The sequence below is a fragment of the Haliotis rubra genome, unplaced genomic scaffold (genome assembly GCF_003918875.1).
Source record: "Haliotis rubra isolate DU_JTF1 unplaced genomic scaffold, ASM391887v1 Scf194, whole genome shotgun sequence".
Classification (NCBI taxonomy): Eukaryota; Metazoa; Mollusca; class Gastropoda; order Lepetellida; family Haliotidae; genus Haliotis; species Haliotis rubra.
The window spans coordinates 836,458-980,636 of NW_025765936.1; the positions used below are offsets into that span (position 1 = coordinate 836,458).

A 144,179-nucleotide genomic window follows, 5' to 3' on the forward strand; every position below is an offset into this window, starting at 1 on the left:
TCCTACTTACAGATCACAAATATTATGAAAACTTAATATAACACCCTTCATGTCAAGTCTGTCAGCAAATATGATGGTACCACAAACTCCGAAGAAAAACCTGCAAGAAGTAGACCAATCAAAGTATTGTCGAAAAATGATTTCTTTGTTATCTATTCTAGCATGTTTTTCGAAATGGAAACTGCTACTTTCCAAACAGTATAGCCATGGAAAAGAACGATTACTTCTTTTACTAAACTGTTACATAGAACAATTCAAAGTTGAAATAAATCGATACAAGTTTAAGTGTTTGATTAGTAACACAAGGTACCATCTGAGGGTAAATAGAACTCAGACACTGTTGACAACGTAAGTGCGACATGCTAATAACGTTATATAAATCGGCTTCATATACAAAATAGAACTAGTGACACACAGCGGTGTTTAACTGGCCAGGGATCCTATCCACAACATATTCATACCACTGTGCCATTCATAAGTCTATGATAAAGTATAGAGTTACGATGGGTCGTAACGTTATGAAAGCTTTGTGCAGGGCTCCAGATTAGGGCCGTATGGGCGTATGTACGGATAAAAAATATGCACGATACGGTAGGAAATAATTTAGAAACAGTAGCAGATACGTAGCACAGCAATGGTGTACGGTCTTAGAATCATTTACAGACGTATTTATCTGAAAAAAGTATTGTTTTTTTACCTGTTTACACAAGAGGAGCAATGCTGTGGTGCATATATGAAACGAAACACAAGATCACATACTCCATTAAATTCCATTTAGTACTCCAAATGTACTCTTAAGTTTTTCCAGTAGTCCTATATTTAAAAAATAAGGAGTACGTACTCCTCATGTTGAAAAATTATCTGGAGCCCTGCTTTGTGGATCAGGACGCTGGACCTCACCAGTTTGGATTGACAATTCACCTGAACTCAATCCAGGTTGGATTGCATTCCTGTGGAAAATCCTGATGACAATATATCAGGTGATTCACAAATACGAAGTCAACAGGCCAGATTATATGAACGTAGCTACAAAAACGTTGCTATGTACTGCTCCGTATGACATCCATTTGTCGGAATACATAGCAGGCAAGCCCTCCTACATTAACACTTATACCGGAATCTTTATTTTCGGCTGACTTCACAAGCTCCATCAGAATGAAATCAAACTTATATTTTACATGTTAGTTCCTGAACTGATTGCCATATTAATTTCAAGAGTTATTTAATAGAAAATACATTTTAGTCCTAACTCACATTTTTGTTCTCCAAAATCTGTGAAAGCAATAAATGTAGGAATTGAATCACTTATGTTTCGCTTTTTATAACTTTCAACAAAATACATTTTCAAAGAACAATTAGTGTATTTTGTGAATCATTTGTAAAAAAGTAGATATTAAAATTAAAATAAAATGGTCTCCAGGGGGCGGTTGTACAAAACAACCTTAGTGCTAAGAGTATCATAGGTCTATGCTAAGGTATGGGAGTTACCGTCACCGTAGCGCTAAGATAATCGTAAGTCTATGCTAAGTTGTGGGAGTTACGGTCACCTTAGCGCCAAGACTGTCGTAAGTCTATGCTAAGGTATGGGAGTTGCGGTCACCTTAGCGCTAAGACTATCGTAAGTCTATGCTAAGTTGTGGGAGTTACGGTCACCTTAGCACTAAGACTATCGTAAGTCTATGCTAAGGAATGGGAGTTACGGACACCTTAGCGCTATGGTAAAATGTTCGACAGCACCCAGATCAGTCCGAGAATAACACGGAAGTTAATGCAGGAGAGTTTGTAGCTATGTATGTGACTACATCGGAAGGTGAAATGGACAGTACGTAGCTACGATATTTCAGCTAACGAGAATGCTGCCTTGGGTCACGTAACACGTACGCTATGAGGTAAAGGAACACCCTCATAACACAACATGCGGACTCGTGGAATATCTGCTGATCAGCTTCAGCGACGACCGACTCCTCCCCCTTGGAATATCTGGACACCATGAGCGTCCACCACAACATAACAATCATGATACACGCGACGTCAAACAGTGCCTTGTCACACACCCTTTAACATACGACAGCACATCTGTCGCAGTTGGAAAGGGTGTTGAACATCCATTTCCTCAGTGCGAACAAACAAGACGCCATTATTAACTGTAATCCATCCTGGATTTAATTTTCGAACCTCACGAGACAGAGTTGCTTTTAAGCATAAAAACGACTTTGTTGATTGCCTACAGCACTCAGCGACTTGAAACACAGGCAGTCTTGGTTGCATACAGGTCTCCGTGACTTGAAATGCAGGCAATCTTGGTTGCCTACAGCTCCTCTGTGACTTGAAATGCAGGCAAGTTTAGTTGTCTACAGCACAAAGTGACTTGATCGTTTCCATCAAAGCACCACGCTACCTCATAAGAACTCTCACATTATTGATTCAATTTTTCACATAGACCCCCACTCCTCCAACAGATTGTCAGTGTTTCTGCTGACAGAGCAGAGCTACCATCCCTCCGGGGGTTGACACAGGTTACTCGGGCGGGGGCTTCACCTGGGGGTAATAGTCGACGGAGTAGCGGTGATACTGGTAGTAGGGTGCCCGGTCGGGGTAGTAAGTCTTTGCACACGTGGTCTTGCAAGGTCGCATGTCCTCCCCTTTACCCATCATCCACTGCGACGACAATGTTTCCAGTTCGGGCGAGACGTTTTCCTTTCTCCATTTGTTTACCCAGATCATGAACTTTTCGTGTAGTTTTAGAGACACCCGTTTGTGAGACTGGAACAAAAGAAGCATTGGTTAGAAGATACACAAATTCACATTGTGAATGTATAATTTATTGCCATTGGATAAGAGCATTTATAGCTATTTGAGAGTTGCTTGAAGACACAGACAACATCATTCAAGCCAAAGGACGATAGTCTGCAAAATAAGGTCTGGACCAGACAATCCAGTGATTGACACAATGAGCAACAATCCACATTATTATGTACCATAGATTGCACAATTCCGGGTTCCAACAGTCCTTTTATCATGGGACCCTCTATTATCGCAGTAGTTAATGTTGTCGCCATCGGGATCATGAACGGCTACTGACATTTAGCATTTTATATATATTTCCAGTTGACTGATGTTTAATCTTCCTTTCTGTCACAAATAATGTGACACATAGTCGCAACCCGTTTAATACCATTGCGGCAATTCCGATTGTCTTGTTAGACCCGGAAATTGAAGCAACTCTCTATTATCGCGGACTGCTAATTTCTTACTATGGCACGCGGTACAAGCAGAGGACACTGTGAAACGATTACTAAGACAAGTAACGAATCTAAATAGTTTGATCATTAAAAATATTTAGGAATTTCATTCACATTAGTAATATCATCATGTTTTTAACCCAAACATCTGAAACTTCTATTCATTTGGATACAAGGTAACAATAACGTTACAAAATATTGTTTTTCCGCCTTAAAACGTACCATACAAGTTGCTGCCGTGTGTAGAGTGAAGTTGCACAATACGTCACTTCCTGTTATACTTTTAGCGCGGAAAATATGCAAATGAAACTTCCAATAGGTTTTGTTAGACTCAGTATAGCAGTGTAACGAATAATACTGAGTCTAAGTTTACTTAGACTGCCACTGACTGATCGATTGTTGTTTAACGATAACTATGACGACGTGGATGGTGATGATGATGGACTCAACAAGAGCGTCCATACCAGCTCTGTAAGATGCACAGATTATTTATTTATAATGTTTATGATGCGACTGCTGTTTTTCAGTACTTTATGTACCGTAAATGACTCTGTAAATAGCATGGGCATGCCTATATCTAGTATTCTACCATTTATTTGTAGAAGTCGTAAGGAATTTCAGTGTGATCGTAAGGTCGTAATTTAGCACCAAAAATAGTAAGCCTTACGCCAAAATCGTAAGGATAGGCAAGTCTGCAAAATCAAACAAAACCAGGCAGTTCTGAATGGAATTAATAAAAGCATAACAGAGATTCATTAAGACTAGTTATAAACTGAAGGAAGGCTTGATCCACATGAAGCCCCATCTCACCTCTCTTGCCCTCTGTAGAGCCATCCTTTTGTATAAGTAACTCTCGCTGTTGACGACGTAGACCATCTTGAATGAGTTGACGTTGAACTTGCAGCCCGTGCTGTCAAGGATGTCCATGTCCTCGGAGGCCTGGGCCTCAGTCCGTACTACCTCGTCCTTCTCTCGTTCCTTCTCCTTCTCCTCCTGTTCTTTCTCTCCTTTGTGCTTCTGGTTCTTGTTGTGTTGTCGGGTGTGACGCACGTTTCTGTGGGTGGAATGGGTTGAAAATTAGATCAAATTAGAATCCACACATGGTGTTCAAGCAATGGTCTGGGGACTTGTTCAGAAGCAGAATGTATGCCTGGAGACAAGCATGGTGTACTGGACACCTATTGAGACCTGGAATCAACACATGGAGACAAGCATGGGGTACTGGGGACCTATTGAGACCTGGAATCAACACATGGAGACAAGCATAGGGTACTGGGGACCTATTGAGTCCACACATAGAGACCAGCATGGGGTACTGGACACCTATTGAGACCTGGAATCCACACATGGAGACCAGCATGGGGTACTGGGGACCTACTCTGCTCTGGGATCCATAAAGGGTATTGGGGGACCGACTCTGACCCAAATTCCCAGATCCGCTCCAACAGCCTACCTTGGCAGGAATACTGGTTTCTTGGTGAGCTGCTCCTTGAGTTCGTCGGAGATGGTTTCATCCTGGGCCACATACTTCTCAACATACTCCGACCACCGTTCCACCTCCACTGGCTCGTCGGACTGGTCATGTTCTGTGTCCAGCAACTCCAGGGTCAGACGACAATCCTTCTTGTACTAAACAAACAAACAATCCAGGGTGAGACAGTCCGCATTATTTTTATTTTTGCGTTGGTTGTGTTAGTGAGTGTGTGAGTTTAGGTTTACGCCACACTCAGCAATATTCCAGCTATATGGCGGCGGTCTGTAAACAATCGAGTCTGGACCAGACAATCCAGTGATCAACAGCAATTGGAAACAGATGACGTGTCAACCAGGTCAGCGAGCCTGACCACCCGAGTCCGTTAGTCCCTCTTACGACAAGCATGGGTTACTAAAGATCAATATTCTAACCCGGACCTTCACGGGTCATCCAGAGTTAGAAAGTCCCCATTATTTTTATGAGTCCACAAAATTAATGTTACAGTTTGTTTTGTTTGCTGTTCAATAAGGCACTTAGGAATATTCCAGCTAAATGAGGCCAGTGAATAATCAAGTCTGGACCAGACAATACAGTGCTCAACAGCGTGAGCATCGGCCAACCAAGCTAGCGGGCCTGACCACCCAATCCCGTTAGTCGCTTCTTACGACAAGCATAGGCTGGTGAAGACCAATTCTAAACTGGAGTGAGTGAGTGAGTTTAGTTTTACGCTGCACTCAGCAATATTCCAGCTATATGGAGGCGGTCGGTAAATAATCGAGTCCGAAAAAGACAATCCAGTGATCAACAGCATGAGCATAGATCTGCGCAATTGGGAACCGATGACATGTGTCAACCAAGCCAGCGAGCCTGACCACCCGATCCCGTTAGTCACATCTTACAACAAGCATGGGTTACTGAAGGTTCATTCTAACTCCGACCTTCACAGTTTAATTCTAATATGGATCTTTACGGGTCAGACACAGGTGATACTTTGCAGCATCTAGTTTAAACCTCAAATACACATAACAATCTGAAACTTACGATGACAACTTTAAAACAGTTTTCTTCAGACAGAAACATCTCAGCTTTGCGCTGATAATTGGTTTCCGCCATTACTCGTTGGTGCTGTGTTGCTAGGCGACCACCTACAGCATTGTTCCGCTTCTCCTCCATGTAATGTTCTGTGACCTTCTGGATGGAATCGTCTGTCACAATGTGTTGTAGCTGGAAACGGAACACAAGGTGTACAGAATACGGAAAAGAGGGTTAACCCTGATTGACTGATGTCAAGGTGAGCATATGTTCTTGGTCTGTAGAAAACAGGATCTGCATGTACAGTCAGTGTCACTGTCCGTGTTTTCTTTGCTTGTAACTGGTATATAGCAACAGAAATATTAATGGGTTATAAACACATTATTTTTCTATAGTTCTCACATTTTTATTTTCCAAAACTATTCCTGGCCAGGGAAAACGAAACTAAATTTCTATGACTTTTCCATAATTCCATGAACTCACAATGTCTGTGCAAGGGAGACAACTGGCCAACAAAGTTTTGTGCAAGGGAGACCACTGACCAACAAGGTTCTATGGAAAGGATAACTGCATCTTGGCAAAATAAATGGGATAATGAAACTACAGGTAGACACATGTACTCTACTTGTCCTGTAGTAAACAATCATTTTAAAATTCGTCGGCGTTGTCGCAGAGATGAAGTTGTTTTAACTCGTCTCAGGCTGGGACATTGTGGATTAAAGGCATATAGAAGTATTTTAGATAAAGACCCATCTCCTCTGTGTGAAAGCTGTAACTTACACTGCCCAGAAACAGTTCAGCACTACCTCATTGAATGTCCAGCTCATGAAAACCCACGCAAGGCTCTTAAAGAAACTGTGCTTAACAAAACCCAAAATACTTTTTCAATGAACGCAATACTTGGCGATAATTTAATGTATGGTTGCATACAAAGAGCTGTTTTAGACTTCCTCGTTAAAACGGGTAAGTACGATGTAATTTAACTGAACAAAAATATAACAGTTTGTTCAGTGTTGGGCGCATATAGGCCTTTTAAGGCCCAAGGTCGCCCTAAAACCTTATCTACCTACCTACCTATGGAAACGAGACAACTGACCAACAAGGGTCTGTGCAAGGTTGACAAATGACCAACAAGGTTCTGTGCAAGGGAGACAACTGATCAACAAGGTTCTGTGCAAATTAGACAACTGACCTGTCTGACAATGTTCTGTACAAGCTTGTCCATGGTGAATGCAACGTAGGCGTGGATGCCGTACATCTCACGAAGCTGGTCCTCGTACTGTCCGGGATTCCATATTACCGTCCAGCAGGTTCTTGACCATCTCCAGGAAGTACTGATAGTAGTATTCTGGTTCCACTTCGACTGAAACAACATCAACACGACATGACACGTAACACTTGGAACAATGTTTTGTCAGCAATATGACAGTGGCCTTTTAATAAATTGGGAAAAACTAACAAACTAACAAAAGGGACCATTTCACCACCTGACCTATCTATGTGCCAAGTTTGGTGAAGAAACATTGAACGGTTTTAAAGTTCTGCTTCGGAAAAGAGCATGACCACCAATTTCAGTCAATGTCAAATTTATTGCAATGGAAACACAACAAATATTTTATTCAGAAATCCAAAACTACAAAGGACACCAGTTCACTACCAGACCTATCTATGTACCAAGTTTGGTGAAGAAATATTGAATGTTTTTTTTATGTTCTTCTCCATAAAACACGAATTTGCACGGACACAAAGTCCAACATAACACCCCCTGCAGAACCTATTGCAGGGGACAACAAGGCGAGGGACACCAGAAATAGGCTTCATACATTGTACCTATGTGGGTCTCAAACCCGGGTCTTCGACATAACGAGCGAACACTTTAACCACTAGGCTACCCCATCGCCCATTAGGACATGAATAAGCTGTGGGGGTTTGTACGTACATGGTGTTTTGAGGCGGAGTGCCGTGGAGGTCGAGTCCTTCCTTTCTTGCTGACAATGCTTCGACTCGTCAATGATACGCTGCGTGTTGGTGTAGATCCATGACAGCCTTTCACAGAGGATCTGATGCAGCCGCAGGAACAGATACCAGTTGTTGTTGACGAAGAACAGCGAATACATGTCATCCTGAAAACATCAACACTTCTCTTACCTTCATGTAAAATACTTTAATTTCATAAGTCAATGACGCTTTAACAATATAAGTTGTTCACTGGTCTCACGGGGGACATGGTCTCCCGAAGGGCGAGGGGAACATAAAGAAACATCGAGGGTACATCAACCCACTAGGCCCGGGGTACCAGTGAACAACGTATTTATCTTACCGAACACCTCAATGGTAATTTTGAACTGTTTGAAGCACGGGTATCGGATCATAGTATGGAGTACCAGATGACAAGAAAAACAATTTACAGTTATCTCCCTTCCATCGATTTGCATTCGCAAAACATCGATAATTTTCGTGATTCAATGTTATTTGAGATAAAGAATTACTACTACTAAGTACCAAATGAGTTCGGCATTCCAAGCGGGGTACATAGAAAATGTTACTTGCTTGTAAGCGGGGTACATTGAAAATAATAGAAAGGCGCTCAGCCAATCAGAAAACGACATTTATCTGTGAGGCAAGATAAGTTTCCGTGTCACCCCTCCCAGGAGGGTGACAACTGGAAGAAATATTACCAGCTGCCACTGTAACCAGCAAACTCTCCGCCAACTATTTTATACATTGAATCGTTTGCACACTCAACTTAAAACATAATTAACCAGTCTTAAAGCGATATTAAGCTTGTCAGAATGTTTCACTAATTCTAAAAATCCAGTCGAGAGGCAGAGGCCATTTTGTTTACATGCCATATCGTTGGTAGCGAGCTTATTGATCTTCAAAATAAAATAATATGATATTTTGTACATTTAACAAGGCAGTAAGCTAAATACGTTGTAAACTTCTACCTCGGGTAATACGATCTGATGTATGCGGTCAGGTGTCATCCTGGCCTACCGGCTCGGGTAACACTGATACAAAGAGGCTACATCAGACCATATTACCCTTGAGAGGGAAGCTTACAACCTACCATGTACAGTTCAACTCTTACATTCTGGAAATATCAACACATGTACAGTATTACCCTCGAGAGGGAAGCTTACAACCTACCATGTACAGTTCAACTCTTACATTCTGGAAATATCAACACATGTACAGTATTACCCTCGAGAGAAGCTTACAACCTACCATGTACAGTACAGCTCTTACATTCTGGAAATATCAACACATGTACAGTATTACCCTCGAGAGAAGCTTACAACCTACCATGTACAGTTCAACTCTTACATTCTGGAAATATCAACACATGTACAGTATTACCCTCGAGAGAAGCTTACAACCTACCATGTACAGTACAGCTCTTACATTCTGGAAATATCAACACATGTACAGTATTACCCTGGAGAGAAGCTTACAACCTACCATGTACAGTTCAACTCTTACATTCTGGAAATATCAACACATGTACAGTATTACCCTCGAGAGAAGCTTACAACCTACCATGTACAGTTCAACTCTTACATTCTGGAAATATCAACACATGTACAGTATTACCCTCGAGAGAAGCTTACAACCTACCATGTACAGTACAGCTCTTACATTCTGGAAATATCAACACATGTACAGTATTACCCTGGAGAGAAGCTTACAACCTACCATGTACAGTTCAACTCTTACATTCTGGAAATATCAACACATGTACAGTATTACCCTCGAGAGAAGCTTACAACCTACCATGTACAGTTCAACTCTTACATTCTGGAAATATCAACACATGTACAGTATTACCCTGGAGAGAAGCTTACAACCTACCATGTACAGTTCAGCTTTACATGTCATTCTGGATATATCAACACATGTACAGTTCAACTTATGGATGTCCTAAAAATGTCAAGTTCATTTCAACTTTCAAGGTTTTCATTTTCACAATGACATATTAACAGTAGTTTAACCAACCACGCAGAATGTTATGGTGAATATTCCTAACTAACTACCCAATTTTTAATCTTTGTTAATTCTTGACCACAAACGCTGTCGAGCAATCTAGATTAGTCAAGGGATTCCAGTGTAGTTGCAGAGCTCCAAATAAGATTTAGCTCATGTGGGTACTGTACCCACTGTATTTTTGGGAGTAGGTATTATGAATGTTGAGTGGGTATTTCATTTTCTGTAACCCACTGCTTTCAAATATTTCCGTATTTCAGTCACTTTACTCACCTAAGTATTACGTCATTGAGTAAGTTTACTAAGCAGGTATGTTCTGCCTTATGTCATACCTAATCAAAACCAACTTAACTATAATGGAAATTATTTCATAAAAAATCACTCATCCTATACTGACAGTACAACACTAGTCCTATACTAACAGTACAACTTGATAGCAATCGACGTCTTTTTCATTATGCAAGCGATTATTATAAATATATTCCGTACGCATTTGTTTTAAACTTTTTACGTATCTAACATTTTAAATGTGTAATTGGTACGCAACATGTAATTTTTGGAGTAAAATTGATATTTTATACTTATCCTGACTCATGCTCTTTTTGCTTGTCTTCTTCTTCTTGCGAACATAGTGGAACACTTGTATCTCCCTAATTGAAGCTCCCTTCAATTTAAAATCACTAATTAGTATTCACCACGAGTTACCTCCTTTTCACAAGCTCGGGAACGAGGGCGCCACCTCTACCCATGTGCCTCACTCTCTCCTCATATACTGAGCCCAACATTTGAATTTACAGGGAAATCCAAAGTGTTATTTGGGGAGGATGGGAGGGCTGACCTCATGAGTCAGGATAAGTATAAAATATCAATTTTACTCCAAAATTACATATTTTCCTTATCCTGACTCATGCTCTTTTTGTTTGTAGCATCCTACGGAACGGAGGTGGGAATATCTAATACTTTGGATTTTTAATAATTAGTGATTTGAACTGTGATGATTGTAATAACCCTATGGGAACTTCATAAAGGCACTGAACTGATGAATTCTGCTGCTAACTTATCAGCTGCCATATAAAAGGTTATTATCATGTACTTATTATGATAAAGTATATATAACATTAATACAATGCTTAAGACTAATAGACTTAAGCTTGTTAATATGCTAGTATAAACTCCTTAGAGTTTGTTAGCTAAAATACTTTAAGATATAAACATAGTACTAAGCTTAAGATATGATTAAACTTAAGCTAATTATATAAATATAGCAAACTCTTTAGAGTTTGTTAGTTAATATACTTATATGATATAGATATAATGCTGAGCTTAAGATATGAATAAGCTTTTAGCTACATATATAATAATAGCAAAAACTCTGTAGAGTTTGTTAGCTAATATATTTTTATAATATGAGTATAGTACTGTGCTTAAGCTATAATTAACTTAAGCTACATATATAATAGCCAAACTCTGTAGAGTTTGTTAGCTAATATATTTTTATAATATGAGTATAGTACTGTGCTTAAGCTATAATTAACTTAAGCTACATATATAATAGCCAAACTCTGTAGAGTTTGTTAGCTAATATATTTTTATAATATGAGTATAGTAGTGTGCTTAAGATATAATTAACTTAAGCTACATATATAATAGCAAAACTCCGTGAGAGTTTGTTAGCTAATATATTTTACAATATGAGTATAGTAGTGTGCTTAAGATATAATGAACTTAAGCTACATATATAATAGCAAAACTCCAGAGAGTTTGTTAGCTAATATATTTTACAATATGAGTATAGTATTGTGCTTAAGATATTATTAACTTAAGCTACATATATAATAGCCAAAAACTCTGTAGAGTTTATTAGCTAATATGTTTATAGTGTAACCATAGTACTAAGCTTAAGATAAGATTAGACTTAAGCTAAAAATGTATATAGCAAAATAAACTCCTTAGAGTTTATTAACTAATATACTTTTATGTTAAAAACATAGTACTGAGCTTAAGTTATGATGAAACTTAAGCTATATATATATAATAACAAAACTCACGAAGTTTTGTTAGCTAATACCTTTATAATGTAAACATACTGCTTAAGATATGATGAAACTTAAGCTAATTGTATAATAGCTAAAACAACCCTTTAGAGTTTGTTAGCTATGATATAAACCTAGTATTGAGCTTATGAAGGAAAACTTAAGCTACATATATAATAGCAAGAACTCCAGAGAGTTTGTTAGCTAATACATGTTATAATGTAACCATAAAGCTTAAAATATGATGAAACTTAAGTTTAAAATATATAATAGCAAAACCCTCTTTAGAGTTTTGATAGCTAATATACCTATATGATATAAACATAGTACTGCGCTTTAAGATATGAATAAGCTTGGTTACATATATAATAGCTAAAAACTCTGTAGAGTTTGTTAGCTAATACATGTTATAATATAACCATATTGCTTAGAAATATGATGATACTTATAGCAAAAAAACTCTTTAGAGTTTGTTAGCTAATCTACTTATATGATATAAACATAGTACTAAGCTTAAGATATGAATAAGCTTAAGCTACCTATATAATAGCAAAACTCCTTAGAGTTTGTTAGCCAATATATTTTAATAATATGAGTATAGTACTATGCTTAAGGTATAATTAGCTTAAGTTACCTATATAATAGTAAAACTCCAGAGTTTGTTAGCTTAATTAACTTAAGCTATGTATAAAATAGCCAAAAACTCTGTAGAGTTTGTTAGCTAATGCATTTATCATGTAACTTATAGTATTACTCTTAAAGATATGAATAACTTAAGGTAAATATATATAATAACAAACTCTGTAGAGTTGTTAACTTATATATTGTATGATGTAATAATCATAGTACTGTGATGATAAAAGGAACTTAAGTAAATTATACATAGCATGAAGCTATTTAGTATTGTTATAAGATAAGTAAAAATCTGTTAGATTGACTTATCTTCTCCGAAGAACTGTCAGCTGTTGTGCGAGGACCATGGGATCGAATTGGTGTATACCTGAGACGCCCTCGTGGTGATATCTCTCAGATAATGGTTTGCAACCACCATATCGGATTTCCAGAAATAACCCTCCATTATTTCAATCACATTTGTGTAGAACAATTGTAGAAGTTAGCTTATAATATCATGAGTATTAAGCTCATGGAGGGTCGAATAGGTCCATCCGCATATGCACGTAGTATGACAGTTCTGATCCAAATGGAGATATAGTACATGAGACTTCACTCTGCGTAGTTGATGATAGAGGAAATAATCTGTTGCATTTTTTCCTCCTGTTTGGTTTGGTGGAGATAAATTTACAGTGCTCTTGCTGGCCAACTTGATAGAATCATCGTATCATGGGGTCCAAGTATGTCATCCAGGCGTAGTTCATAAACCTCACTTGTGAGGTGTTGGAGCACTATATTCATATCCCCAGGTTACGTGAAATTTCCGCTTTATTCTCCAAACAGAAGTTTAGTAGGTTTACTAACCATCTAGTTGTGTTAGTCGCTTGATGAAATTCAGCTGTAGTCTGAAACGCCAGGATTTAGATCCACTTGTATCTTCGCTCTAGGTAATTCGCTCAAGCGGTCCTTTGATGCATGTAGGTGCACAACCAGGTGTGTCTGTCCTCGCTGAACTTTATGTAAAATCGCTTGACTGCCGACATCCCTCGCCTTAACTTGACAGGGGAATTATTTTTCAATGCGTAATTCTATGCGTATTTTACCCGGATACGCAGCTTATCTGGGCCTCTGTAGTTGATTGAACGAGTGAGAGTGGTTTTACGCCGCTTTTAGCACTATTCCAGCAATACCACGGCAGGGGACACCAGAAATGGGTTTCACATATAGTACCCATGTGGAGGATTGAACCCACATCTTTGGCGTGAAGAGCGAACGCATTAATTACTAGGCTACCCCACAAACCCCCAATGTAGTTGAAGTTAGAGTGTAGTATGATTGTTTCCCAATCCCTACCAAATTGAGAAAGTCTAGCACAAAGCTGGTTCTACCTCCAGTTCTAAATACTCACATCTAATCCATCAGCTTCATCGTATGCCATAGTTCCGTTGACCACAGGTTTCTTGGGTTGGTTCATCGAACTGTTCTCCATCATGGCCACGGGATCTTCCTTCCTGTCAGGAACAGGTCGATCTTTATCACTGCTGGAGTTGAAGTTCATGTCAAACCTGTGGACTTGATCGTTCCTGTCCCCTTCGTCCGTTTCCATGTCTGTAATCAAATAAATAATAATAACAAGAAGACAAAGTCATCAATATCCTCCGCGATGGCAAAATACTTTTCATGATTATGTCTACGAGTTATGATTATGTCAAATATTTAGGTGTGTATATAGAAAAGTGGAAGGAGAGTATTGAAAGGTTTTTAAAGTTCTGCTCCAGAAAGGAGCACTATCACCAATTTCAGTCTAAGTCAAACTTGTTGCCATGGGAATGCCAAAAATATTTTATTCAGAAATCCAAAACTACCAAAAGGCACCAGTACACCACCAGATCCATGTATGTGCCAAGTTTGGTGAAGAAATAGTGAATGGTTTTAGAGTTCTGTTCCGGAAAAGACAAATGTGCACGGACGGACGGAAGGACAGGACGCACGGAGTCCATTTTAATACCCCCCGCAAAACACTTTGCGGGGGATAATAATAACAGGGCATTTCGCTACACTATACAAAGAGTTCAGCACAGTTGGAAAGACATCAGGAGGAGGTAAGTTTTCAGTTTTGATCGGAAGCTAGAGAAGTCACTGGTGTTCCGGAGAGAGAGGAGAAGATCATTCCAGGCTGCTGAGGCTGCGTAGGCGAATGATCTGCTCTAGGAACAAGCAGAAGGTTTTTGTCCTGAGAACGAAGGGATCTAGCTGGTTTATATGGCATAATAAGAATGGAGAGATAAGAAGGAGCGCATCCAGACAGGCAGCGGTAGGTGAGGCAGAGGAGCTTGAAGCGGATCCGGTTCTCAATTGGAAGCCAATGAAGAGATTGAAGGATGGGAGAGATGTGGTCAAACTTCTTCGATCTAGTCACGACACGTGCAGCAGCATTTTGGATTCGTTGAAGTCTTTGGGTTTGTGATTTGTTTGCACCGGCTAGGAGTTACAATAGTCTAGGCGGGTCATTAAGTGGCATAAGGTGAGAGTTTTAACTTATTCATAAACTTATTCAGGACACAAAATAACGATAATCTTCATTATGAAATATTTAAATTTTTGTTACATTGATATAATGAGCCTTCCCCTTTGTAACTCAAAACTCACTGGCATAACACAGCTTTGTATCATTCCTTTGTATAACATAGAAACAATCAGGTTGAACAGGCCAAGGGAAAAGACGCTAACTCCACACACCAAAATACAGCGTGGTATGAGTGAGTTTAGTTTTTCACCACTGCGCGCATGGTATCTCAGCAATATTCAGCTTCAGCTATATGGCGGTCTGTAAATTAATCGAATCTGGACCAGAAACAATCCAGTGATCAACAGCATGAGCATCGATCTATGCAATTGGGATCATCGATGACATCCATGTCAACAGCAAGTCAGCAAGCCTGACATGTGTCAATGAAGTCCCGACCACCCGATCCGTCAGTTGCCTCTTACGACAAGCATGGGTTACTGAAGACCAATTCTAACCGGATCTTCACAGGTACAGCGTCTATGGTAACAGGTCCACCTGTGGATACCATTTTTTTATAGAACATGTAAAGTGTACATGTGCTGAAACTGACTGAGGATAGATTTTTCAGATGAAATATTTTTTACTTATTTGATACGTCAAATTCAAAGACAGGCGTTTTCTTAATTCGCAATCTGTCGGAATGTTGCACATGTCGGATGTTGCTGGCTCTCTTCTTATTTAAACAATGTTACTCCACACTTTACGCATTTCAAAATACCACAAACTACTTGGCAGATATTTGGCTGCAGAAGTTAAGTACTATTTCTCTTGAGTGCTCTCTCCTTACCATCTTCTCGGTCCATCTCATCATCACTGAGATCACCACGTGGCATGAAGAAGAGATCGGGAATGAAGTGTAGTAATAGCTGTTTAATCTGCTGCTTGTCCTCTTTGTGAATACCTGAAACATGGCGGAGCATTTACAAGATAAGTGTCTGACGATTAGTTCCATGACAACAACTGGCATCAGGGGAACATAGGGGAACTCAATACTGTTTCCATGACAACAATTAGTATCAGTAGGCATTATAGGGAACACCGTTTCCATGACAACAATCAGCATCAGTAGGCATTATGGGGACACTGTTTCCATGACAACAATTAGCATCAGTAGGCATCATGGTGGAACACTGTCACCATGACAACAATTAATGTAAGTTTTGAACACTGTTTCCAAGATGGCTATTAGTATCGGTATACAGAGGTGGAACACGGTTTCCATGACAACAATCAGAACGCATCAAGGTCGTCAAAATTAATTGCCAAAGACGTAAACAGTGGTTTATTTCTTCAAATAGAGGTCGATCATTTTCGATTCTTCATACAAGTAAAAACATCATGTTTTATTTAACTCTTAGAGATGGGTTTTAGCTGAAATCCATTGTCAACTTAGCGATGTGTACTAACAGCAATTCTCATTGGATAATTAGCTCAGCATCAACCAATCACGTTTGGCCTTATTTCAGTGCTCAAAACTGCTCGAGTTGGGGAGTCAAAACTACGTTCTGGCTGTGTGCAAATAATTTAAGTAGGTATTCAAATATTGAATCGAAATAGTGATAATTCGATTTTCGATGAACCGAACCGAATTGTTGCAGCCTTACCAGCCATATGAGGGCTATCTGGACCAGACACACGTGACTGATTAATGAACATCAACTCAACAGTTGGGGTACAATGAATGAGTGAGTGAGTTTAATGAACATTTACTCAACAGTTGGGGTACTCAGCAATATTCCAGTTTTACGCCCGCACTATATTACCTATATGGCGGCGGTCTGTAAATAATCGAGTCTGGACCAGACAATCCAGTGATCAACAGCATGAGCATCGATCTGCGCAATTGGGAACCGATGACATGTGTCAACCATGTCAGCGAGCCTGACCACCCGATCCCGTTAGTCGCCTCTTACGACAAGCATAGTTGCCTTTTGTGGCAAGCATGGGTTGCTGAAGACCTATTCTACCCCGGATCTTCACGGGTCTACAATGAATGACAATCAACAACCTATTGTCAGGGTTACCACACTTTTGTGAAAAGAAATTCCATGATTTTTCAGGACAAATATTGCTTTTTCCAGACACAACAATATATGTCCTAGGGTATAATGATACCTTTAAACATATATTACTGTGTCTGAAATAAGCTCTGGAGACAAGGGGCGCAAAACCCATCAAACATTGAATACATCTTATTGTTTAAAATTTTAGTACCACATGTATTAAGCAAGTATTCACATAAATGCAAACTAATCCCGATACACATGTAGTACTGTAAGATATACAGTTCTGTTAGATAAAAACTCCCCAAGATTATTCCATGATTTTCGTCCATTTTTTCAAATTCCATCATTTTTCCAAGACTGGAAAATGAGGTGTGAAATTTCCAGGTCTTAAGGGAACCCTGCTATTGTCCCTGACCAAGTTTGAGTAGTTTGTTGACAGAATGTTTGTCACTGGGGATCTATTCTAACCAGGAGTCCACTTGTGAACACCGAAATCACTCAAAGGTGACTACAGAGAATTTCAATCAAAGTGTTCCAATTTGACGAACCTGTTTGGCGTTTCATGTGGTGGATAACGAGATTGGCAGCATCATCAATCATGGATTTATCTTTATATGTATACGACAGATGTGCTCCCGTTGATTCCCCTGTCACCTCGGTTAACTGCTCCTGTCGCTGAAATGCACACAAAGTCACACCTTGTAAAACCCATAGTTGTTAATACTTGCTAGACTTGCATGAGAATTCACATCACCCCTTCAATGTTAGAATACAGCCATGTGGTGCTTCTTCAAGTCTGAGATCAAGGTTAAGACTAACATTAATTTACATATTCATATTAATATTCTCAGACTTGCTGCTATTTAATTTTCTCTTTAAAAAGTAGGAAAATCTGTATTTTCTGAACATCTTAGCGACATTTATTTGATAATTATTTGATCTCCACCAAGTGACCAAAACAGACAGAAAATGTAAACAGTAAACAAATAAGAAATACAGATAAAATACTTGAAAAAAATCACAGTATGTGCGGCATTTAACAACCAACAAACAAAATCTTACCTCATCGTATATAGTTTCAATTTCATTGAGCAGTGTTTTTGAACGTATTGCTTTCACGTCGTTCTGCTTGAAGTTTATTCCTTGGTGGTCCAGTGATTTGAGGTAGTACTTTTCATTCTGTTCACGCCAGATCTTGTTGAAGCCCCGCTGAGATTCACGCCACTCTTCTTCTTTCGCTTTTAATCTGATTGGACAAAACAGGTCATGTGACTTCAGTGCTCATGTGATTTCAACATGTGTCCCGACCAATCTCTTCAATACCAAACAAGCTACAGTATTTCCTCTAATAAGCACCGGACATCTAATAAGCGCTTGGGATAAAAGCAGTTCAACAATTTCAGTAATTACACCCAGTAAGCGCGAAAAGCGCCGGGACTCTAACAAGCACCGAGTCTGGAAGTCCATTGAAAAAATAAGCGCCCACGTGCTCATTAGAGGAAATACGGTATTTAGGTTTGTTGAGTAATGTATCACTTTCTTAGTGAGTGAGTGAGTGAGTATAATTTTACGCTGCTTTTAGCAATATTCCAGCAATATCACGTCGGGGGACACCAGAAATCGCCTTCACACATTGTACCCATGTGGGGAATCGAACCCGGGTCTTTGGCGTGACGAGCCGACGCTTTAACCACTAGGCTACCCCACCACCCCTTCTCACTTTCTTAACTGTCTGGGGTCTGGATGAACCAGTGATTGATATTGTGAGCATGGTCATTGGATATAATGAAATTCAATCAAGATCCTGACCATTCAATTCATTAGGACGTTCTTCCGAAGCATTGAAGCAAAGAATTTCTCACATACCTTCGTAAAACAAGCGGAACAGCCACCACAGGGTTTTTCTTCAGACCATCTATAATATCTGGCGCTTTATCTCCGTATATCCTGGAAAACAAATATATGACCATCAGGAAATAAGACAAAATAAACCAAAATATTTTCTGGACATACAAATGGTCTCAATAGTCATTTTTTAAATTATTATTATAATCTATTTATATAGCGCCGAGTTCCAGCTCGGCTGCTCACAAGCAGCTTTGTTTTTCCATCGATCATAGGATGTCAATCTCAACGGCACTTTGTATGATCAATCTCAACTCCCTGGGGATCATACAACTCTTGCAGCGAGTTAATGTGGCTTTCCCATCCTTACGGGGTACCCATTCACAGCTGGGTGGACTGGGACACATAGTCACAGTACTTTGTCCAAGTTTACTGCACGTTGCTGTACCCACAACTAGGTGTTTGCACGCATTCATGGATTCGTTCAAGTGCACAGGGTTGTGTACTGTACACTACAGGGATGGCAACAGGAAAATCTATTTTCAGCTGAAAACTTAATATTGTGTCATCGAGTTGAGGGTTTCTCAATGGATTTATATGATTCACAATTGAACAATTTGAAATAAAATCAGCGGAAAATTGCCATCCCTGACACTAGGAGTTGTGACAACACTGAAAGAGTTTGCACACAAAGTTGAATTCAAGATTTTTACACCCGGTCACAGTTGGACTCTATCCCGGCACCTCAAGCTCGCTGGATTACTAGCCTGGCGCCTCAGACAGCTCACCCACCACGCCCCCTTTCTTCTTCTGATCACAATGATTCACCAAGAAATCCCAACAAAATTGTCTTGGCAGGCAATTTGGGAAAAAGTATTATTTTGTCTGAGACCTGCCTTCCTTCAATTAAGATGTATCTAAATATTACATTCCATGTAATGATATGTGTAAGTAGACGTCATTAGCCTGATGTCAACGTGACACTAGGTGTGTCCTTCAAGCTGCAACATCATTACGGCAATAACAAGAATTGGGGAAGCAGAAAATTCCAAAATGATATTTGCTTGGGTCTGAATATCAGTTCTCCCGTGAGTGAGTGAGTTAGTAAGTGAGTAACAAGGATTGGGGAAGCAGGAAATTCCAAAATGATATTTGCTTGGGTCTGAATATCAGTTCTCCCGTGAGTGAGTGAGTAACAAGGATTGGGGAAGCAGAAAATTCCAAAATGATATTTGCTTGGGTCTGAATATCAGTTCTCCTGTTAGTGAGTGAGTGAGTGAGACGAATTTGGGAAGTAGGAAATTCCAAAATATTTGCTTTGGTCTGAATATCAGTTCTCCCGTGAGTGAGTGAGTGAGTGAGTCAGTGAGTGAGTGAGTGAGTGAGTGAGTGAGTGAGTGAGTGAGTGAGTGAGTGAGTGAGTGAGTGAGTGAGTGAGTGAGTGAGTGAGTGAGTGAGGTCTCCAAGGATTGTCAAGAAGGTGTTGTTAACCTCTCCAAGTCACAACATTGGTTATAACAATACAAAGTGAACTGAGAACACTATACTTGTATTTTCATTTAACTCTACAGTCTGCAATATTGCAGCATAATGATGGTGGTCTGGGAATGAGCAAGTCTGGACCAGCCAATCCAGCATCTGATATCAAAAGCACTGCTATGTACATGGGATACGATGACATGTATCAACTAAGTCCTTGAACCTGACCTCTCGATCCTGTTTGTTGCCTCTCACAAGAAACATTAGGTTGCTGAAAACCAATTCTAACCCCGATCTTCAAGGGTTATGTTAGCCTCTAACCCCGATCTTCAAGGGTTATGTTAGCCTCTAAGTAGGTCTACTGCTAATAGTGAGATCACTGACCGGTGTATTGCCTTCCGATGAAGTACTTCTGACGTCCCTCCTAGCGTGTTGTCCAGTCGGAACTTGGCAGCATCTTCTGGTGACATCCTTGTCAACTTCTTCTGCACCGCCTCCAGCACTCGTATGCACATCAAGTTGGTCTCGATCACAACGTCCAGCTGCAATACGAAACGCATAAGAATTTACATAGGATTTAAAAACTCCCAATGAACGCAGACATCATGCAAAATTTGTTGCAGTGATGTAGTAATAAAGTAAAGTTCAAGTCTGTATTTTGCCTAAATCCAAAATTTGCTTAAGGGCACAGGTCACAGGCTTGTTTGAACAAGAGGGTCCTCAGCTCACTTTGAAATATCTCAATCATTGATTTGCTGGATATTTGGTGGGAGTTCATTCCAGAGTGCAGGGCCTGCTTTGGCAAAACTCCAGTCACCGTAGAATGTTGTTCTTGTTTTGGGGACATTTAGTTGTTGAAAGGAAGCTGACCGCAGCGTTCACTTAGGTTGATATAGTATGACCAGAAATTATTGAGAATTTTAGGAATATGTTTTATTGGATTTCTAGTATAAACAACCTTGACCAGCTATCAAGTGCTTGGTTTCATTCAAGAGAGACAACTCCGTTAATCCTTTTTCATTAGTTTGTGAAGAGTTATCCCCCTTTGATTACTTCTTAGCAGACGACATTTTCAGTGATCCTCAGTATGGATGATTTAGAGAAGAGGAAGTTGATTTTAGAGTATTATAACAAGGACATCAGATCAGCTAAAGTGATTTCAAGTAGAACAGGCATCCCATTGTCCACTGTTTATCGTGTTTTGAAAAATATTGCAAATGGATATGGCATTGAGCACCAGGGAGGCGCAGGTAGGCCCAGAAAATTGACTGTCGGTGACAGGAGGCGGCTTGGTATTCTTGTTTCTAAAAACAAATGAAGGAGTTTAGAAAACTTAAGGCTGGATATGATTGATAGAGGAACTGTGGCTGTCTGTAAGGAGACAATTAGAACTGAGCTGCATGCAATGGGTTGGCAGAAAAGTCGAGGAATTCAATCACCGATCGTGAAACCTGAACAAAAGGAGCGAAGGTTGAACTGGTGCTTACAGCATAGAAATTTTAACTGGGACAATGTGATTTTCTCAGATGAAAGTTCTGTGTGGCTGTTTCCTAATACACTGAAATTCTGGACCAAACAAACTGAAAAACCTTTGTATCAGCGCCCAAAGTACAATCCGAAATTTAACGTGTGGGGTGGCATATCTGTGTAAGGGGCAACGCCTCTCTGTATTTGAAGGGAATATGAACAGTGAGCGGTACACAGATATTCTCGAGGGACATTTACTTCCATCTGCTCACGTGTTCTATGGAAATGTTTGGATTTTCCAGCAGGACAACGACCCAAAACATCGTTCAAAGCATTCACAGGCCTGGTTTCGGACCCAAAATAGGACATTATTAGATTGGCCAAGCTATAGCCCTGACCTAAATCCAATAGAAAATGTTTGGGGACTTATGAAGGAAAGTGTCAATAAGAAAAATCTGACAAATATTGCTGAAATGAAAGAAGAGGTGGTCCGATATTGGGACAGCATGGACCACGACTTTCTAACTTCTTTGATCAGTAGTATGCCCTGCCACATTGAAGCCTGCATTGCTGCCCATGGTGACTTGACAAAATACTAACTGTTCACCTGTCTTTGAATCTGGAGTTATGTTCTGCTAATATTCACATTTAATACTCGAGTAATGAGTGAAATTTTAAAAACAAATTACAATCTTAAATTCTCAATAATTTTTGGTTGTACTGTATCTTGTTATAAGCTGTTACAGATACAGAGGGGCTAGACCATGAAGAGCTTTAAACACGAACACCAGTAATTTGTAAACAATCTGATGGCAAATTGGAAGCCAGAGTAGGTCGTATAACATTGGCATAATATGCTCGTGTTTGCGTGTTCCACTTATCAATCTTGCCGCCGAGTTCTGTACCTTCCGAAGTTTGCTCAGGCATAGTTGGTTCGATCCATATAGCAGTGAATTACCGTAATCCAGCCGAGATGTCACAAAAGCATGGATGAGTATCCTGGTTGCCGCAATGCCGACTTACCGCCTGATTTGACTAATATTTTGTGGTGGTGGTAGTAAGCAACCTTGTTTGGTTTCATGTACAGTACAGCCTAGCCTGGAAAGAGAACTCACCTCAAACCGTTCATCTTCACAGCGGTAGATGTGTTCCTCGTATTGGGTTTTTCGTGACGTGACAAACGTTGAGTCTTCCGACCATGACGGAAATGACACCCAGGTGTCATTCAACACCTGAAACAACAAAACATTAACTTACGAAACACCACACTTTTATGTAAGCTGTGTACTTGCATAACACATGTAACATAAATCACTTAAGTTTCAATGAAATTACACGAATAAGTCAGAGATATTTTGCGAAGCTGGTGATATGAGATTTTGAGATGTGAGGTGAGGTGAAATGGGGTTTAACATTTTACTTAATAATATTTAGCTCATATGACGACATGCATGCGTGTGTATGTGTGGCTGCTTGTACTAGCCCAGACTGAAGCTGGTTTTATAGTGCCAGCCCACTGAGATACCATGCCGCAGTGAAGCATGAATACCCAACTCAGACACATGATACTGACTCCAAGCCGACCAGTCCTTGTCGTACCCATTAATGCCGAGCGCCAGACAGGGACCAACATGTACCATATTTTAATGTCTTTTGGTATGACGCGAGAGTCGACCTTCCCTTCCGCTCTCCGGGTGGACACTCTTACCATTACAACATGGAGGCGGTGTTTTGAGATGTACAAATGACTTCAGAAATTGCAGATGTTTGCTTGTTATTCAACGCTGCTCTCAGCACATTTCCAGTTATATGAATGCAGTCTGTAAGCGCGGACCAGAAAATCCAGTGATTGAAATCATGAGCATCAATCTACCCAATGATTCCAGATTATTTGAATATCACAATTAGATAATCATGGATGCAGTTCTGAATATTTGCTGCATTTATTTCTCATCCTGACACAGAGTCTTGACGTACCTCTCGACACAACGCCGTCCTACCAGAACACTTAGGTTGAGGGTAGCTCTTGGGTAAAGCTCGATAACTTGCTCCGTATCTTTTACACGTTGCAAAGTCTGAAACAAGGACATATTAGTTTGTCAGTATCCAGATCCATACAAGTACCATCAATGAAAAAAATACAGGGAATTATTCGGGACAATATTCAGCCCAAATTTGCAGGAAGCAAAAACTGAAAAATGAAAATCACACACATGCAAATTTCACGTCATACACCAAGCATCTTTCAAGAGCGATTACTGTACTGACTGACTGACTGAGGTTGGTTTTACGCCGCTTTTAGCAATATTCCAGCAACATCACAGCGGGGGACACCAGAAATGGGCATCACACATTGTACCCATGTGGGGATTCGAACCCGGGTCTTTGGCATGACAAGCCAACCCTTTAACCACAAGGCTACCCCACCGCCCCACGATTACAGTACAAACAACTACGGTAATAAGGAAATGCTAGCGGTGATGCACTCTCAAAACGTTCATTATTATCATATCAACATTGATTGACTCTGATATCTCCCAATTTGTTTTCAACCGAAATTTAAAATTGAAGTTCCCCTACTGTTTTTGAAGAGTATATTTCACTGCTTTGAGCAAGATACAGGTTTTTTTTTTTTAAATGCCCGGAGAAATTCCTGCTGGATTCCAAAACCACGAGTCTTTGGTAGTCATATCGAGAAAAAATGTACACTTAGAAATATTAGAGCTTCTGTTTTCTTCATTTCCGAGGTATTTTAGGTGAGGTGAGGTGAGGTGAAATTGGGTTTAACGTCATGCTTGAGAATATTTCGCTCATATGACGACGTGCATGCGTGTTTTTAGACTGAAGCTGGTTTTATAGTGCTAGCCCACTGAGATACCATGCCGCAGTGAAGCATAAATACCCCACTCAGACACATTATACTGACTCCGAGACAACCAGTCCTTGATGTACCCATTAATGCCGAGCGCCAGGCAGGGACCAACAAGTACCATATTTTAACATCTTTTGGTATGACGCGGTTGGGGATCGAACCCGCGACCTTCCGCTCTCCGGGCGGATGCTCTAACCACTACACCACGCAGAGATGGCAACAGGAAAATCAATTTTCAGCTGAAAACTTATTATTGTGTCATCAAATTTGGGGGTTGAGGGATTCAACAGATTTAGACGATTCACAGAATTGATCAATTTGAAACAAAATCAACGGAACTCCGCGGATCCGCGGAAAATTGCCATCCCTGACCATGGAGGCGGTTCCGAGGTATTTTAACACTGATCAAGAGTGAAGCATTTTCTCACCAATTTCCATAGCAAGTTCTCCACTGATTCTTTCCTTGGACGTCACTGCCTGCGGAATGCACTCAATGGTCCCGCCGGACTCCTTGTAACCGAGAAAGTCCTTGAACCATTTAAATAACTCTGGGAATTTGCTGAAACAAAACAATTCTTCACATAAAAGCAGAAGTAAACTACCCATATAATTAATCGTGTTGGTGATAAATGAATATTTTTAGAATTTGGCCTCCAGTATGGTTGTCAAGATTTCAATGAAAGTCAATAGGACAACAGCTTTACAATTTTTCCTAAGATGGGATATTGTAGGGTGAGTGAGTGAGTTTAGTTTTACGCTGCATTCAGCAATATTCCAGCTATATGGTGGTCTGTAAATAATCGAGTCTGGACCAGACAATCCAGTGATCAACAACATGAGCATCGATCTGCGCAACTGGGATATTGTAGGGAGATATAAGCTTGGAGCACTGCACATTCTGCTATTCATAGCAAATGGGAAATACTAAATCATCTGCATAGACTGGTTATTGAATAGTTTGTTAGTTTCACATTTATATAACTCGTCATACAGAAGTTGTAGATTGATTTATTGTGTCGCGAGCTTTGTTTCGTGATGCAATAGTGAGTGAGTGAGTTTAGATTTACGCCACAGTCCAGCTATATTGCGGCGGTCTATAAATAATCGAGTCTTGACCAGACAATCCAGTGATCAACAGCATGAGCATTGATCTACGCAATTGGGACACAATGGCACGTGTCAACCCAGTCAGCGAGCCTGACCACCCGATCCCGTTAGTTGCCTCTTATGACAAGCATGGGTTGCTGAAGATCAATTCTAACCCGGATCTTCACGGGTCTTGTGATGCAATACTGTATTGTCGTACAAAGAACATTGCCACAAAACGACAGTTGTTTATTTGTTGCTTCCCCCTGCACATAGCCAAATACACTCACTCTAACTGCTAAGTGACCGAGTGGGAGACCAGACAAACTGATGATTGACAGTGTTTGCGGTAACACAAAAACATGCGTGTTTCACGCAAATAAATCTATATTTCACCCACAATATTTTCTACCTGCGTGTTCTACACGCAAAGCTTTTTGTATTCTGGGTAGTTACATTTCTAAATGCCCCGGAGCCCCCTTGAGACCTCGCCACTTTGTGACTCGTGCATGCACCAGTGGTGCACACACACACAAGATTCCAAGGGCAATGCATATTTGTCTTACACTACCTGCACAGGTTACTGGGAACGATTCTACCAAGAAAACCTAAAGAGAAAGTATGTGAAACTTACCCCAGGAAATTCTGCACCAGCTGGACAACCTCCGACCTTGATATGACCTCTTGATTGAAGAGCACGAGACATCGGAGGAAATTATCATAAACCTCTTGATGCCGTAATGCCTTCCGCACCTGAAAACAACAATAACATGTCAGAATCAATTCAATTCTAACCCGGATCTCCATGGGTTGGTGTGATGAACAACAGGGAGAGTCCTATGGATATTCAACTTCTTTTTCATAATGTAAGGCCAGACCATTTTATTTCTTGTTTTACGGATTTTTGTCCTTTGAAAACCTAAAGGCAGGAGGGAAAAAAATAAAATAAAATCACCAGTCAAAGTAATATTCCTTCTGGCAATTTATGAAATATTTATGGGGAAAAAACAAAAAAACAACCAACCAAAAAGAATTTCTTATAAGTTTACATTTTTGGCCAATAAAAACATAAGGATTTATTTTTTGAGCGGGGAAAATTATTTTATATTTTTTTTCTTATTTCTTACAACAGACGGATCCGTAACACAAGAAATAAAATTGGTCTGGCCCAAGGGTCGTATTACATATTATATATGAGTAGAGTTTGTACAGTAACTTGATAGTTTTTACACAACTGATACAGTTGATGTACAAAGTGTGAAGGATGTTTACACAATAAAGATAAATGTTACACAAGCAGATATAACTAGGGAGTGTTTTATTGGGGGGGGGGGGAGAAAGAGAGAAACCAGTGGACAGACATCTTTGTACAATCCTCAAGCCTAAGCAAAACAACATTAATGCTTGCCAGGATATTGGTACATACCTTATCAAAGAAAGCAAACTCATTGAGGCTTCCATATTTCCCTGCCTCGGCTAGTGACACATCCTTTAAGTGACTGGTCTTTGGTTTCTGAAACAAGACACAAATACAGGACTTCAGTTAAGTGGGCAGCCGAATCAGTATTACTGACTGAGTTTAGTTTTACGCCGCCTATAGCAATATTCTAGCAATATCACGGCGGGGAACACCAGAAATGGGCTTAACACATTGTGACCATGTGGGGACACCAGGGTTTTCGGCGCAGTTCAGCTAACCACTAGGCTACCCCACATCCTTGAATCAGTATTAACCAACTAACGTCTTTCTCAGTAAAGTTCAGATCCTAGTACTATTATTGGGTTGAGTCCCATTCGTGATTCGAACCCACACCCTCAGAGTCAAGCACTTAATCGCCAGCACACAAAGTCAGCCATCTAACCCACTCAGCCAACACAGCTTCACTTTTACATTTGACCACTTTTGAAATGGCATTGTGTATTGCAATCAGAGAACCTTAGTTGTCAGAGAATGCACACATAAATGCCAACCTTGTTTCCTAAAATGTCATATACACTTCCCATGGTGGCTCAAACTGTTCCAAACCATCTCCGTGGTTAGAGCGTCCGGCCAGAGAGCGGAAGGTTGCGGGTTCAATCCTCAGCCATGTCATAACAAAACACGTTAAAATATGCTACTTGTTGGTCCTTGCCTGGCGCTCGGCATTAATGGGTACAACAAGGACTGGTCGGCTCAGAGTCAGTATAATGTGTCTGAGTAGGGTATTCATGCTTCACTGCGGCATGGTATCCCAGTGGGCTAGCACTTAAAACCAGCTTCAGTCTGGGCTAGTACAAGCAGCCGCACATACATACACACGCATGCATGCATGTCGTCATATGAGCGAAATATTCTCAAGCACGATGTTAAACCCAATTTCACCTCACCTCAAACAGTTCCAGACAACAAATCTATCTGGCAATAAAGTGTTACAGTTGTGGTTAGCAATATTATTCAAACTAAACACAGTAAAAGCTGCGACTAAAATATCATGATTTTGGAATACATGTCAATTGTTAAAATGACAGTTTCAGATAGAGTTTCCAATCATTTTCCATTGTGGGTCATTTTTTTCACAGAATGACTGGTAGATTTGGGCAACATTACGAGTACAACTGATTGCTTAGTTTACGATTATAATCTCAGCATGTAACATACTCAATTGAAAGGATTAAAAATAATTATTGATTGTAAAAAACATATTTTCGATTAATCGAAACTTTGTTATTTTTGCATAACACTTGAATGAAGTAAACTAACCATTAAATTTGACGAATATTCACAAACAAACATGCGCTCAACAGCATAAAGCTATGTGCATTGTAGTTGTAGTTTCATATTCATCACTACCGTAAATATTACTGTAACCTGTCTATGAATAGATTTTGCATCTATTGTGAATGTAATGAGATGTACTGATAAAAATTTGATATATAAATAAACAGAATAATTACATGTACATCAACATTAATAAGAAAAAACCCTGGGTAAAACCCTTAAAATTGATGATTACATTAAAAACGTATTTATTTCGATGATAGTCAACTACCCTTCACCACAAGTCCTCCGATAATCAACAGTGGATTTGGTTTCCGATTCCCAACACTATTGGCGAGTATGCATTTCAATTGTATCAGTTCATTGTTTTCTATTAAAAATGGAGGATAATTTCAAACTCAGTAGTTTCCCTTTCACAGCAGTACTTCTGAAATCTGGATTTTAAAGGGAGATAATCATATGTATTATCAATGTGGCATGCCACTAGCCAGCAAGTTGGACTCCAAATCCTAACTACAGGGATGAGAATGAAGTTTTGAGAAAAATCGAGGCCAAATTATACGGATTTAGACAATTCACAAAAATGACCCTTGGCCTTATGAGATTCCCGGAATTCCGTGGAAAATTCTCATCCCTGTAACTATGTTATGTTCCAGTTATATGACTGTGACCAGAAAATAATTCAGTCTGGATCAGGAAACCAGTGATTGATATTGTGAACAATAACAAATATGAATCAAATACCATGCACAAAATTAATGACCTCCCTCCCCTTTTCCATAATTTTTTATAGCATGGCATTTTAATAATTTTATGTACCAAACTGATGACCTTCCCTATCTCCCCCGAACAAAATGGGCGAAATCCCCCCCACACACACACCTTAAAATCATCATCACCCCTTAAAATCATTGCACTCACTTACTCACCCATACCAACCAACCAAACAACCAACCAACCAACAATAAATATAATGAGCGGTCCCTCACCTGGATTACATGGATCCCCGGGGATAGGTTAATATTTCAAGAGTGATGTAAGCCGCAATGTTCCTACCTTGGCTGGGGGTACGGAGCCTGATTGAGGACGCTTTATCTGACTCGTCTTCCCCGACTGGTTCTTGTTATTGAAACCTGGCTTCTTCACGGCTGAAGCATGGTCATTGCGGATACTGAACGCTGAATCATTCTGAAAAAAATTGTCACCACACTGAAACAAACAGACAAACATTGAAGACAACTGCATGCATTTTATTATTAAAATATTAACTAGGGTTCGTACAGATTATCAGTCATCAATTTAAGGACTTTTTAAGGTTTTCAAGGCCCACCAGTCAACAATTTTAAAGAACTATACAAATACATGCAGGGACCAAGCAGGTGCTTCAACACATACGAAGTTTCCCACATCAGTGTTTGACTGAACATTGTCTCTTGTTGAACATCCCTAAAAAGTCATGCAATTTTAAACTTTTTCTGTTCCAAATGGCTAGAGTTCTGTCACATTTGATGTTCCAAACAGCATTCTGTCATTTCAGCATGTGTAAAGGAATGGTATGTTGTGGGGCCTTCACTCTAAATTTTTCAAGCCCGTGGAAACTGTTTCAATTTTAAAGGGATTCAGGCAGATGTGGTTCATGGACAAATTTCATTGACAATAGAAGGGAGGTAACTCTGTGAGTACATTATTACAAGAGATTTCCAATAAAGTTTTGACAGATTTCAACACGTTTTCTTTTCCACTGGTTTAATATCATTATGGAGACTTTGTACCGTTATCAAGTTGACTGCAATGTCGCCATATAGGTATTAAAGACGTTGCAACCATACAACTGTTACTTTATATTGAAGTTCTATTCTAGACAGGATTCGAATTCAAGACCCATTTGAGAGACAACAAAAATTCAACCATTTAAGATACATTTAAAACTTCATGGCCTTTTCAAGGCAGGATTCAAATTTAAGACTCATTTAAGAGACACTTCAAAATTCACCCATTTAAGAGACAATTCAAAACTCAATGCCCATTCAAGAAAATATTTCAATTCAAGGCCCATTCAAGAAAAGGTTTCAATTTCAAGGTCCATTCAACCATAACAATACTACCCAAATGTGAAACTTAAAGACTCTCCAGCTCAGCTTAGTTCAATCAATCAATCTTTATTCATACTGAAGGCCACAGGCCCATAGTACACAATATCATAGAAAAGAATAAAAATAGTCAAATCACAATATGTCATATCGCATCAAAATGTATCACCTCATATAACATCACATTAAACATACTTTGTCATATCACATCATATCATAACACCCCATATTACATCATGTCATATCATACCATGTATCATATCATATCATATCATATCGCACCACATCATACCATATCGTAACAAATAACAATATGAGTACATACATTCTATGAATTATTAAGTTTATTTCTTAGAGACAATGCTTGATAGATAAAGGTTGACAACTTACAGATAAGAACATTGTCATCAGTACTCATTAACAAAGAAAATTTCACCCTATCGGGATATACAGAATAATATCAGCTTAGTTCCGAACACTGTGACTAGCGAAAGGCAGAACATAGAGAGATAAAGAAAAGAAATACTTACACTGACATAGGCAGCCAGATAGGACGATGATCCGTTGGCATCAGGCAAGAACTGTCCGAACTCTGCCAAAAGGTCCTCCTGGTTCTGGAACAGCTTGGCCACTTGGGAGTAAACCTCCGCCTCCGTCAGTGGCTTGTAACCGGGGGGAACCAAACCCTGCAACACAAAAACAGTGCTAAAACATTCAGAGGTGCCTTCCTGCCCCACAGGGGCGTAGGGGTAGCCTGATGGTTAAAGCGTTTGCTTGTCATGCCGAAGACCCAGGTTCGATTCCCCACATGGGTACAATGAGTGAAGCTCATTTCTGGTGTGCCCAGCCGTGATATTGCTGGAATATTGCTAAAAGCGGCGTGAAACCAAACTCACTCACTCTCTCCTGCCCCACAACGAGGCACACGTGTTACATGTGGTCTCACCTTAGACAAGTGAGTTTGTTCAAAATTGCCTCTGTTCACCCAGCAGAAAATGGGTACCCGGTGAGATAAGTGTGACTATTAACCTTCTAGTGCCTCACAGCTTGGGTTATCCAGGGTAATGATAATCAGTTTGTTATTACAGCATCCAGTGAGCAACTAGTCAGATGGATACTGAGTGAGTGTGTTTAGTTTTACGCCGCACCCAGCAATATTCCAGCTATATGGCTGCCGTCTGTAAGTAATCGAGTCTGGACCAGACAATCCAGTGATCAACAGCATGAGCATCGATCTGCATAATTGGGAACCGATGACATGTGTCAACAAGTCAGGGAGTCTGACCACCCTATCACGTTAGTCGCCTCTTACGACAAGCATGGGTTGATGAAGGCTCATTCTAACCCGGACCTTCACGGGTAACAGATGGATACTAGCGCTATTTAAATAAATTGTTATTATTATTCCTAAATAGCTCTCAGCATCATTTTCAGTCTATTTTAGCACTGTTAAGGGACCATCAGAGCTCCAGATAAGATTTAGCTCATGTGGGTACTGTACCCAGTTTTTTGGAGTGGGTATTATGAATGTTGAGTGGGTATTTCATTTTCCGTTACCCACTGCTTTCAAATATGTGCGTGTTTCAGTCATTTTACTCACCTAAGTATTATGTCATTGAGTAAGTTTACTTAGCAGGTATTTTCTGCCTTATGTCATACCTAATCAAAACTAACTTAAATATAATGGAAATGATTTCATAAAAAATCACTCATCCTATACTGACAGTACAACACTTGTCCTATACTAACAGTACAAGTTGATAGCAATCGATGTCTTTTTCATTACGCAAGTGATTATTATAAATATATTCCGTACGCATTTGTTTTAAACTTTTTGCGTATTTAACATTTTAAACGCTTTATTGGTATACAACAATTATTTTTCAATGCGTAATTGGAAATTTTCTATGCGTATTTTACCCGGATACGCAGCTTATCTGGGCCTCTGGACCATTATCTGAGCGTATTGGCCAGAATGGAATGTTGCTGGGACTGGATTGGGACTTGACAGCAGCAAATGGGTTACTAAGACAGAATGGGGATATAAGCACTGAACAATCAAAGATCACATCTCCACAAGTTTACTAGCTACTAGTCTTACTATCCTGAACAGTCAAGGTTGTCAGAGCTAGTTGCCTTCTGCACATGTGCACTACCTACTAGTCTTACTATCCTGAACAACGAAGTATGACAGGACTAGTCGCCTTCTTCCACAAGTTCACTAGCTACTAGTCTTACTATCCTGAACAGTCAAGGTTGTCAGAGCTAGTTGCCTTCTGCACATGTGCACTACCTACTAGTCTTACTATCCTGAACAACGAAGTATGACAGGATTAGTCGCCTTCTTCCACAAGTTTACTAGCTACTAGTCTGACTATCCTGAACAGTCAAGGTTGTCAGAGCTAGTTGCCTTCTTCCACCAATATACAAACTACTTGTCTAGTTGTCTTCTTCCACATATTAACTAGCTACTAGTCTTGACTATCCAGGAGAACCAACTAGCTACTAGTCTAGACTATCCAGGAGAACCAACTAGCTACTAGTCTTGACTATCCAGGAGAACCAACTAGCTACTAGTCTTGACTATCCAGGAGAACCAACTAGCTACTAGTCTTGACTATCCAGGAGAACCAACTAGCTACTAGTCCTGACTATCCAGGAGAACCAACTAGCTACTAGTCTAGACTATCCAGGAGAACCAACTAGCTACTAGTCTTGACTATCCAGGAGAACCAACTAGCTACTAGTCTAGACTATCCAGAACCAACTAGCTACTAGTCTTGACTATCCAGGAGAACCAACTAGCTACTAGTCTTGACTATCCAGGAGAACCAACTAGCTACTAGTCTTGACTATCCAGGAGAACCAACTAGCTACTAGTCTTGACTATCCAGGAGAACCAACTGGCTACTAGTCTTGACTCTCCAGGAGAACCAACTGGCTACTAGTCTTGACTCTCCAGGAGAACCAACTAGCTACTAGTCTTGACTCTCCAGGAGAACCAACTAGCTACTAGTCTAGACTATCCAGGAGAACCAACTAGCTACTAGTCTAGACTATCCAGGAGAACCAACTAGCTACTAGTCTTGACTATCCAGGAGAACCAACTAGCTACTAGTCTTGACTATCCAGGAGAACCAACTAGCTACTAGTCTTGACTATCCAGGAGAACCAACTAGCTACTAGTCCTGACTATCCAGGAGAACCAACTAGCTACTAGTCCTGACTCTCCAGGAGAACCAACTAGCTACTAGTCTAGACTCTCCAGGAGAACCAACTAGCTACTAGTCTTGACTATCCAGGAGAACCAACTAGCTACTAGTCTTGACTATCCAGGAGAACTATCCAGGAGAACCAACTAGCTACTAGTCTTGACTATCCAGGAGAACCAACTAGCTACTAGTCCTGACTATCCAGGAGAACCAACTAGCTACTAGTCTTGACTATCCAGGAGAACCAACTAGCTACTAGTCTTGACTATCCAGGAGAACCAACTAGCTACTAGTCTTGACTATCCAGGAGAACCAACTAGCTACTAGTCCTGACTATCCAGGAGAACCAACTAGCTACTAGTCTTGACTATCCAGGAGAACCAACTAGCTACTAGTCCTGACTATCCAGGAGAACCAACTAGCTACTAGTCTTGACTATCCAGGAGAACCAACTAGCTACTAGTCTTGACTATCCAGGAGAACCAACTAGCTACTAGTCTTGACTATCCAGGAGAACCATACCTGAAATGATCCCACTTCCTTCAGATTCCTCTGTTCCTTCTGGTAAGTGTGAAGAATCTCCAGGAACTGTTTGTAGATCTCGGGTTGTCCTTGGAAACGATTCTGAAATAAACAATTTTCATTTCCATTTTTGAATTTTGCAAAAGTGTATGTAACGCAACCAACCAGGTCAGTAAGCCTGCCTTCCAATCCATTTGGTCAACACAATTTGTTTTGGACCTTTCCTAAATTTATCATCAAAACTGTGTTCCACAGGAGATATTGCTTGTGTGAGATCAAATGACATAACCTAGGAGATATCACTTTGACAGTAGATTTTGCACAAGCCCCTAACAGTGCTATGATGTCATGAACTTGATGACGCCACAATGCTATGGCATCGCTGCACTTCAAGTCTAATGGCAGTACTGTGTTCAGAAATGTACATATTTCATTGAAAACTAATGAAGAGTGATTTTGGATGATAAATAGAATCTAACCCTTGTGTCTTCTGATATCAAATATATCAACACTCGTTGATAAAAGTTAAAATATTTGTAACTTTATCAACTTTCGGCGATATAATTGATATCAAAAGACACTTGGGTGATATTCTCTGTTTCCATATTTCCAATAGTTTTTTCTGCCAGAGCAATAACCACATGTCTATGGAACTGAATTATTAGGTCACAAAACAATGATGAACATACTGCCCCACCAGAGTTATCTCACCTTGATCTTATTGACGTAGTTGATGGCGTGGTTGAACTCCACTGGTTGACTGGCTTGCTGCTGTTGCTGCTGCTGCTGCTGGGGTGTTGGAGGGTTATGGGGAGGTTGGGGAGGGGGTGGGGCAGCTGGTGTAGGCTCCGGGTTCTGCCGGGGTGACTGGTGGTAGGAATGGTGTGAGGGGGGAGGGTTGTGACTAGCCGGGGGAGTGGGGACGTGAGGTTGGGGTTTCTGAAACAGACGACAAATGAGGTTGTCATACCCCCCAAAAATGTGGAGTTACCATGGTTATGTCAGTTCTCTTATGATATTGCATTGTCAATTTGGTGCACAGGAGATAATACAATATTTTGTGAGGATCAACTTTATGTAATACCCTCCTGTCTTCATACTAAATCAACAAAAATATGACACTTTTTTCAAAATCAAAACAGACCTGTTTAATTTCTTATTTTATACATGAGCCTACACATATATATACTTTTTTTAGTGACAGAATGCAAATCATTATATTCATAAGAATATAAATATTCCAAACTAATATGAAATTAAGAAAGGTCTGATACTTTACGGATGAGAATTTTTTTTATCATGTCATAATGCGACAACTCGTGCTCCACAGTACACAGCAGTATCATCTTAATATAATAAAGCAGTTGTCATCCATACAGTTTGCAACTGAAATGCCAATCAAAAAGATCATACCACGGAAATTAAAAGGAAGATATGCCTCATTTGCATATATTCCAAGGAAGAAGTGAAAAAATGAAAAAATGAACTTGTTTCATTAGAAATTCCAAAGCAAAATGGCAAAATCTATGCCAAAACCTTTGTTTTTTTAGAAGTGACAGCATTTTCCCACGTTAAAATCACAGTAGAAATAGTCACATTTGCATATAGCCCACAAAAGAAATAAAGAAAATGATCTTGTTTCATTAAGAATTTCAAAGCAATAGCAAAATGAATGCCAAAACCTTTGTTTGTTTTTTAAAGTGACAGCATTTTTTGACAGTGGTAAATATCAAAGGATCAAAGAAAGGTGTAATGAAGAAATAAAGAAAATGATCTTGTTTCATTCAGAATTCCAAAGCAATGGCAAAATGAATGCCAAAACATTTGGTTTTTGGAAGTGACAGCATTTTGGGACAGTAGAAAGTATCAAAGGATCAAAGAATAGTATAATGTTCAATATATCGGTGTTCCACAGTAACATATACGAGATACATATGGTGGTAACCGATATACCGGTAGTACCTCCATTGGGCGGCAACTTGCCAATGTTGAAAACAAGTCAGTCAGACTCACAGGGGTGGAGGAGGTTGATGGAGATTGGGCGTGGTCGCCGAGACCACCTGGGAGATGGAGACCACCTGTTGGCCGGGCTGATGGACATTAATGGTCTCAGACTGGACCTCGATTTTGTAGCCCGGAGGCAGGAACGTGTTGAAGCCGACAATTAGGTCAGGATGACCTTTAAACAAGTTGGACACTCGATTGATGACCCCAGGTGTGTCAATTCTGAAAAAGAAATTATTCAGGTGTTAATATTATCAATATAAACCTCATTACTCAACATAGTAAGCTGTTTGACTTTGTTAATTCAGGTGCCTGCAAATATTGGTACTTGACAAACTAGTGATGGAAGTCATGAGCAAATGTTTTTTTTGCCATATTTAGTTTTTGCCAACTATATGGCAGCAGTCTGCAAATAACTGATTCCGGACCAAACAATCCAGTGATCAACATCAGGAGCATCAATCTACGCAACTGGGATACAATGACAAAAATACAACCAAGTCAGCGAGCCTGACCAGACAATCCAGTGATCATCAGCATGATCATCAATCTACGCAATTGGGATACGATGACAGGAGTTGAAGTCAGCGAGCCTGAACACCCAACCCCATTAGTCGCCTCTTACAACAAGCATGAAGTCCAATTCTAACCCAGATCATTCAGTTTGTTATGAAGTAATGTATTGACTGACTGACTGAGTTTGGTTTTACGCTGCTTTTAGCAATATTCCAGCAACATCACAACAGGGGGGACACCAGAAATGGGCTTCACACATTGTTCCCATGTGGGGATTCGAACCCGGGTCTTTGGCATGACGAGCCAACGCTTTGACCACTAGGCTACCCCGCTGCCCCAAGTAATGTATTGAGCTCAACTCACGTTTGAGACTTAAACTCCTTCATGATGTCCAGGAAGTCGTTGTACACCTGGGGCTGGTTGCCAAACTGTAGTTTGACCTGGTCCAGGTACGACAGCGCATCCTCCACCTTGAGGCGCTGGAACTGCTGCTGCTGACCTTGAACTGCCGCGGAGTGTGTCTGGAAATAATCAACCCATGAATGACACTCAATTCATTTAAAGAACTTGCCTTAGAGTGAGAGAGAGATAGAGAGACATCAGAAATGGGCTTCACACATTGTACCCATGTGCAGTGTTCACGAATGGTGTTTCAAAGTAACAGGACATTGCGTCCCGTAAGTTTCAGAGGTCTGTCTGACCCACTGAAAATTCACAGGACCCATAGAATAAAAATTAAACACACATTTCAGATTTAACACTTCTTATAAGTGGCACTGAAATTATTAACAAACGTAAAATTTGTAAACAGCAAACAAGTGTGATGTGTCACATACGACAACTTCAGTCAAAGTCATTGTGAAATATATAGTCTGACACTGGGGCCGGCAGGTGATAGACTTCCACCGGACCATCGGCGAATCTGCCGGATTTGTCAGAGGGTCAGACGCTATTTGTGAACACTGCATGTGGAGTATCAAACCCAGGTCTTCAGCGTGACAAGCAAACGCTTTAACCACTAGGCTACCCCACTGCCCCTTCACGGGTAGAACTTGTCTTAACATGCAGTAGGTGCTTGTTCATATGAAAACTTAGAGGAAACCAGTTTGACAGCTGGTCATGTTGATAAACTCTTGCAACAAACATGTCCTGCTGAAGACTACTTCCAACCAAGGTCTTCACAGGTCATTCAATCCAGTCACATATCTCATGTAGTTTGCTACTTGCCAGTAGTGTTGGGAATTGGTTAAAATGTCATAATTGATGATTGGTTCATTACATCCGATCAATCATCGAAAATAATTGGTTAGCATCATTTATCAAATGTTCCTGTTATCTTTGTTAATGCACACAAAAAAACAAAAAAAACATAGTTGTTTGTTGTTTTTTTGCAAATTGCAAAAAATGCATTAGCAAATTTCAAATATTTAAAGGATGACTCGTGAGTTAGGAACATAAATTTCCTAGAGTTTTTAAGATAAATTCAATCATGACTTGTAGAGCTTATGAAATGTAAATTTAATGACACAGACAAAACTGACCTTGCAAAAAATCTTGTTGAATCAAACAAGTGTTTCAAAATTGTTTGTGTTCGATTATTAGAAAACATGTTCGATTGCTTGTCGTTTAGGCACTGCGACCAATCTTCGATTATTTCAATTAATCGAAACACCTCTTAACTCTTTCAACACCAGTCAACCAGAGGCATTTACTGCCATGACACCGAGTTCCCAGAGACTCTGAGGTCATAGATGAAGCCTATGTTTATGAAGGAAATTATAAGCTTGTAAAACGTTATTGCTACTACATCCCATACACAATTTAAAAGATCTAATCCTACTGTTGATAAATATGAAGTTTATTTTTATAATATTATTAAATTTATACAACTACAACTTAAATAAATTTATATTTGAATGAAAATGCAAGCTTACATTTATAACGTCCAGATAAACCACGAAAGGAGCAAAAACTATGGCGATTTTTTCCATTTGTGACATGTCACAATATGCCCGTGCCTTTTTCTTTTATATTTTCATCTTTACGTAATCAGAAAATTATTATAAAAAGATTTCTTAAACAATATGTATGGTCGCCTATTTCCCGATATCTGTGGCTTTCCGCTCGGTAAAATGACATAACAACTGAAAATACCTCCGTTTTGAAGCTTAGTTATGAATAACATGCTTGCAAAATCGTTTGATGTCGGGCATCGTTAAAAGCTCTGAACATCAACAATATCACTGTACCCTTGTCAAGAGTATTTTCACAGTTGTAAGAAGCGATTTTATTGGATAAAAATTGGTTTCTAATGGCGCTTTTTAAGCCACAGTCTGCTATAAGGGTTAGCCATTGGTCAAAATCAGACCGTGACCTAAGGCAGCCAATCATATTACAGCAATGGATATCGTCCTAAAAAGCGAAAACTTTTAGATTTAGACAAAAGTTTTGGGTAAAATAATGGTATTCTGAACATATTAAGCAAGAAATGCGCTACCTATCGTAAATTATGGAACTTATTGGATGTATTGTGCTTGGTTATGACCTGTGACAAAATGCTTCATGTATGTATTTTCGCATTAAACATCGTGTCCGAAAGAAGATTGGTAGAGAGCGAGATGTCACTTGTCAGTGACTTGACTTGCATTACATGATGGCACAAAAGATGGAAATAGTAATTTTATATATGCGTTTGACAACTTTAATGAATGCTGTTGTTGATTTTATTCATTAGTTATTCAATTTATTTAATAATTTCCTCGAAACATCGTTACTTTGCTCTTTGACAATGTTTATTGTAGACCCGCTGCGAAGCATGTGTCCGAGAATCGTTGTTTTCAATAACATTGCGAAAAATAGTTTATAATTTTAATTCTGCTGATAATATATGATAAATTGAAATTTAATAAGTGTTTTCAGACATTGTGAAATGTGATAGATTTGATATATGAATCAAAAAGTCAGGTAGGTTCCTAAAATTATGTCTCATTTTGGCGTGACTACTGCCTGGCGATTAATGCGGCCTCCGGTGTCTGGGGACTCATAGCGTTGTGGCGATTATTAGGCCCTTGCGTGTTGATTTAGAGTTAATTCCTCTATACCCTAGCAACCGCGTGCATTTGTCAAATTTGCCATTTAATATGATAACAAACTACTTAAACGGAAGTGTCAAGGGGAACATGGTGGGGAATCGGGGATAAGGAATTATTTTTATGTTTTTGCTTATTGACATTTCATTTATCTTGTAGCTTAAAAAGTCACAAGCAGTCTTATACTTGTGAGTTAAGTTCTATCCCTGCAGACCAAAATTTGTCAGTATGAAATGTGAAACGGTTGAAACAGTCTGCTCTTACCACGGTATGGTACGTATTGCGGAACAAGGCCTTCAGTTCGGTATATCAGATATGATCATAATGCAGAAAATTGATAAGAACCAAACCCTACATTGCTAATAAGATGGAAAGAAATATCCATAATCTTTGTTATTTTGAATGAAGAAAATGGTCACTTTATGACAAGATTGAACTGACGTTACAAAAACCGAAAATACCAAATAGTTGGATTGCATTACAGTATACTGAACTGAAGGCAAAATACTGTGGCATACCGTTTGACCCCTAATGAACAGTTGAAACATCTACTGGTCCTGTTGGATCGTGTTGGAGTGAGTGAGTGAGTGAGTTTGGTTTTACGCCGCTTTTAGCAATATTCCAGCAATATCACGGCGGGTGACACCAGAAATGGGCTTAACACATTGTACCCATGTGGGGAATGGAACCTGGGTCTTCGGCGTGACGAGCCAACGCCTTAACCACTAGGCTACCCCACCGCCCCGGATAGTGTTGGATCCATACTAGACAGAGTGGTCAAGTTTGATCCTGTTGGAGCCTTACTGGTCACAGTGGGTCTGTTGGATCCCTGCTGGATCTGTACTGGACATAGTGGTCCAGTTAAATCCTTGCTGGACACAGTGGTCCTCACCATAAAGGGTATAAAAACAGTTGATCTAACACTAATTCCAAAAGTTGTACAAGCATAAATTACTCCTGCCCAATATACCACAAGATTGACACGACAGTGTTTCCGTTATCCGGTACAAAGTTAGAATGTCCGGTGGTATCAAAGGCTGTCGGTCATCGTGTCCGGCAAATTTTAAAATCATTTTTCTAATTACCTCTGTCAATTTTATTTCTCCTCAAAAAAGATTACGTTTTCACAATGACATCGAGGTGTTGTCAAATAAAAATAGCAGTTTTGGAAAAACCCCGGCTAAAACCCCCAGCATTGACGCATTGCAATACCCTCTACATTTCTGATTGGTTGTTAGGGTGCAAGGTCTACCGCACAATGAAAAGCATGATCCACTGACCAGTAAAATTTACAAATGACTGGTATTTGAAATGCTAGTCACGATGTCCAGTTGTAAAAAATGCCAGCGGAAACACTGTACGATTTTAATTTTACAGGTCCTTCAGACTAGTGTCAGACCAACAGACCAGCATTTTTGTCGAACATGGTGTAACCTGGAATAAAAAAAAGTGGGCATCTCTTGTAACCATGGTAACCTCGGTTACATAACAGATGAGTAGGATTTGGACAAAACTTACGAAGATATCAGACACAACCTGTGCACTGGGCTGAGGGGCGGAGGCGAGAGCGGGTTGTGGGTGTGGTTGTGGAGCTGGGGCGGGGGCTGACTGTATCCCTGGCAACGCATGATGCACAGACTGGGTGTGGTGGCCTCCAGAGACATTCGGATTCACCCTGGAAGAAAGAACAAAATAATCATAGCTATTGAGATATGTTTGTTTGTTGCTTAACACCTCACTCAGCAATATTCCAGCTGTATGGTGGCAGTCTGTAAATAATCGAGTCCAGAAAATCCAATGATCAACAGCATGAGCATCAATCTACCCAACTGGGACACGATGACGTGTCAACCAAGTCAGCGAGTCTGACCACCCGATCCCGTTAGTCAACTTTCACAACAAGCATGGGTTACTGAAGGCCAATTCTAAAACAGATCTTCATGGGTGAACAACTGAGAAGTCATATGACTTCGATATGGTATGTGGATAAACATACTGAAATTACTAAAATAAATAACATAGAATGAATGAGTGAGTTTGGTTTTATGCCGCTTTTAGCTATATTCAGGGCTACAGATAAGGGGCGTACAGGCGTAATGTACGCTTCAAAATCAATTAAGTACCACATAATATAAGATTTCAAGCGTATCGTGTATGCACATAAATACCTTTGTACGTCTAACATTTAATTTCCGTGCGTATCGTTCAAAAGGAAATCTATTTCGGATAAATACTTGTCAAGTTTCTTTTGTGAAACACGATTTGACACATGAGGAAACCCCGACAGTAGGAATCCCTTGCGTTGCCATGCAACGATATGCGTTTTTATTTTCGATTGGCTAAAAACTACACTGTTCCTATTTATATCCAGTCGGACCTGACATTTCGCGCATCACACGGTTGCTCAGTTTATTTCTCACGCGTCTTCAAATACAAATACATGGTAGGAAATAGTGATCGATGAATCGTCCACACAAACCACATCACAACTCGCTCACACAAAAACATGTCGGTACTCCTTCAAAATTCTCAGTACACCTCCACTTGCAATATGATGTGTAAGTACACTCGCACGCCCCAAAAGTTATCTGGAGCTCTGTATATTCCAGCAATATCACCGCAGGGCACAACAGAAATGGGCTTCACACATTGTACCCATGTGGGGAATTGAACCCGGGTCTTCGGCATGACGACATAATGCTTTAACCACTAGGCTACCCCACCGTCCCAAATAAAATAGATAAAATAAACATCTGTGATGGGCTAATTTGGGGAAAATATTTTCCTAAAACTGATCCATGAAAAATATAGTTCCTTCAACAAAGATGCAATCAGTTATTAAGAAATCAACATACACTGGGGAATATTTAAATCCAATTTGCGATTTCTTATAACACTCGATATTTTTATGCTTGTTTATAATCGCAGACTCTTACGAGTGTCAATAGCTCAGTTAAAATAAAAATGGTTTTGTTAAAAAGTTCCTCGAGTACCTTTAAAATAATTTTTTTTTTTTTTCAACCTGCTTTTTACAAAAACTGTAATAAATACACACCTCTCCCAAAGTCTTGGACAATAATAAAACACATAGGCGCTCTAGAGGAATGATGCCGGAATAATAAATAATCTGTTTTTGTCAGTATGTAGAAGTATCACTGCTAAGGGCTCATGATAGTTAACTTAATGGGACAATTGTTTTTTAAGGCCAGACCAATTTTATTTCTTGTTTTACAGATCCGCCGGACGTATTTTTTCAAGAATAAGAAAAAAAATAAAATTTAATTTTCCCCGCTCAAAAAATAAAATCCTCATGTTTTTATTGGCCAAAAATGTAAACTTACAAAAAAAAAAATGTTTTGATTGTTTTTTGCCCCACATAAACTTCATAAATTGCCAAAAATAAAACACTTTTCGTGTTTTAAAGGAAAATTACTTTGACTAGTGATTATTATCTTTTATTTTTGTCCCTCCTGCCTTTAGGTTTTCTGAGGACAAAAATCCGTAAAACAAGAAATAACTGACTGACTGACTGAGTTTAGTTTTACGCCGCTTTTAGCAATATTCCAGCAATATCACGGCGGGGGACACCGGAAATGGGCTTAACACATTGTGCCCATGTGGGGAATCGAACCCGGGTCTTCGCCTGACGAGCCGAACGCTTTAACCACTAGGCTACCCCACCGCCCCAACAAGAAATAAAATTGGTCTGGCCTAAAATACATTTGACATTAGATGCTGATGGCCATGCCCACTACCAGACTACTTGGGAGACATGTCAGCACTCCTAGTATAGCCTTTGCCATGCACAGCCTCCAGTACAAATAAATCAATGAAAGAAAACTTCAACTGATTTTTTTCGTTTCACAAATATTGATATATGTGGTGTGCAACCCAAATTTTTACAGTTTTACATCCATAAACGCCAAAAATATTGAAGCCAGGTCTCAAAGGGAAAGATTCATGGGAGTGAGGGTGTGAGTAAGGTTTATGCCTCTTTATGCAATATTCCGGAAAATATCACAGCGGGGGACACCAGAAATGGGCTTCACACATTGTACCCATGTGGGGAATCGAACCCAGGTTTTCGGCATGATGAGCAAACGCATTAACTACTAGGCTACCCCACTGCCCCGAAACTTTATGAATGACTGACTTTCGCCTCAAGGTGAAAGAGTGCAAAAAGTAAACAAACATATTTTTTATTACAAAAGTTTTTCTTGTAGCAAATCCTGCTTGAACAATACTTTGTTTCCAGCTGCCATCTATTCTATTCAGTTATTTCCAATTTTCCAATTTGTAGGAAAATGTGAACGTTGAGAACTGGTTCAGAATTAGAAATGTTGAATGCTAACAGCTCAGGCGGACTACTGTCAATAGATTTTCACAAAGGCCAAGAAAAATATATGTCCGTTTCCTATTACATGCTTTTAAAAAAATAGGGTAGGTGGGTCAGTTTTATGTTGTTTGTTTTTTTTACTTATTTTCATATTTTTAGTAGCACCAGGTGGGCACCTGAGAATGTTTTCAAGAGTACCATACAATGCCTTGTGATGAAACACTGAAAGATGTCTATATCAAATCATTATTTATGTTATTTATTTGCAGGTTTTGTCAGTGAGAATCCATTATGCCAATTCAATGCAATCCATTTTAGCCCTACATACACTGAAAAACATGAAAAAATCATACTTGATTTGGATGTAAATGATGAGTTGAAAACTAAGTGTCGTGGTGTCCTTGAAAATAAGGTCAATGTCACCAAAATTAACTGGTGTCTGTGTAATCCCTCAATGTAGGCTGTCACCAAATTTGTAGACATTGGGTACAATAGTTCATGAGATATCGCGTTAACAAGGGTTTTGAAATGAGATATCACGTTAACAAGAATCAGGACGTACAGACGCCGCTGAATACATAGTCCCCCGTTCCGAGTTGCAGTGGGGGACAACAATACCTAATAATGTTTTAATTAAAAAAGTATCATTCATCGATGTTTGAAATTAAATATTTAAATTGGTTATCATATCGACTCCAACCTTATCATTTATCATGTGCACACAATCCCAGGTCACAATGACCTCCTGTTTTACACTTCAACAATGTAAGAGATATAACAATGTTGCTTTGGAAATAATAACAGTGTAGATACTTTAGTAATCTTTACACACTTTGGTGAAATTTCTATTACAGCTACAGGCTAAAGTTTAGAGGATTGTTTCATTTCATCCGTGCCTGCATAATCATTTCTAAAACCTTTGCATTTCAGTAAACTGAGACTGAAATTTATTCTGGAGCACAAAACTGGAAGAATGGAAGGACACTCCTATGAAATACTGTATTTCCTCTATTAAGCGCCGGGTCTCTATTAAGCGCCGGACCTCTAATAACCGCCGGGGATAAAGCAGTGCTTTAAGAAATAAGCGCCAGGCCTCTAAAAAGCACTGGGTACAGACCTTTGCATATTTTCACAAATGTATTCTCCCTTGGTCTAAAAATAAATATATTAAGGAATGGTCCCTTAAATCATAACTTCATAACTAATCATAACATAATTTAAAAATACAGGGTCCGTTGAAAAAATAAGCGCCAAGGGCCCTTATTAGAGGAAATACGGTACCTATCACCATATCCTGAGATTAACAAATTGGCTACCCGAGAAGATCCGGGTTAGAATTGGTCTTCAGTAACCCATGCTTGTTGTAAAAGGCATCTAACAGGATTGGGTGGCCAGGCTCGCTGACTTGGGCCCATTTCCAGGGCCCGTTTCTTAAAACTTTCAGATTTTCTCGTAGCATTAAGTAACTCCTATGTTACAGTATAGGAGATTCGAATGCTACGAGAAAAGTTACGAGATCTTAGGCTTACGAGAGCTTTGTGAAACGAGGCCCAGGCTTGCTGACTTGGCTGACGCATGTCATCATATCCCAATTGCATAGATCGATGCTCATGCTGTTGATCACTGGATTGTTTAGTCCAGACTTGATTATTTACATATTAAATAGAACATTGCTGAGTGTGGCGTTACACAACAAACAAACTGGCTCAGGATAATGAACTTGTACAAAGCGACCTTTCTTTCAACCAATCAGACCATTGTTTATCAGATTGTGAAAGTGACAGTCGGAATCAGTTTTCCAATCATTAAACCTTGAAAAGGTTAATATGGATCCTTCTGAATGACAGTACAGTTCCTCGTCAGTAGGAAGTACAGTGTATGGCCATACACATTCAGCCATACTTTTGGATATTCAAAAATCTTTTGATCAGTATTAAAATTTTGATATTTTTGGTATTGAACCATATATAGAGATCATAACACATGCAAGTGTGTCATACAACTTATACGAAACGAGTGTGAAATTTTGTATTGACGAGCATGTGCGAGGGAAATACATAATTTTGCACAAGTTTCATATAAGTATAAGTTGTGTGGCACACATGCGAGCATAATAATTTCTTTATTATCCATTTTATTTATGTACATTTGAGCAGTAAAACACGGTAAGCAAGTGTGACAGCCCTCTTTACTGATGTTACGTTCAATTGTTTAATGACGTCACAGACGACGAAATACAGAAACAATGATTGCTAGGCGAACGTGATATGTGCACATGTGCACGTATTGAAAATATGACATGATGTATATTCCACCAAATGGATAATAACTGACCTTTATCAAATCTATAGAAGCAAGACGTAGAAATACTCTAGTACTTTACCAAGAAAAGGGGCACTTCCTTTATTTAAACATACTGGTAGACAGGATGGATTACCAAGGCAGCAAAGACTTCGTGTAGATTTTGTAATAGCTTTAATACTGAAGATGAATTTCACTTTATGTTTGCTGTGATTTACAAGATGCGAATTGACAATGGATGCAACAAAAATTTATTAGCGCATCCACAGAGACCTAGAAAACGTCCAAATACTTTTTGTAAAAATTCCAATCAAGTAACAATAAGTTATCACTGTGTTTGCTATTAGCTGCTTTATGGTACTATTTGCAATTTAATTACTGTAACAATGTGATGATCATGATACACAAAACAATACAATAACAGTATTAATAATAATATTTAAGTGTCCGGGACCCCCATTTTGTAGTCCAGGACCCCCTGAAAATTAAGAGTATTAGTCCTCAGATACACGACTCAAGGTATATCCCTGTGTTTGAGTACCCAATTTATCATGATCTTCGTCAAAAATACTTTAAAGGTATGCCAGTGTAGATCAATAGCTATTATTTCATTAATACACTTCTTTGTAATAATTGTTTGCTTGCTACCAATTGTGCAAATTATGTAAAAGATGTGCTTGCATTTCATTCATCATATATGTATACAAATTAATATTGAAATATTATCATGTTTTTGTACTTGGGCCTAAGGCCTTTTCACGAAATAAACTGATTAATATTCAAACTAGAAAGCGGTTTCTACTCGTAAAAACAGATGTCTCCTCCTTCCCCCAATTCAACGTTGAGACCTCAAACAATTCATTGGATTCCTTCAATTTCAAAACCTCTAAGTTTGAAAATACATATTATTGATAGTATGTTATTATGTTTGTAAAGTCTTCGTTTTTTCAGTCACAGAGTTGTCTCTAGTCAGTAGTGTTCATAGTCAGTAGTCTAGTCTAGTCGATGGTGTTTTATAGTAGTCGTCCGCCCGGAGAGCGGAAGGTCGCGGGTTCGATCCCCGACCGCGTCATACCCAAAAAAGACATTAAAATATGGTACTTGTTGGTCCCTGTCTGGCTCTCGGCATTAATGGGTAAAACAAGGACTGGTCGGCTCAGAGTCAGTATAATGTGTCTGAGTGGGGTATTCATGCTTCACTGCGGCATGGTATCTCAGTGGGCTAGCACTATAAAACAAGCTTCAGTCTGGGCAAGTACAAGCAGCCGCACATACACATACACACGCATGCACGTCGTCATATGAGCAAAATATTCTCAAGTACGACGTTACACCCAATTTCACCTCACCTCACCTTTATCGTAGTACATGTATATGGCTGATGCTTCTAAGCTTGCTAATAATTGGTATTAAGTAGACAAAATTTGGTAAACAGCTATGCTTCGAACACAAACCCTATCCTTCAAAAGGACCAAGTCCAAATTTGTTGCCATTGAAACACACACAAAAATAATTGAAAGAAATGTTCAAACCCCCAAAAGCAACATCTACATGATAAGGAAGGGCAGTATAGCAAATTTGGTGAAGATGGGTCAATTAGTTTCAGAATTTTGCTTTGGAAACAAACTTTACCCTTCAAAAAGACAAAGTCCAAATTGTTGCCATGAAAACAGAAAAAAAAAAAAGATTGAAAAAAAAAATAATCAAACCCCCAAAAGGCAATTCTACATGATATGGAGAGGTAGTATAGCAAATTTGGTGAGTATTGTTCAAATAGTTTTAGAGGTTTTCGGGACGAGACAAAATGTAGAATTAAGATCTGTAAGAAATATTTTTCGCAGTATTTGGAATATAAGTCATCTGTTACAACCCAGTGCAGTAAAAGGCTTATCAATGTTTCGAAATGTCATTGCAGGTTGACCTTTAATGAAATGTACTCAGGTCTTTGATAAGCTGCATTGGGAACTAAGATCGGATTTGAATGAGATTGGCATCAAACTCAGACTCTAGCCAGCTCAGCTAATAATAGTCCACGATTACAGTAAATCATAGACAATAATGCTCAAAGCCATGTTCCAGCCTGTAGTCCCTCAACGATCAGTCAGTCAGTCGTTTGTATGTGAGTGAAGATTTATAGTAACGTCAGCAATATATCAGCCATATTGTGACCAAAAAGTCATAAATTCATGATAAACACAGATAATTAGAAAAACCTGTCGACGAAGGATAGTAAAATAAGTATATTATCACATAAAAATGTAAAACTAGCATGTAACTTTAATATGAAACAGTTATTACAGACAAGACAATTATTAATACAGGCTGGAAATCACCAACAACTGAAGGTATATCACAACGCTTGGGACCATGGGGACTTACAGTGCCTTTGCAACCTGCATGGACCTTAGCTGGATTTACATCATCCCTTCAGCCGCTGGCAAATCCAGCCAGGCAATTGTAGTCAAAATTAGCCATCATTTAAAATCACAAATATACTACGTTTAAATATCTAGAAAGCTTAATTTTACTTTGAATGTTCTGGGACTTGGGTACCCCCACAGGAGGACAATAATTTTACAATACTATCAATTCGTATAAATTATCATAAATTAACATAAATTACTGTATAAAGCAAGATTTTTGAAACCTAAAATTTGAGGGTTTTAGGGGGAAAAAAAAAAAATGAGGTATGGGGTTTCTTAAACCTAAGATTTGAAGGTTTTAAAGGGGGGGGGTGATGAGTATGGGGAGGCATGGGGTAGATGATATGTGTGGGAGGTGGGGCTTGCCTTATGCACAGATTATAAAATCCCACATTCTTTCTACTAATTGTTTTGGCCAAAATTTCTCTTATTACACCTTTAATCTAATTAAAATATTACGCTTCATTCTAATATATGATGCTTCTGTGCCAAGATCTATCTAACTCCATTGGAAAATGCATTAGGTATGCCATCAAATTCTCATTATGTGCAAGTGAAGCACTTGGAACTATCATCATATCACTGTCCCAAAATAAAACAAAAAGAGGCAGTTCTGAATGGAAATAATAAAGGCTATGTGATCATATTGCTATGAATATTCAAAACAATTTACTGTTTCTGACTGAATATGCAGCCAAAAAGGAATAAAACTATAGGAATATTTGTGTTCTATGTGGGTTTCTTTAGTTGGATCAAAATTGTCTATCCTCGTGATTCTAGGCATCAAAGAAATGAAGCCGAACAATTTCAAAAGCTGGAGAAAGTTCAACACAAGAACCACGGTATGTCGGATTTACACAACACTCTCAGATTTGCACATTCAAACATGTATTTAACAATATATGCATTCACACTAGGGATGTCACGATACGATACGTATCACGATTTTAAGGTCACGATATGATACGTATCGTGATACATAATTTTCGCGCCTTTTCATAGCATTACCTTACCGGCAACGTACGCGCTCTCTGATTGGTCCATCAAAATAGTCTAGCCAATCACAAAAGCTGTTAGTTTCCAACCTATTTTTTAAGTAAAGCTAGCTACATCTATTTATCGGAGCGGTCTCGTATAATTTTACTATCAAGACTTTGAAGGAGATGGATATAGCTTAAAAATTTGAATCGATAAAGTTTTAAAATAGGAATCGACACACGCAAGCATGTATCGCGTATCGTTATCGTCAGTAAAAATGTATCGATGCATCGATACATTCGCGTATCGCGACACCCCTAATTCACGCTAAAACTGTTATGACGCTGCAAGCCACTACCTGTAAAACAAGAAAACGACTACTCCCTCGGCAGCTATAAATAGACTTGACTTCCTGTATTACGGCAGTTATATGATGTTGCGATCGCGAGCCTACATGGAGATATTTACACATATTACATGTATACTAAGGTTGTAAAGATTCACTCGCATATTCGCTGAATCGAACCGTAGCCCTTCATGAATTCAATTCGTTATTCGTGGTCACCAGAACCGAATATTAATGAATATTTACGACTTTTTTAAGGGAGCATGTTTTACTTGAACCCTTATGTCCTTTCCAAAGTGAGATATGCAAACATGGAACATGTACTAGCATTGCAGTAGTGCACGTCATGTTAGTTTGCCAAGACTGCACATGGTACTGTCGACTAACTATTACATACCAAATTTGAGTGTCATGAGATCACTGGTTATTGCTATGACAAATAAAAAATGTCAACATGGACGTTCCATAAAGTGCATCAATCACTTAACTACAATATTATATTTGAATAATCATTCGTATTCGTTACCCAAAATTCATGATACGTATCATATTCGCAACATAGTGTATTCGTTGCAGCCCTAATAATCATTTATGTTATTCTTGAAGACAGTATACAGTATTATCGATTGAATTTTTTTTAAATCAATAAGGCCAGACCAATTTTATTTCTTGTTTTATGGATTTTTCAAGAATAATAATAAAAAAATATAATAATTTTTCCCGCTCAAAAAAAAAAAACCTAATGTTTTTATTGGCCAAAAATATATACTTACCTGAAAATGTTTTTTAGATTGTGTTTTGCCCCATATACGCCTCATAAATTGAAACGAAAGTAACATACTTTTAGTATTTAGAAGGAATATTACTTTGACTGGTGATTTTTTTTTTTCTCCTGCATTTAGGTTTTCTGAGGACAAAAATCTGTAAAACAAGAAATAAATTTGGTCGGGCCTAATCGAATTTTGATTGTCCAATAAACTGATTACTTGATCAGTCGGTGTACCACTATTGTAAACCTTATTTCCAATAAATGAATCAGAGCGAGACTCACGTTGTTGTAAATCCCGGTATTGGGAACTGCATGGCGCTGTTCAGACTCTCAGCAACCTCGCCGTACCGGGGCCCTCTAGGGGCAACAACTCTTGGAAACGATTCGTTAGAATTGACTCTCCGCTGGAAAAGGTAAACAAGTAATTAGTAAGGGTGTCATTGATTGGAAACTAATTAGAATTAACTCACTGCTGAAAAACAACAAATTAGTAACTGTTTCTTTGATTGGAAATTGATTAAAATCAACTCTTTGCTGAAAAATGAAAACAAGTAATTAGTAACTTTGCCATTTACCGGAAATTTTAAGCCTATACAAATAAAAAAAATCAATGATTCTGTATGTGCATAAATAAACATTCCCTATAAATAGACCTGCAATACATTGATATAATGATATTTGGGAAGCTCTGTGGAGTGTTTGAAATTGATTGTCTATCTTGTTGGATATCTTTGTCATTAAATATTCTGGGGCAGTGAAAAATAGTATCAATATTCATAAATTTCTACTTGTTTGTACTGATATAGGATCAACATTAAAAGTTTACCAATACACTGTCATAACAAAGACTTAACACTGGTAATTTGTCAGGAAACAGTATATCTATGATTTTCAACTCAGTGCCTATGAAAAGAAATGGGAGTAAAACCGGCATTATTTCATCCCAAAATGTTAAGTCCTTGTTTCTAAAGTGAGTGAGTGAGTGAGTGATTACATCTTTTAGCAATATAAAACTAGCAATATTTCATCCCAAAATGTTGTCCTTGTTTCTAAAGTGAGTGAGTGAGTGATTACATCTTTTAGCAATATAAAACTAGCAATATTTCATCCGAAAATGTTAAGTCCTTGTTTCTAAAGTTAGTGAGTGATTACATCTTTTAGCAATATTCTAGCAATATAAAACTAGCAATATTCCATCCCAAAATGTTAAATCCTTGTTTTTTGAGCTGTAGGTATTTCAGTGTAGGGTATTATGATGTGAGTGAGTGAGTGAGTGAGTGAGTGAGTGAGTGAGTGAGTGAGTGAGTGAGTGAGTGAGTGAGTGAGTGAGTGAGTGAGTGAGTGAGTGAGTGAGTGAGTGAGTGAGTGAGTAGTGAGTGAGTGAGTGAGTGAGTAATAAATACAATGTTTATTCCTAATGCAGGATATTAGCCATACCAAAACACACTTGCATGACAACCTATATTTCTTGTTAGTTGTATAGAACGATGTTTCGATGTAGATTATAATACCTATGTTGTGAAGCCAAACTTACTGCAACCAAGAAATGTAGCAGATTGCCTTTTACAACAACACATACCTGATAACAAGTGAGAGAGTGACTGTGAGAGTGAGTTGGGTTTTTACACCACTTTTACAGTGTTCACGAATAGCGTCTGACCCTCTGACAAATCCGGCAGATTCGCTAACTGTCCGATAGAAGTCTACAACCTGCCGGCCCCAGTGTCTGACTGTATATTTCACAATGACTTTGACTGAAGTTGTTTTATGTGACATGTAAAACTTGTTTGCTGTTTATAAATCTTATGTTTGTTAATAACTTCAATGTCAATTATAAGCAATATTAAATCTGAAATGTGTGTTTAATTTTATTCCATGGGTCCTGTGCATTTTCAATGGGTCAGACAGACATCTGAAACTTACATGGGGACATCAGAAATGGGCTTCACACATTGTACCCATGTGAGGAATCGAAACCAGGTCTTTGGCGTGACGAGCGAACGCTTTAACCACTTTGCTACTGCTACGCTCCAGAAAATACATGCTACGATCGTCTTGTGGATAGGGTTCCAGAATGGTTTCCAGAAATAAATGTTTGATGTCTCAGTCAATGTGAGTGAGTGAGTTTGGTTTTAAGCCGCTTTTAGCAATATTCCAGCAACATCATGGCACACAAAACCAGAAATAAGTCAAACATTGCATCACAGCATACAACACCAGAAATGAGGTCACACATTGTACCAACTGAGCCAATCGACCCCGGGCCATCATCATCATGAGCAAACGCTATAACCACTGGGCTACCCCCTGCCCCTGATAACAAGTGGTACATGGTTGGATGAGGCCAGATGGAGTGTGAGAACAACCAGCACAAGTCATGACGCCAAAATAAAGAAGGGTTAAATTGTAAACAGATTCATTAGAAGCTGCAGTCCGTTTGACTTCATTTTAGACCGATGAATTGCTCACTAACACAAAATCTAATAATTGCAACAAAAGCAAATTTGGCAGTCACATGAAATAGACAGACCAACTCTGATGATTTGTCTCATAATTTTGGACATCCGGATAAAAAAGTTGTTTAAAAAACGATCATTATTCTGTTGTCACTTTTCGCTATTTCTTACGAGGGAGGACCACTTGCTGGTGGAACAGCTGATAGACTATAGTTGAAACATTGTTTGATAGTTTATAACCTAAAACCATAAAAAAATTGAATATACAATTTACAATACTTATTCATGATAACTTTACTGATAATCCATCAAGGATTTAAAATAGTGAGGGAGTGAGTTTAGTTCTACACCACTTTTAGCAATATTCCAACAATGACATGGTGGAGAACACCAGAAATGGGTTCCACATTGTACCCACGTGGGCAATCAAACCCAGGGTCTTCAGCGTGATGAGCGAACGTTTTAACCACTTGGCTATCCCAACGCTCCAGGAATTAAAATAATAAACATGCCATACAATGGCCTTGGCTAAAAAAAATGCAAAACATCGCGGTAATTCGGCTTATTCACAATTCAGTAAGCTGGGACAAGCTGTCAATATAGGTTAGAAAATGGGCCAATTAGATAAATATTGGAGAAGTATCTTTGAACAAAAATGAGTTTTTACTGAAAGAAATGACAATATTTCACTGCTGAGGGTTGACATATTTAGGCTTGGATTACTAACAAGACACAGTCCTGAATATACCGTAGTTTAGAAACAGCCCTTGAATAAAGACCTAACTTTGTGCAGTATCTGTGTTAGGCCCCCAAAAATATATGTCCGTTTCCTATTACATGCTTCTTAAAAATAGGGTAGGTGGGTCGATTTTATCCCTTTTTTTCAGTAGCACCAGGTGGGCACCTGAGAATGTTTTCAAGGATACCATATAATGTAGTGACAATGCCTTGTGGTGAAACATTGAAAGATTTCAATATCAAATCATTGTTCATGTTATTTATTTGCAGGTTTTGTCAGTGAGAGACCATTATGCCAATTCAATGCAATGTTTTAGCCCTACATACACTGAAAAACATGAAAATATCATACTCGATTTGGATGAAAACGATGAGTTGAAATGCACTCCAGTCATGATTTTAACTTGGTTAAAAAAAGATTTAGGGTCAAGGGGGATAGGATAGGGTCAGTCTGGTAACCAGACATATGTTTGGGGGCCTTAATTAAAACTTTATTTCATCACAACAGTTTACATTATTACGTGACAGTTTTATGGCAATAATCATTTATAATTTTTCCATCGCCAATATTTCTGATTATTGATCTTTTCACCCAGCCCACAATAAGCAGCTTTGACAAAATGCCCAAAGTTACCTTACCGCATGACTTGTTTCGATGAAATTTTGCAGATCTATCTTTGATAAATAACTGACAAGTTTAAAGTAAAAAAACACTCTTTTACAAAAATCAAATATCTGGTTAAAAGATTCAATTCAATAAATCCACAAGAGAATCATAACTATGGTAACAGAACAACTGTCTACAGTAGGCAAGCAAAAAAGATCAATAATCAGAAATATCATCAACAGGAAAAATAATTAATGATTATCAATATGAAAATAGTGTTGATAATATCATTCAGACACTTTTGTTACAGAAAACAGTTTCAATTTACACACACAATACACAAAGTTGGGTTTAATTCATGGGTTGCTCCTGAATTATGTTCAGGACGCTGTATTGTCAGTAACCCATGCATAAACATGTCACCAGTGACTTTTCTTTGACATTTTTGCTCAAAGCTACGTCTCCAATATTTATCAATAATCAATATAAATTTATCAACAATTATCAATCTCTATGATCCATACTGATGATAGCCAGTCCTAGGCAAGTATGTAGAGATGCCAACCCTAATTTAGCCTAATTAGTATTTTGGTCAAAACCTGATGCAAAAATTAGTATTTTTTGGCAAAAAGTAGTATTAACTTTTCCAAAGAATTTTCATATTAAATAAAAAATGTAAATATATAGTCTAAGGCCTTGTTATTAGCATTGTACACACCTAAATCAGTAGTAAGTATCCACATATAGCTTGATACTGAATGAAAAATGGGGTTGAAATTTATTGTGTATGGTACGTATGCTATTCGATAATTTAATTTAATGTACAGGTATTTTTTTTCTTCAAAATTCGTATATTTTTACTGCCATTGTAGTCGTGTATTTTGTGTTGTTTTTTTCGTAACGAATACGATAAAATCGTATGGGTTGGCATCTCTGGGTATGGGTGTGATAACGTACCTGATCCTCGAGACGACGGTGCATCATCTCTTGGTGGGAGATGTATGTGATGTGAGCAACACGATAAGATGAGGGTTATGTGTGTCACCCGCCAACAAGAAGATCTGAAACAAGACATTCATCTGTCAAAAACATCACACCATACTCAACATTCACCGAAAACTTCAGCCAACAAATTTCAAGCAGTGATCAAAACTGATCATGTTAATTTGTGTTTGTTTGTGTTATGTTTAACACTGTACTTAGCAAAGGTCCATGATATGATGGTGTCAGGACCACATGATCCGGTGGTTGAGACCATGATTGGGATACAATGATATCAGCCAAGTCAGTGATCCCGTTAGGTACCCTACACAACAAGCATGTGTTTCTGAAGAACATTTCTAAACCAGATTATAGTCTTCTCCACTGACATTTAAACTCAGAGATGCCTTGAAGAGAGAGAGACAAAGATGGGAGGGAGAGAGACAGAGAGAGAGAGAGGGGAGGGAGAGAGACAGAGAAAGAGGGAGGGAGAGAGACAGAGAGGTGGGAGAGACAGAAAAGAGGGAGAGAGGGGGGAAGGAGAGAGAGAGACAGAGGTGGGAGACAGAGAAGGGAGGGAGAAAGAGACAGAGAGGGGAGGGAGAGAGAGAGATGGGAGAGAGAAAGAGGGAGAGAGAGAGAGAAAGAGGGAGAGAGAAAGGGGGGAGGGATAGAGACAGATAGACAGAGGGAAGGGAGAGAGACAGTAAAAGAGGGGAGGGAGAGAGACACACAGAGGTGGGAGACAGAGAAGGGGAGAGAGAGAGTCACAGTCCCACAGGGTTTAACCTTGACCAACAAAATTAGGGGTCCATAGGACCCCCAATTCGTAATTTCAACGGTGCTTACATGAAATACAAGGGTCCTGTACTGATGGGATGTAGCAGACTGTACTCTATGTTTAACTTAAATACATGATTATGAACTTTCTAATTCTTGTTACGAAATTTGAACAGTGAATATTATGGAAGGACCCAGTGGACGTAATATGTTTCTGCGTCCATTCATTACATTTGTGCGCATTTGACACACATTTCTGTTTCATAAGACCCTTGGTCCGTAGGGCTGGGACAATTCACCAATACATCACGATACATTTATGTTTGGTAGAGCTATCGTATCATCGACAGGTATATCGATACCAAACAATACACAACTTTTTTTCAAAACAGTATTATCTTAAACATGTTCAGGTACTTATTTAGAGAAAAATACGCAAACAGGATAGAGTTACTTGTTTGTTTATTACAATAGTGTTATTATTATACACAAATACCTTGAAATAAATCATTTTAAATCTTAATACTGTGTCATTCTTTCAAGGTGTATGACGCAGGTAAAATATCGCGATATGTATCGTGACATAGTGTATCGTCCCAGCCCTATTGGTCTGGTATGCCCTTTGATAGCAGATTAGCTTTGCAAGTAACCACAACAACTTTAAAACGGACTTTCCTAACCCTAAACACGACAAAGCAGTTTTAATGCAGGATGTAACGATCATGTTGAGTATCCTCCCTTCAAATAGTTATTTGTATGTATTCTCTGAGAACATACTTCCAATTTGTATACAAGTTTGTACCTGTGTTACATTCTTGTAAGTAGTTGTACCTGTGGGTATGATCCTGTCAGAACTAAAGTTGAAACTATAAATGAGTATCACAATAAGAAACCATGAATCTTCTCCCTTTTCTGAGCACAATGGGTAGTTCATATTTTCGAAATCCCATCGTTTTCAGTTACTATGTAAGAATTCAAGTCTATTAGTAGCTCTGCAATGAAAACTGCTCTGTCTGTTATTTAACAATACAGCTTAGAAAAACAATAGTTTGATAGAGAATATCAATGAACAGAAATAGCCTTCTGTAATTTCAGTATCGTAACTTGTATTTGTGAGATATCCATGTGAAATTTGTATTGTCAACAAACCACGTATCACTGTGGGACAACTAGTCAAGCTTTTGGACAAATATACCAACATTAATATACTGAATAGACAACAAACGTGTCAACTACAAACCTTAGTAACTTTCATCTCCATTGTATCCTATGCATGGACAAGTAAACTCGTCGAAATTTCTGGCTCGCAGCCAGTCACAATAACCTAAACATCATGGCTGACAACAACCTGTGTCCCTACGAATAATCAACTGTTCCAAAAACCTTTCCCCCCTAGCTGCTTATGTTTCGAGTCTGGGTTACAAAAACGACCCACCCAAAACACACAATTGTGAGATTGGCTGATTGGCGAGTACTTGGAGATTAATATTTTCATAATTTTAACAAAATAAGTAACCGTTGTGTTCCGTAGCAGCTTCTCTTCGAACTGGTGAAAATATGGACTCGTCCATCGTAAACTGCTGTTCCTGAATAACCACACCACATTGAACCATTCCCGCTAAATTTCATCAAACATTTCATCGTTTAGGAGATTAAATCATATTTACAAACATGACAGTTGCCTCAAATCATGCAGTTTAATGTCCCAGTTGGACAAGGAAATGAATAAAATCTCTTTGAATGACCAAGGAAGCCCGAATTTGATCAAAATTTAACCCGTGTAGCGAACAGATACGCTCGTTGGGAAAGAATGAGATGCATTCCACAATCCGCATGTAACTCAAAAGCCACCAGATTTCAGAACTATTATAACAAGTCCGTGCTTGAAAGGTTCAAGAATAACTGCAAGATAGTGATATTGACTAAAAAAATAACTCTGATGCACAAATTTGACATTTCCTGGATGACTTTATCGTCGAGCCTGGACGAGTCCATTTCTATCAGCCACACAGACACATATTTTGACAGACCTGTCAAACTAAGCCTAACGCTCGATTTTGTTCATATGCGCAAATCTGATTCCATAAACTCTAAGAGGAACATGGGTGTTCTTGGTTTTGCTGTGGGTGACGGTTTAACAAAATTACGGGAATGTTTAGGTCCATGTAGGTCACACAACATTGGGCGAAGGTTGTTGTGAGGGGCTTTCCTACCGCTTCCTCAAAACACTTCAAATTCACAAACTACAACACCATCGAACCCTGACATATAGATGCAGGTAATCTAAAAAGCATTCATAGTTTGTAAAATGCTTTACTTACCGTAATATTTACCAAGATGATGCTGATAACAGCAGATTATCCACAGGGAAATCACCGCGGCTACCCCATACAAAGTTCGCCTATGCTATTTGGGTCTCCCTGACGTCATTAAGATTTGTCCAATCAAATTGTCAGAACCATTTTGAACGTCATTGCGGGAAACACAGGTAAACATTGCCGCTTCCGGGTCATTGAGCAGGTGCCCGACGTTTCCGAGCTTATTATCGTAGAGCGCTACGCATGTTTTACTACACTTTCATTCACAAGTCATGATGGCGTTTCAGTTAAATGTGTTTAAACGCATTTTGAAACGAAATAACAAACTAAAAGAACAAACGCAATACACTCTGGCACGTTTTGTAAGAAGTTAATGAAATATAAACAAAAATAATGCTGTAACTGTATTCTGATCATTTACAATTTTAAAAGAAAATTTCAAATGAGGCACCAACGCTGTGTCAACCAATGATTTTTTTTTGTCAAATGAAATTCAAAATAAAAGAATTTTCCAAGGTGAGCGCACATTTCCACCTTGTGGTATTTTGACTGAGTGAGTGAGTTATGTTTTACGCCGCACTCAGCAATATTCCATCGGTACGAATATGGAAACTATCGATGCTGAAGGTACACGTATGTTGGTTGGTTGTTGTTTAATGCCGCACTCAGCAATATTCCAGCTATATGGCGGCGGTCTGTAAATAATCGAGCCTGGACCAGACAACCCAGTGATCAACAGCATGAGCATCGATCTACGCAACTGGGACAAGGTGACATGTGTCAACCAACTCACCGCGAGCCTGACCACCCGATCCCGTTATTCGCCTCTAACGATAAGCATGGGTTGCTGAATATCAGTTCTCACCCTAAACTTCACGGGTCGGGTTTTGACCAAACGTTGGGTCAACGAATAACAAATCATAGGTGGATCCAGAAATTTTCAAAGGGGGGTGGAGTTCAGGGGGTTCGAACCCACACAGTCACACAGTCAGATATGTGTTAGTCGGCCCTGGCAACCAACATTGGTGCAAGTACAAAAAAACACTCCGAGTATATTTCCAAAATGCGATATGTCCCGTATTACCTAACGGTAGTGATGCTGTTCTTTAGCAGGGTAAAATTAGCACGATTGGAACTGCCATGTATAACCGTAACCCTGTCCGGCTATTAGCTACTGAAAAACGTAAGTGTAGCTTTTTAATATAATTAACCTTCAGATATATATCAGGGCTGTAACGATGCATTGAACTATCGATGGATTGTATAATCCCCAGGGAGTTGAGATTGATAATACGATGTGCCGTTGGGATTGACATCCGATGATCGAGGGAAAAAATACCAGCGCCTTGAGCATGCACTAGTTGCCTGTATATGTGCGCTATATAAATATCCTATAATAATAATAATAAAAAATATTGTTGAGTCTCCGATAGCAATTAATCGATGGTAGAAACGAAAAAAAACTATCGATGCATCGATGGTGACTATCGATAGTTTAGTATTTGAAGTGTTTATTTGGATCGTTATTTATCTTTATTATATATTAATGTTGTTTTGTATTTTTTTATTGTTTGAATGCAGACTTTCAGCTTCATTGACTTTATGTTTTAACTGTTTACTTGATCATGGTTTCAAGGTTTTTTTTGTCAGTTATCAAAAGACACTGAAACTACCCCAACTTGTTTTTATTTCATATAAACTTTAGGAAATGACTTCAAATGAGACAATTCAAGGACGTAAAAACTATTGCAATAGTTGGTCGCAATAGACTATCGTTACTGCAATAGTTGTTTCCTCCTCAATAGTCACCCCTATATCACACGTAGTTGTAATTGTGCTAATGTTACCATGCTAATGAATCCCTACCTTTATTTAAAAGGGGTTTTACCTGTGTGTCTGGGTTTCTATACACATAACCGCCATGGATATTTGAGATTAAGAAAAGTGTCATTGTTTGACAAAGCTGCCATTGTACCTTTTCAATAAAACGCAAATTTAAAGTCAATAATCTTCGGTTTGGTTTGTTTGTTGTTTAACGTAGATGACAACGGGCGTTAATATGTTTAATATCAACATCATTCCTCGACGTTTACATAGTAAGCTTTCACATTCAGCTGCCTGCAAATATCTGAACAACACAAACTAGTGATGAAAGTCATGAGCACACGTTTGTTTGTTGTCGTATTCATCAATATTCCAGCTATATGGCGGCGGTCTGTAAATAATCGAGTCTGGACCAGACAATCCAATGATCAACAGCATGAGCATCGATGTACGCAACTAGGATACGCATACATCAGCCAGGACAGAGCCTGACCACCCGATCCCGTTGGTCGCCTCTTACGACAAGCATGGGTTACTGAAGACCAATTCTAGCCCGGATCTTTAGGGGTACAATAATCCTAAAATACAGGGAATCCTCGTATTTAAGCCCTGTCGAGTTTTAATAACGAGTTTTGATTTTCGAATTTAAGCCCATGGGATTAAATTTAAAATTACTTTTAGAGTGATCTCACTACTGAGATGGGTTTACTACTGGACAGACCGCCTCCGTGGTGTAGTGGTTAGAGCATCCGCCCGGAGAGCGGAAGGTCGCGGGTTCGATCCCCGATCGCCTCATACCAAAAGACGTTAAAATATGGTACTTGTTGGTCCCTGCCTGGCGCTCGGCATTAATGAGTACAACAAGGACTGGTCGGTTCGGAGTCAGTATAATGTGTCTGAGTGGGGTATTCATGCTCCACTGCGGCATGGTATCTCAGTGGGCTAGCACTATAAAACCAGCTTCAGTCTGGGCTAGTACAAGCAGCCGCACACACACATACACACGCATGCACGTCGTCATATGAGCGAAATATTCTCAAGCACGACGTAAAACCCGATTTCACTTCACTTCACTATATGTACCACCAGCATTTGAGGCTGCACTTCTTGATGAATGTAGTTGTCTCCCTTCGTCGCTTTTGCGCCGTGTGAGTAAAACGATTTTATGTACAATGGATGCCCGGCTAGTTTGGTTGTACGACCATTAAACATTAATCATAAACAAAATAACACGTATTAACGTTTTATTTGAACATAAATCCATTCATTCAGGTTAGACCTCGGTCCTCGGCAACAAATGCTGGTCGTAGTGAGTGAGATTTTACGCCGCTAGTTTAGCAATTTTCAAGCAATATCATGGCGGGGGACACCAGAAATGGGCTTCACACATTGTACACGTGTGGGAAATCGAACCCGGGTTTTCGGCGTGACGAGCGAATGCTTTAACCACTAGGCTACCCCTTGCTGGCTGTAAGAGTCTTCTTTGCGCGTAGCAAGCCAATTATTTTCGTGTAACGTTTCAAAGCTTTATACTTGTATTTAGATAGTATTGATTGCTTGCCCAACCTTTTTAGCAGCAATCATGTGTAAGCCCGGGCTTTTTTTATAATGGTAGCTACGCCCCAGGCTTCGTCATGGTCAGGCTCGCTGACTTGGTTGACAGCGTGCCAACAAATGATATATCAGTCACTTGATTATGTGGTTCACCCCGTACGATTATTAATTGTTGTTCTACGCCGCACTCAGCAATATTCCAGCTATATTATTATTATTATATGATATTTATATAGCGCACATATCCACGCAACTAGTGCATGCTCAAGGCGCTGGTATTTTTTCCCTCGATCATTGGATGTCAGTCTCAACGGCACATCGTGTTATCAATCTCAACTCCCTGGGGAACATACAACTCTTGCAGCCACTAGGTGCACCGAGTTATTGTGGCCTTCTCATCCTAACGAGGTACCCATTCACAGCTGGGTGGACTGTGACAGTACTTTGTCCAAGTTCACTGCACGTTGCTGTACCCGCAACTAGGTGTTTGCACGTATTCATGTGGCCACCATCTGGTCATATACCAACGGATTTGTGGATTCTTTTAAGTGCACAGGGATGTGTACTGTACACTAGGGGTTGTGACAACACTGAAAGAGTCTGCACACAAAGTTGACTCCGAGGGTTTTACACCCGGTCACACGTGGGCTCGATCCCGACACCTCAAGCTCGCTGGATCACTAGCCTGGCACCTTAGCCAGCTCGCCCACCGCGCCCCATATGGCGGCGGTCTGTAAATAATCGAGTCTGGAAGTCAGTCCCGTGATGAACGACATGAGCATCGATCTGCTCAATTTGGATACAATGACGTGTCAACCAAGTCAGCGAACCTGACCACCTGATCACGTTATAATATAGTCGCCTCTTACGACAAGCATGGGTTGCTGAAGATCAATTCTAACCCTGATCTTCACGGGTGTTTTAAGGATAATCCCAGTGAACTGATAACTGACGCCACTTTGAACCAGTTTGACATGACATGATGAATTCGTGTGTCATTATGGCGAGTACTGCCAGGAATATCACGGCACTAGAAAAGGGCTTCACTCATTGCATACACTGTGTTACGAGCTACTGTACAGAAAAGGCTACAGAAACTTTGTCCCGCTAGTCTGTGGCAACCTCAATTACTCAAAGAGATTTTAAAGACATCTTGTATTAATTGTTAAAAAGCATCAATGTGGAACTAATGATAGATCTATCTTGTGAATAACAACCACCTCTTAGGCTTAGGGGGCGGTGGGTTAGCCTAATGGTTAAAGCGTTGGCTCGTCACGCCTAAGACCCGGGTTCGAATCCCCACATGGGCACAATGTGTGAAGCCCATTTCTGGTGTCCCCCGCCGTGATGTTGCTGGAATATTGCTAAAAGCGGCGTAAAACCAAACTCAGTCAGTCAGTCTTAGACTTATACATGCAACTGAATTGTAGCAGAACTGACACCGACCACCATCGACAGACATTTATCCATCCACCCATCCATCCATCCAACAGAATCCCCCACTTCCCCACCAAAACCCCTACTACCCCCCATATCCCCCGATGAACTGGACTCCTGCCACATATTTGAAAAGCGCATAGGAATCTATCCGCTCCCAATCCTAGAACCAGTTAGACGAGTCAGCTGGTCATCAGGTGTCGCTCGTATCATACAGTCTAAAATTAGATTCACGTTGGCGTATGTCGTTGGTCACCATGGAGAAGGCGTTTCAAGACTATTTCCGCGTTTAGCCGAACTCGTTATTAACACTCGGACCAGCTCGACATATTCCGCAGCCCATGTGCGCTGATGTCCACGGCTGAATGTGCTGACCGGAGGAAGGGAAATAACTCTTCGTGCGTTGTGTTGCCGACTGTTCGCTCATTGATGTTAGACTCGCTTTGTTTCCTTTTTTCTGCTCCTATTTTATGACTTCATTTATTACTACTATCGCACCTCCTGCTGGTTAACACCAGTACTACTACAACCACTAACCGTCTCCACCACCACTACAGCTACTACTACAACCACTACCACAACCGTCTCCATCACCACTACTGCTACTACTACAACCACTACCACAAACCGTCTCCACCACCACTACTGCTACTACTACAACCACTACCACAACCGTCTCCATCACCACTACAGCTACTACTACAACCACTACCACAACCGTCTCCACCACCACTACTGCTACTACTACAACCACTACCACAACCGTCTCCATCACCACTACTACTGCTACTACTACAACCACTACCACAACCGTCTCCACCACCACTACTGCTACTACTACTACAACCACTACCACAACTGTCTCCATCACCACTACTGCTACTACTACAACCACTACCACTACTACAACTGTCTCCACCACTCACTACAGCTACTACTACAACCACTACCACAACTGTCTCCACCACCACTACTGCTACTACTACAACCACTACCACAACTGTCTCCACCACTACTACAGCTACTACTACAAACCACTACCACAACTGTCTCCACCACCACTACACAGCTACTACTACAACCACTACCACAACTGTCTCCACCACCACTACTGCTACTACTACAACCACTACCACAACTGTCTCCACCACCACTACTACTACTACTACAACCACTACCACAAACTGTCTCCCACCACCACTACTGCTACTACTACAACCACTACCACAACTGCCTCTCCACCACCACTACTACAGCTACTACTACAACCACTACCACAAACTGTCTCCATCACCACCACTACTGCTACTACTACAACCACTACCACAACTGTCTCCACCACCACTACTACAGCTACTACTACAACCACTACCACAACTGTCTCCCACCACTCACTACTACAGCTACTACTACAACCACTACCACAACTGTCTCCACCACCACTACAGCTACTACTACACAACCACTACCACAACTGTCTCCACCACCACTACTGCTACTACTACAACCACTACTACAACTGTCTCTCACACCACTACTACAGCTACTACTACAACCACTACCACAACTGTCTCCACTACTCACTACTACTACTGCTACTACTACAAACCACTACCACAAACTGTCTCCACTCACTCACTACTGCTACTACTACAACCACTACTACAACTGTCTCCACCACTTCACTACTACAGCTACTACTACAACCACTACTACAACTGTCTCCACCACCACTACAGCTACTACTACAACCACTACCACAACTGTCTCCACCACCACCACTACAGCTACTACTACAACCACTACCACAACTGTCTCCACCACCACTACAGCTACTACTACAACCACTACCACAAACTGTCTCCATCACCACTACTACTACTACTACAACCACTACCACAAACTGTCTCCACCACCACTACAGCTACTACTACAACCACTACCACAACTGTCTCCACCACCACTACAGCTACTACTACAACCACTACCACAACTGTCTCCACCACCACTACAGCTACTACTACTACAACCACTACCACAACTGTCTCCACCACCACTACTGCTACTACTACAACCACTACCACAACTGTCTCCACCACCACTACAGCTACTACTACAACAACTACTACCACAACTGTCTCCACCACCACTACAGCTACTACTACAACCACTACCACAACTGTCTCCACCACCACTACAGCTACTACTACAACCACTACCACAACTGTCTCCACCACCACTACAGCTACTACTACAACCACTACCACAACTGTCTCCACCACCACTACTACTGCTACTACTACAAACCACTACCACAACTGTCTCCCACCACCACTACAGCTACTACTACAACCACTACCACAACTGTCTCCACCACCACTACTGCTACTACTACAACCACTACCACAACTGTCTCCACCACCACTACAGCTACTACTACAACCACTACTACACAACTGTCTCCACCACCACTACAGCTACTACTACAAACCACTACCACAACTGTCTCCCACCACCACTACTGCTACTACTACAAACCACTACCACAACTGTCTCCCACCACCACTACTGCTACTACTACAACCACTACCACAACTGTCTCCACCACCACTACAGCTACTACTACAACCACTACCACAACTGTCTCCACCACCACCACTACAGCTACTACTACAACCACTACCACAAACTGTCTCCCACCACCACTACAGCTACTACTACAACCACTACCACAACTGTCTCCACCACACACTACAGCTACTACTACAACCACTACCACAACTGTCTCCACCACCACTACAGCTACTACTACAACCACTACCACAACTGTCTCCCACCACCACTACAGCTACTACTACAACCACTACCACAACTGTCTCCACCACCACTACACTGCTACTACTACAACAACCACTACCACAACTGTCTCCACCACCACTACAGCTACTACTACAACCACTACCACAAACTGTCTCCACCACCACTACACTACTACTACTACAACCACTACCACAACTGTCTCCCACCACCACTACAGCTACTACTACAACCACTACCACAAACCGTCTCCCACCACCACTACTACTACTACTACAACCACTACCACAACTGTCTCCACCACCACTACACTACTACTACAACCACTACCACAACTGTCTCCACCACCACTACTACAACCACTACCACAACTGTCTCCACCACCACTACTGCTACTACTACAACCACTACTACAACTGTCTCCACCCACTACTCACACTACTACAACCACTACCACAACTGTCTCCACCACCACTACAGCTACTACTACTACAACCACTACACAACTGTCTCCCACCACCACTACTGCTACTACTACAACCACTACCACAACTGTCTCCACCACCACTACAGCTACTACTACAACCACTACCACAACCGTCTCCACCACCACTACTACTACTACAACCACTACCACAACTGTCTCCACCACCACTACTACAGCTACTACTACAACCACTACCACAACTGTCTCCACCACCACTACTGCTACTACTACAACCACTACCACAACTGTCTCCACCACCACTACAGCTACTACTACAACCACTACCACAACTGTCTCCACCACCACTACAGCTACTACTACAACCACTACCACAACCGTCTCCACCACCACTACAGCTACTACTACAACCACTACCACAACTGTCTCCCACCACCACTACAGCTACTACTACTACAACCACTACCACAACTGTCTCACTCACTACTACAGCTACTACTACAACCACTACCACAAACTGTCTCCACCACCACTACTACTACTACTACTACAACCACTACCACAACTGTCTCCACCACCACTACAGCTACTACTACAACCACTACCACAACTGTCTCCACCACTCACTACTGCTACTACTACAACCACTACCACAAACTGTCTCCACTCACCACTACAGCTACTACTACAACCACTACCACAACTGTCTCCACCACTACTACAGCTACTACTACTACAACCACTACCACAACTGTCTCCCACTACTACTGCTACTACTACAACCACTACTACAACTGTCTCCACTACTACAGCTACTACTACAACCACTACCACAACTGTCTCCCACCACCACTACTACTACTACTACAACCACTACCACAACTGTCTCCACCACCACTACAGCTACTACTACAACCACTACCACAACTGTCTCCACCACCACTACTACTACTACTACTACAACCACTACTACAACTGTCTCCACCACCACACACTACTGCTACTACTACAACCACTACCACAACTGTCTCCCACCACCACTACAGCTACTACTACAACCACTACCACAAACTGTCTCCACTCACTCACTACAGCTACTACTACAACCACTACCACAACTGTCTCCACCACCACTACTCAGCTACTACTACAACCACTACCACAACTGTCTCCATCACCACTACTACACTACTTTCACAACCACTACTGTCTCTACTCACCACTACTACTACTACACTACTACTACAACTGTCTACAACTGTCTCCACCACTCACTACTAGCTACTACTACAACCACTACTACAAACTGTCTCCACCACCTTCACTACTGCTACTACTACAACCACTACCACAACTGTCTCCACTCACCACTACTACTACTACTACAACCACTACCACAAACTGTCTCCACACCACTACAGCTACTACTACAACCACTACCACAACTGTCTCCACTACACTACTACAGCTACTACTACTACAACCACTACCACAACTGTCTCCCACTCACACACTACAGCTACTACTACAACCACTACCACAACTGTCTCCACCACCACTACTACAACTACTACAACTACTACCACAACTGTCTCCACCACTACTACAGCTACTACTACAACCACTACCACAACTGTCTCCACCACTCCACTACAGCTACTACTACAACCACTACCACAACTGTCTCCCACCACCACTACTACAGCTACTACTACAAACCACTACCACAACTGTCTCCCACCACTACTACAGCTACTACTACAAACTACCACTACCACAACTGTCTCCACCACCACTACAGCTGCTACTACTACAACCACTACCACAACTGTCTCCACCACCACTACTGCTACTACTACAACCACTACCACAACTGTCTCCACTTCTCACCACTACAGCTACTACTACAACCACTACTACACAACTGTCTCCACCACCACCACTACTACTACTACTACAACCACTACCACAAACTGTCTCCACCACCACTACTGCTACTACTACAACCACTACCACAACTGTCTCCCACCACCACTACAGCTACTACTACAACCACTACCACAACTGTCTCCACTACTAACTACAGCTACTACTACATAACCACTACCACAACTGTCTCCCACCACTCTACTACTAGCTACTACTACAACTACACTACTTCACAACTGTCTCCACCACCACTACAGCTACTACTACTACAACCACTACCACAACTGTCTCCATCACCACTACTACTACTACTACTACAACCACTACTACACAACTGTCTCCACCTCACCACTACTGCTACTACTACAACCACTACTACAACAACTGTCTCCACACTCACTACTACTACTACTACAACCACTACCACAACTGTCTCCACCACCACTACAGCTACTACTACAACCACTACTACACAACTGTCTCCACACTCACTACACTACTACTACTACTACAACCACTACCACAACTGTCTCCACCACCACTACTACTACTACTACAAACTACTACCACAACTGTCTCCACCACCACTACAGCTACTACTACAACCACTACTACAACCACTGTCTCCCACTACTCACTCACTACTACTACTACTACAACCACTACTACAACTGTCTCCACAACCACTCTCACTACACTACTACTACTACAACCTACTACCACAACCACTACCTCTCCACCACCACTACAGCTACTACTACAACCACTACCACAAACTGTCTCCACCACCACTACTGCTACTACTACAACCACTACCACAACTGTCTCCACCACCACTACTAGCTACTACTACAACCACTACCACAACTGTCTCCACTACACCACTACAGCTACTACTACAACCACTACCACAACTGTCTCCACCACCACTACAGCTACTACAACTGTCTACAACCACTACTACAAACTGTCTCCACCCACCACTACAGCTACTACTACAACCACTACCACAACTGTCTCCACCACCACTACTACAGCTACTACTACAACCACTACCACAACTGTCTCCACCCACCACTACAGCTACTACTACAACCACTACCACAACTGTCTCCACCACCACCACTACAGCTACTACTACAACCACTACCACAACTGTCTCCACCACCACTACAGCTACTACTACAACCACTACCACAAACTGTCTCCACCACTACTACTGCTACTACTACAACCACTACCACAACTGTCTCCACCACCACTACAGCTACTACTACAACCACTACCACAACTGTCTCCCATCACCACTACAGCTACTACTACAACCACTACCACAACTGTCTCCACCACCACTACAGCTACTACTACAACCACTACCACAACTGTCTCCCACCACCACTACAGCTACTACTACAACCACTACCACAACTGTCTCCACCACCACTACAGCTACTACTACAACCACTACCACAACTGTCTCCACCACCACTACAGCTACTACTACAACCACTACCACAACTGTCTCCACCACCACTACAGCTACTACTACAACCACTACCACAACGTCTCCCACCACCACTACAGCTACTACTACAACCACTACCACAAACTGTCTCCACCACCACTCACTACAGCTACTACTACAACCACTACCACAACTGTCTCCACCACCACTACTGCTACTACTACAACCACTACCACAACTGTCTCCACCACCACTACAGCTACTACTACAACCACTACCACAACTGTCTCCACTCACTACTGCTACTACTACAACCACTACTCACAACTACACACCACTCACCACTACTACTACAACTGTCTCCACTCTCCACCACTACTACTAGCTACTACTACAACCACTACCACAAACTGTCTCCACCACCACTACAGCTACTACTACAACCACTACCACAACTGTCTCCCACCACCACTACAGCTACTACTACACCACTACCACAACTGTCTCCACCACCACTACACTACTACTACTACTACTACCACTACTACACAACTGTCTCCACCACTCACTACAGCTACTACTACAACCACTACCACAAACTGTCTCCCACACCACCACTACAGCTACTACTACAACCACTACCACAACTGTCTCCACCACCACTACAGCTACTACTACAACCACTACCACAACTGTCTCCACTCCACCACTACAGCTACTACTACAACCACTACCACAAACTGTCTCCACCACCACTACTAGCTACTACTACAACCACTACCACAACAAACTGTCTCCACCACCACTACTACTGCTACTACTACAACCACTACCACAAACTGTCTCCACCACCACTACAGCTACTACTACAACCACTACCACAACCTGTCTCCCACCACTCACTACAGCTACTACTACAACCACTACCACAACTGTCTCCACCACCACTCACTACAGCTACTACTACAACCACTACCACAACTGTCTCCACCACCACTACAGCTACTACTACAACCACTACCACAACTGTCTCCACCACCACTACAGCTACTACTACAACCACTACCACAACTGTCTCCACCACCACTACTGCTACTACTACAACCACTACCACAACTGTCTCCACCACCACCACTACAGCTACTACTACAACCACTACCACAAACTGTCTCCACCACTCACTACAGCTACTACTACAACCACTACCACAACTGTCTCCACCACCACTACAGCTACTACTACTACTACAACCACTACCACAACTGTCTCCACCCACCACTACTGCTACTACTACAACCACTACCACAACTGTCTCCACCACCACTACAGCTACTACTACAACAACCACTACCACAACTGTCTCCACCACCACTACAGCTACTACTACAACCACTACCACAACTGTCTCCACTCACCACTACAGCTACTACTACAACCACTACCACAACTGTCTCCACCACCACTACAGCTACTACTACAACCACTACCACAACTGTCTCCACCACCACCACTACAGCTACTACTACAACCACTACCACAACTGTCTCCACACCACCACTACAGCTACTACTACAACCACTACCACAACTGTCTCCATCACCTACTACTACAAACTACTACTACTACAACCACTACCACAAACTGTCTCCACCACACTACTACTACTACTACTACAACCACTACCACAAACTGTCTCCCACCACCACTACAGCTACTACTACAACCACTACCACAACTGTCTCCCATCACTCACTACAGCTACTACTACAACCACTACCACAACTGTCTCCACCAATTACTACAGCTACTACTACAACCACTACCACAACTGTCTCCACCACCACTACAGCTACTACTACAACCACTACCACAACTGTCTCCACCACCTCACTACAGCTACTACTACAACCACTACCACAACTGTCTCCACCACCACTACTGCTACTACTACTACAACCACTACCACAACTGTCTCCCACCACCACTACAGCTACTACTACAACCACTACCACAACTGTCTCCACCACCACTACAGCTACTACTACAACCACTACCACAACTGTCTCCACCAATTACTACAGCTACTACTACAACCACTACTACAACTACTGTCTCCACTCACTCACTACTGCTACTACTACAACCACTACCACAACTGTCTCCCACCACCACTACAGCTACTACTACAACCACTACCACAACTGTCTCCACCACCACTACAGCTACTACTACAACCACTACCACAACTGTCTCCACTCACCACTACAGCTACTACTACAACCACTACCACAACTGTCTCCACCACCACTACAGCTACTACTACAACCACTACCACAACTGTCTCCACCACTCACTACAGCTACTACTACAACCACTACTACACAACTGTCTCCACCACTCACTACAGCTACTACTACAACCACTACCACAACTGTCTCCCACCACTCACTACAGCCACTACTACTACTACAACCACTACCACAACTGTCTCCACCACCACTACTACAGCTACTACTACAACCACTACCACAACTGTCTCCACCACCACTACAGCTACTACTACTACAACCACTACCACAACTGTCTCCACCACCACTACAGCTACTACTACAACCACTACTACCACAACTGTTCCCACCACCACTACTACAGCTACTACTACAACCACTACCACAACTGTCTCCACCACTCACTACTACTACTACTACTACAACCACTACCACAACTGTCTCTACCACCACTACAGCTACTACTACAACCACTACTACAACTGTCTCCACCACTACTACTACTGCTACTACTACAACCACTACCACAACTGTCTCCACCACCACTACAGCTACTACTACAACCACTACCACAAACTGTCTCCACTCCACCACTACAGCTACTACTACAACCACTACTACAAACTGTCTCCACCACCTCACTACAGCTACTACTACAACCACTACCACAACTGTCTCCACCACTACTACTGCTACTACTACAACTACCACAACTGTCTCCACCACCACTACTACCTAGCTACTACTACAACCACTACTACAACTGTCTCCACCACCACTACAGCTACTACTACAACCACTACTACAACTGTCTCCCACTCCACCACTACAGCTACTACTACAACCACTACCACAACTGTCTCCACCACCACTACAGCTACTACTACAACCACTACCACAACTGTCTCCCACCACCACTACAGCTACTACTACAACCCACTACCACAACTGTCTCCATCACCACTACTCACTACTACTACTACAACCACTACCACAACTGTCTCCACCACCACTACTGCTACTACTACAACCACTACTACAACTGTCTCCCACTCACTACTACTACTACTACTACAACCACTACCACAACTGTCTCCCACCTCACTCTCTACAGCTACTACTACTACTACTACTACAACTGTCTCCCACCACCACTCACTACAGCTACTACTACAACCACTACCACAACTGTCTCCACCACCACTACTGCTACTACTACAACCACTACCACAACCGTCTCCCACCACTCACTACAGCTACTACTACAACCACTACTTTCACAACTCCTACACTACTACTGCTACTACTACAACTACAACTGTTCTCACTCACTACCACCACTACTGCTACTACTACAACCACTACCACAACTGTCTCCATCACCACTACAGCTACTACTACAACCACTACCACAAACTGTCTCCACCACCACTACAGCTACTACTACAACCACTACCACAAACTGTCTCCACCACCACTCACTGCTACTACTACAACAACCACTACTACAAACTGTCTCCACTCACCACCACTACTGCTACTACTACAACCACTACCACAACTGTCTCCACCACCACTACAGCTACTACTACAACCACTACTACACAACTGTCTCCACCACCACTACAGCTACTACTACAACCACTACCACAACCTGTCTCCACCACCACTACAGCTACTACTACAACCACTACCACAACCGTCTCCACCACCACTACAGCTACTACTACAACCACTACCACAAACTGTCTCCACCCACCACTACAGCTACTACTACAACCACTACCACAACTGTCTCCACCACCACTCACTACTGCTACTACTACAAACCACTACCACAACTGTCTCCACCACCACTCACTACAGCTACTACTACAACCACTACCACAACCGTCTCCACCACCACTACAGCTACTACTACAACCACTAAACCACTACACAACTGTCTCCACCACACCACTACAGCTACTACTACAACCACTACCACAACTGTCTCCACCACCACTACAGCTACTACTACAACCACTACCACAAACTGTCTCCACCACCACTACAGCTACTACTACAACCACTACCACACAACTGTCTCCACCACCACCACTACAGCTACTACTACAACCACTACCACAACTGTCTCCACCACCACTACAGCTACTACTACAACCACTACCACAACCGTCTCCACTCACCACTACTACAGCTACTACTACAAACCACTACCACAACTGTCTCCCACCACACCACTACAGCTACTACTACAACCACTACTACAAACTGTCTCCACCACCACTACAGCTACTACTACAACCACTACTACAACTGTCTCCCTCCATCACTACAGCTACTACTACAACCACTACCACAAACTGTCTCCACCACCACTACAGCTACTACTACAACCACTACCACAACTGTCTCCACCACCACTACTGCTACTACTACAACCACTACCACAACTGTCTCCACCACCACTACTACAGCTACTACTACAACCACTACCACAAACTGTCTCCACCACCACTACAGCTACTACTACAACCACTACCACAACTGTCTCCACCACCACTACAGCTACTACTACAAATCCACTACTGTCTCTCTACTCACTCACTACAGCTACTACTACAACCACTACCACAACTGTCTCCTCTACTCACTACTACACTACTACTACTACTTACAACTACTACTACAAACTGTCTCCCACCACTCACTACAGCTACTACTACAACCACTACTACAACTGTTCTATCCACCACTACACTACAGCTACTACTACAACCACTACTTCACAACTGTCTCTACTCACTACTACTACATTACTACTACTACTACAACCACTACTACAACTGTCTCCTACTACTCAATTACTTAACTACAGCTACTTACTACAAACTTCACTTACTACAACTGTACTCCACTCACTACTACACCAGAAGCTACTACTACAACCACTACCACAACTGTCTCCATCACTACTACTTACAGCTACAGCCATTACTACAACTACCACTTACTACTACAACTGTTCCCTACTACCACTACATAGCTACACTACAACCACTACCACAACTGTTCTCCCACTCACTACATTACTATTACTACTACCATAACCACTACTACAGCTACTACACTACTCAATGTTATCACCACCAACTACTACATATCTCTCTACCACATTCACAACTGTCTCCACCACACATAACCACTACTAGCTACTTACTACCACAACTACTACAACTGTCTCCACACTACTACTCACTACTACTACTGTTACTACTACAACTACTACTACAACTGTCTCCTACTCACTTACTACTGCTACTACTACAACCACTACTACAAACTGTCTCCCACCACCACACTACTGCTACTACACATAAATTCACTACTACAACTGTCTCCACACTCACTACTACTTATACTACTACTACAACTTTCACTACCACAACTGTCTCTATCACTACACTACAGCTACTACTACAACAACACTACCACAACTGTCTCCACTCACCACTACAGCTACTACTACAACCACTACTACAAACTGTCTCCACTCACCACTACAGCTACTACTACTCACCACTACACAAACTGTCTACTACTACTAAGCTACTTACTACAACCACTACCACAAACTGTCTCCACAATCACTACTACTACTAGCTACTACTACAACCACTACCACAACTGTCTCCCATCACTCACTACTAGCTACTACTACAACCACTACCACAACTGTCTCCCACCACCACTACACTACTGCTACTACTACAAACCACTACCACAACTGTCTCCACCACCACTACAGCTACTACTACAAAACCACTACTACAACTGTCTCCCACCACTACTCTACTGCTACTACTACCACCACTTACTACTACAACTGTCTCCACTACTCACTACAGCTACATTACTACAACCACTACTACAACTGTTCTACTCACCACTACAGCTACTAACCACTACTACTACAAACTGTCTCTTACCACCACTTTCACACTACTACTACACCACTACTACTACAACTGCTCTCCACTACACTACTACAGCTACTACTACACTACAACTACTACTACAAACTGTTCTCACCACCACCACTACAGCTACTACTACAACCACTACCACAACTGTCTCCACTCACCACTACAGCTACTACTACAACTACTACCACAAACTGTCTCTATCACCACTACAGCTACTACTATAACCACTACCACAACTGTCTCCACTAATTACTCATAGCTTACTACTACAACTACTACTACAACTGTCTCCCATCTAATTACTTAGCTACTACTACAAAACTACTACCACTACTACTACTACTACAGCTACTACTTTCAATACTTACTAACTGTCTCCATCACCACTAGCTACTTACTATACAACTACTACTACAACTGTCTCTACCACCACTACTGCTACTTTCACTACTACTAACTACAGCTCTCTACTCACTACTAAAGCATACAAACCACTACTACTACAACTGTCTCTATCACTCACTCTATTGCTACTACTACAACCACTACACAAACTGTCTCTCACTACTCACTACAACTACTACAACTACTACTACAACTGTCTCCTCACTACTACAGCTACTACTACAACTACTACTACAACTGTTCCCACTACTCACTACTACATAGCTACCATTACTACTACCACTACCACAACTGTCTCCACTAGCACTCACTACTGTACTACTACAACCACTACCACAATCATCCTCGTTCTACTCACTACTACTACATTACTACAATTCACTACCACAACTGTCTCCTTACTCACTACTACTGCTACTACTTTTACACAACCACTACTACACAACTGTCTCCCACCACTACTACAGCTACTACTACAAACTACTACCACAACCGTCTCCATCACTCACTACTAAGCTACTACACAACTACTACTACAACTGTCTCCCACCACTTACTACATTACTACAACTACTACCACTACTACAACTGTCTCTACTTACTACAGCTACTTACACAACCACTACTACAACTGTCTCTTACTCACCACTACAGCTACTTACTACAACCACTACTACACAACTGTTCCACTACCACTACTGCTACTTACTACAACTACTACTACTACAACTGTTCTCCACCACTCTACTACAGCTACTACTACAACTACTACACTACTGTCTCCCACCACCACTACAGCTACTACTTTACAACCACTACCACAAACTGTCTCCACCACCACTACAGCTACTACTACAACCACTACTACCACAACTGTCTCCCATCACTACTCAAGCACTTACTACAACCACTTCTATACAACTGTCTCCACTCACCACTACTGCTACTACTACAACCACTACCACAACTGTCTCCACCACCACTACAGCTACTACTACAACCACTACCACAACTGTTCTCCACCTATTACTACTACAACACTACTACAAACTGTCTACTACTACTCACTACCACTACTACAACCACTACTACAAACTGTCTCCCACTTCACTCACTACAGCTACTACAACCACTACCACAACTGTCTCCACCTCACCACTACTGCTACTACTACAAACCACTACCACAACTGTCTCCACACACTACTACTACAGCTACTACTACAACCACTACCACAACTGTCTCCACTCACCACCACTACAGCTACTACTACAACCACTACCACAACTGTCTCCACTCCACCACTACAGCTACTACTACAACCACTACCACAAACTGTCTCCACCACCACTACTGCTACTACTACAACCACTACCACAACTGTCTCCACCCACCACTACTACTACTACTCACTACAACTGTCTCACCCACCTACCACTACTGCTACTACTACAAACCACTACCACAACTGTCTCCCACCACCACCACTACTGCTACTACTACAACCACTACCACAACTGTCTCCCACCACCACTACTGCTACTACTACAAACCACTACCACAACTGTCTCCATCACTACTACAGCTACTACTACAACCACTACCACAAACTGTCTCCCACCACCACTACTAAGCTACTACTACAACCACTACTCACAACTGTCTCCATCACCACTACAGCTACTACTACAACCACTACCACAAACTGTCTCCCACCACCACTACTACTGCTACTACTACAACCACTACTACACAAACTGTCTCCCACCACCACTACAGCTACTACTACTACATACCACTACCACAACTGTCTCCACTCACCACTACAGCTACTACTACAAACCACTACTTTCACAACTGTCTCCCACTCACCACTACAGCTACTACTACAACCACTACCACAACTGTCTCCACCACCACTACAGCTACTACTACAACCACTACCACAACTGTCTCCACCATCACTACTGCTACTACTACAACCACTACCACAACAGTCTCCATCACCACTACAGCTACTACTACTACCACTACCACAACCGTCTCCACCACCACTACAGCTACTACTACAACCACTACCACAAACTGTCTCCACCACTATGCACTACAGCTACTACTACAACCACTACTTACAAACTGTCTCCACCACCACTACAGCTACTACTACAACTACTACCACAACTGTCTCCATCACCACCACTACAGCTACTACTACAAAACCACTACCACAACTGTCTCCACCACCACTACAGCTACTACTACTACTACCACTACTTCACAACTGTCTCCCACCACTACTACAGCTACTACTACAACCACTACCACAACTGTCTCCATCACCACTACTACTACTACTACTTACAACCACTACCACAACTGTCTCCACCACTACTACAGCTACTACTACAAACTACTACTACAACTGTCTCCCATCACCACTACTGCTACTACTACAACAACTCACTACCACAACTGTCTCCACCACCACTACAGCTACTACTACAACCACTACCACAACTGTCTCCATCACTTACACTACAGCTACTACTACAACCACTACCACAAACTGTCTCCACCACCACTACTGCTACTTACTACAACCACTACCACAACTGTCTCCACTCACCACTACAGCTACTACTACAACCACTACCACAACTGTCTCCATACCACCACTACTCAGCTACTACTACAACCACTTTCACCACAACTGTCTCCACCACCACTACAGCTACTACTACAACCACTACTACAACTGTCTCCCACCACCACTACAGCTACTACTACAACCACTACCACAACTGTCTCCACCACCACTACTACAGCTACTACTACAACCACTACCACAACTGTCTCCCACTACACTACTACAGCTACTACTACAACCACTACCACAACTGTCTCCCACCACCACTACATGCTACTACTACAACCTACTACTACAACTGTCTCCCACCACCACTACTGCTACTACTACAACCACTACCACAACTGTCTCCACCACCACTACAGCTACTACTACTACAACAACTACTACCACAACTGTCTCCATCACTACACTACTGCTACTACTACAACCACTACTTTCACAAACTGTACACAACTACTACAGCTACTGTACAACCACTAATTTTCACAACACCACTACAGCTACTACTACAACCACTACCACAACTGTCTCCACCACACCACTACAGCTACTACTACAACCACTACCACAACTGTCTCCACCACCACTACAGCTACTACTACAACCACTACCACAACTGTCTCCACCACCACCACTACAGCTACTACTACAACCACTACCACAACTGTCTCCACACCACCACTACAGCTACTACTACAACCACTACCACAACTGTCTCCACCACCACTACAGCTACTACTACAACCACTACCACAACTGTCTCCACCCACCACTACTACTAAGCACTACAACCACTACCACAACTGTCTCCCACCACCACTACAGCTACTACTACAAACCACTACCACAACAGTCTCTTGTCACCTCACTACTACAGCTACTACCACAAACCACTACCACAACAACTGTCTCCACCACCACTACTGCTACTACTACAACCACTACCACAACTGTCTCCACACCACTACAGCTACTACTACAACCACTACCACAACTGTCTCCCACCACTCACTACAGCTACTACTACAACCACTACCACAACTGTCTCCACCACCACTACAGCTACTACTACAACCACTACTACCACAACTGTCTCCACCACCACTACAGCTACTACTACAACCACTACCACAACTGTCTCCACCCACCACTACAGCTACTACTACAACCACTACCACAAACTGTCTCCACTCACCACTACAGCTACTACTACAACCACTACCACAACCGTCTCCACCACCACTACAGCTACTACTACAACCACTACCACAACTGCCTCCCACCACCACTACTGCTACTACTACAACCACTACCACAAAACTGTCTCCACCACCACTACTGCTACTACTACAACCACTACCACAAACTGTCTCCACCACCACCACTACAGCTACTACTACAACCACTACCACAACTGTCTCCACCACCACTACAGCTACTACTACAACCACTACCACAAACTGTCTCCACCACCACTACTACAGCTACTACTACAACCACTACCACAACTGTCTCCACCACCACTGCTACAGCTACTACTACAACCACTACCACAACTGTCTCCACCACCACTACAGCTACTACTACAACCACTACCACAACTGTCTCCACCACCACACTACAGCTACTACTACAACCACTACCACAACCGTCTCCACCACCACTACAGCTACTACTACAACCACTACCACAACCGTCTCCACCACCACTACAGCTACTACTACAACCACTACCACAACCGTCTCCACCACCACTACAGCTACTACTACAACCACTACCACAACCGTCTCCACCACCACTACAGCTACTACTACAACCACTACCACAACCGTCTCCCACCACCACTACAGCTACTACTACAACCACTACCACAACCGTCTCCACCACCACTACTAGTCTCCACTACAGCTACTACTACAACCACTACCACAACCGTCTCCACCACCACTACAGCTACTACTACAACCACTACCACAACCGTCTCCATCACCACTACAGCTACTACTACAACCACTACCACAACCGTCTCCACCACCACTACAGCTACTACTACAACCACTACCACAACCGTCTCCACCACCACTACAGCTACTACTACAACCACTACCACAACCGTCTCCACCACCACTACAGCTACTACTACAACCACTACCACAACCGTCTCCACCACCACTACTGCTAGCTACTACTACAACCACTACCACAACCGTCTCCACCACCACTACTGCTACTACTACAACCACTACCACAACCGTCTCCACCACCACTACAGCTACTACTACAACCACTACCACAACCGTCTCCACCACCACTACTGCTACTACTACAACCACTACCACAACCGTCTCCACCACTCACTACAGCTACTACTACAACCACTACCACAACCGCCTCCACCACCACTACTGCTACTACTACAACCACTACCACAACCGTCTCCACCACCACTGCTACTGCTACTACTACAACCACTACCACCACCGTCTCCACCTCGATCTGCTACTTCTAAATACGACAGCTTCTGCTGGTACTACTACTTTCCTAACACTACAACTGCTGATGTTACTGCCGCTACTGCCGCTGCTGCTGCAGCTACTACTACTACTGCTGCTACTACTACTACTGCTGCTGCTGCTGCTGCCACTTCAACCACCTCTTTTCTTTGGGTAATCCTGGTTAAACATTCCTGTTAAAAGTAGGAATAACTCCAACCGAGCACCATTTGCAGGGTATGGGCCGGTCGCCCCAACACATTCCAAACATGTTCGGTCTGTGCCAGGAGAATAATGTGATATCTTTACGAGTATATGTCCAAAATACATACACTAAACGCCAAAAGAAACGTTACCCTCCTTCCTTAATGACGGAGGTACCTATCTTCAAATGGCGTTGTGATGCGTGGACGTCCACTTCTTGGTCTGTCTACGGTGCTCCTAGTCTGTCTGAAGCCCTGAATAAGTCTTATGACCGTGATACGGTGGCATCCGTGGGCGTTGGCAACAGCATTGTATGTCGACCCCATCTGCACCATCCCAATGGCTCTTTCTCTCCCTTCAGCTGTTAATCGTGGCATATTTCTCGTACTTGTGTATCAGATCATGTCTTCTAGGCTCTCTTTATACCCTATTGAATCATTCTCATGTGAAATGGATGCAAATACTGTTTGAATATTGCTGCGTTTTGGCGATTGATATTGCTATGTGTAAAATGGATATGGAAAAATGTTACTTTGCAAGCAAAAATGTTAACGAAGATAATTGTAGATGTTCCTAAACATTTTTTCACAATATCAAAGACTCGTTTTACTTGTTTTCACTAATGCAAATCAGCAGAAAATGTTTTAGAAGACTGAAATCATAGCAATGATTATTTTACAATTTCACAAACTCTACAACAGTTGTTTCTTCTTTTAATAGTTGAAAAATAGTGACTTTAAATGGTTTATCATTGTCCCAAAGCAGAATTTTATTTCAACCTTTCTTTTGGACATCAAAATCACTATTATTGGTTTATTTCGGCATGGACGAATATAGGACAATTTAACTCTTCTGAAAAAGATGCATTTCACCCAAATATGAATGCATTTGAGAAGTTTTTTTCGTGATTTGCATAAAGCTGTGTTGTTAAGCTTTCTTGTAAACTAATACGTTCTAAAATATCTTTGATAGTTTTTCAGTAATTCATAAAGGTAGGAGGGTAACGTTTCTTTTGGCGTCTAGTGTATATACTTTAGGGCTGCGTATTGGCAAATTGTATTGCAAGATATTGGGATTCAGACACCGTATTCCGATACGTATTGGACCCGTGAAGATCAGGGTGAGAATTGGTCTTCAGCAACCCATGCTTGTAACTTGCGACTAACGGGATCGGGTGGTCAGGCTCGCTGACTTCGATAACACATGTTATCGTTTCCCAATTGTGTAGATCTATATGCTCGTGATGTTGATCACTGGATTGTCTGGTCCAGACTAGATTATTGACAGACTGCAGCCATATAGCTGGAATATTGCTGAGTGCGGCGTTAACCACAAACCAATCAACAGATACGTATTGCGATGTATTGGGATCTTCAGTGTTTGAAAGTGGGTGACATTTATAGTACATGCAGAGTCTATTTTCTACATACTAAAGCGGTTAAAATGATGTTGTGACAACAGAAATCTCGAATTTAGATTTAATTTTCAGGGATTGTATTCTCCTTTAATATATATATATATATATATATATGTAATAAGTAAAGTGAGGTGAGGTGAAATTGGGTTTAACGTCGTGCTTGAGAATATTTCCCTCATATGACGACGTGCATGCGTGTGTATGTGTATGTGCGGCTGCTTGTACTAGCCCAGACTGAAGCTGATTTTATAGTGCTAGCCCACTGAGATACCATGCCGCAGTGAAGCATGAATACCCCACTCAGACACATTATACTGACTCCGAGTCGACCAGTCCTTGTTGTACCCATTAATGCCGAGCGCCAGGCAAGGACCAACAAGTACCATATTGTAACGTCTTTTGGTATGACGCGGTCGGGGATCAAACCCGCGACCTTCCGCTCTCCGGGCGGACGCTCTAACCACTACACCACGGAGGCGGCCTGTAAGTAAAGTACGCCGTTTTGTCAATTAATTACAACGAACAATTTCAGTGTGAATGGAAATCTGTGTAGATTTTGACTTAAACCTTAGAGAGAATCAAGAAACTTCATATATTTTAATTACTCAATAGTTCTGAGAAAAAATCATTGCAGTGTGTATCGTTTTAAAGGGATATATCGATATAGCGGTATTACGTGCAGTCCTAATCTATGTTCTTATGATGGTCGGGGCGATTGGTTAGCCTAGTGGTCAAGCGTGTACTCGTCACGCCGAAAACTCAGGTTCGATTCCAAACATGGGTACAATGTACCGTCAAGCCCATTTCTGGTGTCCCCCGCTATGATATTGCTGGAATATTGTTTAAAGCGGCGTCAAACCATCACTCACTCTTATAATAGTCAGAATATACGGATACCACACTGCCCGTACCCTGTACATTTACTAGGTACGGATTCGCTTTTCTGTTTTCGCGTCATCCAGTTTTTTAGGTACGCGGTTATTTTTCGTGTGATTTAAAACTGAAAGAACTTAAATTCAATTATGTCTGTTGAAATATCGTTTAATCCTGTAGCTGTATTTAAAAAGTAATCTGTGGTGGGGTAATTTCATTTACGGACAAATTGGTTCAATGATCACGAGGTGAGGAAAGAATTGTCAAATATTTTACCGTTACTTATTGACGCATGTGGGCTAAAAGCGCAAAGCTTGCCCCGTGTACCAACAGCGGAACCGGTTTAGTCGACTGGTGTATCACAGTCTCAATCTTAAACTTCGATGCGACAAAACGATGCGTCAAAAAAAATATTCATCTTTTGAACTGAAAAGGATATCATTTCTATCTAAAATGAACACTTCTTAGTATTCGGAATTCTTTGGATCTTGGATATGCATATGTGTTTTGTGTGAATCACAATACCCGCCTACTGCTTTCCCTCGTCATTTACTTGGGTTCAAGGGTTCATGATTGGAACTTACTTCAAATAACATTGCCCAGTTCAGTGTCAATCATAAGACTGGTTGGTTGTTGTTTAACTCAGTAGTATTCCAGCTATATAACAGTGAGTGAGTGAGTGAGTTTGGTTTTACGCCGCTTTTAGCAATATTCCAGCAATATCACGGCGGGGGACACCAGAAATGGGCTTCACACATTGTACCCATGTGAGGAATCGAAACCGGGTCTTTAGCGTGACAAGCGAACGCTTTAACCACTTGGCTACTCCTACGCTCCAGAAAACACATGCTACGAATGTTTTGCGGATAGGGTTCTAGAATTGTTTCCAGAAATATATGTTTGATGTCTCAGGCAATGTGAGTGAGTGTGTGAGTTTGGCTTTACGCCACTTTTAGCAATATTCCAGCAATATCACGGCGGGGGACACCAGAAATGGGCTTCACACATTGTACCCATGTGGGGAATCGAACCCGGGTCTTCGGCGTGACGAGCGAACGCCTTAACCACTAGGCTACCCCACCGCCCCAGCTATATAACAGAGCTACAGATAACTTTTTGTGTCATTGAGTTATGTACTCGCTTGTGTTCATCTAAATTGGGTATGCAAATTTTCCTTTGATTAACCAAATAAATTGTACCCACCTCATTTAAACTCAATTCGGTATTTTGCCATTTTCCATTAATTGTAAAAATATAATAAAGTTTAAATGTTGGTTTACGTGTTTGTTATTTATATTTGATCTGTAATATGAGAAACGATAAGAAAGTCTGCAAGTTGCCAAGTTCATGTGCTTAAATAGAACCTCTCAATATACCTTACTTGCTTTATCTATCCTCAGTAACCTCCAAGTTAAGATTTGACATTTTTGTGTGTACACATGTAAGATCAAATTTATTGGGTATTTACAAAAATTCAAGCGTACTTGTACGCAACAGACTTTATATGAATTGAGTTTTCACATAAATGTTTGCGAAATTTAAGAAATTTATCTGTAGTTATACTGACAGACTTATCTGTACCTCTGTTATATATATTCCAGCTACATCGGCGTGGAGAAATGGGCTTCACACATTGGAGTGTTCGAACCTCCTCTTCGGCGTAAGAACTGCATCCACTATACTCCAACTGCCACCTCCCAGCTACCGGCAAGCGTGGAGGTGTCCTCCCATAAGAACTGCATCCCATAAGAACTACGGCTTAAAACAACACATGTTATGGTCCAGTGCACAGATTAACTACATGCTGTCACCTGCGTCTGCTTAATGGATTTGCCCAACACTAAACAAATAAAACATACCGAGTCAAAAAAGAAACTTCAAAAAATGTAATTTGAAAAATAATGAATAATTTTTCTCTGATGATACATCTATGTATCGGAAATGGGATCCCTATCTTTCGACTCTAGAAAAACGTTAGCAACACCCACTCAAACCCATCCATTCGTCGTGCAAATGACGTTAGTGCCAAATCAGGTTTTGCACGTGCAGTCGATCACGTGATCTTCGCATCGAAGTTTTCTTCATATGCACGTGTTTGCATTGGCCTTAAGAATTGAAAAAACACACTTTTAAACCTCAGTTCTAACGGTACTTGAAATGCCACGATTGTCAAATGTGCAACGTGAACGTGCCGTTGGCATGTTGCAAGCGGGAAGATCAGTTATTGACGTCGCAAGAGCAATGGGATGCAGCCGTCGTACTGTGTATGACTTGCGAGGTCGTCTACAACAAACTGGCACCACTTCTGATCGCCCAAGGTCGGGCCGTCCACGTGTGACGTCACGAGCAGAAGACCGTCAAATCGTCCTACGTCACCTACGTGACAGATTTCTGCCGGCTACACGAACCAGGGCTGAGATGTTTAGAGGTCGACTGTCCTCACAGACCATTCAAAATCGGTTGTGGGCTGCCAATCTTCATTCTCGACGTCCATATCGTGGGCCAATATTGACGCCGTTTCATCAACGTCAACGTCTGCTGTGGGCCCAACGTCACCTCCGATGGACCCAGAGAGACTGGAATCGAGTCGTCTTTAGCGATGAATCCAGGTTTACCCTCAGATTCGCGGACGGCAGGCATCGAGTCTGGAGACGACGTCGTGAACGGTATGCCCAATGTTGTGTTCAGGAAGTCGACAGATTCGGGGGCGGAAGTTGCATGGTGTGGGGTGCTTTCTGTGGGAACAACCGTTCTCGACTTCTGGTCATCCGTGGAAACCTCACAGCTGCTGCTTACCGTGACCAGGTGCTCACCCCTGAACTCGTTCCTTTCATGGCGGCTCATGGCCCAAGTCTACAGTTCCAGCATGATAATGCTCGGCCGCATACCGTGATGTTGACACGTAATTTCCTTCAAAACGCTGGAATCAACGTCATGGACTGGCCATCGAGGTCCCCTGACCTTAATCCAATAGAGCACGTTTGGGATGCACTTGGGGGAAGGCTTCGTGGTCTTAGGAACCAACCTCAGAATTTGCAGGAACTTGGCCCTTCCTTGCAAAGCAATGGCGCAGAATCCCCAACCACGTGTTCACAAGCATCAGGCAGTCGATGAGGAGACGGTATTTGGCAGTGGTGAATGCGCGTGGACGGCCATACACAATATTGAACTGAGAAATTTCGCATTTTTATTCTTGTGACTTGACATTCTGTATACCCATGTTTTGGAACGGCGGTGTAGCCTAATGGAACTGATTATGGCACTGTCAGTGTATCGAGTACAGCACACAGATCTCAGCAATGAAACAATAACAATTTAACCATCTTACCATCTCTTGTTCTTTTATAGTGCCCTGAAGAAAGAATGTGACGTTTCTTTTTTGACTCAGTATATATAACATTTGAGATGCGGCAGTTCATGTTGGTTTTGATAGTAAATAGTTTGCCCTCACAAAATGTTTTGCAGTCTTCAGTTATGATTGAACAAGTTCCGCATCGAGGTGTTTGACATTTTGTTACACTGACTGATAAACCTTTTTGCATAGTATCACTTTTATACAAACTTGGAAGATTTGCTTTTATAATGGGCATAATTGTACAGTTATTAGGATTGTAGGTACAAACAAATGGAAGAATGTCCATCTCTGTATTTGTTTCTTTTGTTTAAGTGTCTTATGGGAGTAAACCAGCGTGGAGGACAACTGTTGAGGCCCTATGCTCCTCAAGGAGTAAAGAGGACTAAGTCAAGTCATTCCAGCTTATATGGCGGCAGTCTGTAAATAATCGAGTCTGGACCAGACAACCCAGTGATCCACATCATGGGCATCGATCTACGCAATTGGGAACCGATGACATGTGTCAACCACGTCAGCGAGCCTGACCACTCGATCCCGTTGGTCGCCTCTTACAAGCATGTGTTACTGAAGATCAGCCCGGATCTTCACTAGTAGTAAATCATATGAATAAATTGGTCAAATTTATGATAGAATCATGATTATATTAATAATAATAATAATAACAATAATAATAATAACACTGTTTCAATACTCTCGTGGACACAGGTGATGTTCCTCCATGGTTCTGCAAAGGTCGCACAATACTTCTCCCCAAGAAAGGAGACTTGACTGATCCCAAAAACTTCCGCCCTATCACATGTTTGAATACACAATACAAAATATTCACAGGGTGTTTGACAAACCTCGTGTCATCTTACTGCTCTTCCAATGATATAATTTACAGAGAGCAGAAGGGAGCAAGAAAGGGATGTTGGGGGTGCAAGGATCAACTTCTTGTACAGAAAATGATTTTGGAAGAGGCTAAAACATATCACCGCAACCTCTCCATGTGCTGGATTGACTACAAAAAAGCATATGACTCTGTCCCTCACGAATGGATTCTGAAGTCTCTGCGTTGTATTGACCTCCCGGAGCGACTACTTGATTTACTCAAGTCTTTTATGAGTTACTGGTCGACTCAACTTGAGATGTACTCGCAAGGGCAGGTGCAGACTTTGGAATCTATTCCAATCAGAAGGGGAATGTTTCAGGGGACTCCTTCAGTCCTTTGCTTTTTTGTTTGTCTCTAAATCCTTTGAGCTTTCTGCTCAATAAAGAGGAGGGTTACCGGACCTCCTCAGCACAGATCCCCAACACCACTTACTCATCTCATTTACATGGATGACATCGAGCTCCTTGCCAAAGGAGATTCCAATTTGAAAGAGCAGGTTCTCCTTGTCGAGTCCTTTTCTAATGATATTGGCATGACATTTGGACTCGACAAATGTAATACTCTTCATTTGAAACGTGACAAGGTAGTTAATGATGGATCGGTCAAGTTAAAAGGGGGGGAGTTATTGAGTATCTTGTGGAAGATCAGGCCTACACCTATCTTGGAATGCAAGTTCGAAACAAGCTCCAGAATGCCCAGATTCAAGACAAACTTCGGGCCGAGTACAAATCTCGTTTAAAGAAAATCTGGAGTTCAGAGCTAAATGCTCGAAACAAGATCAAAGCCACCAATACTTTGGCTGTGCCAGTCCTTTCCTATTCCTTTGGAGTAGTTGATTGGACAAAACAAGACATCCAGAGTCTTGACCGTCTGACCAGAAGGATCATGTCTGATAACAGAGTCCACCACCCTCGTTCCTCTCTTAACCGTTTATACATGCCAATCAATTCTGGAGGTCGGGGTTTGATTAATGTGGTGGCTCTTCATGATAGAATTTTATTGTGTACTTTTGCACATATTTATTTATCGGATGATCCTCTGGTGATGCATGTGAAGACTCATGATGAAAGCAAGGAATTCCACAGCTATTTTAAGCGTGCCAAGGTTGTTGGACAGAATCTGAGATTTCAGGTTGATTTTGTTGATGGCGATGTACTGCTGGACGGTACAGTGATGGGAGTAAACCAGGTGAAGTCCTTCACCAAGTCTGCCCAGAGTCGGTCTTTTGTGGAGAAGCTTTCTGAGAAGCCATTGCATCGTGTGTACATGCAGTGTGTTGAACAGAATAGCAATGCCACCGACTCCTTCGCCTGGATGAAGTCGGCTGGTCTTAAATGTGAAACTGAGGGCTTCCTTTTTGCTGCTCAGGACCAGTCACTTCCCACTCGCAATCGCCAAAATGTGATTCTTAAAGAAAATATCAATATGAAATGTCGACAATGTAATGAATTTACAGAGACTGTCCAACATCTTGTCAGTGGATGCCCTTCCTTGGCACAAACAGCATATCTTTAACGACTTGATGGCATGGCTCGTTACTTTTACTACCGTCTCCGCCATGTCTGTGGCTTTGACTCCAAGGTCCATCCATGGTACGACCCTGAACATGTCCGGGGCGTCATGGAAAATGATGCTTTCAAACTTCTCTGGAATAGGCCAATATACAGCCTCAGAAGAATTCCAGCCAACAAACCTGATCTTGTCCTTTTTGATAAAGCCAATGAATTTATTTATATCATTGAATTTTCTGTCCCTTTTGACAGCAACGTGATTGGCAAGATTCAGGAAAAGCATGATAAATATGCGGACCTCGCCTTTGAAATGTCTCGCTTGCATCCCAAGTACACTGTCGTCAGGCTCCCCATTGTTCTCGGTGCTCTAGGTTTGGTACCTCCTGGTCTCTTGGCGCAGATCAGGAGAGTGCCCGGGTTCTCCACCGGGAGCACAGCCCTTCTGACACTCTGGGTAATGCAGAAGGCTGCAGTGTTGGGGAGTCTTCATATTCTCCGGAAAGTTCTTGGTGGGTTCGACTAGGCAGCGTTTCCTGGGAGAAGTCCCATTCGGTTTCTGGGCTGCGTGTAGAGGGGGCAAGGGCCCTGAGCTGATGATGAGCCTTACCAGCCTGACTGTGCCAGGATCACCCGAACCCTCTCTGCTGCATACTGTCTTTAATCTGTAAAACATAATAATAATAATAATAATAATAATAATAATAATAATTCATTTATATAGCGCCTAGTATCCATCTGACTAGTTGCTCACTGGACGCTGTAATCAGAATCTGATTATTATTACCCCAGACAACCCAAGCTGCCTGTGAGACGCTGGAAGGTTAAAGGTTACATGACTTATCTCACCGGGTACCCATTTTCTACTGGGTGAACAGAGGCTATTTTGAACAAACTCGCTTGCCTAAGGTGAGACCACATGTATCACATGTGACTCGTTGTGGAGCAGGACCGAAGTCCTAGAAACTCTCAGGAGTCAAGCTACAATACACGGTCACCCATCCAAGGACTCTCCGCTCTCAACGTTGCTTAACTTCACCTGATTTGTGACCTGAGCTCTATGCACAGGACCACACGCCAGAATTGGCCTTTAGCACACCCATGTTTGTCGTAAGAGGCGACTAACGGGATCGGGTGGTCAGGCTCGCTGACTTGGTTGTCACATGTCATCGTATCACGATTGTGTCTTGATGCCTTGCTGATCACGAGATTGACTGGTCTAGACTCGATTGTTTACAGACCGCTGCAATATACCTGGAAAATTGCTGAGTGCCGCGTAAAACAACAACACTACGCCGCAGAATGTCGCCACATAGCTGGAATATTGCTGAGTTCGGCGTAAAACTAATCTTATCCCATTAAGAATGATTTCATTACTTAACAGGAACCCTGAAACTGATAATTGTTTCTCCTTGATCCCTGATTTTGTAGGGCAAGGTAGAACCGTGAAGAAAAGTTTTTGTCTCATTCTAGCTTTAGATGCTCATGGTGTTGGTCACTGGATTGTTCTTGTATTTTAGAACTTTGTATTTTATGTACCGTTGTTCTAGATGTGAAACATTGTTAACTCGAAACCCTGGGACCTTCAATGTTATTTACCGTTGACATATGTGATTTATACCTGTTAAGCTTTGGCCTAGTTTTGGGATCATGTGTCCCGTTGTAATTCTAACCTTGGGTAATTTATAACCCTTTGTTGTCCAAACCTTCCCACCATGCTTCAGTCCACAAGGAGTTACAAGGAGGTTCCAGATCGAAATGTTAAGGCAAGACAAGAAATTGTGGTGAACGTCTGATGAGAAAATGGGAAAATATTGTCAACTAATTTCGATACCTTGTATAGTAGCCTTTGATGTTCGAGAGAAGTACACGGTACTGACTCTTAAAGTTACGTCGTCTTAAACGATATGTCGTGTTCGAGTGAACCGGATTGCATGGTAGGTGGGATTTACGCGTTGCCAAGCAACATTATAGCAAGATTTGGACCTGGATCTGTTGACATGAAAAGACGGAAATTTCGAATCAGCAGCCTTGCAAATCTGTTTCACGTAAATCAAAACCCTGTCTGTATCCCCCAGCAATATCATTTACTGGACATGTACTCTAATTACATAGACAGGAAATTGACACAAGTCATAATTACAAGACTTTTTATGGGTATCATACTTGTCTCACCCCTTGAAGTTTTGGGTTAGAATTGGTCTTCAGCAACCCATACTTGTCTTACCCCTTAAAGTTTTGGGTTAGAATTGGTCTTCAGCAACCCATGCTTGTCGTAACACATGAAGGCCGGGTTAAGAATTGGTCTTCGGCAACACATGCTTGTCTTACCCCTTGAAGTTCCGGATTACAACGCTTACAGTAAATCAGCGTCTCCGCGCCGTGGGTATGCTGGAGATTGGAATGGCCCAAAATGAAGTGGTCAGACATTTTGGTGTCTATCGAAACACGATCTCATCTCTATGTAGACGTTTTCAACATTATGGCAACACGAGAGATTTACCTCGGACCGGGCGTCCACGCGTGACGTCACGTCAGCAAGACTCATCTATAAGGAATCGATTCCATGCTGCCAGATTGACTGCTCGGACCATTCCTGGCTTACGTCCAATCAGTTCCAGGACTGTACAGAACCGACTGAGGGAGCACAACATCCGGCCCAGACGGCCTGCAATACGCCCAATTATGTCCCAACGACCAACGTCACCGTGGGTGTACAGACGGCGGGGTGAACGGTATGCTGACGCGTGCGTGGTTCAACGTCGACAGTTTGGTGGTGACAGCGTTATGGTAGAGCATCACGTCTCATGGTCAGACACAACTTGTCATTGTCAATGGCAATCTAACCAGTCTGTGATACAGGGATGAAATCACTGGGCGTCATGTACGGCCGCTCATTCAAGGACAGAGACGTAAACTACTGCTTCAGTAAGATAATACCCGTCCACATGTCGCTCGTGTTGTGACAGATTTCCTGAGACAGCAGAACATTCCGACACTCCCCTGGCCTGCTGTTTATCCGGACCTGCCCCCATATCGAGCACACTTGGGAAGAAAGGAGCGACGTTTACGTTAAGCCAAAAATCAGCCACTGACGTTAGCTGAATTGGGACAAGCGTTGGTTCAGGCATGGAAGAGCATTCCCTAAGCTTTCCTCAATCGCTTAGTGTCGTCTATGCATCGTCGTTGTCAAGCCCGCATCAACGCCAATGGTGGACACACACCATACTGAATTTGTGAACTGACTTTTGACACCACATCTCTTCAAGGGCGCGTCACGATGCGTAGTGTCAAATCATACACATTTCGATATTATCTTGTCCACAGCGAGTTATCAGTGGGTTCTTTATTCGTTATTCGTAATTCACTCTATACCCGTCAGTTCTATCAAACATAAGATAGTCTATATCCCAACAACTGGTTATTAATTCTTAATAATCACTTACAAATAGCACAAAATTGACAAGAACCGGGTTCGTTATTCAGTTTATGTCCATCAATTCTATCAAATATATGATAACAAATATAACATACAGTATTTCCTTGGGGTCCGAGTTTCAGAGCCAGCTTTGATGGGTACCAGGCTAGAGTGTCATTCATATAAACCGGGTTTGGCCCCTAAGTGCCTTGAATGCAAATATGAGCATTTTATTAACATGCGTCATATGTTATAGGTGAGTGAGTGAGTGGGTTAGTAGGTGAGAGAGTGTGGGTTACAAGGTGAGTGAGTGAGTGGGTTAGTAGGTGAGAGAGTGAGTGGGTTACAAGGTGAGTGAGTGAGTGGGTTAGTAGGTGAGAGAGTGAGTGGGTTACAAGGTGAGTGAGTGAGTGGGTTAGTAGGTGAGAGAGTGAGTGGGTTACAAGGTGAGTGAGTGAGTGGGTTAGTAGGTGAGAGAGTGAGTGGGTTACAAGGTGAGTGGGTTACATCGATTTCCAATTCAAACATATCGTATTATTTCACAGGATCAAATATTTTCACATGGCGATGTCCACATGAACATCTGTATGTTGCGTTTTCACGATTGGCTTTAAATGGTTTTGGAACATTTTTTGGTTGTCGAATCCAAATTCTAAATACAGTATCTTGGTAAAGTTGCTGTTTGTTCTTCAGAGTATATCGTACCCAAACACAAAATACGCTTTCCACGAGAACGTTTCATTAGTTTTACGACTTAATCACCCGGGCCTCAATTGAAATACTGAAGTGAGACTCCTTCCCTAAATTATAAAACTGAAGTGATTTATACGCGGTATAACATTCCATCTCTTCTAATTTTGGTTTGACATTGTAAATCGTACTGGGGTTGCCACAAGTGGGTATAGATAAAGTGTATATATGACTTGCCGGTGGGCAAGGCGTCAGTGCAAGGGATCTCTGCCGCCGACAGCAACATGAAGGCTTGGGCTTTACTGATTGTCTTGGGCGTTTACGGTGTAGCTGCGAAACAGTCGTTTCATGGGTAGGTGGATTCTTTACTGAGAGTGAGTGAGTGAGAGAGTGGGTTAGTAGGTGAGTGAGTAGGTGATTGGTTGAATGAGTGAGTTTGTAGGTGAGTGTGTTACTAGGTGATTGGGTGAATGAGTGAGTTTGTAGGTAAGTGAGTGAGTAGGTGATTGGGTGATTGGATGAATGAGTGAGTTTGTAGGTAAGTGAGTTAATAGGTGATTGGGTGATTGGGTGAGTCAGAGAGTGGGTTAGTAGGTGAGTGAGTAGGATGATTCGGTGAATGAGTGAGTGGAGTAGGTGAGTGTGGAGTTACTAGATAGGTGATTGGAGCTAGTGATGAGTGAGTGAGTAGGTGGGTGAGTGGTGGAGTGGGTTAGTAGGTGAGAGGTAGGTGTTGGGTGAGAGTGAGTGAGTGTCTTAGTAGGTGAGTGAGAGTGGGTGGGTTACTAGGGTGAGAGTGGGGTTAGTAGGTGAGTGGAGTGTGGGTTAGTAGGTGAGTGAGTGAGTGAGTGGGTTAGTGGGTGAGAGTGGAGTGGGTTAGTAGGTGAGAGAGTGAGTGGGTTAGTAGGTGAGAGTGGTGAGTGGGTCAGTAGGTGAGAGAGTGAGTGGGTTAGTAGGTGAGAGAGTGAGTGGGTTAGTAGGTGAGAGAGTGAGTGGGTTAGTAGGTGAGAGAGTGAGTGGGTTAGTAGGTGAGAGAGTGAGTGGGTTAGTAGGTGAGTGAGTGAGTGAGTTGGTAGAGTGAGTGAGTGAGGTGGGTTAGTAGAGAGTGAGTGGTGGGTTAGTAGGTGAGAGTGAGTGAGTGGGTTAGTAGGTGAGAGTGAGTGGGTTAGTAGGTGAGGTTAGTGAGGTAGTAGGTGAGAGTGAGTGGGTTAGTAGGTGAGAGAGTAGGTGGGTTAGTAGGTGAGAGAGTGAGTGGGTTAGTAGGTGAGAGAGTGAGTGGGTTAGTAGGTAGAGAGTGAGTGGGTTGAGTGGGGTGGTAGTGAGTGAGTGGGTTAGTAGGTGAGAGTAGTGAGTGGGTTAGTAGGTGAGAGAGTGAAGTGGGTTAGTAGGTGAGAGTGAGGTAGTCAAGAGGTGAGAGTAGTGAGTGGAGGGTAGTAGGTATTGGAAGTGAGTGGGGTTGAGAAAGAGGGTGGGTTGAAGTAGGTGAGAGTGAGGTTGGAGTGGAGTTGAGTGGGTGCGTGTTTGGTTGGGTTAGTAGGACGAGGGTTGGGTGGAGTTGGTAGAGTGAGAGAGTGAGTGGGGTAGTAGGTGAGGTGAGTGAGTGGGTAGTGGATGAGAGAGTGGAAGGTAGGTTGCAGAAGTGAGAGAGTGAAGTGGGTTTAGTAAGGTGAGAAGTGGAGTGGGTTAGTAGGTGAGAGAGTGAGTGGGTTAGTAGATGAGAGAGTGGAGTGGGTTAGTGGGTGCATTGAATTGGGTGGGTTAGTAAGGTGAGAGTGAATTTGAAGTGGTGGGTTAGTAGGTGAGAGAAGTGAGTGGGTTAGTAGGTGAGTGAGTGAGGTGGGTTTAGTGGGTGAAGGTTGAGTGGGTTAGTAGGTGCGTGGTTGGGTGGGTTAGTAGTAGGTGCGTGTTTGGGTGGGTTAGTGGGTGCGAGGTTGGGTGGGTTAGTAGGTGAGAGAGTGGGTTAGTAGGTGTGAGAGTGAGTGAGTGGGAGTGAGTGGGTGAGAGTGAGAGTGGGTGGGTTAGTAGGTAAGAGTGAGTGAGTGGAGTTAGTGGGTGCATTAGTAGGATTGAGCAGAGAATGGGTGAGTGGGAGAGGTGGGTGGGTTAGTAGGTGAGAGAGTGGAGTGGGTTAGTAGGTGAGTAGTGATGGGTTAGTAGGTGAGAGGTTGGGTAGGTTAGTAGCGTGAAGGTGAGAGAAATGGAGTAGGTTAGTAAGGTGGGTTAGTAGAGTGCGTGGTTGGGTGGGTTAGTAGGTTAGTGGTTGGGTGGGTTAGTAGGTGCGAGAGTGGAATTGGGTTAGTAATGGGTGAGTTAGTGGGTGCGTTGTTGGGGTAGTAGGTGAGAATGGGTGGGTTAGTAGGTGTGTGGTTTGAGTGGGTTAGTAGTTGAGTGAGTGAGTGGGTTAGTAGGTGCGTGGTTGGGTGGCTTGGTGAGAGTGAGCGAGTGAGTAGATGGGTGCGTGAGTGGGTAGATGGGTGGGTGAGTGGATGGTTTAGTGAGTGAATGAATACGGGGTGGTCGGATAAGTTGGTGCGTGTCAAAAATGGGGCCTATCCCGTTATTTGCGACAGAAGAGTCGTATCACATATTGTATGACCTTTGACTCTAACAGGAGAACGTATTGATACGAATAGGCAGGGACTTTTCTGTCATTTTGGGCCAACAGAGGTTTCAAATTCCGACAGCCTTTGGTCTATATCTTTATAATTGCTTATATATTTTTATATGTTTCAGACACCGCTTAGTGTCGGTCATAGCCAAGAACAAGGAACAGCTGCATGTTTTGAGTGAGATCCTGAGGACTGGAGAGCCATGGGCAAGTTTGTTTGTTTATTTGTTTGTTTGTTTGATTGTTTGATTGCTTTAACGCAATGCAGTGTCCACAATATGGCTCAACGACAAATTTGATCCACGCAATTATCACGTCTATGTTAGGTGAGGTAAAATGGGGTTTAACGTCGTACTTGAGAATATTTCGCTCATTTGGCGACGTGCATGTGTGTGTATGTGTATGTGCGGCTGCTTGTACTAGCCCAGACTTGAGCTGGTTTTATAGTGCTAGCTCACTGAGATACCACTGAGATACTGACTCCGAGCCAACCAGTCCTTGTTGTACCCATTAATACCGAGCGCCAGACAGGGACCAACAAGTACCATATTTTAACTTATTTTGGTATGACGCGGTCGGGGATCGAACCCCCGACCTTTCGCTCTCCGGGCGGACGCTCTAACCACTACAACACCGGAGGCGGCACGTCTGTGTTAAAGTATAGGGCTACGATCGTCTTGGCGCTAAGGCTCACGTGTATATATACCTTGACCTAAAGCGATACTAGCTCTAAAGTGGTCATAACTCCCATACCTTAACCAGGGAGACTATATAAGGTGGTGGTCAGGCTCGCTGACTGGGTTGACACATGTCATCGGTTCCCAATTGCGCAGATCGATGTTCATGCTGTTGATCCCTGGATTGTCTGGTCCAGATCCAATTATTTACAAACCGCCGCCATATAGCTGGAATATTGCTGAGTGCGACGTAAAACTAAACTCCTTGAAATCAACAATCATTCTAAAGGCTTCTTCTGAAGTTTGGCTCTTGTAGTTTTAAACTTCCAACTGTTTTCTTCTCCAGGTCGATGTGTGGAGCTTTGCTGGCATCAACAGAACCTCGGAGATCCGAGTGCCTCCTTCCAGCTATGGGCTGTTCAGCACACTGATGCAGACCGCCCAAATACCCATTACCATCATGGAAAACGACATTGAACTGCACGTAACAGATTCAAACTATTTATAAGAGACCATGTTTCTCACAGGAGCTCGTATTTGAAATTCTACCATGAAATTAAAAAATGCCAGACCCTGATTGGTTAAAAATGGATGCCCATTTTTGCATTGATATCTCTTTTGAATTATGCTTTTTCACACCCTGCGTATAAACACAATTATTTGTTAACAGAATTATAGCAAGGGCTGCAGATATTATGAGGGGAATCAAAACATATTACTTTCAGTTCATTTGTGTGTTTTTTTGTCAAGCCGGACGACATTTGTTTTTCCGAATTTGACGAGAAAACGTTATTAATACCACCATTATCATAGTTGTGTTGCAAAGCCAGAATAATCTTTTATCGACATTTTCCAGAAAATACAAATCAAATTTATTAATTAATTTCAGAATCTTGCTTTGGGATTTTTTTTGTCAAGCCTGACGACATTTGTTTTTCGAATTTGTCGAGAATACGTTATTAATACCATCATCATTATGTTTTTTTGTTGTAAAGGCAATTTTTTTTATCGACATTTATTAGAAAATACAATTTTTTAATGTCAAAGAGATTGTCCCTTTAACCATGGCGCCTAATATCAGATACACATTTCAGGTTGATGGAGCGCGCCAGCAAGTCGACCCTCGGCCCCCACGAGAAGACGTCCCCCTTCATAAACTGGTCAGGAGGGGCCACCACCCACACAGGCTATAAGAGATATCAGTCAGTGAGTATCCCTCTCTACGATATACAAACAACAACAAATGATAATGATAATGCTGATGTTGATGACGATGTTGATGATGAATACGACGATGATGATGGTGAAGGCGACGACAAGGATGATGGTAGCACGATAAGATGATGATGATGTTGTTGGCAGCTTGAGTAGCAAAAATTGCATGCTGATGCTATAGCTATGATGATGATGATGATGATAATGCTGATGTTGATGACGATGTTGATGATGAATACGACGATGATGATGGTGAAGGCGACGACAAGGATGATGGTAGCACGATAAGATGATGATGATGATGTTGTTGATGATGATGATGATAATGCTGATGTTGATGACGATGTTGATGATGAATACGACGATGATGATGGTGAAGGCGACGACAAGGATGATGGCAGCAACGATAAGATGATGATGATGTTGTTGATGATAATCATGAAAATGTTGCTGCTGCTGCTGAATATGATGAAGATGACGACGACGATGATGATGGTGACGACGACGATGCTGCTGCTGATTTTTATCGTTTTTTTGCGTGTCAGATTGTGGACATTATGACTGGGATGAGGAACAGTTATCCAAATCTCGTCCAGGAGGTCGGCAACCTGAGTCCCCAAACCCACGAGGGACGAAACATCGCATACATCAGGGTAAGGTCCTCTCATCTAGTTTACCCCCCAAACCCCCACGAATAGTCAGGGCTAACAATTAGCCAACCTGATTGGAAGAGCGGGCCTCTCTCCCGCCAATGATGAACCCCTAGATTGTTCAGCAGTTTCCGTTCCGATTCTCAAAATGGCCGCTACAGCAGCCATCTTGAACGATAACTATTTATTACCACAACTATATACATTTGACCTGGATGTAACCATTGTACTTTGACCAAACTGAACACTTAAACCTCTTATGGTCAATACTCCATGCTCCAAATGTAATGTAATTTGGTTTCAAACTAAACTCTTTGCCAGGTCTGTATCTTCGGGTTTTCGTCCTCGGTTTTTATCGAGACGGTATCTAAATATAAATGCTAATATTTATTGTCCCGCCTTGACTTCAGAACTTCAGCTGCAAAATCAGAAAGGTTTCTCTCATGAAATTTGTTTGTGTAAATAGTTTTGGAATAAATAACAAACGCATTACAGAATTGTTTTTGCTGGCCAACAGTTCATTTTCTATTCAACAATCTGACGCATTATCATTATAGTTGCAGTATTGATTCCTATTTCTCACAGTTTGGTACCGGAGGAGTTAAGCCGGTGATATTCATCGAGTCACTGATTCACGCCAGGGAGTGGATTGCTGGAGCATCTGTTTTGTACTTCATGGATCGGGTAAGTAGCGGGGCAACAAGCTAGCAGACACACGTGGGCGGGGCAACAAGCTGAGTAGCTGGCAGACACACGTGGGCGGGGCAGTAGCTAGTATTGCAGAGACACACGTGGGCGGGGCGAGTAGCTAGCAGACACCACATAGGCGGGACGAGTAGCTACCAGAGACACGTGGGCGGGGCGAGTAGCTAGCAGACACACGTGGGCGGGGACGAGTAGCTAGCAGACACACGTGGGCGGGACGAGTAGCTAGCAGACACACGTGGGCGGGGAGAGTAGCTAGCAGACACACATGGGCGGGACGTAGCAGTAAGCGGGGCAGTAGCAGACACACGTGGGCGGGGCGAGTAGCTAGCAGACACACATGGGCGGGGCGTAGCTAGGACACACGGGGCGAGTAGCTAGCAGACACACATGGGCGGGGCAAGTAGCTAGCAGACACACGTGGGCGGGGCGAGTAGCTAGCAGACACACGTGGGCGGGACGAGTAGCTACCAGAGACACATGGGCGGGGCATAAGACAGGGCGAGAGTAGCTAGCAGACACACATGGCGGGGCGGGGGAGAGTAGCTAGCAGACAAACGTTGGCGGGACGAGTAGCTACCAGAGACACATGGGCGGGGCAACTAGCTAGCAGACACACATGGGCGCTGAGAGTAGCTAGCAGACACACGTGGGCGGGACGAGTAGCTACCAGAGACACATGGGCGGGGCGAGTAGCTAGCAGACACACATAGGCGGGACGAGTAGCTACCAGAGACACATGGGCGCTGAGAGTAGCTAGCAGACAAACGTGGACGGGACGAATAGCTACCAGAGACACATGGGCGGGGCGAGTAGCTAGCAGACACACATGGACGGGACGAGTAGGTACCAGAGACACATGGGCGGGGAGAGTAGCTAGCAGACACACATGGACGGGACGAGTAGCTAGCAGACACACATGGGCGCTGAGAGTAGCTAGCAGACACACATGGACGGGACGAGTAGCTACCAGAGACACATGGGCGGGGAGATTAGCTAGCAGACAAACGTGGGCGGGGCGAGTAGCTAGCAGACACACGTGGGCGGGGCGAGTAGCTAGCAGACCAACGTGGGCGGGGCGAGTAGCTAGCAGACACACATGGGCGCTGAGAGTAGCTAGCAGACACACATGGACGGGACGAGTAGCTACAAGAGACACATGGGCGGGGAGAGTAGCTAGCAGACAAACGTGGGCGGGGCGAGTAGCTAGCAGACACACATGGGCGGGGCAACAAGCTAGCAGACAAAGGTGGGCGGGGCGAGTAGCTACCAGAGACACATGCGGCAGCTAGCTAGCAGACATGGGCGGGGCAAGCTAGCACATGCAGACAAACACGTGGGCGGGGCGAGTAGCTAGCAGACACACATTGACGGGACGAGTAGCTACCAGAGACACGTGGGCGGGGAGACTAGCTAGCAGACAAACGTGGGCGGGGGCGGTAGCTCGCAGACACATGAGCGCTGAGAGTAGCTGTGGTCGGGCGAGTAGCTAGGACAGAACAGAAACTACATGGGCGCTGGGTAGCTAGCCAGACACACATGGGCGGGGCAACTAGCTAGCAGACAAACGTGGGCGGGGCGAGTAGCTGGCAGACAAACGTGGGCGGGGCAGACGACGGGGCAACTAGCTAGCAGACAAACGTGGGCGGGGCGAGTAGCTACCAGAGACACATGGGCGGGGCAACTAGCTAGCAGACCAACGTGGGCGGGGCGAGTAGCTCGCAGACACACATGGGCGGGGCGAGTAGCTACCAGAGACACATGGGCGGGGCAACTAGCTAGCAGACCAACGTGGGCGGGGCGAGTAGCTAGCAGACACATAAGGACGGGACGAGTAGCTACCAGAGACACATGGGCGGGGCAACTAGCTAGCAGACAAACGTGGGCGGGGCAACTAGCTAGCAGACACACGTGGGCGGGGCAACTAGCTAGCAGACAAACGTGGGCGGGGCGAGTAGCTAGCAGGCAAACATGGGCGGGACGAGAAGCTGTGCGAGAAGACAGCAGACAAAAATGCGCAACCAGACGGAAATGGGCGGGACGGGTAGCTGACGGAGGTATTAACTCATGGAGACAGCGAGTCGCATGGATGGGCGAGAAGCTGGCAGGCACATGCGTTGGAGCAGGTAGGTTCTAGACGAATAGCTTGCAAGCACATGGGTTGGACGACTACCGAGTGGCTGGTAGCAAGCAGACACAGGCAAGAAGCCGGCAGCGATTAGCTGGGCGAGAATCTATAAGACATATGGGCTGGGCCGCACTCAACAATATTGCAGCGAGTATCGAGGCAGACACATAATCGAGCTGGTCGAGAAGCTAGCAGACACCCATTGGCTGGGCCAGTTGATGGGTGACATGCTTCAGGCAAACATGGGCGGACGAGAAGCGGTGCGAAGACAGTTCGCGTCTTATGCGCATGGGTTGCTGAAGACCAATTCTAACCCGGATCTTCAAGGGTCACTGGAATACAAGGATCAGCAGTTCATGGCGTGACTGAAAACGGCAACTGTGCATGCGGGGAGAACCGCAGCGTGTTAGACCACTGGAACGCCCTCGAAAAGTGAACGCCCTTAATAAATGTGTCTATTTCTTGAAATAACACTATTTTATGTTACAGCTGGTGAGCAAGTACGCCATGGACGCTGACGCAAAATACATGCTGGACAACTACGACATTTACGTCGTTCCTGTCGCTAATCCTGACGGCTACGAATACACCCATACCAATGTAAGTACACCCACGCCCTTTGTAGTACATCTACATCGTCATAGTGAATACACCCATACCAGTGTAAGTACACCCACGCCCTTTGTAGTACATCTACATCGTCATAGTGAATACACCCATGCGACAGCTACATCGTCACACCCATACCAGTGTAAGTACACCCACGCCCTTTAGTACAGTACATCGTCACATCGTCATACCCAGTGAATACACCCACGCCCTTTGTAGTACATCTACATCGTCATAGTGAATACACCCATACCAGTGTAAGTACACCCACGCCCTTTGTAGTACATCTACATCGTCATAGTGAATACACCCATACCAGTGTAAGTACACCCACGCCCTTTGTAGTACATCTACATCGTCATAGTGAATACACCCATACCAGTGTAAGTACACCCACGCCCTTTGTAATACATCGTCATGAGTGAATACACCCATACCAGTGTAAGTACACCCACGCCCTTTGTAGTACATCTACATCGTCATAGTGAATACACCCATACCAGTGTAAGTACACCCACGCCCTTTGTAGTACATCTACATCGTCATAGTGAATACACCCATGGTGAACACCATGTAAGTACACCCACGCCCCTTTGTAGTACATCTACATCGTCATAGTGAATACACCATACCAGTGTAAGTACACGTTTGTAGGTACATCTACATCGTCATAGTAAGTACACCCACGCCCTTTGTAGTACATCTACATCGTCATAGTGAATACACCCATACCAGTGTAAGTACACCCACGCCCTTTGTAGTACATCTACATCGTCATAGTGAATACACCCATACCAGTGTAAGTACACCCACGCCCTTTGTAGTACATCTACATCGTCATAGTGGATACACCCATGCTACGGATACACCCATACCAGTGTAAGTACACCCACGCCCTTTGTAGTACATCTACATCGTCATAGTGAATACACCCATACCAGTGTAAGTACACCCACGCCCTTTGTAGTACATCTACATCGTCATAGTGGATACACCCATGCTACGAATACACCCATACCAGTGTAAGTACACCCACGCCCTTTGTAGTACATCTACATCGTCATAGTGAATACACCCATACCAGTGTATACACCCAGTACACACCTACACGCCCTTTGTAAGTACACCAACGCCCTTTGTAGTACATCTACATCGTCATAGTGAATACATCGTCATACATCTACATCGTCATAGTGAATACACCCATGCCAGTGTAAGTGTAAGTACACCCGCTACATCTACATCGTCATAGTGAATACACCCATACCAGTGTAAGTACCACGCCCTTTGTAGCACATCTACATCGTCATAGTGAATACACCCATACCAGTGTAAGTACACCCACGCCCTTTGTAGTACATCTACATCGTCATAGTGAATACACCCATGCTACGAATACACCCATACCAGTGTAAGTACACCCACGCCCTTTGTAGTACATCTACATCGTCATAGTGAATACACCCATACCAGTGTAAGTACACCCACGCCCTTTGTAGTACATCTACATCGTCATAGTGAATACACCCATGCTACGGATACACCCCCTTAACGCTTTAAGTACTCCAGTTTGAGTACATCAACGTCACGAGGAAATCTCTCAAGCCCCTGAAATACACCCACACTTCTGTGAATACACATAGGCACGCACGCGCACACACCCTGCGAGTATACACACACCCTGGAGTGAGTGATTTTAGGTTTACGCTGCTTTTAGCAATATCCCAGCAATATCACGGCGGGGGACACCAGAATTGGGCTTCACACATTGTACCCATGTGGGGAATCGAAATCAGGTCTTCGGCGTGGCGAGCAAACGCTTTAACCGCTAGGCTACCCCAACGCCTCAGTAACCATGTAAGTACATAACCACGTGGTACTGTGGGCTTGATCGAATCCTTGAAATTAGGGATCATGATGTAAATATTGTATTCACAGAACAGGCTGTGGAGAAAGAACCGATCTCAACCCCAAGGGAACTGCAGAGGTGTCGATCTCAACAGGAACTTCGACGCATACTGGAACAGTGAGTCTTCACTTCCTGTGACGTCATTTCCTCTATGCTCATGATGCTAACTATAGAGTTGTACTTTCGTATTCTGGGGGATTGTAGTTTCGTTTCCTGGGGGGTTGAAATGGGACCAAAATATGTCCTCGGGTGTTATGTGCGTGTTGCATGTTGAATTTTATTAAGAGGTGTTGGACAAGAAGGGTATATATGTCCCTGTAGGTTAAAGCAGCACGCTTCGGAAAGGGAGTGAGTGAGTGACTTTTGTTTAAAGCCGCTTTTAGCAATCTCCCAGCAATATCATCAGGGCGGGGGACACCAGAATTGGGCTTCACACATTGTACCCATGTGGGGATTCGAACCCGGGTCTTCGGCGTGACGAGCGAACGCTTTAACCACTAGGCTACCCCACCGCCCCCAAAACAAGAACAAAAAGAACTCGGGTCCTCGGGGCCCTTTCGGAAAGGGGTTTACAATATGTGTTGTAGCTTTCGTTGTTCTTGATATCAACCACTCGTCTATCATTTCCGCGCCTCGGTTATCTGAAGGCTGATCTGATCATACAGAAACAGAGCTGGGTCCCTATCCACAAAGCGTTCGTAGCGCTATGACGTTCGTAAACCATGGGGAACTGTAAAGTTACGACAGGTCGTAACGTTACGAATACTTTGTGGATCAGACTAGCTATTCTCGAACGTTCGTAGGCCCCACGAACTTCGTAAGCCCATTCTTAACACGTTGCCTACGATCAAAGTTAAGAATTCTTATGGCTACGAACGCTTCGAGAATAAAGGCCCAGGATCCTGGCATGTACTTACCAATGACGTGGTTATGACGTTACTTTCACAGCCGTCGGCGTCAGTAACCAGTGCTCGAGCGACATCTACTGCGGTACGTCGGTGTTCTCAGAGGCCGAGGCCCAGGCTATCAGGAACAAAGTGTCAGAGATCAACTCCGGAGGTCAACGTCTTCTCGCTTACCTTGCTGTCCACTCGTACTCGCAGCTGTTGCTTACGCCCTATTCGTACGCAAACGACCGCCCGGGCAACGCCGCCGAAGTGGTGAGATGATCATTCAGAAAAATACGATTATAACGAACTCGCAGCTGTTGCTTACGCCCTATTCGTACGCAAAAGTCCGCCCGGACAACGCCGGCGAAGTGGTGACATGATCATTATAATAATAATAATGCTGAAAATTTATATAGCGCTAAATCCAACCTCTAAGTGGGTGCTTAATTATGTCAAATATGATTATAACAAACTTAAAGTCACCACAAATTTCCGTTCGCTATAACCGTTGTTCCTTATACGTATTTCGGATTAAGAGTAAGTGAATGAGTATGGTTTTACAACGCTTTTAGCAATATTCCAGCAATATCACGGCGGGGTACGCCAAAATTGGGCTTCATACATTATACCAATGTTGGCAATCGAACCTGGGCCTTCGGCTTGACGAGCGAACGCTTTATCCACTAGGCTACCCCACCGCCCCATTTCTTATGCGTCAGTTTGTTCTCAGAGGCCGAGACAAACTAGTGATGGATGTCATAAGAACATTCAGCCAAGTCAGCGAGCCTGACCACCCGGTCCCGTTAGTCGCTTCTTATGGCAAGCATGGGTTACTGAAGATCAATTCTAACACGGATCTTCACGGCTCGTTGCTTATAAACGTAGTTTACGGTACAATAACCTTCTCGAATGGTCCACAAATTTTAGTTCCCTGTAACCATAGTTCCTTATACTCATATCGACTAATATATACGGCAAGTGGTCTGGTGCAAAATAAAGTTTTGTTATATCCTTTCACTGGCTTTAAAGGTGTTAGTTATAAACGGAGTTTACTGTATATACACTAAACGCCAAAAGAAACGTTACCCTCCTTCCTTAATTTCTTAAAATCTACTCAAGTGAGGACGAAACTTTCTGATGCATGGAGATCCTCTTCTTGGTCAGTCTACGGTGACCCAAGTCTGTCTGTAGCCCTGAATAAGTCTTATAACCATGATACGGTGGCATCCGAGGGCGTTGGCAACAGCATTGTATGTCCACCCCATCTGCAACATCCCAATGGCTCTTTCTCTCTCTTCAGCTGTTAATCCTGGCATATTTCTCGTACTTGTGTATCATATCATGCATTCTAGGCTCTCTTCATACCCTGGAGAATCATTCTTCACATGAAATGGAGGCATATACTGCTTGAATATTGCTACGCTTTGGCGACTGATATTGCTGTGTAAACACAAAATGGAAAAATGTTACTTTGCAAGCAAAAATGTTAACAAAGATAATTTTAGATGTTCCTAAGCACTTTTTCACAATATCAAAGATACGTTTTATTTGTTTTCACTGATTCAAATCAGCAGAAAATGTTTTAAAAGACTCAAATCATAGGAATGATCCTTTTACAATTTTCCACACTCTACAACAGTTGTTTCTTGATTTAATAGTTGAAAAATAGTTTATCTTTGTCTCAAAGCAGCATATTATTTCATCCTTTCTTTTGGACATCTAAATCACTGTTATTGGTTTATTTCGGCATGGACAATTTAACTCTTCTGAAAAAGATGCATTTCACCTAAATATTAATGCATTTGAAAAATGTTTTTTCGTGACTTGCATAAAGCACGTAGCTTTCGTGTAAACTAATACCTTCTAACATGTCTTTGATATTTTTTCAGTAATTCATAAAGGTAGGAGGGTAACGTATCTAGTGGCGTCTAGAGTATGTTGTTCTTAGGCAACGTTGTTGCTAGGTTTATTTGTAGTGATTGTCAGTAGTCAGTGTAATTGAAAGAATCATCTTCGCTAATAACGGGTATTATATCTCCAGTATATATGTTTGCTGTCTTGCTTTCGTTTTAGTCGAATTACTGCCTTCAGCACGAGAAACAGGCTTCCCACATTGTAATCGCGTGAAAAACCGAGCCCAGGTCTTCGGTTTGGCGACCTGTGAAGTTCCGAGTTAGAATTAACCTTAAGTAACCTGTTCTTGTCGTAAGAGGCGACATACGGGATAGGGTGGTCATGCTCACCGACTTGGTTGACACATGTCATCGTATCCCAATACGATGCTCTTGCTGTTGATCACTGGATTGTCTGATGAAGGCTCGGTTATGTACAGACCTCCTCCATACAGCTGGAATATTGCAGAGTGCGGCGTATCGGCTTGGCTTGCGAACGCTTGAAGCACTAGGCTACATCACTGGCCCTCAAATACCAGCAACAGACATCCAGTACGTATGTAATACAAGCAACAGACATCCAGTACGTATGTAATACAAGCAACAGACATCCAGTACGTATGTAATACAAGCAACAGACATCCAGTACGTATGTAATACAAGCAACAGACATCAAGTACGTATGTAATACCAGCAGCAGACATCCAGTACGTATGTAATACCAGCAACAGACATCCAGTACGTATGTAATACAAGCAACAGACATCCAGTACGAATGTAATACCAGCAACAGACATCCAGTACGTATGTAATACCAGCAGCAGACATCCAGTACGTATGTAATACCAGCAACAGACATCCAGTACGTATGAAATACAAGCAACAGACATCCAGTACGTATGTAATACAAGCAGCGACATGCCCACTATTCGACTCGTTGTCGATTAAACTGACTTACAAAAGAAAGCACACATCAGGTGTTTGGGGCTTATATAAATTACCCGAAATTGTCGATAGACCCGAATGTGTGTACTTTCTTTTGTGCGTCAGTTTACACATGGGTGGTAGTGTTATGACGTCATAGACCGTGGAGAATCATGATGGATGTTTCTCTGTGAAGGTGTGTGATATTGTTTTTGCATCCAGGACGCCGTTGCTGAGCTGATGAACGACGCGCTAAAGGCGCCATTCGGAACTAACTACATATGGGGCCATGGACCTGATGTGCTGTGTAAGTACTGAGGTCTCGTTAAAACGCCATCTCAAGACCATGATCTTTACAAATGTGACCAAGTCTCGTTACTATGCCATCAGCGAAACTTTGTGTATACTGTAGCGACGTTATAACGGGAAGCAGAAAACAAACAGAAAAGCGACGGTGTCGCTGACCTAAAGTAATAATCCTCGTTCAGGGCTAACTAATGTGCTGTTCCGTTTGACGTGTCTTCCCCCTACGTTAGGACAAACGTTACGGAGAAAACAAATGACAAATGACAGTTTACAAATCACGTGACATTCCACGGACTCCACGGATTCTGTAGGACACAGGGCATAGGCATAATTAGCAACGTTGTCGCAGTTTAATTGTAAGTCGAGCTGAACCATTATTCCCATCGTAAGAATTAAATGTATCGTTTCCACCAGTGATGTTAGCCGAGTGAAGCAACTACAAACCAACAAATAGGCGCTACGGAGTTAGTTACACTGAAGGAGACTGCACTTGGCAAAGACACCCCACATGCATCTTGACGTCGGTTACCAAGGGCAGACTAGAAGGGCGTATAGTGACGTCAATACTTTGTGACGTAATGGCTTTGATGTTTTAGACCGAGAATGAGACCACGATCTATACAAATATGATCACGTCTCGGTATGACACCATTAGTGAAACTTGGTTTTATTGCACTGTACTATATTTAGGCTAGGGCTTGCTACGAGAAAGAAAGTTACTTTTAAACCTCAAAATTTTCACAATAACTCAGACTAATTATTACTTTATACAGTCAAACAAGGTTGTGTCCATGTTGAACGGACTAAAGAATTTACTTCGAGTTATTTAGGTAAGGAATACGCGGGAACCAAGTTGATACTTCGAGACAACAGTAAGTTCGGCACAATGATATTTTTGCTATGCATTGAAACTTTACTCGACCACTTTACAGACCCAGTGTCCGGTGCTAGCGACGACTGGGCGATGCTAAGCGGTGGTGCAAGGTACGTCTACACCTACGAACTGAGACCCAAGTCAAACAATCCCGGCTTCACCATCGGCGCTGAATACATTATCCCCAACGGCTACGAGTTCTGGCTCTCCACGGTCGCCATGGCATGCAACATGAACGCGGGGGCACCGAACTGCAACTTCTAATTATGCAAACACGCCGACCTCTTACATATCCACAAAAAAATGGTATCTATTATCGCTATGGTGAATCCCTTGATGATGCCTAGTCATTATAACGTAATAATGAAATGACGTCATATAATATGACGTCACCTCGATCGCGTTTTAGCTTGATGATTATGAACAATATCCAAGAATATACAACCGATATCGACCTCTACAAGAGTCTATAATTGTATAATATCCGAGATTTGTAGAACTCGTTTATATTACGAATCCTGTACATTAAAGAAAAGTTTCGAGAGTGTAAATTTGATTAACAACGTTTCTGATTCTGTGACGCGTAACCGAGGTCTTTCTTGCTGAAATAAATGTGTCCTTAATCTCTTATCTTTCTGGCACAAGGAAATGTTTTGTTTGTTTGGCTGTTGTTTACCTCCCAATCTGGAAATATTTCAGCAATGTGGAACTCTGGAAATAATGGATTTATAATCAGGCAAACCGGTGGTCGGCACAATGAACAACGATGGCACATGGGCCAAACTTGACTGTCCGAATCAGTGGACCTTATTCAGATATCTTAAATGCATGGTTTAGTTCATAAACAAAGTACCCGTGAAGATCCGGGTTGGAATTGGTCTTCAGCAACCCATGCTTGTTGTGAGAGAAGACGAAGGGTATCGGGTGGTCAGGCTCGCTGACTTGGTTGATACGTCAAGCCAGCTGAAGGATATAACGAAACTTAATTTTGCACCCGACCACTTGCCGTATATTTTAATCGAAGGAACTATGGTTACAGGGAACTAACATTTGTGGCCCATTCAAGAAGGCTATTGTACCGTAAACTACGTTTATAAGCAACAAGCCGTGAAGATCCGTGTTAGAATTGGTCTTCAGTAACCCATGCTTGCCATAAGAGGCGACTAACGGGACCGGGTGGTCAGGCTCGCTGACTTGGCTGATTGTGGCGTTAAGCAACCAAAAAGTAAACAAACATGTGCTCATGACATCCATCACTAGTTTGTCAGGTACAGATATTTGAAGGCACCTGCATGAACAATGTAAAAACTGACTTGGTTGACACATCGTATCCCAATTGCGCAGATCGATGCTCATGATGTTGATCAGAGGATTGTCTGGTCCAGACTCAATTATTAACAGACTGCCGCCGTGAAGCTGGAATACTGCAGCATTACACAACAAACAGATATTAACAAAGTATTGTAAAACGTAGACAAGGTTCCACGAAACTGACATTATTTCTCGAGTGTGTGAAATTAAATCTTACAAACAAGGTCAGAATTCTTGCATTTTCCGAGCCAGAGCAAAACATATTTTTAGTTTCAGCGTGAATATGATACACGCGCGAATATATGCATAATGAGTTTCGTTATGTGTCTCTTTCCAAATTGAAGTTAAAGCTATTACAAATATGTTATGCTTCATCTTCTTTCAAAACACATCTGCAAAAAATTGTCGAATGACGTCAACACATTCAACTCTGACGTCGTTTCTAGTGTGACGTCGTTTCTAGTGTGACGTCGTTTGAACCTTACATCACAATGGAATTCAAGGCCGTCCTGGGGCCCGATCCACAAAATGTTAGTGGCGCTACGATATTCGTAAACCTACGATAAACTATAGAGTTACTACAGGTCGCAACTTTACGAACGCTTTGTGGATCGGGAGGCTGATGACATGAACAGTTCAGTGGTGATTCAGCTCTCATATGTTTTTCATGGACTCGTTTGTTTCCAGCCCTTTTTGCTAAAAAAACCTAGCTAACCTTGCATTTGTGTATGTTATGGCTTTATAGTAATTAAGTATTTCCCGCTGAAAAATATTTCAACTTTGGCTTTATATATACTGCGTCAAAAAAGAAACGTCACATTCTTTCTTCAGGGCACTTTAAAAGAACAAGAGATGGTAAGATGGTTAAATTGTTATTATTTCATTGCTGAGATCTGTGTGATGTACTCGATACACTGACAGTGCCATAATCAGTTCCATTAGGCTACACCGCCGTTCCAAAACATGGGTATACAGAATGTCAAGTCACAAGAATAAAAATGCGAAATTTCTCAGATTTTTAATATCGTGTATGGCCACCCCGCGCATTCACCACTGCCAAACACCGTCTCCTCATCGACTGCCTGATGCTTGTGAACACGTGGTTTGGGATTCTGCGCCATTGCTCTTGCAAGGCAGCGCCAAGTTCCTGCAAATTCTGAGGTTGGTTCCTAAGACCACGAAGCCTTCTCCCAAGTGCATCCCAAACGTGCTCTATTGGATTAAGGTCAGGGGACCTCGATGGCCAGTCCATGACGTTGATTCCAGCGTTTTGAAGGAAATTTCGTGTCAACATCGCGGTATGCGGCCGAGCATTATCAACTGAAGTAGACCTGGGCCATGAGCCGCCATGAAAGGAACGAGTTCAGGGTGAGCACCTGGTCGCGGTAAGCAGCAGCTGTGAGGTTTCCACGGATGACCAGAAGTCGGGAACGGTTGTTCCCACAGAAAGCACCCCACACCATGCAACTTCCGCCCCGAATCTGTCGACTTCCTGTACACAACATTGGGCATACCGTTCACGACGTCGTCTCCAGACTCTATGCCTGCCGTCCGCGAATCTGAGGGTAAACCTGGATTCATCGCTAAAGACGACTCGATTCCAGTCTCTCTGGGTCCATCGGAGGTGACGTTGGGCCCACAGCAGACGTTGACGTTGATGAAACGGCGTCAATATTGGCCCACGATATGGACGTCGAGAATGAAGATTGGCAGCCCGCAACCGATTTCGAATGGTCTGAGAGGACAGTCGACCTCTAAAACATCTCAGCCCTGGTTCGTGTAGCCGGCAGAAATCTGTCACGTAGGTGACGTAGGACGATTTGACGGTCTTCTGCCCGTGACGTCACACGTGGACGACCCGACCTTGGGCGATCAGAAGTGGTGCCAGTTTGTTGTAGACGACCTCGCAAGTCATACACAGTACGACGGCTGCATCCCATTGCTCTTGCGACGTCAATAACTGATCTTCCCGCTTGCAACATGCCAACGGCACGTTCACGTTGCACGTTTGACAATCGTGGCATTTCAAGTACCGTTAGAACTGTGGTTTAAAAGTGTTTTTTTCAATTCTTGAGGCCAATGCAAACACGTGCATATGAAGAAAACTTCGATGCGAAGATCACGTGATCGACTGCACGTGCAAAACCTGATTTGGCACTAACATCATTTGCACGACGAATGGATGGGTTTTAGTGGGTTTTGCTAACGTTTTTCTAGAGTCGAAAGATAGGGATCCCATTTCGGATACATAGATGTATCAACAGAGAAACATTATTCATTATTTTTCAAATTACATTTTGTGAAGTTTCTTTTTTGACTCTGTATATTTAAGCTTACTTTTTATAGTGTATATTTTACAATTACAAAGACCATATTAAGTTGATTATTGCTGTTGCCTTTAAGTGTAATATTTTCATGAGAGACGTCAGTATTTCCTTCAGATGACATATCAAGCCAACTGGATACTTCCTTCCATATGTTCACAGTATATGGACATTCAAATAATAAACGTATTATTATTTCATGAGTGATTCACAGAAAGAGAATCAAGGGAAATCAGGATATTTCATTAAATAAAAATTTGTATTTGTAAAAAATACTAACCCTGTAAAGTTTATATTCCAAACACACACATGCAAATGAGAGCGCAATTTATTGATTCATACACAGTTAAAAGGGCCTCACTCTCTTTGAACATAACTTTCAAAGTAATCTTTCGTTTTAATGCAAAATCTCTAAAAGCATCAAAGAACGCACGCCTATGCGTGCACAAATCCGTTTCTGAAAATTCAACAAAGACGTTGAATAAGAACAATGTATACAAGTCGAGTTTTTAACAATAACGTGAATGGCGTAAGACTTCATGAAGCGTAGCGTCTCGACTGCTTGGTTAGGTGGAAAAAATCAAGATGGTGGCTTTTTTGTTGACGGTGGTGGCATGGGGGGTGCACACGTCGTCAGGGTTTGTTCCACCGCCCTCCTTTAAAACAAACTTCCTACAGTCGTCTATGACAGGGACAACGACCACACTCCTCGAGAACAGACAAGGTATTTTCTAGTGAACACCTAGTGTTATCACGGATTTTCAGTGATCCATTTCTATCATTTCATGACAGTTTTTATCTTTACGACCAGGGCGTTGGAGTAGCCTAGCGGTTAAAGCGTTCGCTCGTCACGCCGAAGACCTGGCCTCGATTCCCCACATGGGTATAATGTGTGAAGCCCTTTTCTGGTGTCTCCCTCCGTGATAGTGCTGGAATATTGCTAAAAGCGGCTTTAAACCATACTCACTCACTCACTCACTCACTCACTATCTTTGTGACGAGTGAATGCTTCCCTCGCATATTTAACTGATTATGTGTTTGTTGTTTTACGCTGCACTCAGCAATATTCCAGCTATATAGCGGTGGTCTGTAAATAATCGAGGCTGGACCAGATAATCCAGTGATTGACATCATGAGCGTCAATCAGCGCAGTTGAGATATAATGACATGCGTCAACCAAGTCAGCGAGTCTGACCACCGGATCCCGTAAGTCGCCTCTTACGAAAAGAATGGTTTACTGAAGATCAATTAAAAACTCGGATCTTCACGGGTCCACATTGTACTGACGCGCCCTGGTATAACTGGAATATTGTTCAAAGTTGCCCTAAAAGGTTTCCGTAGTTTAGGGAAGCCTTCGTTACAGATTTGTTCTAATCGCCATTAAACCCCCTCCAGTTCATTGAAACATATGGGGCGGTGGGGTAGCCTAGTGGTTCAAGACCCGGGTTCGATGCCCCACATGGGTACAATGTGTGAAGCCCATTTGTGGTGTCCCCTTGCTGGTATATTGCTAAATGAAAAGTAAAACTAAACTCACTCACTCACTGAAACATATGATGGTTTTACAGACGCGACAGATGAGACTGTGAAGAGGTTCGAGAAATCTCTGGCAGTTATTATGAAGAAGATGGATTCTCTGGAATCAAAGCAAACAGAACAAGGTAAAGCATGTATACATAAACATTTAAATCACTAGGCTGCCCCCACCCTCCCTCTATGCATTAATGTGTACCTTAGTATGGAAGTCTTTTATGGTCATTTTCTTGGGGTTTTGTAGTTTTTCTTGAAATTTCAAAAATACAAAGGTCAAATCTGAAGGCACAGTAAACCACTCTTATAACGAACATGCTCACAATGAATTGACGGATGTAACAAACTGTTGCCAAGGCCACTTGTTGTATGTTGTATTGTGTATAACGAACTACGGTTATACCGTACTACATTTAGTTGTCCCTTTGAGTTCGTTATAACGGTAGTTTATTGTATGTAAATTGAAAATTCAAGTTTATTAAATGGATTAGTAAGCATACAACATGTATAGCATAATATATCCCGAGGCTCATTATCTTGAAATTTCAACTTAGTTTGCATCTTGAATTTTTTGTTAACTTAGAATCTTGATATTTTAAAATTCTCCTAAATATATACAAATAAATGGCCCTTAACTTGAAATTTCCTCTTTGGTATTTTGAAATTTCAGCTTACACATCTTGAAATTTCAGCTTAGTATCTTCAAACCTATTGAAAATAATTTTAACAATCTGAATGGCCTGAAAGGTTTCCGTAGTTTAGGGAAGCCTTCCGAACAGATTTGTTCTAATCGCCATTAAACCTCTCAGCTCACTGGAAACATATGATGGTTTTACAGACGCGACAGATAAAGCTGTGAAGAGGTTCGAGAAATCTCTGGCCGTTATTATGAAAAAGTTGGATTCTCTGGAATCAAAGCAAACAGCACAAGGTAAAGCATGTATACACGGTCAACTGTAGTTCTACGGAGCGATCTTAGCACTAAGGTGATCGTAAGTCCGTAACTTTAAAATATGCTTACGACAATCGTATCGCTTTGTGTAACTGGGTCCCACTTGCACAAAGCGATCTTAGCGCTACGACGATCTTAAGTCGATGTTTGAATGTGGGAGTTACGATCATCGCACTGCTAAGATCCATGACCCCGTTTCGGAAAGTTTGTATGTTTGGTGTTTAACGTTGCACTCAGCAATATTTGAGCTATATGGCAGTGGTCTGTAACTTACAGAGTCTGGACCAGATAATCATGTGATCTTCATCATGAGCATTGACTTACGTAACTGGGATACGATGACATGTGTCAATCAAGTAACCGAGCCTGACCACCCGATTCCGTAAGTCGCCTCTTACGACAAGTATGGTTTACTGAAGATCAATTCTAACCCGGATCTTCACGGGTCCACATTGTACTGACGCGCCCTGGTATAACTGGAATACTGTTCAAAGTTGCCCTAAAAGGTTTCCGTAGTTTAGGGAAGCCTTCGTTACAGATTTGTTCTAATCGCCATTAAACCCCTCCAGTTCATTGAAACATATGGGGCGGTGGGGTAGCCTAGTGGTTCAAGAACCGGGTTCGATTCCCGACATGGGTACAATGTGTGAAGCCCATTTGTGGTGTCCCCTTGCTGGAATATTGCTAAATGCGACGTAAAACTAAACTCACTCACTCACTGAAACATATGATGGTTTTACAGACGCGACAGATGAGACTGTGAAGAGAAATCTCTGTTCGAGAAATCTCTGGAATCAAAGGCACAAGGTAGTTATTATGAAGAAGATGGATTCTCTGGAATCAAAGCAAACAGCACAAGGTAAAGCATGCATACATAAACATTTAAATCACTAGGCTACCACGCCGTCCCTCTATGCATTAATGTGTACCTTAGTATGGAAGCCGTTTATGGTCATTTTCTTGGGGTTTTGTAGTTTTTCTTGAAATTTCAAAATACAAAGGTCAAATCTGAAGGCAAAGTAAACCATGGACATGCTCATAATGAATTGACGGATGTAACAAACTGTTGCCAAGGTCACTTGTTGTATGTTGTACTGTGTATAACGAACTACGGTTATGACGTACTACATTTAGTTGTCCCTTTGAGTTCGTTATAACGGTAGTTTATTGTATGTAAATTGAAATTTCAAGTTTATTTAAAGGACTACGACAACATGTATAGCACAATATATCCCGAGGCTCATTATCTTGAAATTTCAACTTAGTTTGTATCTTGAATTTTCAACTTAAAATCTTGAAATTTTGAAATTCTCCTAAATATACAAATAAATGGCCCTTAACTTGAAATTTCCTCTTTGGTATTTTGAAATTTCAGCTTACACATCTTGAAATTTCAGCTTAGTATCTTCAAACGTATTGAAAATAATTTTAACAATCTGAATGGCCACAAAAGGTTTCCGTAGTTTAGGGAAGCCTTCAGATTTGTTCTAATCGCCATTAAACTCCTCCAGCTCACTGAAACATATGATGGTTTTACAGACGCGACAGACACAGCTGTGAAGAGCTTCGAGAAATCTCTGGCCGTTATTATGAAAAAAGTTGGATTCTCTGGAATCAAAGCAAACAGCACAAGGTAAAGCATGTATACACGGCCAACTGTAGTTCTACGGAGCGATCTTAGCGCCAAGGTGATCAAATATGCTTACGACAATCGTATCGCTTTGTGTAACTGGGCCCACTTGCACAAAGCGATCTTAGCACTACGACGATCTTAAGTCGATGTTTGAATGTGGGAGTTACGATCATCGCACTGCTAAGACCTATGACCTCGTTCGGCAATGATTGTTTGTATAGTGTTTGCACGCAGCAATATTTGAGCTATATGGCGGTGGTCTGTAAGTAATTGAGTCTGGACAAGACAATCCAGTGATCAACATTATAAGCATTGACCTAATCAATTGGGACACGATGACACGTGTCAACCAAGTCAGCGAGCCTGACCCGATCCCGTAAGTCGCCTCTTACAACATACAGGGGTTCCTGAAGATCAGTTTTCGTAGAAGCTAAGATGACGTATGTCCCATACATTAACTTAGACTTACGACAGTCGTAGACAGACAGACAGACAGACAGATTATTTATTTGAGTCTCACCTCACTTGTAAAATACAGGACATATATAGGCTGTAATACAGAATATAACCGAGCCACCCGTTTAGGGTTATGAGAGACTATTGTAGACTTAGGGAACAAACATAAACATACACCATGAGTGAGTGAGTGAGTTAAAATTTAAAGTAACATTGGCATTATTTCAGCCATATCGTGGCTGCAACTAGCTTTTAACTTCATCTTAAATATATGTAAATCACTAGAAGCCTGTCAACGAAGGACAGTAAAACCAAATAGAATATCAAAGACACAAAGAATAAAACTACTATCTATCGTATCACCGAAGTCGTTTTGTGGAAGAGGGGTCGTATCAATGGTTAACGTACCGTTTAAACATTATCTAAAAGTGAGTCATTTCATCTCACCTCACCTCACTTCACCTCGCCTGACTCATTTTACCTCACGTCATCTCGTATCACCTCATCTCATTTCACCTCGCCTCATTTCACCTCACCTCACCTCATTTCACCTCACCTCACCTCATTTCACCTCGCCTGACTCATTTTACCTCACTTCACCTCACCTCGCGTCATTTCCCCTCAACTCATCTCATTTCGTCTCACCTCACCTAATTTCATCTCACCTCACCTCACTTCACCTCACCTGACTCATTTTACCTCATCTCATTTCACCTCGCCTCATTTCACCTCACCTCACCTCACCTCAGTTCACCTCACCTCGCGTCAGTTCACCTCACCTAATATCATCTCACCTCACTTCACCTCACCTGACTCATTTTACCTCACCTAATTTCATCTCACCTCATCTCATTTCACCTCGCCTCATTTCACCTCACCACACCTCACCTTACTTCACCTCACCTCATCTCATTTCACCTCACCTCATCTAATTTCATCTCACCTCACCTCACTTCACCTCACCTGACTCATATTACCTCATCTCATTTCACCTCGCCTCATTTCACCTCACTCACCTCATTTCACCTCACCTCACCACAGTTCACCTCACCTCGCGTCATTTCACCTCACTTCTTCTCATTTCACCTCACCTAATTTCATCTCACCTCACCTCATTTTACCTCACCTGACTCAGTTCACCTCGCCTCGTTTCACCTCACCTCATCTCATCTCATCTCGCCTCACCTCATTTCACCTCACCTCATCGTATTCTTTTCGATGTTTCCATATCACAGACTCCCTGAATATTCACTCACTTGAAATATTGAAAAAAAAGGTTTCTCATCTCAGATTTTCCTGCTGCTGTTTAGAAATTTAGACACTGGTTAGAGTGAGTAAGTGTGTTCTCATGCCACTTTTAGCAATATTCCAGCAATATCACGGCAGGGCACAACAGGAATTGGCTTCACACATTGTACCCATGTTGGGAATCGAACCCGGGTCTTCGGCATGTCCATGAACGCTATAACCACTGGGCTTCCCCTCCGCCCCTGATAACACGTGGTACATGGTTGGATGAGGCCAGGTGGAGAGTGAGAACATCAACCAGCACAAGTCATGACGCCAAAATAAAGAGTGAGTGAGTGAGTTGAGTTTTACGCCGCACTCAGCAATATTCCAGCTATATGGCGGCGGTCTGTAAATAATCGAGTCTGGACCAGACAATCCAGTGATCAACAGCATGAGCATCGATCTGCGCAATTGGGAACCGATGACATGTGTCAACCAAGCCAGCGAGCCTGACCACCCGATCCCGTTAGTCTCCTCTTACGACAAGCATGGGTTACTGGAGGTAAATTTCTTACCCGGAAATTCACGGGTGGCAACATACAGAAGGGTTAAATTGTAAACAGACTGACTGACTGACTGACTGACTGACTGACTGACTGACTGAGTTTGGTTTTACGCCGCTGTAAGCAATATTCCAGCAACAGCACAACGGGGGACACCAGAAATGGGCTTCACACATTGTACCCATGTGGGGATTGGAACCCGGGTCTTGGGCCTGACGAGCCAACGCTTTAACCACTAGGCTACCCCACCGCCCCAAACTAATTAGAAGCTAGTTGAAACAATATTCGATAGAGTCTATCTCTTTAAAAAAATATAATAAAATATACAATTTACAATGTTTATTCATAAAATCCCCGTGTCTATACTACGTCCGCTTAACAGATTAACGTTTTTATAGTCTCTGGTGTGATCATCAATTTCTAATTTTTCTTTGTTCCAAAACTTTTTCATTAAATTCTGTAACTTCTTGACATCAAATAAGTTCAGTTTATGATTTCAGCATCATGCTACTGTGTTAAACCCGAGGAGTTGAGTCTTATGAAGAAACAGCTGGACAACGCCACGAAGATTCAGGAGGGAGGTAATGCATTTGTTTAGTCACAGCGAGTGTCTGTGCGCATGCGTGTGATTATATTCGGATCTTGCCAACTTACATCACGCGGGCAGTAGAGAAGTTATGTAGCCAATCTACACTAGGTGACCCCGAGAAAAGCTTTTGATTTGTTATAGTAAACAATTTGAAATATAATTTAAGATAAAGTATCTATCATACTCTCAACTGAGTAGACCCGTGAAGATCCGGGGTAGAATAGGTCTTCAGCAACCCATGTGCTTGCCATAAAAAGGCGACTATCTTGTCGTAAGAGGCGACTAACGGGATCGGGTGGTCAGTTTCGCTGACTTGGTTGACACATGTCATCGGTTCCCAATTGTGCAGATCGATGCTCATGCTGTTGATCACTGGATTGTCTGGTCCAGACTCGATTATTTACAGACCGCCGCCATATAGCTGGAATATTGCTGAGTGCGGCGTAAAACTAAACTCACTCACTCACTCACTCAACTGAGTAGGGACTGCCGCCATACTGTAAGGTAGTAGTCACCCGAACGAGTGAAACTAGTCAATCAAGTTTTAATATATCGATTTCTCTCAGTGCGGGTCAGGATGACCTATAGCATTGGCGTGAACCACCCAGTCTAAAGTAAACTTTCACGAATGTTTTAATGAGAAAATTGTATTAGGACAAAAGCCCTGATAAATCTGAAGGCAATCCTATGTTATAACATTATTATTCGCAAGGCACGATGCCTGTGGCCATGTGAGGGGCGTCAATTTTGACTTTTGATATTTAACGCCGCACTACAAAGCTACTATTACTTAACCTGACATTCCGAACTCTACTTTTATTTAACACCGCACAACTAAAGCTACTATTATTAAACCCTACATTCCTAAAGCTACTATTATATAAGGCTGCACTACTAAAGCTAGTGTTATTTAACCACACACTGCTCAAGCTACTGTTATTTAACCACACACTACTAAAGCTACTATTATATAAGGCTGCACTACTAAAGCTGCTATTATTTAACCCGTCACTAAAGCTACTATTATTTAACCACACACTACTAAAGCTACTATTATTTAACCTATGACTTCTAAAGCTGCTATTATTTAACTCATCACTACTAAAGCCACTATTACTTAACGCCGCACTACTAAAGCTGCTATTATTTAACCCGCCACTAAAGCTACTATTATTTAACCACACACTACTAAAGCTGCTATTATTTAACTCATCACTACTAAAGCTACTATTACTTAACGCCGCACTACTAAAGCTGTTATTATTTAACCCGTCACTAAAGCTACTATTATTTAACCACACACTACTAAAGCTACTATTACTTAACGCGGCACTACTAAAGCTGCTATTATTTACCCATGACTACTAAAGCTGCTATTATTTAACCCGTCACTAAAGCTACTATTATTTAACCACACACTACTAAAGCTACTATTATTTAACCTATGACTACTAAAGCTGCTATTATTTAACTCATCACTACTAAAGCTACTATTACTTAACGCCGCACTACTAAAGCTGCTATTATTTAACCCGTCACTAAAGCTACTATTATTTAACCACACACTACTAAAGCTACTATTATTTAACCTATGACTACTAAAGCTGCTATTATTTAACTCATCACTACTAAAGCTACTATTACTTAACGCCGCACTACTAAAGCTGCTATTATTTAACCCGTCACTAAAGCTACTATTATTTAACCACACACACTACTAAAGCTATATTATAACTCATCACTACTAAAGCTACTATTATTTAACGCCGCACTACTACTAAAGCTATTATTATTTAACCACATCACTACTAAAGCTACTATTATTTAACCACACACTACTAAAGCTACTATTACTTAACGCGGCACTACTAAAGCTGCTATTATTTACCCATGACTACTAAAGCTGCTATTATTTAACCCGTCACTAAAGCTACTATTATTTAACCACACACTACTAAAGCTACTATTATTTAACTAATCACTACAAAGCTACTATTATATAAGGCTGCACTACTAAAGCTGCTATTATTTAACCCGTCACTAAAGCTACTATTATTTAACCACACACTACTAAAGCTACTATTATTTAACCTATGACTACTAAAGCTGCTTTCATATTATTTAACTCCACACACTACTAAAGCTACTATTACTTAACGCCGCACTACTAAAGCTGCTATTATTTAACCCGTCACTAAAGCTACTATTATTTAACCACACACTACTAAAGCTACTATTATTTAACCTATGACTACTAAAGCTGCTATTATTTAACTCATCACTACTAAAGCTACTATTACTTAACGCCGCACTACTAAAGCTGCTATTATTTAACCCGTCACTAAAGCTACTATTATTTAACCACACACTACTAAAGCTGCTATTATTTAACTCATCACTACTAAAGCTACTATTATTTAACCATGACTACTAAAGCTACTATGATTTAACCCGACATTCCGAACTCTACTATTATTTAACACCGCACAACTAAAGCTACTTTTATTAAACCCTACATTCCTAAAGCTACTATTATATAAGGCTGCACTATTAAAGCTTGTGTTATTTAACCACACACTACTAAAGCTACTATTATATAAGGCTGCACTACTAAAGCTACTATTATTTAACCTCACACTACTAAAGCTACGATTATTTAACCTCACACTACTAAAGCTGCTATTATTTAACCTCACACTACTAAAGCTACTATTATTTAACCTCACACTACTAAAGCTACGATTATTTAACCTCACACTACTAAAGCTACTATTATTTAACAACACACTACTAAAGCTACTATTATTTAACCACACACTACTAAAGCTACCATTATTTAACCATACACTACTAAAGCTATTATTATATAAGGCTGCACTACTAAAGCTACTATTATTTAAACCACACACTACTAAAGCTACTATTATTTAACCTCACACTACTAAAGCTTCTATTATTTAACCTCACACTACTAAAGCTACGATTATTTAACCACACACTACTAAAGCTACGATTATTTAACCTCACACTACTAAAGCTACTATTATTTAACCTCACACTACTAAAGCTACGATTATTTAACCACACACTACTAAAGCTGCGATTATTTAACCACACAACACTAAAGCTACTATTATTTAACCTAACACTACTAAAGCTACTATTATTTAACTACACACTACTAAAGCTTCTATTATTTAACCACACACTACTAAAGCTATTATTATATAACGCTGCACTACTAAAGCAACTATTATTTAACCTCACACTACTAAAGCTACGATTATTTAACCTCACACTACTAAAGCCTCTATTATTTAACCACACACTACTCAAGCTATTATTATATAAGGATGCACTACTAAAGCTACGATTATTTAACCGCACACTACTAAAGCTACTATTATTTAACCGCACACTACTAAAGCTACTATTATTTAACCACACACTACTAAAGCTACGATTATTTAACCTCACACTACTAAAGCTGCGATTATTTAACCCAGCACTACTAAAGCTACTATTATTAAACCTCACACTACTAAAGCTGCGATTATTTAACCTCACACTACTAAAGCTCCGATTATTTAACCACACACTACTAAAGCTTCTATTATTTAACCTCACACTACTAAAGTTACTATTATATATACATTTACTAAAGCTTCACTATTATTTAACACTACTAAAGCTTACGATTATTTAACCTCACACTACTAAAGCTTAATGTTATTTAACCACACACTATTAAAGCTACTATTATTTAACCTCACACTACTAAAGCTTCTATTATTTAACTCAGCACTACTAAACCTATTATTATGTAAGGCTGCACTACTAAAGCTACGATTATTTAACCTCAAACTACTAAAGCTACGATTATTTAACCCAGCACTACTAAAGCTACTATTATTTAACCACACACTACTAAAGCTACGATTATTTAACCTCACACTACTAAAGCTGCGATTATTTAACCTCACACTACTAAAGCTACTATTATTTAACCACCACACTACTAAAGCTACTATTATTTAACCTCACACTACTAAAAGCTACTATTATTTAACACCGCACACTAAAGCTACTATTATTTAACCCCACACCCTAAAGCACTACTGCACTACTAAAGCTATATTATTTTAACCACACACTACTAAAGCTACTATTATTTAACCACACACTACTAAAGCTACTATTATTTAACCTATGACTACTAAAGCTACTATTATATAAGGCTGCACCCGTCACAAGCTACTATTATTTAACCTCACACACTACTAAAAGCTACTATTATTTAACCTCACACTACTAAAGCTACTGTTATTTAACCACCACATACTAAAGACTATTATTTAACCTCACACTACTAAAGCTACTATTATTTAACCACACACTACTAAAGCTACTAAAGCTTTATTTAACCTTATCGCTAAAGCTACTATTTTATTTAACCTCACACTACTAAAGCTACTATTATTTAACCTCACACTACTAAAGCTACTATTATTTAACCCCACACTACTAAAGCTACTATTATTTAACCCGTCGCTAAAGCTACTATTATTTAATCACACACTACTAAAGCTACTATTATATAAGGCTGCACTACTGAAGCTTGTGTTATTTAACCACCACACACTACTAAAGCTAGTGTTATTTAACCACATACTACTAAAGCTACTATTATATAAGGCTGCACTACTAAAGCTACTATTATTTAACCTCACACTACTAAAGCTACGATTATTTAACCTCACACTACTCAAGCTATTATTATATAAGGCTGCACTACTAAAGCTACGATTATTTAACCTCACACTACTAAAGCTAGTGTTATTTAACCACACATTACTAAAGCTACTATTATTTAACCTCACACTTCTAAAGCTACTATTATTTAACCACACACTACTAAAGCTATTATTATATAAGGCTGCACTACTAAAGCTACGATTATTTAACCTCACACTACTAAAGCTACGATTATTTAACCCAGCACTACTAAATCTACTATTATTTAACCACACACTACTAAAGCTACGATTATTTAACCTCACACTACTAAAGCTTCTATTATTTAACCCAGCACTACTAAAGCTACTATTATCTAACCACACACTACTAAAGCTACGATTATTTAACCTCACACTACTATAGCTACTATTATATAAGGCTGCACTACTAAAGCTACGATTATTTAACCTCACACTACTAAAGCTACGATTATTTAACCTCACACTACTAAAGCTACTATTATAGAAGGCTGCGCTACTAAAGCTTGTGTTATTTAACCACACACTACTAAAGCTACTATTATTTAACCTCACACTACTAAAGCTACGATTATTTAACCTCACACTACTAAAGCTACTATTATATAAGGCTGCACCACTAAAGCTTGTGTTATTTAACCTCACACTACTAAAGCTACTATTATTTAACCTCACACTACTAAAGCTACTATTATTTAACCTCACACTACTAAAGCTGCGATTATTTAACCTCACACTACTAAAGCTGCGATTATTTAACCCAGCACTACTAAAGCTACTATTATTTAACCACACACTACTAAAGCTACGATTATTTAACCTCACACTACTAAAGCTGCGATTATTTAACCCAGCACTACTAAAGCTACTATTATTTAACCACACACTACTAAAGCTACGATTATTTAACCTCACACTACTAAAGCTGCGATTATTTAACCCAGCACTACTAAAGGTACTATTATTTAACCACACACTACTAAAGCTACGATTATTTAACCTCACACTACTAAAGTTACTATTATATATGGCTGCACTACTAAAGCTTGTGTTATTTAACCTCACACTACTAAAGCTACTATTATTTAACCTCACACTACTAAAGCTACTATTATTTAACCTCACACTACTAAAGCTGCTATTATTTAACCACACACTACTAAAGCTTCTATTATTTAACCACACACTACTAAAGCTACTATTATATAAGGCTGCACTACTAAAGCTACTATTATTTAACCACACACTACTAAAGCTACGATTATTTAACCTATGACTACTAAAGCTGCTATTATTTAACCCGTCGCTAAAGCTACTATTATTTAACCGCACACTACTAAAGCTACTATTATATAAGGCTGCACTACTAAAGCTGCTATTATTTAACCACACACTACTAAAGCTACTATTATATAAGGCTGCACTACCAAAGCTTGTGTTATTTAACCACCACACACTACTAAAGCTACTATTATTTAACCACACACTACTAAAGCTACTATCATTTAACTCATCACTACAAAGCTACTATTACTTAATGCCGCACTACTAAAGCTGCTATAATTTAACCATGACTACTAAAGATACGATTATTTAACCCGACCTTTACGAACTCTACTATTATTTAACACCGCACAACTAAAGCTACTATTATTAAACCCTACATTCCTAAAGCTACTATTATATAAGGCTGCACTACTAAAGGTACTATGATTTAATGCCGCACTACTAAAGCTGCTATTATTTAACCCAGCACTACTAAAGCTACGATTATTTAACCTATGACTACTAAAGCTGCTATTATTTAACCCGTCGCTAAAGGTACTATTATTTAATCACACACTACTAAAGCTACTATTATATAAGGCTGCACTACTGAAGCTTGTGTTATTTAACCACCACACACTACTAAAGCTACTATTATTTAACCTATGACTACTAAAGCTGCTATTATTTAACCCATCGCTAAAGCTACTATTATTTAACCTCACACTACTAAAGCTACTATTATTTAACCACACACTACTAAAGCTACTATCATTTAACTCATCACTACAAAGCTACTATTACTTAATGCCGCACTACTAAAGCTGCTATTATTTAACCCGTCGCTAAAGCTACTATTATTTAACCACACACTACTAAAGCTACTATTATATAAGGCTGCACTACTGAAGCTTGTGTTATTTAACCACCACACACTACTAAAGCTACTATTATTTAACCTATGACTACTAAAGCTGCTATTATTTAACCCATCGCTAAAGCTACTATCATTTAACCACACACTACTAAAGCTACTATTATTTAACTCATCACTACAAAGCTACTATTACTTAATGCCGCACTACTAAAGCTGCTATAATTTAACCATGACTACTAAAGCTACGATTATTTAACCCGACCTTTACGAACTCTACTATTATTTAACACCACACAACTAAAGCTACTATTATTAAACCCTACATTCCTAAAGCTACTATTATATAAGGCTGCACTACTAAAGCTAGTGTTATTTAACCACATACTACTAAAGCTACTATTATATAAGGCTGCACTACTAAAGCTAGTGTTATTTAACCGCACACTACTAAAGCTAGTGTTATTTAACCACACACTACTAAAGCTACTATTATATAAGGCTGCACTACTAAAGCTAGTGTTATTTAACCGCACACTACTAAAGCTACGATTATTTAACCGCACACTACTAAAGCTAGTGTTATTTAACCACACACTACTAAAGCTACTATTATTTAACCCCACATTCCGAACTCTACTATTATTTAAACCGGCACTACTAAAGCTACTGTTGTTTAAACCGGCACTACTGAAGCTACTTTTATTTAATGCTGCACTATAAAAAGCTCCTATTATTTACATGGCACTACTAAAGCTACTATTATTTAACCCATCACTACTAAAGCTACTATTATTACTGCTACCACTTTCTCCCAGATGTTAGATATTATGCAGGCTCAACATACCATGCCACCCATAAGGCTGCAGTAGACGCGACTAACACAACAAAAGATGGTGACGCAACAGAAGATGGTGACGCAACAGAAGATGGTGACGCAACAGAAGATGGTGACGCAACAAAAGATGGTGACACAAAAAATGATGGTGACGCAACAAAAAATGGTGACGCAACAAAAGATGGTGGCACAACAAAAGATGATGGCACAACAAAAGATGGTGACACAAAAAATGATGGCGACACGCCAAGAGGCACAATCAACGTAACAGGTACATATACTTACCGTACACTGCTGAATCTCACCTCTTTATGCTTAAAATAACATGTGTTAGCCTAGAGGTTAAAGTGTCAAAGACAAAGGTTCGCTTCCCACAAGGGCGCGACCGGTTTGAAACGTTATGCCATTGCTGAATATTTCTAAGTGAGCAAAGTATGGTTTTACCCCTCATTTAGCAATAGTCCAGCAATATCTCGCATTGTACCCTTTTCTGGCGTACCCCGTCGTGATATTGCTGGAGTAGTGCAAACAGCGGCGTAAGACGATGCAACACTACGCAGCTAATTACCGTGCCTTATCTGAATGGTTCACCCCTGTTCCATTCCAGCAGACCACCATTCGTAATGTTTAATCCGAACTTGCGATTCCTGGTTTGATTTCCCACATGGGTGCCATGGGTGAAACTCATTTCTGGTGATATTGCTGGAATATTGCTATAAGTGGCGTAAAACCACTCACTCGTGATAACTGACCCGTGAAGATCCGGGGTAGAATAGATCTTCAGCAACCCATGTGCTTGCCATAAAAGGCGACTATGCTTGTCGTAAGAGGCGGCTAACGGGATCGGGTGGTCAGTTTCGCTGACTTGGTTGACACATGTCATCGGTTCCCAATTGCGCAGATCGATGCTCATGCTGTTGATCACTGGATTGTCTGGTCCAGACTCGATTATTTACAGACCCACCGCCATATAGCTGGGATATTGGTGAGTGCGGCGTAAAACTAAACTCACTCACTCACTCGTGATAACTAGTTGTCGATAAATCATTATCCCCCCATAAAGACCTCAGACGAAAGTAAAAAAGATGCCAAAGTGTACATAGGCGATTTCTTCACTGTCAAGTCCATGACTCGCTTCCATTACATATTGAAAGACCATCTTGAGTGTTTCAATGTTAATCTAATGGATCTGTATATGTTTCAGAAAAGGCCTGTCTATCACATCCGGGTTACTCCTACCTGGCAGACAATCTGTGCTTCCGGTTAAGCGCATTCAAAGATGTTCGGAAATGGGAAGATGGCCGGAAGTCTTGTCAAAAGGATGGCGGCGACCTGATGACGTTCTACAACCAACAAGAAGTGGATGTCACGAAGAAGTACCTCACTGACCTCGGCGAGGCAGCATACGATTCCGGTACACAAACCTCATCTTACACCCCCATTTCACTGGGCTTTCTAGTGGTCCCGACTGAATACCGATCAAAACTCGGTTTCTAATGTCTGAAATTAGTCGCCAGGTATCAGTATGTATCGGAGAGGTCGGGTATGAGCGGCAGTTGCATTCGCAACTACTCGTGTCATTCCGGCAAGCCGGATGGCGTCTCATACCCCTCTCGTGGCCATGTTTACGACTGGGCCCTGTCTAAGCGCAAACGGGCATGGAGATGAAAATAGTCTAGTACTATTACCAAGGTAAGATAACTCTGAAATTCCAAACATGGCTCCCAGAATATCCTATATTCCGTGGGCAAAACAGCATTACAGTCATTTCCTTTGTAAATATGTTTCAGTGTTTAAAGTTTCTGATCCCTTAGCTCAAAGTTTATGTTTAAATTGTGCCTTGCATAGTTTAGCGAAGTTTCAAACTTCAACGGTGCCGCCATTTTCATGATTCGAAATGCGTTTAACTACGCGCGATTTGATTGGTTTGCCACGATTCTTGGCAATAATGGCGTACGATAGGGGTACGAGTCTTCTTGTAGGTCACGGAAAGAGGCGAGTAGTTACGAATGCGGCAGTTGGTCGTTATCAAGCGGCAGCATCTTTTAGATCGGTGACCATGTTATTTTTGTTTAGTCTTATAAAGTCTTCGCGGGTGGATTTATTTTCAATGACCAAACTCTAGACAATGTGTCATTTCTTCTTTTATTCTGTAACCTGCTTTATATGTCCTGTCCCAGTTTATCTCACCATAGAATACACCACAACGAGATCTCTCCAATCACAGAACCAGCTCTTGTTAATAACTCTTTTTATAACTAATTTTCTCCAAGATCTCCTAAGCTTCTTTAGGCAAGCGATTTTTCCTAGCTCCACGTTTGTGGAATTATCTACCTTTCAACAATAAACTATCTGATTCATTGACAACTTTCAAATCTCGCTTCAGAATCTATTATTTCAAGAGCAATTATTACTCTTTAAACCACCATGTGTAGTTTGCAAATTATCCTCTGATTTTATTGTAGAGCTTTGTGCATGCACACGTGCATACATGCATTCAGGCGCATTTTACGTGTTCCTTATTATAATTGTTTTACAGATTAAAGATGAAATATGAAGCAGAGAGGGTTCGGGTGATCCTGGCACAGTCAGGCTGGTAAGGCTCGTCATCAGCTCAGGGCCCTCGCCCCCTCTACACGCAGCCCAGACAGTGAATGGGACTTCTCCCAGGAAACGCTGCCTAGTCGAACCCACCAAGAACTTTCCGGAGAATATGTTTTATTTCTCATAATCTGTGTTCTTCATTTCAGTGTCTCCAATGCTAAAGGCCTGGGTGGGGAGGAAGCGTATAGCAGGGAAATACCAGTGGGTGACGAACAATACTTTTTCTGGGGGGTGGTGGGGGAGAGGGGAGCCCATGGATTTCAGCATCTACAAGTGCGTGTCCTTCATGTTTGACGGCCTCGGGGACGGGTTGTGCTCGCCACGTCTCCGCTACCTCTGCAGGATCCTAACCGATACAACATCGTCTACGCAGGGCGAAGCAAGCTAACTGTCCACATGACATAGAGGAACCTGTTCTAACAGGACATTCTCTATTAACAAAGGCAGTGTGTATTTCTATAATGTTATCATTAAACATTTTCTGAATGACCACGATTTCGTATTGATACCGACGATGGAGATGCTGTTTAATATCAGAAGAAAATATGATGACGGGCGCTGTTTTTTTAATGATAAACTGACGCTCAAAAGAAAGCATACAGCTCTTCTGGGATGATCATATGGAAAGAATCCACTTAAATATTTTTAAAAGTGTTTTCATTGTGACTTACAGGTAATTTTTTTCATGATATCGCACACACAACACTGACAAGGAAAGGGGTGGTGTTTTGGCAACGCGAACATAATCTTTGTGACTCGTAAGTCAGAATCATAACACTTTCAAACTGCTTACGTTTTTCAAAGAGTCCCAAAGCACCAGATGTGCACTTTCTTTTGCACGTCAGTGTAGTTGACTTCGATGTGTCTTGCACATATGGGTGTATACTGTAAAGCCCGGTGTCCATACTTTGTAAATCGCCTTAACGCGTGTAAACTGTAGTTTACGTTTATCACGACATTAACGCTAAGACTCACGTCAACAGTAATAGGGGCGGTGGGGGTAGCCCAGTGGTTAAAGAACTGGCTCGTCACGCCGAAGACCCGGGTTCGAATCCCCACATGTGGGTACAATATGTGAAGCCCATTTCTGGTGTCCCCCGCCGTGATGTAGCTGGAATATTGCTAAAAGCGGCGTAAAACCAAACTCACTCAGTCTGCCAGTCAACAACAATAATAATCATCATCATTACAACACATCATCACAACACATAGACACACACACGCACACACACAAAGAAAAGCAAATCAAAGCAAAACAGAACGAAACAAATTAAAAAAAAATAAACACAAAAAAAACACCCAAAATACAAAAAAAAGCACAATACAATTTAAAAAAAATATATCTGTAGACAGCAAAACCTCGAATTCGGTAAAATCGCTCAGCTCAATAGCGGAACAATAGCCCCGACCATGTCAGTACCAACCAATCAGGAATCAAAAGCGAAAAAGTGCTTCTTGGCTAGTCAATGAAATGTCATGGAATCGCGTGCAATTTCGAAAATTCTGTCTAGTTCCTGTTTATCAATATGCGTTACATGAACGAACATTGTGAACAGCGCACATATTGTATACATTAAATGATTTGATAAACTAAATCATCATAATTATCTGTTGAATAATCTCTCCCGACAAAGTGCAAAAGTGCAAAGGGGACGCAACTCTTGTCAGACTAGATGTACTGCTTCCACTAAGTTTTAGAACCTAGTCGACATCGCTGCAAAGGGGCGTAACTCTGCAAGCCTTAACCAAACACGACTGCCAGTTTACAATCGATCGCTCTGATGTATTATTGTGGTATCGATCCGGAAAGACTGATACTTGTTACCCGCAGATTGAGCGTTTTGAACCAGACCTTCACCAGCAGGCCGGGCTGATGTTGTGGAAGAGTGTAGAGTTGGGTTTTCGACGGGAGGGAGCAGGTTTATTAAAGCAAGGAAATCTCAAGCAATCGATGTGTTGTGAAAAACATGACATAATAATGATGATGAGAAATCAGTCCATGATAAGTATGTTGGTACAGCTACTAGTGGTAGGAGTAATAGTAGTAGTAGTAGTAATGATTAACTAGTTAGACGACGACGACGACGACGATGATGATGATCACAGCGAGGACGATGATAGACACTGGCATTGACAAAAGTCAATGTATCTAAACGAAAATGTGATTGAATTGAAAAGTTGATAATGAAGATAAACACTAAAACAACTTAACGTTATACTACTACTACTACTACTACTACTAGTACTACTACTACTACTTTGACGACAACTACAGGTTTCACTACTATTGTAGTCTGTCATTCAGACCCTGAAACAAACATATCCAAGACAGCCCATGAAAGTCTAGATTATGTGGCAAGTCTAGATTTCCAGTTTCTAATGAAGAAAGTCTCAAAGTTCCTTCTCATTATATATTTTATAAATTATGAACTGTTTTTTTTCGAAAAAATATGTTCATTTCAGAGACTAGCTGTCTTCTTCTACTACTACTACTACTACTACTACTACTACTTCTACTAGGAGTGCAGTGGTAAGGTGTCTGCCTATCACGCTGAAGGCCCGGGTTCGATCCCCGGTGGAGGCATCTAGGTTCGGGTCCAGAGGTGGGCACATTTGCGTAGTATCCTTGGACAATATACTTAGATCCACATTGTCTCAGTTCACCCAGCTGTAAAATGGGTACCCGTGAGGATGTGCTGGCAATGTGAGTGTTTAGTTCATTGCGCCGAACAGGCAGCTTGGCTGTATGCTCCCCAGGGAGTTGAAAAAGTACCGCAAAGTATGATAGTGTCGTATGACCGGGGATAGTAATGTACGTAGCGCCGTGAGCAGGCAGTGTGCCTGGATATGAGCGCCATATAAGCGGACTATTACTATTACTACTACTACGACGACGACGACGACAACAACTACAACTTCTACTACTACTGCTGCTGCTACTACTACTATAACGACAACAAAAACTACTACTATGACGACGACGACAACAACTACAACTTCTACTTCTACTACTACTGCTGCTACTACTACTACTATAACGACAACAAAAACTATTATGACGACGACAGCGACGACGACTACTCCTTTTCGCTCCCAGTCACTCGATCACACAAAATTACACGTTCAAATAACTTCCGGGTATGACGGATGCACCACGTGCATCATCAACAACAACAGGTTTCCACCACCCATCCACACACCGACCCCCCATCCCACCTCCCAGACGCTACATCGTCACAGTTCCGTGTCGACTGACCAGTGGCGAGTTTCCCGCCTCCAGTATACGCTGAATCTCTCCGGTGTCCTTCAGAAGGTCAAACCGGGTATTCCCCGCCCCGACTGGCCGACGTGCAAGTTGGCATGCTCCGTCGGTTGATAAAGGCGGACTGTGTCTCGAGATTGCATTATCAGAGGACGAAGTTCGCTTAAACGGTCGCATCGTCGAGAAAGGATTATTTAAATCTAGGTAAGTTGAAAAAATATAACATTACTCATGTTGGAATTATATTTGAATTGATGTAAGTACATTCTGACGTAATTAAGCAAAAATCAATAGTTAATATTTGTCCATGGTATGAGTTTTCACTTCGATAGGCGGTCCCACTGACGTCCGCCATATTAAATGCATGTCTATTCGCATTCGCAATGAAAGAAGGTTTTTAGCGAAAGATATGTCATGTCCAATGTGCTTTTTTTCAAGTACCAAGTATCGATGTAGTAATTGCATAGGCATTACAAACATTTGATAGCACTTTCACAAACATTAACATCCAATTGAGATATATATAAACGTGCTTTTTCATCCAAAGATATTTTTTTTTTATAATTGTGACTTTTTATACATGAGTGAAGTGATGCGACGTAAGTTTCTGTACTAATCGGCTGTACAGTTCTGTACACCGCCGTCCTCTGTGAGAGCATTTACCGTATGCCCTTGATTAAGGACGCCGGTGTTTATTCCGTTTGCGAAACTCCCAATCACGGCTTTTATGAAATTTTGTTTTGCTATGAGTATATTATGAGGAACATTCTCGATATCAAAATAACACAGAATATGGTGTTTAGTTCGTCATGTATGATGTTAGATTTCCTCGATTGGTGTTAGTTTCGTACATGTGTGATGTTATTTTGCACATGTTTAGAGTTAGTTTCCATCTGTGGTGTTACGTTCCTACGTTTGGTGTGGAGCTCGTACCTGTATGGTGTTAGTTTCGTACATATATGGTGTTAGTTTCGTTCATTTATGGTGTTAGTTTTGTACATGTATTGTGTTAGTTTCGTATATGCATAGTGTTAGTTTGGTACATGTTTTGTGTTAGTTTCGTACATGTATGGTGTTATTTCCGTCCATGTATGGTTTTATTTTCAATCATTTATGGTGTTAGTTTCGTACATGTATGGTGTTAGTTTCGTACATGTATGGTTTATTTCGTACATGTCTGGTGTTATTTCTGTATATATATGGTTTTATTTTCAATCATTTATGGTGTTAGTTTCGTACATGTATGGTGTTATTTCCGTCCATGTATGGTTGTATTTTCAATCATTTATGGTGTTAGGTTCGTACATGTATGGTGTTAGTTTCGTATATGTATGGTGTTATTTCCGTCCATGTATGGTTTTATTTTCAATTATTTATGGTGTTACTTTCATACATGTATGGTGTTATTTTCGTACATGTATGGTTTATTTCGTACATGTCTGGTGTTATTTCTGTATATATATGGTTTTATTTTCAATCATTTATGGTGTTAGTTTCGTACATGTATGGTGTTATTTCCGTCCATGTATGGTTTTATTTTCAATCATTTATGGTGTTAGTTTCGTACATGCATAGTGTTAGTTTGGTTCATGATTTGTGTTAGTTTCGTACATGTATGGTGTTATTTCTGTATATATATGGTTTTATTTTCAATCATTTATGGTGTTAGTTTCGTACATGTAGGGATTTATTTCCGTACATGTATGGTGTTATTTTCGTACATTTATGGTTTATTTCGTACATGTCTGGTGTCATTTCTGTATATATATGGTTTTATTTTCAATCATTTATGGTGTTAGTTTCGTACATGTATGGTGTTATTTCCGTCCATGTATGGTTGTATTTTCAATCATTTATGGTGTTATTTCCGTACATTTATGGTTTATTTCGTACATGTCTGGTGTTATTTCTGTATATATATGGTTTTATTTCCAATCATTTATGGTGTTAGTTTCGTACATGTATGGTGTTAGTTTCGTATATGTATGGTGTTAGTTTCGTACATGTATGGTGTTATTTACGTACATGTCTGGTTGTATTTTCAATTATTTATAGTGTTACTTTCGTACATGTATGGTGTTAGTTTCGTACATGTATGGTTTATTTCGTACATGTCTGGTGTCATTTCTGTATATAAACGGTTTTATTTTCAATCATTTATGGTGTTAGTTTCGAACGTATATGGTGTTACTATATTATCTTCGTCTCGAATCCTGTTCCAGTTATAATCCTTGATTTTTCGGCACAACAGCCCTGCTCGTGGGAATTCTTTGCACATGAAACAGACACGCGATTTAAATTAAGCTCTTCTCAAAGCTACGTCAGAACCAACTATCTCACTTATGCACGAGTAGACCCAGAGGGCAAAATTCTGGCCGAAGATCCAGATTGTAATAGGTCTTCAGCAACCCATGCAACTAGAGGCGACTAAAGGGATCGGGTGGTGGGGCTTGCCGCATCATGTTGCGGACTCAATTATTTACCATCATGTAAATGGAATATTGCTGACCGCGAAGTGAATGAGTGAGTATGGATCTACGCCGCTTTCAGCAATATTTCAGCAATATCACGACGGGGGACACAATAAATGGGCTTCACACATTCACCCATGTGGGGAATCGAACCCGGGTCTTCGGCGCGAACGCTTTAACCACTAGACTACCCAACCGCCCCTGCAGAGTTAAACAATATACAGACAGATATGTTATTAAAGTCTCATCTCAATTTGTACATAAAATATGTATGGTACAAAAGCATGAAATCGTATATATATAGAAAGTGAGCCCCCCAAAATAGGCTATAAGAGACTATAATACATGTTATACAATACATGTCAGTTACAGCATACAACGGTTATGACGAACTCAGAGAGACCAATAATTTTAGTTCGTTATAACCGAAGTTTGTTATACACATTTCGACTAAAAGATACAGCCGGTGACCCCCAAATCGTACGTCATATCCACAGTTCGTCATAAGCATGTTCGTCACAAACGTAGTTTAATGTATGTTCGAGGAATAAAAAACATGCCCCACAATACTTCCCATTACGGCTGAAGATTTAGGGGGTCATCGCTGACTAAACTCGCAGCGATAAACCTCCGACCTCCAGTAGACTCTCTCACAAGATACCACTTAGTCTGTCTCACAGTCCCTGAACCACATTAATTTCCCTACTGCCAAGCCCTCTCTGCAGTGATAAAGCCCTAAATAAAGCAAGTCTAGATTTCCGCAGGTTCTGAATCTCTGGTCTCCCTAGGGCTCCTTTTCAATATAAATGGGCTTGTTTGTTACTATCAAAATTATAGATATTCAGAGACTAAGCCTTAGTCTAGATACCACTGGGCTTGTTTTACACGAACTGTCAAAATGATAAACCACAGCTAGATAACCTTGATAACTGACTCAGCTAAACACGGACAAGTGTTATCATAGCGATCCCGGCATTTGATCAGATGTTGCTGATAAACAATTTCACCTCCGTGTACGTTTACGTCCGTTGCCGTCAGTGACTCAACGTTCATTGATGGAAATGAAACACCGGAGTCTCAGAGAAGCTGCGTACAACAGCGTGAGGTGAGGTGAAATTGGGTTTAACGTCTTGCTTGAGAATATTGACGACGTGCATGCGTGTGTATGTGTATGTGCGGTTGCTTGTACTAGCCCAGACTTAAGCTGGTTTTATAGTGCTAGCCCACTGAGATACCCCACTCAGACACATTATACTGACTCCGAGCCGACCAGTCCTGGCTGTACCCATTAATGCCGAGCGCCAGGCAGGGACCAACAAGTACCATATTTTAACGTCTTTTGGTATGACGCGGTCGGGGATCGAACCCGCGACCTTCCGCTCTCCGGGCGGACGCTCTAACCACTACACCACGGAGGCGGTCCCGTACAACAGCGTACTTGTGTACGATATGTAGAATAAACTAGGGGAGAGGACACCAGAGACGGGGTTCACGGATTGAACCATAGTCTGTCTCACAGTCCCTGAACCACATTATTTTCCCTACTGCCTTGCCCTCTCTGCAATGCTAAAGACCTAAATGAAGCAAGTGTAGATTCCCTTAGGTTCAGGTTCTCAAACTCTGGTCTCCATTGGGCTCCTTTTAAAGGACAAGGTATGATAATGGTGGTTTTTGGCCCACAAACAGAATTGGCTGAACACATGTTATTTGTTCAGAGACAAGATAGCTTTGCATAAAAATGCTATTTTTTATATGATCTGAGGCCATAATTTCAATGCAGAGGGGCCAAAAATGGGTTTTATCAGTTCCCATGAAAAAATAACAAGAAATTTGAAATATCAGTGTGCCATAATGAATTATATACAACTATCAGTTAATTTACATACAAACAGGTATCAGTTTTGCAACAGGTATTCATGGAGAAGAAACATGTCAACATCAATCACAAGGTTTTAACTTCAAGGGGCCCAATTAGGGTTGCAATACATTGTGGACAGTAATTCAATTACTTGCCAATTGATTAAGAAAACCCTCATTATTCACAACTTTCTTTGCAAACATAAACTATAGGTCAATTTTACAACATGTACTTATGATAACCAATCATGTCCCACGAAACATCACAGGGGCCCATTTTAGGTCGAATTACATTTTGGGCACAGCTTGATTTTAACAAGTAAGTGTTAAAAGTCAGTATTCACAACCAGTTTTAGCAAATATACAGTAAACATCTCATTCACAACATGTTATTACAATAACCAATCATGTTGCACTAAAAATCACAGGTCTTGACCTCAAAGGGGCCTATTTCAGGTGAAATTACATTCTTGGCACAGCTTGATTTAACACCATGTAAGTGTTAAAAGTCAGTATTTACAACATTCTTGCAAATATATACAGTAAACATCTCATTCTCAACATGTTGTTATCATAACCAATCATGTTGCACTAAAAATCACAGGTCTTGACCTCAAAGGGGCCTATTTCAGGTGAAATTACATTCTTGGCACAGCTTGATTTTGACACAAAGTAAGTGTTAAAAGTCAGTATTCAAATATCTTCAAAAATTAATTATTCACAACTCATTCACTGCAAAGATATATAAAACATCCACTTTCACTCTTCATCCACATGGTCATCAATCTCTGAATCAGTTTCTGAATCACTGTCAAGAACTGCAGCATTCAACCGGGTATCACTAGAGTTGCTGGAAACTGGCATATTGTCTTGGTGTCTGCCATACCTAGATCTTCTCTCAACTGAAAAACAGATGACTTTATATCAAAAGAAAATTCTTTTTAGAAACTTTGATATTATAAATCTATACAAGGGTAACATTACTTATTTATTTTCAAATGTCAGTAGTCTGGCTTTGAAGGCTTATGCAGATTTAATCACCACTGAGACATCAGTATTTCTGAAATTCTGTCACATTCAATTAGAAAATTAAAGAAAATAAATATTGGTTATTTTTTAGCGCACATTTTATGCTTACATTCCACCTCAGGTTTTAAGTTGTCATCTTCATGAAATGACACTCCTGAAATCAGTCCAAGCAAATTTCTCTTATCTGAAAACAAATATTTGAAATCATAAAAGAATTATCATCATGTTCAAGAAATTTGTGCTTTCTAATTTTTCTAATGCTAAATATGTCAATAGTATAGTTATATAGGGAAGGGAATTGACTTCCAAAAGCATAATCAATTGTTGAGGCCACCTTTTGATCAATTATAGATATAAGATTAAAAACAACTGTTAGAGCACATGAAAACAAAGGTAATCAGTCCTCAGTTTCAATATGACAATTGAAACCAATAGTCATTGGTTCTGTAAACATATTTTTAAGAAGAAATAGTGAACGCTTTAATTGATTATGTGATTTGGTTATCGGTAATTGTCTGGCAGCCCCAAAAATATCCATAAACTAATTATTTGTTTGATCAGTGCACCACTAGTTAACAGCTCTGGACAGTTTGTAAATATTCTATTACCATACTAACATTTAGAAACAATGCTTACCTTCTACGGGTTCTTTATTGTGTGGGAACAAAGTGGAAATTTCAGTGTCTTCAGGCTTAAACAAGATTTACATGATGTTAATTCAAGTTTGTTTGAACAGTGTAACTTACATTACCAAAGTTAAGAAATTTGTTTTATAACATTTTGATTTCATGTGTACAAGTTTGGTCAGCAAATTTACAATGTTTAACTGAACTTTTGAAAAAAAAAAGAAAAAAACCCCAAAACATTAGGATTTGAACCTGCATGTCTGATAACAGAAAAAACTGAGAGGCCATCACTGTAACCACTAGCCTACAGATTCTACTGTTACTATTTGTCACTTTAAGTTTATATATTACACTTTGCAACAATGTGTCACTTGACGTCTACTTGCTTTTCATAATCTGCTAGACCTTGATACAATGTTCTTATTCTAACAATATTAAATGTAGCCTGATATATCCTAGAAAACATCAAGGTACATTATTTTTGTTAAAATGTGTATGTTTATACACAGTTACATCCTGTGGAATGCCAGTGTTATTTGACAGTGACAGGTGACACAGAGGGGTTTGCTAAACAGATGATAGAACAAATATGATAAAATTCTAGCATAATTACAAAGATTCTCACCTTTAGAATGCTGCCGAATCATATTTTGAAAAATCTTCTGATGTCTTCTGATTTTTCCAGCAGTGATCAACAGGGTCTCCAAAAAACTACCCTTGTTTACCTCAAAGTAATCAGCCTTGAGAGTCCCTTACGATATTGAATTATTTAAGAAACACGTTTGATAAGTTCATTTTAGTGCTCTAAAACATTCAAAATAATAATGAATCATGGTATAGTTGTGTAAATGTGACGGATAGTTTTCAGAGATATTACTTTTCGCCAATGTTTATTTTTGAGATGTTGTATGGGGCAATTTCATACAACAGAAAAAATGTACTTTTTTAAACATTTTGATATGAGCAAAAGCGTGACCCACCACAATTTTTTAGGAGTGCATTCTAATTTACTCTCTTCATGTCTGGTGAACAAATTGGGATGGGTCAAGCTTTTGCTCACACTTTCTTATCACTCTGAAAATATGAAAATGCAGGTTTTTCGAAGATATTGTAAAATAGGTTAACTCTGAGGTCTTCAAAGAGGAAAAAAAACAGCACTAAAACATAAAAAAGCATATGGAGGTAATTTCAACAATTTATTTAGCATTTTTTATGCTAAAATTATCATGTTGTAGAACTTTGAATATCATTAAATTTTGTTGGCCAATAAGGGCCTTTATCATACCTTGTCCGTTATATGGGTTTGTTTGTTACTATCAAATTTATATATATTCAGAGACTAAGCGTTAGTCTAACTGTACCCATGTGAGGAATCTAAACCGGGTTTTCGGCGTGACGATCGCTTTAACCACGAGGCTACCAAACTTCCCCCAGACTTTTATTAGAAATTGGTCATTACTGGTTAAACATACGCTGAACCCAAGGGAGTAAAATATACTTGATAATTCTTTTCTGCGAGTATTTCAGAACTAGACGTTCCTCAAGTCTGACGGGCGATGGGGTAGCCTAGTAGATAAAGCGTTCGCTCGTCACGCCGTAGACCCGGGTTCAAATCCCCACATGAGTTAATGCGTGAAACCCATGTCTAATGGTCCCGCCGTGATATTGCTGGAATATTACTAAAAGAGGTGTTAAATTAAACTCACTCACTCAAGTTTGTCCATTTCCCAAATGTCACAGGATCCTGCTTATTTGACTGACCCGTGCCAGGGAAATATTTTTACAAGTATTTTTTAGCAAGTCGTTAAACAAAATATTTCACTCTTTCGCTGATTCTTCCGTGTGTCATGTCTATATTTGTATGTGAACCTTATTTCATTAGTTATCAGAGGGTTCAGTTTGTCCAGTTTGAAGTACACAAGAATATGTACTGTCTTTACATTTTCTATCAGTTTAATTTAGTTACAAACTGAAGCATAAAGAACTTGTTCAGAACTTTTCTAAGCAAGTATTAGGGGTCATTTATGACCATCATCGTTGCATTTATGCTTGTCTCGAGTTAGGGGACAAGCGTGAAATTCCCAAGCTGGTTTAGACTAGATATTTCGCGTTGTGTTTGATCATGGAAAAAGTAAGTGAAAGTTTGATCATGGGAAGTAAGTGAAAGTTTGATCATGAAAAGTAAGTGAAAGTTTGATCATGGAAAGTAAGTGAAAGTTTGATCATGAAAAGTAAGTGAAAGTTTGATCATGAACAAGTAAGTTTGATCATGAAAAGTAAGTGAAAGTTTGATCATGAAAAAGTAAGTGAAAGTTTGATCATAGGAAAATGTAAGTGACAGTTTGATCATGGGAAAAGTAAGTGAAAGTTTGATCATGGAAAAGGTAAGTGAATGTAAGTAAGTTCCTGTTCATTTCAATATTTAAATTTTCTGCCAGAAATATTTGGACGTATTTACTGCTGTCTTAACCACAGCATTCTACAATTTCAGCAACACAGTCGGACGTTTCCAACATGTCTGAGGGGAGGTATATTGCTTTCGGGTTTGGAATGCGCGCATTCAAGAGATTTCCGGAGGTAGGTACTAAGATTTCTAATCAGTAATCATTATGATTTTGTTTGTTTGTTGTATTTTTCAAATTGAGTTTTGTTTTGCTGTATTTATTTTGTGCGTATTTGTGAAAAACTTCTTCAGCTTGTATATTCAATCCACACAATTAGTACGAAAACATCAGCCAGACACTCGTTTGCATTGCGACCTAGGTTAGAGATTTACAGTGACCTGTCGTCGTAGTCGTAATCATAGTCGTCGTCTTCGTGTGCATTCAAAACACACTGGACAGTTACACGGACATTGGTTACGGGTGGTCCTGTGGAATACGGCTCCGAAATTCACTTAGCAGAATAGCGTTCCTCGGACGAGCCAGGGGCCCGTTTCACAAAGCGATGGTACCGCTACGACTGTCGTAAGTCTATATCAAAGTATGGGAGTTACGATCACCCTGAGCGCTACGATCACTTTGGGGCCCAGAAAGCTACTACGATCGTGGGTACGAATCCAAGGTTTCCACTGATTATAAAATATGTTTCTACTTTTGTCAGCCCCCTACCGATGCACTTGAAATTCTTAATAGTGGTAAACGTTGCCTTATTTTGGGCCTTAGTCCCACATCAAGGTGGCATGCAGTGACATGGCTGGTTTACTGTTATCAACGTTAGATAACACTCACTCTTACTTTCAAACAGTATTCTGTTCCAAAACAGTGAAGATCCGGGATAGACGGGTGCTGTTGTACAAACGACCTTTGTAAGGTGACCGTGACTCCCATACCTTAACAAAGACTTGTGAGGTGAGGTGAGGTGAAATTGGGTTTAACGTCGTGCTAGAGAATATTGAGCTCATATGACGACGTGCATGCGTGTGTATGTGTATGTGCGGCTGCTTGTACTAGCCCAGACTTAAGCTGGTTTTATAGTGCTAGCCAAATGAGATACCATGCCGTAGTGAAGCATGAATACCCCACTCAGACACATTATACTGACTCCGAGCCGACCAGTCCTTGTTGTACCCATTAATGCCGAGCGCCAGGCAGGGACCGGGCGGACGCTCTAACTACTACACCACGGAGGCGGCCACAAAGACTTGTGATGGTCTTGGCGCTAAGGTTGCTTTATTTTTTCTTCAGCAACCCACGCCTGTAAGAGGCGACTGATGGGATCGGTGGTCAGACTCGCCGACTCAGTTGACACATGTCGTCATATCCCAACTGCATAGATCGATGCTCATTATGTTGATCACTGGATTGTCGGGTCCTTATTTACAGACGGCCGCCATACAGCTGGAATACTGCTAAGTGAGGCGTTAGACAATACACAAACAAACCAAACTGTTTAAAGGGGATTAAACAAAACTCCCTCACTCTCTAACTTCTAATCCGATGTTTGTGAGACCGTCGGCATGTTGTAATCGAATAATCCAAAGACTACAGTAGTCTACACCTGTCTAATCCGGCACACTGTCAAAACCGGCATAAAATTTTGGTCCC

The 144,179-nt window shown here is 41.3% G+C and overlaps 2 protein-coding genes across 2 annotated transcripts; one reads left to right on the forward strand and one right to left on the reverse strand.

Annotated features, from left to right (window-relative positions):
• Window positions 1-2,198: 2,198 nt before the first annotated feature.
• On the reverse strand, window positions 2,199-59,021 carry LOC124274770 (paired amphipathic helix protein Sin3a-like). The gene is given in 28 exon segments (XM_046710141.1): window positions 2,199-2,763; window positions 4,053-4,296; window positions 4,696-4,871; window positions 5,758-5,940; window positions 6,941-7,036; window positions 7,038-7,111; window positions 7,688-7,871; window positions 13,786-13,985; window positions 15,734-15,847; window positions 17,501-17,627; window positions 18,015-18,198; window positions 18,819-18,899; window positions 20,661-20,818; window positions 22,859-22,975; window positions 23,721-23,818; window positions 25,044-25,174; window positions 26,336-26,454; window positions 27,128-27,214; window positions 29,516-29,668; window positions 31,080-31,235; window positions 34,284-34,385; window positions 34,995-35,222; window positions 36,293-36,509; window positions 37,167-37,324; window positions 41,411-41,567; window positions 51,328-51,449; window positions 55,804-55,907; window positions 58,929-59,021. Coding segments are annotated over 27 exon segments (3,939 nt in total). The 5' UTR covers window positions 55,831-55,907; window positions 58,929-59,021; the 3' UTR covers window positions 2,199-2,517.
• A 39,920-nt stretch (window positions 59,022-98,941) lies between these two features.
• Window positions 98,942-110,380, forward strand: LOC124274751 (carboxypeptidase B-like). The gene is made up of 8 exons (XM_046710121.1): window positions 98,942-99,047; window positions 99,602-99,709; window positions 100,292-100,390; window positions 103,029-103,139; window positions 105,087-105,174; window positions 106,006-106,217; window positions 108,986-109,070; window positions 110,002-110,380. Exons 2-8 carry the CDS (start codon window positions 99,614-99,616, stop codon window positions 110,205-110,207), a joined length of 897 nt encoding a protein of 298 aa, XP_046566077.1. The 5' UTR covers window positions 98,942-99,047; window positions 99,602-99,613; the 3' UTR covers window positions 110,208-110,380.
• Window positions 110,381-144,179: the final 33,799 nt, after the last annotated feature.

Excerpts from the sequence above, each read along its gene's own strand:
- LOC124274751 (XM_046710121.1), top strand. The coding sequence starts at position 99,614 with ATGACTGGGATGAGGAACAGTTATCCAAATCTCGTCCAGGAGGTCGGC. Across the intron at positions 100,391-103,028 it reads TTTTGTACTTCATGGATCGG|CTGGTGAGCAAGTACGCCAT; the intron begins GTAAGTAGCGGG and ends TTTATGTTACAG. Across the intron at positions 105,175-106,005 it reads CTTCGACGCATACTGGAACA|CCGTCGGCGTCAGTAACCAG; the intron begins GTGAGTCTTCAC and ends TTACTTTCACAG.